The sequence below is a fragment of the Carica papaya genome, chromosome 4, assembly GCF_054855325.1.
Source record: "Carica papaya isolate Zhongbai chromosome 4, ASM5485532v1, whole genome shotgun sequence".
NCBI classification, from domain to species: Eukaryota; Viridiplantae; Streptophyta; class Magnoliopsida; order Brassicales; family Caricaceae; genus Carica; species Carica papaya.
Genome location: NC_142312.1, coordinates 25518307 through 25647747, shown reverse-complemented (window position 1 = coordinate 25647747; position 129441 = coordinate 25518307). Strand labels below are relative to the sequence as shown.

Sequence of the window (129441 nt, the reverse complement as noted above, 5' to 3'; positions counted from 1 at the left end):
ATAGTCAAGTTACATAGAGTGCTAGTGACAGTAGTATCCGACAGAGACTCTAGGTTCACTTCTTGGTTTTAGTCTAATTTTTAGCAAGTCATGGGAACAAAATTGTCTCTTAATACCCCATTCCACCTTTAGACTGATGGACAATTAGAAAGGATGATCCGCACACTGGAAGATATGCTCCGAGCTTGTGTTCTTGACTTCAGGGGTCTATTGGAATAATCATTTACCCTTAATAGAGTTCGCCTATAATGACAGCTACCAAACTAGTATCGGCATGGCTCTGTACGATGCGTTATATAGCCGCCCATGCAGATTTCTTATCTGTTGGGAAGAGATAGATGATAAAAAATTGTTCGGCCCAGATCTTGTAGAGGAGATTACAGCCAAAATAGTTAAGATCAGAAAGAATATCTAAACGGCTCAGAGTAGGTAGAAGAATTATGCGGACACCCGAAAGAGGTATTTGGAATTTAAGAAATGTGATCGAGTGTCCTTTAAGGTTACTCATTTCAAGAGAATCAGTAAGTTTTGAAAGAGAAAAAAACTAAATCCTCGATTTATTGGACCATTTGAGATCTTAGACAAAATCGATATCGCCGCCTACAGACTGGCATTACCTTCAAAACTATGCAGAGTCAATAATGTGTTTCATGTGTCCATACTACGTAAGTACAACTCAGACCCCTCTCACATATTGCCTCATGAGCCCCTTTAAGTCCAAAAGGATTTTTCCTATGAAGAGGTACCAGTGAATATTGTAGACCGAAAAAGTAGAGTACTCCGCAACCGAAAAATTTCCTTCGTTAAGGTTCTATGGCAGAATTACACACAAATATGTGAGCTAGAATTAGACTTTAGAACCCAGTATCACCAACTGTTTGATTGAGTGAGAGGGAGATAAATTTGAGAAACTAAATTTCTTTAAAGGGGGGAAGAGTTGGAATATCCGGGCCTGAAATTTGGTCTGGGATTAATTTTAATATTAAAAAATATATAAAAATCTATTTTTAAAATTAATAAATTTTAATTTAGTGTGAAATTATGGAAAAAAATAGGTTGAGAATGAAATTGAAAATAATTTTGGGAAAAAAGGGTGAAAATTTGGATTCGGATGTATTTTTGAACGAAAAATCAGAAACTGAGGGTCATAATGTAATTAAAGAAAATTTTGCCATGTAGGACTGCATAGTCAGCAGTCTCGACGAACCAGAGTGCCAGCGTGGCAAGGCACGCTGACTTGGTGCCACGTGGGAGGCCACGATGGCGATCTGTGTGACCCACAATCCGATGGCCAGGAAGAGTTCCCGCCCGCATGGACGGTCCAGATCCATTTCCTCTTCAGGCGCGATCGGACGGTCATGATCAAACGCGAAAAACGGTCTAAATTTATTTTTTCTTTAAATGCGATCAGACGGTCGAGATCAAACGCGATGAACGGTCCTGAAGAATGCGAGACGGGTATAAATATTTCGCATCACATTGAACCCAAACCCTAAATGCTAGCCTCCCATCGGAGAAGAAGAACCAGTCGCCGGAGAAGGGAGTCGACCGCTGCTGTGTTGGAACCACCTCTGACTGCCAGAAAAGATAAAAATTCTCATATCCACTCGAAATTTGATTTCGAGCACCCCCATGGCCAAATCGGAGTAAAAGGAACGACAGGTGAGTTAGAAACCTCGGGCAAAGCCCGGCGCCACCGCCGCGGGCAAAACCTACAATCGCCTCCGATGAGTCCTTTTCCATTTTCCGTTTCGTGCGATTTTTTTACTATTGTGTTTACCGTTCTTTTTTCTATAAGTTAACCGAAGAAAAACACCCAGCTACGAAGGTGAGCCGGCGGAGCCGTCGCATTAGAAAATTTTGTCACCTGTAGGTTTTTATTTTTTTATTTTTTTCGGCCAATTGAGTCCCCCTAACGTGTATTTTTACATGGATATGTATAAAACTGGCCAAAACTGGCCAGAATTGACCGAAAACGGTCAGGCCGAGGCAAATTATCGCCGCAGACGGTGGTGCCACATGCCGCAATCTCAAAATTGGCCGAAAAAGAATTTTTTTTACCAATTTTGAATTTTTGGGGTATTGTTTGGTACCTGAAGCCTGTTTTAATCACCACAGAAAAAATCATGAAACTTGGGGACTACTAGTAGGCGCAGTAGAAAGTTTGGTATTTCAGACACTAATTTGGATAAGAATTCCTCACCTTATTCTCTATTATCGAATTGAAGCTTAATTATCGATAATATGATATTTTGTTTAATTTAAAAGACTTTGAGAATAATTACAGGTTACTAATGGAGGCAGAACTAATTAGTCATTTATTTGTTGTCCTGTGTAAATGATTGTTTGCTTTTACAACTTTAAATACATTAGAAAATAGTAGAATGGTTAAATGATTTAGTTATGCTTCCTTGATGTATATTTATTGATTATCTTGTGTGATTTACGGTTAATTTATGGAATTGAAAATTAAGACGCAAACGGAAAATTGCTTGGTTATATGAATAAGTGAATGGTAGTTTTTCTAGATACTCTGGAAAATAGTAGACGGACCGTGTACATAGGGAACCCTACTATGAATGCTGCTTTATATCAGACAGGGTATCGAAAAATAGTATTTTTGGTGCTCATACCAGATGTGGTATGGAGACGGCTCGATTCACCCTCATATCGAACGGGGTATGATGTCGACCCGATTCACCCTCATACCGGATAGGATATTGAGAGATGGTATTTTTGGTGCTTATACCAGATGGGCTATGGGGACAGATAATTAGTTGACAATGTTGGATATTAGTTCACACGTAGTGAGATATCCTATATACCTCCAGGGATACCAGTAGGCAAATAAAAAATAAAAAGTTATTATTTTTGCTCACTTAAATATGAGATTAGAATGTTATTTGAGTTATTGTTTCTATAGGTAGATTTTGAAAATCTCACAACGGTAAATATATGTAATAAATAATTTTCCTTATGGTAAATGAATTTACTTAAATCAAGAGCTCTATTGGTTGTTTTTATAATTTTTACCAACCTTTAGTTTTTGTATCGGTGAGTAGTGTGATATTCTTACTGGACTTGTATAACTCACTATTTCATTAATTATTTCAAATTAAGAGAACTAAGATCCAGATCTCAATCAACAAGAGGGTTAAGAATAAGTTCACTACCCGAACTCCCTTCAAAAGCTAGTGAAAGTCGTCCTAAAATACTCAGTTATTTGTCTTTTGTTTATTTCTTTAATTTTCATTTATTCTTTTAGAATGGACATTTCTGCAGCCCTATTGGGCATTCTAAATTATTGTATAAGTAATATAAAATCTAAACTCTATTATTTCGCTTCCGCATTTAATTTATGACTTTATTATCTTTTAAGTTCTGGATCTTTACAATATGTGTGTGTTATTTCTAAAACACGTTAACGTTAAAATTGTGCGTCTCAATTTCCATCTTCTTTGAATCTCCACTTCTGTGTTGTGATTGGGTTTAGGAATTTGGATTGTGTTTGTTTGGGCAGTGAGGAGGAAAGTGAGGAAGTCAGGCACCACTCTTATGATCTTCGGGTTTGTGCTGATAAATTTCTTTGCACCTTATTTGATTTGAGCCCTAATCGTATATATTCTTTTAATTTTTCAATTAGTAATTTGAGAATAGAGAAAAGGAACCAAATGATATGATCTTCTCAGGAAGATCGTACAATGATGCGGACCGCACAACAATGCTTCTGGGGAAACTCTTTGGTTTTTGATTTTTTTTTCTCTTTCTGCTTTTTATTTTCGTTTAATCTTAGGGTTTTTAGCTTTTAAATAAAACTTTATTAGTTATTGGACTTGGTGTTTGTATAGAACTAGATATATAAGCTTCTTTTTTGTTTTTGGTGCCTGTAAATTGCATCATTTGCTTGGATCTTGCATATTATCTGTTTTGTGAAATATGATTTTGGTTTTTAGGAAGAAAATGGGAGAAATTATTTGTTTGGTTACTTGGGGGGTTTGAGATGATGAAAACTCTGTTCAATCCCCAGCCATAACCTGTGCTGATATATTTTGCATGTGCTATATAAGTATCATGAAAATTCTATTATTATAAGCTACTGGTACTAATCAATGACCGATATTTGTCAATTGCGTATCCTCCGTTTCTTTTATAAAAAGATCAAAAGAATGGAAGAATTGAAGTCTTAACAATTCAAGCTTAGCAAGATTCAAGATACTAATATTGGAGTTATGTTAAATCAACTTTTGAAAGTTTTAAACATATTTTTAAAATTTGATGTTGTCAAAGTGGTTGGTATGGGTATGTGCAAAATATCCACTGTGAAAGAAATTCTAAATTATTTAGAGGTATGATTTTATCTAATTTAATTAGAATTAGAAAGTCTAATTGGAAACTTGCACATAAAATAAATCCTAATGCTACTAAATTGCTAATCACCATCTCATCAATACTCTTATTCTCTAGTACCTCTGGTCTCTTTAAACTCAGTAAAAGAGACATCACCAACATATCAGCTTAAAGTTAAGTTGGTTGTTGCTTGCTGTTAGTAATTGAGTAAGGAGTTCTTTTGGAACTTGCTATTTATTGCAATACTCCTCTGTATTCTATTTTGATTGAGTATTTTTTGCCTCTATTTCCTATGCCAGCTTTGTGTTATTGATATTTTATTTCTGCCCTTGTATCTTCATGATTCAAACTGATTAATTATTTGGTTTTCATTTGTTACTATGAATGGATAGGTTCCAAAAGGGCATGGCTGGATCCAGGGGAATAACATGTACGCTTCAACGGATTCATGATATTTCGGGCCTGTTCCTTATGGTATTATTTAAGGAAGAGCATTTCTAAGGGTAACAGTTTTTAATTTGTTAAAAATTAATATAGAAATTATAATTTATTTTATTTATTAATTTGAATTCAAATATAATTTATTTTTTAATTAGATTTAGTTCATGTGTATCTTTCAAATATTATGTAGTTAATGGGAGTTTTTCTTTTAGAAGATTTAGTTTATATTTATCTTTTAAATGGTAATATCTTATTTTTTAAAAATTAATTTATGTATGAGCATATTTAAAAACATATTAAATTGTTAATTTTGTGAAGTTAATGGAAATTCAAATTTTCTTCACCTAAAAAAATTCAATGTAGTTTTTCTTATTTTTTGTTAATTTCTTTGAGTTGGATTTTCTTCTGTAGTCAGTCAGATCAGTATTTCTGGTTTCTACTGTTCTATTTGTAGTTACGAATTTCCCTTGTCATAATTAATCATTATGAAAATGTTCAATATTTGGCAGCATCCCTTGCTATGACTTATTGTGAAAAAAACATTCAAGTTTTTCAATAACCCCAAGAAAGCCTTAAAATTCATTTACATAGCTAGCATGTAAATAAAACTATTTTAGGCCTAAAATATAGCTAAGGCTATATGTAAGCACTTGTCTTCATCTTCTCGTACTGCCCATTTCGCTAAGTCTCCATTTCTCATCCTAATGGAATTTAATTTCATTCCGCAAATTCAAACACTTCTCTAAGAATTTTTAAGAATGTTTTCCGGCTCCTTGTGTCAGGTGTTCTCTCCTCCTACATCTCCCATCCTTTTTTTTTCCATTTTTCTCGGTATGAATACCATTGCGATTATGATAGTACTACAACGACACTTGCTATCATTCACATAACAATTGATCATTAAAATTAATGTAACGATGCAGCATATCATAAAAGCTTAATTCTACATCAGTCTTGTTCTCATTGCGTATTATGCATATAATTGTTTTACTTAAAAATAAGATTATGCATGAATTTCTAATAATAGATTCATGATTAAAAAAAAAAGGTCTTTATGATTGTTCCTGAAGAAATGAAACAAAAAAAGCAGTACTATTAGGATTATTATTATACGAGGTAAGTACTGTTTATTTATTTTAATTATTTGAAAAAAGAATGGTCTTATGTTCCTTCTGTTATCTTTTAGGTTCGACCCCTGAACAGCTTTGGATTGTTAGCACACTGGGTATAATATGAATCATACTTGGAGGAATATGGTATATGCTTGGTGTTTATGAATTTACAGGTTGCCTTTTGATAATTTTAATAGTATTTGAGATTGTAATTATGTTTTATCTATAGCCTTTTAAAGCTGATTATGAGCGATTGGAGTGTCAATCGAGAAAAAGAAGTAAATGAAGATGGTCATTGTAGACTATTGTGTAGCTAATACTCATTGCTCATCAATGCATGGAAATTTTTTGTCAAGTTAGAAAAATTATATCTTTTAGAAAAAATATTTATTTCGATTGTTGGCTCCTTTATGATCAAGTCACTAATTTTCTTGACTTTTTTTTTTTGATATTAGACAAATATTTTATTTTCTTATTAAGTAAAGAGGTACGAGACAAATAAAATTAGATTGATTCTTGAATTAAAAGCATTATGTGAAATTTTCAATTTTTTTTTTTTTTTTTCTGTCCTTATGAGAGATCTTACTCTCAGACTTACACTTGCCTATAAATATAAATATATATATATACTAACTATTTACTAAGTAACCGTTCTTGAATTTTTATATTATATTAGTTAACAATCCAATTATTTTTTCTATTTTCTCAAGTAAAATTAATATTATTACGTTTTACTATGATTTTAACACTGAAAATTTAATCAACTAATATAAATATCATTACTAGATTATTATTTTTTTAATAATAATATTTAGAATGCTTATTAATTCTATTCAACTAACTAAATTTAATATAATTAAATGCGTTGTGACTTCAGGTATCACATCCCCCCACGCTTCATAATTAAGATTAGAGCTGTTGGAATATGATCTGAATGGGCACGATGTAGGACCACGAGAAATTAATTTTTTTTTGTTTTTTTCTACTTTTTTGAATTTTCTAGAAATAACCCAATTTTAATTTTATATGTATATCTATATCTATCTATATATGTACGTATGTATATGAGAGCAAAATAAAGTTAAAGACATTGAAATCCCTAATAAGACCTCATCAATTAATTAATTCCCACGCAAACCATGTTCGAAAGTTTTAAACAAACCCATAAGACTCTTCGCAGTCTTGAAGTTACTTGTATTAAATTATATATATATATATATATATATATATATACACACACGTATACCAATCTTCTATTATCAAAATCACAATAATTCTATTATTAAATATGTTGAAATAAATTAATATAATAATTATGTATTTAAATATTTTAAATATAAACATAAAATCTGAATAAAATATATTTTTATATAATTCATTTTTGTTGGTTGTTAATTTTAAAATTATACATTATATAGACTCTTAATTACATATTTTTTTCTTCACATATTATTTCTTTACATCTCATAGATCTTTACTGAGAATTTTTTTTAAAAAATATTTTTATTAAAATTTATTTATTTCTGTATAATTTTATATTATATTTTATATAATTACATAAATTATATTATGTGAATAACACATGAGAAAGATCAAAGTACTTGCGCTCACATTCTTCAAATTTAAGGAAGTTAAAAACTAATTCAAACAATTATAAACATATTCATCGACTCTTGACGGGATTTTTTTATTTAGCAATTTTGTTTTTATTGTGCAGACTTATATGGGTATATATATATATATATATATATAAAGACAGCAAAAGGTTCTGAAACTCGCAAACAAGTTGTTTTTCGATTAACCAAGGAAAAAAAATTAAGTTGGTTTTGATCACGTCTGCTTATTTTTTCTTCAGACAAGATGAGTCAGTTTTAGGTACTTATAACTCTAAAAATCCGAACTCGATCTATAATATATATTTTTAATTTGATATATATAATATCTTTATATGTGTGTAATTCATTTTGTATTGGATTTTTTAATTGCAAACCCTGTTGGAAACTGAAGTTAATTTACCAAATTCGTCTTGGATCAAAAGGGATTCGAGGTTTAGAGGGATCTGTCTCAATTCTTCTTTGGGAGATCTAACTTAATCTTTTGTGACATAATAAAGTGGAATCGCCTTGGTTAATTTTTTTTTAACATCTCTTGTACTAACATGCAATATTTATTATAAAAATCAGTTGTATCAAACAAATAAAAATTATCATGTGCTGATAAATAACTAAAATCAACCATATTTGAATTAAGAAAAATACTAAATTTTTCATTTTCAAATGAATATGAATAACTCAATTTGTCCAATACAGATCAAAAATCATATTCCATCTAAATGACGATAAAATAAAGGTATGTTCTAAATCTAACTAAAATTCAGTACTTAACAATAATATAAATTTGACAATTGCTTCCTCTTCGACAAGTTTGTCATCGCTCACATAAATAAATATGGCACCGCCACTTGGCTTTCGACAATGGAGGCAACCTTGCATAAACACATTGATGTAAGTTGTGGCACCAAAATTTATCTGTCAGGTGTGTGTAAGTATGTAACGCCCACTAATTTTAAAATTTTATTATTATTATTATTAATTTTTTTATTTATTTTATTTAGTTTATTTTATAATTTTTGAATTTTAATTGATTTATTTAATTCAATTTAATAAAAATAAAATAATAATAATGATAAAATTAGGTAAAAATATTATTTGTATTTAATTGAAATTGATTTTGTGAAAAAGGGGTGAAAATTAGGATTCTGGGGGTATTTTTGAAAAGAAAATCGAAAACTGGGGGTCAAAACGCAATTTAGAAAAATTGCGCCCCGTCAGCAGCCACGTCAGCGGCCCAGTCAGCAGCCCTGGCCAACCAGGACCTGCTGCGTGGCAAGACCACGTCGACTCGGGAACGGGCCACGTGGGCGATCCGCGTGCGTGCGATCGGACGGCCCAGATGCGTCCCCGCGCGCACGGACGGCCCAGATCAAGCGTGCGCACGGACGACCCAGATGCACGCGCACGGACGACCCATATTGTAACGCCCAAATAATTTTAAATTATTTTTATTATTATTATTAATTTTATTTTATTTTGTTTATTTTAATTTAATTTAATATAATAATAAAAATAATAATAATTGTAAAATTGGGTAAAAATATTATTTGGATTTAATTGAAATTGATTTTGGGAAAAATGGGTGAAAATTAGGATTCTAGGGGTATTTTTAAAAAGAAAATCGGAAACCGGGGGTCAAAATGTAATTTTAAAAAATTGTGCCCCGTCAGCACCACGTCAGCAGCCACGTCAGCGGCCCAGTCAACAGCCCTGGCCAACCAGGACCAGCCGCGTGGCAAGACCACGTCGACCGAAGAACGGGCCACGTGGGCGATCCGCGTGCGCGCGATCGGACGGCCCAGATGCGTCCCCGCGCTCACGGACGGCCCAGATCAAGCGTGCGCACGGACAGCCCAGATGCAATCGCATGGACGGCCCAGATGCACGCGCATGGACGGCCCAGATGCACACGCATGGACGGCCCAGATTCAATCAAGAACGGACGGCCCAGATTTAACCAAAATGGACGGCTGTGATCAAAAGGCAAAAGGGTATAAATAAAACCCCCACACCTGACCACAAAAACCCTAGCCGCCTGCCCTCGCCGGAGAAGACGAACCAGATGCCAGAGGAGCCGGCCGCCGCCACCCGCCGCCGCACCGGGGAGTTTTCTGACCGCCGATCGAGGTAAATTTCATACCCCGACTCATTTTTTCCACGCTGAGTTCCCCTGTGGCCAAATCGGAGCCAAAATCCTGGCCAAACGGCCGGAAAACACGGCCGAAACCCAGCGGCGCCGCTGCACCCCTCCTCGATTTTTGCCTCCGATGAGGCCCTTCCCGGCCTCCGTTTGATACAATTTTTATATCACCGTGATCACCATTCTTTTCTCTATAGGTTGATCGGAGCCGAATCACCAAAACAAGAACCTCGCCGGAGAGCCGCCGCACCCGAGAGCACCGCCACCGGTAAGCTTCGGTTTTCTGTAATTTTTTGGCCCCCCGAGGGTCCTAGGGTTGTTTTATCGTAGAGACCGATGCAAGTGTGGCCGAATTCGGCCGGAAACGGCCAACCCGAGATGAATCACCGCCACAAGCGGCGGCGCCGTCGCCGGAGCACGACAGAGCCGCCGTGTCGGAATTGCGATATTGGCTGAAAGGGGCCCTGGGTCTAATTTGGGATTTTTTGGGACACGTGCAGGTACCAGTAGTGCGTTTCAGTTCCTCGGAAAAAATTCAGAAAAAATTAGAGACAGCCTGCAGGCGCACTGTAGAGCCGTATTCGGACCCCGAAACAAGTAAGGACCCCTCACCCTATTTCCTATCACGGTATTAAAGCTAAATAAATAATTAAACTGTATTGTGTGACTTTATAAATGTATAATTGATTAAGGTTGCCAATGGAGTCCGAGTCTGATACAGTGTTGGTCTGTTATTGCTTGATCTAATTTCCAGTTTTAAATACAGTATGATGTCTGATGTTTTCATTTCATAGTTTCGTGTGCATATATCACTGTTTTATTGATTATGAGTTGAATGACTGAGAACCCGATGTTGTGTGTTGTCTTGTTTGGCATAAATTACTGGTTTGCTGGTTTGTGTGTGATTTGATGATGCTGACTGAGGAAAAATGGAATAAAAGGTTGTGTAAATTAATAATTGTATAATGTGGTCAGCCTGACTAGATATCTTGGGAGATGGTGGAAGGACCGGGTCTGTAGAGAACCCTACCGGGATTGTGGTCTCTCATACTGGACGGCAAATGGAGACCTTATGTGTTTTGGTGCCCATACCGGACGGGGTATGGGGACAGCCCGTTTCACCCTCATACCGGATGGGGTATGGGGACGGCCCTGGAATCTGATTACAAATGTTAAGGGTTCACGGGTAGCGGGACCCTTATGGATCCCCATGGATACTAGTAGGCTGGTAAATGAGGAAAAATATGTTGTGCAACGATTGAAATGCAAAAGGCGTAATAAGTATTATGTTATACAGTTCATATGATTTCATGATGATGATAATGTTATTACTTTTGTATATTATTTTATGAACTTCACCGAGGTAAGTGGATAGTAAAGGATTTTATTATTTATAAAAGAATTTGTTGTAAATTATGCTCCATTGGTCTTTTTGTGTTTTCTACCCACCTTTACCTCCGTGACGGTGAGATAGTGTGATGTCTTTACTGGGCTGGTGTAGCTCATTTCTTATTTAATTATTTTAGATCAGGAAGACATTGTTCCCGAGCCCGTTCTGCAGGAAGACGGCGAAGGGAACGCCTGAAGACTCCGTAGTTATATTTATAGCTTTTATTTTCGAGTTTCTCTTTTAGTTAGTTTGTTCTTTTATACTTTGAGCACGTTTTTAGCTTTAGTATAAGGGATGTTAATCAAAATTTTTATTTCGCTTCCGCATTTGACCTTTTTAGATACACATATTTCATTTTAAAATTCCGGGGCCGTTACAGTTGGTATCAAAGCCAGGTTTCCTCAGACCCATCCCTTACACAATAGTGCCTTAGAGTAATACTCACCGATATATCGTTACTCAATCATTCCTTGTGAATGCAAGTACACGGGAATGAGGAGAGGAAGGCCCCCACTAAACCGAGCGGCCCAAGATAATTCGCTTCGGGAGGATTTAGACAGACTATTTGAGATGGTGGAAGCTCTCGTAGCTACCCAGCAAAGGCGAGAGGAGAGAAGGGAGTTACCCGGACCTCCTTCGCTATCGCAGGTTGAGCCCTCGCTACAGCAGGCTAATCCCGAGCCACCCCGGCAGGAGCTTGCTCTTCCACAGTACCACTCGGCACCACAGCCGCGGTACGACCCTGTACCACAGCCACGGTACCACCAGGCACCACACAGCACATTCCAGTACCCCCACCACATCAGCAAGTGCCACCACAGGGCCCCCCAGTTCACCCTCAGCCGGCCCCAGTCCCTCTACCCCGGGATCCCGCTCCTTCTTTGATCGACCCCGGCTTCATAAAGAGGTACAGAAGACTGAACCCTTCTACTTTTGCAGGGGGATCCTCTTTTGAAGAGGCCCAATACTGGCTGGTAGAGACTGAGAGAGCTTTCGAGACCTTGGGAGTAGTTCCTGAGCAGAGGGCTGCCATTGCCTCCTACATGCTGGTAGGGGAAGCAGTACGCTGGTGGGAGCTCAAGCGGACCACCCTGCCTACACCAGCTACTTGGGAGCAGTTCTTGGCGGCCTTCCATGCGGAGTATCTCCCTAAACACATCCGACACCTGAAGGAAATGGAGTTTGCTCAATTGGTCCAGGGAAACATGACAGTGTCGGAGTATGCCTGTAAATTCCTAGAGCTGAGCCGATATGCCCCAGAGACATTGATGGATGAGGGCCGAAAGGCCAGGAAATTCCAGTGGGGTCTCCGCCCGGAGATAAGACAGCACTTACTGGAAATGGAGCTCGAGACATATTCAGCAGTCCTAGCAAAGGCGCAGATCATAGAAAGGAGCTTCGACACCCACCCTCAGCTAGCGGGGAGTTCCTGACCCTCAGCCCCGCTCCGCAGGCCAGCACCTACCGCGCCTGTCCAACCCAGTAAGAGGCCCAGACCCGCCATCCAGGCCCCTCCTCAGGCTACGGAGGCAGCACGTGGGAAGATCTGCCAGCACTGCGGTAGGGATCACGGGGACCGACCCTGCTATCGCCTCAGCAACACCTGTCGTATATGCGGCAGTGCCCAGCACTATGCAAGGGAATGCCCGAGGAACCAGAATCAAAGAAGGCCTCCAATCCAGGGCAGAGTTTACAACCTTACCCAGAAGGATGCCGACGCAGACCCGGACGTGGTACATGGTATGTATACTATATCTGGCCACATTGCTCATGTTTTGTTTGACACTGGTGCATCACATTCTTTTGTTTCACATGTTCTTGCTTCCAAAATTTGAGTATCACCTGATAGACTTGATTCATTGTTGCTTGTATCTACCGCTGGGGGGGAGACATTGCTAGGAGAGGTTATCTACAGGGCATGTGCCGTGGAGATAGCAGATAAGAAACTGAGGGTAGACCTGATAGGGTTAGACACAGAGGATTTTGATGTAATCTTAGGAATGGATTGGCTAGCGGTGTATCACGGCACCATAGACTACTTTAACAAAAAGGTTGTATTTAATTCTCCCAACGAGGAGCCATTTATAAGTTAATAAAATCATTCAGTACTGATTTTCCCTGATGGCAAGTTTTCTTAATTCCCAGTGCCTTAATTTTGTATTTTCTCTAACTAGGTAAGCCCAAGAAGGAAGTTTGTATCCAAGAGATTCCAGTAGTCCGAGACTTTTTAGACGTATTTTTGGATGAACTGCCCGGTTTACCAGTGGACAGAGAGGTCGAGTTCACCATAGACTTACAGCCAGGTACCCAGCCCATCTCGGTTGCTCTTTACCGAATGAGCTGCATTGAGATGGAAGAACTAAGAAAATAGATCACTGAGTTACAAGACAGTGGTTTCATTAGACACAGCGTTTCCCCTTAGGGTGTCGGAGTTACTTTTGCAAGGAAGGGAGATGGAACGTTGAGACTGTGCATTGATTACAGAGGGATAAACAAGGTAACAATTAAGAACAAATATCCTCTTCCCCGGATTGATGACCTTTTCGATCAGTTGCAGGGTGCACAGGTCTTTTCTAAAATAGATCTACGATCAGGTTACCATCAGGTAAAGATAAGAACAGAAGACATCCCCAAGACGGCCTTCCAAACCAGGTACGGACACTATGAGTTCCTGGTCATGCCATTCGGGCTAACCAATGCCCCGGCAATCTTTATGGATCTGATGAACAGAGTTTTCAGAGAGTTCTTGGATCAGTTTGTCATCGTGTTCATCGATGATATCTTAGTCTACTCAAAAAGCAGAGAAGAGCATGCTCACCATCTGGCCCAAGTTTTGCAGGTCCTTAGAAACAAGAGACTATATGCGAAGTTGAGTAAGTGTGGATTCTGGCTTGAGCAGACTGCCTTCCTAGGACACATCATATCGAAGGAAGGGGTATCAGTGAATCCTGAAAAGGTTGAAGCGGTACTTGGTTGGGAGAAACTAACATCAGTTAAGGAAATTCGTAGCTTCCTGGGAATGACAGGTTATTACCGCAGGTTCGTTGAAGGATTCTCTAGTCTAGCAGCTCCTCTAACCCGACTCACCAAGAAGAATGCCAAGTTTGAGTGGAATGAAGACTGCGAAAGAAGTTTTTCAGAATTAAAGAAGCGGCTGACCACTGCACCTTTGCTAGCATTACCGAGTGGATCGGGAGGATATACAGTTTATAGTGATGCCTCCTATCTGGGCCTGAGTTGTGTCCTGATGCAGCATGGAAAGGTTATAGCATACGGGTCTAGACAGTTAAAGAATCATGAGAAGAACTATCCCACCCATGACTTGGAACTTGCCGCAATCATTCATGTCTTGAAAACCTGGCGCTATTATTTGTACGGAGAGACCTTTCAGATCTATACCGATCACAAGAGTTTGAAACACATATTCACTCAGAAGGATCTCAACATGCGTAAGAGAAGGTGGATGGAACTCCTTAAGGACTATGATTATGACATCTTATACCGTCCGGGTAAGAGCAACGTGGTAGCAGATGCCCTCAGCAGGAAAAGTGCAGGTATCTTAGCCCATTTGATGGTTTCAGAATGCAGACCAATTAGGGCCACACAACAGGTTCGACTTCATGATATGAAGAGAGTCACATGTTTGGGCCGCCTGATAGTCCAGCCCGAGTTAATTCAGAGGATAAGGGAAGCCCAAACAGTTGACCCCGCCCTGGTAGCCCGCAAGAAGGATGCAGAACAGGGAGGGAGCTCAGAATTCCGAATATCTACCGATGGACTACTTCGTTTCCAAGACAGGGTGTGTGTCCCAGATGACAGTGAGTTAAAAAGGGACATCATGACAGAGTCCCATGGCTCGAAGTTTGCCATGCATCCAGGAAGCACCAAAATGTACCAAAGCATGCGACCCCGGTTTTGGTGGCATAGGATGAAGAAAGACATAGCTGACTTTGTATCTAAATGTTTGGTATGTCAGCAGGTCAAGGCAGAGCATCAGCGCCCAGGTGGGTTACTTCAGCCTTTACTGATCCTGGAATGGTAGTGGGAATATATCACCATGGACGTCGTATCGGGGCTACCCAAGGCGCGTTCAGGACACGATGCTATATGGGTAATCGTTGACCGACTTACCAAGTCTTCCCACTTTCTAGCCATTAGGATGACCGATTCATTGGATAAGTTGGCAAGGATATATATCCGGGAGATAGTCAGATTGCATGGGGTTCCAGTAACAGTAGTGTCCGACAGGGATCCCAGGTTCGCCTCTCGGTTTTGGAGTAGCTTCCAACAAGCTATGGGAATAAAGCTGTCTCTTAGTACTGCCTTCCACCCCCAGACTGATGGACAATCAGAGAGGACAATTCGTATGCTTGAGAATATGCTCCGAGCTTGTGTCCTTGACTCCGGGGGCCATTAGGACGACCATCTACCCCTGATAGAGTTTGCCTACAACAACAGCTACCAAGCAAGTATCGGCATGGCTCCATATGAGGCGCTATATGGGCGCCCGTGCAGGTCACCGATTTGTTGGGAGGAAGTGGGCGATAGAAGATTGTTCGGCCCAGAGTTGGTAGAGGAGACCACGTTCAAGATAGTTAAAATCAAGAAGAACATTCAGACAGCTCAGAGTAGGCAGAAGAGTTATGCAGATATCCGGAGGAGAGACCTAGCGTTTGATAAAGGCGACCGTGTGTTTCTTAAGGTCACTCCTTTCAAGGGAATTAGTAGGTTCGGCAAGAGGGAAAAATTAAACTCCCGATATATTGGACCCTTTGAAATCTTAGACAAGATTGGTACCGCTGCCTACAGACTAATACTGCCTCCCGAGCTCTCCCGAGTTCATAACGTGTTTCACGTATCTATGCTACGTAAGTTCAACCCGGACCCTTCTCATGTCTTGGCTCATGAACCGCTTCCACTCCAAGAGAACTTGTCTTATGAAGAAGTACCGGTCGGTATCACGGACCGAGAGAGCAGAATACTCCGCAACCGGAAAATATCATTTGTAAAGGTCGTGTGGCAGAACCACACGCCCAGGGAGGCTACTTGGGAACTGGAATCAGAATTTAGAACCCAGTATCCCCACTTGTTCGACCAAGAGTAAGAGGCAAATTTGGGGGACCAAATTTCTTTAAGGGAGAGAGAGTTGTAATGCCCACTAATTTTAAAATTTTATTATTATTATTACTAATTTATTTATTTATTTTATTTAGTTTATTTTATAATTTTTGAATTTTAATTGATTAATTTAATTTAATTTGATTTAATAAAAATAAAATAATAATAATGATAAAATTGGGTAAAAATATTATTTGGATTTAATTGAAATTGATTTTGGGAAAAAGGGGTGAAAATTTAAATTCTGGGGGTATTTTTGAAAAGAAAATCAGAAACCGGAGGTCAAAACGTAATTTAGAAAAATTGCGCTCCGTCAGCGCCACGTCAGCAGCTACGTCAGTGGCCCAGTCAGCAACCCTGGCCAACCAGGACCTACCGCGTGGTAAGACCACGTCGACCCGGGAACGGGCTACGTGGGCGATCTGCGTGCGCGCGATCGGACGGCCCAGATGCGTCCCCATGCGCACGGACGACCCAGATCAAGCGTGTGCACGGACGGCCTAGATCAAGTGTGCGCACGGACGGCCCAGATGCACGCGCATGAACGACCCAGATGCACGCCCACGGACGGCCCAGATTCAATCAAATACGAACGGCCCAGATTTATTCAAGATGAACGGCTGTGATTAAAAGGCAAAAGGGTATAAATAAAACCCCCACACCTGACCGCAAAAACCTTAGCCGCCTCCCCTCGTCGGAGAAGACGAACCAGATGCCGGAGGAGCCGGTCGCCGCCACCCGACGCCACACCGGGGAGTTTTTCGATCGCCGATCGAGGTAAATTTTATACCCTCGGCTCGTTTTTTAATGCTAAGTTCCCCTTTTGGCCAAATCGGAGCCAAAATTCCAGCCAAACGGCTGGAAAACATGGCCGAAACCCAGCGGCGCCGCCGCGTCCCTCCTCAGTTTTTGCCTCCGATGAGGCCGTTCCCGGCCTCCGTTTGATACAATTTTTATATCACCGTGATCACTATTCTTTTTTCTACAGGTTGATCGAAGCCAAATTACCAAAACACGAACCTCGCCGGAGAGCCGTCGCACCCGAGAGCACTGCCGCCGGTAAGCTTCAGTTTTTCGTAATTTTTATGCCCCCCGAGGGCCCTAGGGTTGTTTTATCGCAGGGACCGATGCAAGTGTGGCCGAATTCGGCCGAAAACAGCCAACCCGAGGTGAATCGTCACCGCAAGCGGCGGCGCCGTCGCCGGAGCACGGTGGAGCTGCCGTGCCGGAATTGCGATATTTGCCGAAAGGGGCCCTGGGTCTAATTTGAAATTTTTGGGACACGTGCAGGTACCAGTAGTGCGTTTCAGTTCTCCGAAAAAATTCAGAGAAAATTAGGGACAGCCTGTTGGCACACTGTAGAGCCGTATTCAGACCCCGAAACAAGTAAGGACCCCTCACCCTATTTCCTATCACGGTATTAAAGTTCAATAAATGATAAAACGGTATTTCATGAATCAATAGATGTGTGAAATTGTTTAAGGTCGCTAATGGAGCCCGAGTCTGGTGTTTTTGTCGGTCAGCTGTTGTCCTATTTTACAGTTTTTAAATGCAGTATGAGGTCTGATGTTTTTATTTTATAGTTTCGTGTGCATATATCACTATTTTATTGATTATGGGTTGAATGACTGAGAACCCGATGTTGTATGTTGTCTTGTTTGGCATAAATTACTGGTTTGCTTGTTTGTGTGTGATTTGATGATGCTGACTGAGGAAAAAGGGGAATGAAAGGTTAAGTAAATTGATAATTGTATAATGTGGTCAGCCTGACTAGATATCCTAAGAGATGGTGGATAGACCGGGTCCGTAGGAAACCCTACCGGGATTGTGGTCTCTCATACCGGACGGGGTATGGAGACCTTATGTGTTTTGGCGCCCATACCGGACGGGGTGTGGGGACGGCCCGTTTTACCCTCATACCGGACGGGGTATTGAGGTTTATAGTTTTGGCACCCATACCGGACGGGGTATGTGGACGACCCTGGAATCTGATTACAAGTGTTAAGGGTTCACGGGTAGCGGGACCCCTATGGATCCCCATGGATACTAGTAGGCTAGTAAATGAGGAAAAATATGTTGTATAATGATTGAATTGCAAAAGGCGTGATAAGTATTATGTTATACAGTTCATATGATTTCATGATGATGATAATGTTATTGCTTTCGTATATTGTTTTATGAATTTCACCGAGGTAAGTGGATAGAAAAGGATTTTATTATTGATAAAAGAATTTGTTGTAAATTATGCTCCATTGGTCTTTTTGTATTTTCTACCCACCTTTACCTCCGTGACGGTGAGATAATGTGATGTCTTTACTGGGCTGGTGTAGCTCATTCCTTATTTAATTATTTCAGATCAGGAAGACATTGTTCCCGAGCCCGTTCCGTAGGAAGACGGCGAAGGGGACGCCTGAAGACTCCGTAGTTATATTTATAGCTTTTATTTTCGAGTTTCTCTTTTAGTTAGTTTGTTCTTTTATACTTTGAGCACGTTTTTTGTTTTAGTGTAAGGGATGTTAATCAAAATTTTTATTACGCTTCCGCATTTGACATTTTTAAATACACATATTTCATTTTAAAATTCCGGGGCCGTTACAAAGTACAGAAATTAAATTAACTTCAGAATAAATAAAATTAAGAAGTATGCATTTCTTTGCGCGCCGACATGATGGTTAATGTATTGTTTCTTCTGGTGTCCTAAAGCTTTACAGAAGAAACAAACACTTTCTTTCTTAGCATTTTGTTACTTCTTCTATTGTACTGGAACTGCAACAAATTTACTTGTTTTCTTTTTTTTTATTGTTATTATTCTTTGATATAACTATTAACTTAACACTCTTTGTGTAATCAGACTTTAGTCTTTCCTCTTCCTCAACACTGTGTGAAATTAACTCACTGAGAGTCCATAATTCATGCTGACTGTAGTATTTTTCCTTAAAATTATCGAATTGTGGAGGAAGAGAAATCAAAACAATGTATACCAACATTTTTTCTGATATATCCAGATTGAGTTCCCCAAGCTTAGCTTGAATATGAGACATGTCCATGATGTACTCTTTTATGTTTTCTTCTCCGTTATTTTTTATGAAAACAAGAGTTGATATAGTGTAAAAGAGTCTGTATTTTTCAACATTAGTATGTAATCAATATTTGCGGTGATACTTTTAGTGGTAAAGTGAACTGAATAGAGAATATATAAAAACAAAGTAATTAATACTCATAAAACTGTAAATTATAAAATTTAATAATGAATTTTAAATAAAGATATATTCATATATTAAAATACTGAACACTACATTAACACTCTATCTTTGCATAGAATATTAATTTGTAAGTGATATCATGTAATATTAATTAAATACAGAGAGTAAAAACACATCAAATAATAAACCTTCTTTTGGGCTGATTTAAAGTTCACATGTTATACTAAATAACTGTCACGTATTCATTACTACAAAATTAGAATGCAATAATGTTAAATATTAACTTTTCTTTGGGCTGATTAACATTCACATAAATTATATCCATACAATTATTTACATTATGAAATAAATAAATTATCCACAAGAGATATTACTTTAATGACATATTATGTAAATTAATTTATTTCAATATGTATATGCACATACAAATATTAAAATTCAAAATTAAACCAAATCTAAACTGAATTAGAAAGAAAATAAACTACAAAATAACCAAAAATACTTTTAAAAAATTTCTCTTTTTTTATGTCAAAAGCTGATCGTTGACCGTTGACTGATCGACCATTGACCATTGACCGGTCAATCCATTGATCAGGTCGGGTCAACACCCAGTTGGTCTTGGGCCGTGCTGGCCAAGCCAAATGGGCCTCTTCATGTTTCCTTATTTTCTTCCTTTTTTTTTTCTTCTTGTGGACTAAGCCCACATAACTTAAATTAAAACACAAAAATAAAACCCGACAAGCTTAAAACTTTTTTTTTCCCCACTCTTTCCTCATGCAGCCTATAACGACTACTTTTCTAATTGCTACACTAACGACTGAAAATTTTTAGTCTTTACGCACAAAATTCGGTAGTCGTTTCTGTTGTGAAACGATTGCGTAACCACCGGGCTTTCTTCCTCATGTAGTGGGAGTCGGCCGTTGCTTTTCTTTTTTTGTTTTCTGCTTTATATATATGTGTATATATATATATATACTAAACTCATATATATATACATATATTTTTCTAAACTTCTATATGTATATAATATTCATATATATATATATATTTCTAATCCTTATATATACATACTTTTGTATATATATTTCTAGATCTATATATATATGAATTCAATTGAATAAAAAATAAAATTCAAAAGCCAAAATTTTGAATCCAAAATCCAAAATCACAAATTAAAAAAAAAACTTGAATTTCAAAAATTCAATACAAGAAATTCTCTGATACCAATTGTTAGAACAATTTTTTTTTTCAAATTTGTGGATATGTAAAACTAAAGATATAATCTCGTACTAAATTAATGAGAAATATAAGCAGAGTGTACCTAGATCTATCGCAAAAGAATTATTTGCATATAGCGGTAGAATCTTCTGAATCGATATGGTGCCTTAAAACTACTTTTTTCTGATAACGAGATTTCAGAAAAATAAAATGGTAACCTTGTGATTTGAGAACTATAACCGCCTTTTATATCGATAAGTTTTTACAATTTTCGTTTTGGCTATCATAAAATTAGAATATTATAAAAATAGTATCTGTACATTATAAGCCTCTACTTAAACCTAATGTATTAAGACCCAATACTATTTAATCATATTTGGTCACTTTTAAATGAGTCTATTAAATTGATAGTTTAATATGCATGCCAAGATCTACACTAAGGCCATATGTTAGAAAAAATATAATATTTATTGTAGATAGATTATCACAAAAGATAGCAGTGGTGTGATATTCAATATTCAAGTCTGCAAGCAAAAACTACATCCATTATAGTTCACAAGCAACTACAGTAAATGCCCTACACTCGCCCTCAGATGAAGATCGAGATATAGTCTATTGTTTATTATATTTCCATAGAATGAGGGCATCCCCAAGAAAAATAAAAAATCCAATAATGGGCTTTCATGAATAAGGACAAACATCCCAATTTAAGTCACTAAAAGCCTTTAAATGCAAAGAATTTTAATTAAGATAGAACAAACCTTGACTAGGTGTGCCTTTTAAATACCTCAAAATTCTATGAGCAGCTTGTAAATGAGATTGTGTAGGAGCCTTTGAAAATTGAGACAATTGTTGAACAACAAAACAAAAGTCAAACTGTGTAGTGGTAAGGTATAAAAGCTTACCCACATGCTGCCTATATGTAGTGGAATCAACCTGAGGAGAGCCATCTATTTTAATCAGCTTCACAGAGGGAACCATGGGTGTTGGAGTAGGCTTACTGCCCAAAAAGTCATTGTCTCAAAGTAGATCTTAGGTGTATTTACATTGAAAAACATTAATACATTCTTTAGACCTTACAATTTCAAGACCTAAGAAGAATTTCAATTCTCTAAGGTCTTTTATTTTAAACTCCTCATGCAAAAATTTCTTGATAAATTGTACTTCTTCCATGTTGTCACTAGCAATTACCAAATCATCCACATCTACAATAAGAGCAATAAAATAAGAACCAGTTCGCTTAAGCAGGAAGAGAGAATCAAAATTAATAAGCAGAAATCCATGTTGTTTCAATGCATCAATCAATTTAACATTCCACTACATACTCACTTGCTTTAGCCCATATAAGCTTTTCTTTAGCTTACAAACTTGATTCATTTGAGTTGCATTATAACCAGGAGGCACTTTCATATAAACTGTTTCATGTAAGTCACTATGAAGAAAACTATTATTAATATATAGTTGGTGGAGGAACATACCTTTAGCTACAACCACAGCTAAAAATGTTCTTATTGTAGTTATTTTTGCAACAGGAGAAAAGGTATCCAGATAGTCTATACTAGATCTTTGTGTATACCCCTTTAGAACCAATCGTGCCTTGTACCATCCAATAGATCCATCAGCTCGTCTCTTTATTTTATATACTCACTTACACAGAATAGGTTGTTTATTAGGAGGCAAAGTGACCAATTCTCAAGTTTGATTTTCTTGTAGTGCATTAATCTCAACTAGTATCGCATCCCTCCAATAAGGAAATGTAATGACTTGATTATAACTTTTCGGTTTTTGGTCTTGGGTCAAAGCCATTAGAAACTACTTGTGTTTAGGGGAAACATTATCATAGGAAATAACATGTGATATACAATAAGGAGATGATCTGCTAATGATTCTAGATTTGACACCATACACATGATAATAATTCAAATGAGTTATGGCTTGACATGCCTAATTGATCTTCTATGAAGTATTTCATATGGGGATGTAGGTGAGACAGTTTGAGGTTTTAGTAGTTTAATGTACATATCATCAACAGGTTTATGTGAAATAAATAACTCAATTAACCTCACTATGTGATTAGTGGCTCTAGAATAAATAATTCAATCATCAACAATAGGTTGAATAAGAGAATGAGTGATGTTACCTGGTCCATTTAAAGGCTAAAAATTTGCAAACAATGCGTCGAGTTGTGGAATGATAGTTAAAGTGTTTGGAATTGATGGTGGTTGGTTCAATGCTAAAAATTTGTGGTACTTCTCCTTAGTAGAAGAAAAAGACAATGTTTCTGGGCTACTACACTTAAATCTCATAAGGGAATTGACCGCCTTAGTCTCTGGTTCAACCGCTTGAACGCATGTCTGATTAATATCTTGAAGAACTGCAAAGTCAACTGGAGCAAACTCTTGTTCGAATGTATGTAGAATTGATTTGGCAAGATTTCCTCGAACTTTGATGAATTTGAACTAGTAGAAACCATATCTATGACAACCGATATGAATCTTGAAGCTAACTTGAAAAAAATAAGAAAAATGACAAATTTAAGGTTTCAGACTTGAACCAAAACGAAGCTTATTATGGAAATTTTCACAGCTTTGATACCACATCAGGAAATAACATATGCTAGTGAGTATTTGTTGATAAAAACAAGAAGAGAATGGCGCAATGAACGTAATAAATTTGAGAGAGTTGGGATAGAAGAGTTGAGATGGATTTTAGAAAAAAATAGAGAAGTTTTGTTTTCCATTTATTACATCAGAGTATTTATACACACAAGAATTAAGTAATTACAAGATGACTAACTAGCTTTTACAAACTACACATTATTTTCAACAAATTACAAAACATTAAGTAGTTTAATATACTCTAATAGATGTAAAGTGATTTCATGGCTAAAAGTGAAAGGTCAACTTGTTCTTGTTGAAAAATGAATATCTTTTTGCATTGTTGATAGCCATTACTAAATACTGCTCAAGTAAGCATGTCACGGAATAAGTCATGATAATAAGCCCATATATCAACTTATATTGATCCTTTTTCTATTGCGATGTGAACTCACTTAGCAAGTACACTAGTTCGAACATGTACTATAAATTCAATGAATAATTGGTCTAAAACTTTTTATACGATCAAAGTTTTAGTGATACGTTGTTCATAACTTAAGTTTCGATCTTATCATTTTTCTTATGGCTAGTGAAAACTATTTATAGGGCTGAAGTTTCAATAATACCATATTTGTAACTTATGTTTGTGTTGTTGAGAAATTTTTTTGCAGCTTTTTGCCTTTCTTCCATGAAAACCTCCAAATTGGAACAATGTGTCCAATTCTTAATATAATGACCCGAAAATTAAAGAAATGAATTTGTATTTTTAAATACGAAAGCAAACAATAATATTAGGGTTTACATTCTTTATACAATAAATTAGAATGCCCAATAGAAATACGAGAATGTCCCTACTACAGCGGCTCGTAAGGAGAAGCAAATAAATGATTTAAAACAATTAGATAAATATCCTAGGGGTTAACTTCTACTAGCTCTTGAAGGGGTTCGGGAGGTAAACTACTCACAACATTCTTACTGATCGAGATCTGGATCTTATTCCTCTTGATCTAAAATGTTTAATATAAGAGTGAGTTACACTAATCTAGTAAGAATATCATACTAATCACTGATATGAAAAATCAAAAGTTGGTAAAAATTACAAAAATAATTAATGGAGCCCTTAATTTAAGTAAATTCATTTATCATGAAGAAAATCGTTTATTCCATACTTATCGTCACGAGTTTTCCAAAAATGAACCTATGAAGACCAATATCCATACAACTTTTCAATTTCACGCATAAGTAAACAAGAAACAATAATTTTCTTTTTTTTTTACCTGTTTACTGGTATCCTTTGGGCCCCATAAGGATGTCTCCTTACGCGTGAACTCAATATCCAAAATTTTCAATTAATCGGTCGTCCCCATACCCCGTCCGATAATGGGTGCCATATATTTCATCGTCTTTATACTCCGTCTGGTATGAGGGTGAACCACATCTCCCAAACCCTTTCAGTATAGGACTTTCCAGTCCAGTTCGACTGAGGTAACGTTCATGATAAGGTTCTTTACGTACCGGCCTCGTCCGCCCTTTCATAGGATACTCAGTAAGTCTTTTACATAAAGATTCTCATCAACAAAAATAACCACCAAACGCATACCAACATCTCGTATCATATTCACAGATTAATTAAACGACATTTATACAAACAATACAATTTCATATTAATAACTAAGAAACGTACTCGTGGCATTTATTTCCAATCAGTCAATCGAATCAAGAAAATAACAGTAGTCAATAAACGAAAAAATAATTAAAAGTAATAATTAAAGCACATGACAGAATAATAATCAATTTAGGCACCATAGGAAAATGAATAGGCAACACAGACAAACTAGTGCAAATATAAACTGACCGGTTTCGACTCCACTAGTTATCTATAATTATTTTTAGGATTTTTTTTAATTTTTCACAAAACATATCATTATTCATTCTATTACCGTAACAGATAATAGAGTGAGGATTACTCGGATCAGTGTTTCGAAACGCTGTATTATCTACTGCATCTCCTAATAGGTCTCGAATTTTCTGAATTTTTCCTGCAAAAATAAAAATACTCGTTACGTACCTAAAATTACTCTAAAAAAATCTAAAATTGGTGTTGAATATCTTTTTCAGCCAATTTTAGGGTTCTAACATGGTAGCACCGGCTCCGCCGCCCACGACGCTGGTTTTAGCTGTTTTGGCCATTTTTACACGTATCTCTGCAGAAAAATATGTTAGGAGACCTTAGTTGGCCAGAAAATCAAAACAACCAAACTTACCGGTGGGGAAAGGGGTTCTCCGAGTCTGATAGCTCCATCGGTTCACCTTTGCGGCTAGAGTTTCTTCTTCGGCTAACCTACACAGAAAAGGACGGTGAACACAATGGTAAAAAAAATTATGTAAATGGAGAAACGGAAAAGGGGTCATCGGAAAGGGTTTAGGGTTTTGGCTACGGTAGTTCTGTCGGGCTCTGTCCGGAATTTTTGGTTCACCCGCCATCCATTTTATTCCGATATGGCCATAGGGAGGCTCGAAATTGAATTCCGAGCATGGAGGTAAAAATTTTACTTTTTTTGACAGTCGGTGGTGGCTCTGGTACGGTGACAATCAGAGATCAACCTCCTTCTTCGACGTTTGGTTCTTCTTCTTCGACAAGGGCTGGGTGGCTAGGGTTAGGTTCCCCTACGACGTGATGTTTAAATACCTATACCGTATCGATCTGGACTGTCCGTTCGGGGACACATAGAACGAGGAGGGTCGTTCGATGATTTTTCATTTAGGTTGATTGCGTGAACGAATCAGAAATTTTCATTGCGATCAATCTCGTTTGTTCGATTGCGTTTAAAAAAGAAATGCATCTGGGTGATTCACGTGCGCGGGATACGATCTGGGCCGTCAGATCAACCAGGCACGCGGTCGCCGCGTGGCCTCTCGCATGGAACCGATGTTAGCCCACTTGCCATATGACGTGCTCTAGTTCGCTCGAGTTGCTGAATGGGTCGTCTCACGTGACCAAATTTTTTATTTTACGATTTAGCTTTATGTTTTTAATTTTTTTTTAAAAAACACTCTCTATATTCAAAAATTCACTCATTTTTTTAAAATTATTTTTAATTTTGTCCCTTATCTATTTTTTTAAAAAAAATTAACAAAAATAAATAAAATTCCTCATTAATATATTCTTTTTAAATAAAAAAATTCATTCCGGGACGATTTTCAGATATAGGTATTACACTTAGGGTAGTTGAGGAAGTTCTTTCATTTGATAGAGATGATTGTAGGTCATGCTTATGTTAAGAGTGATGCCCAAGAACTTTTGAGGTTCTCTTACAAAATAAGTTGGTAAAAATTTTGTTTTTTGAATAGATAATGCGCTTGATGTATGTCATGTGACTAAATCTAAAATTATATTCAACCAAAATAACTTTGTAGACATAATATAATAAGAGGTTTTGTTTTTGTTTTGATATCATTCATAACAATTTAAGAGTTTAAGAAATATTAATCCAACAAATTTTTTGATATAAACTATTAATTCTTAAATGTTTAAGTTTAAATTATTAGTAATATATTATTTGATTTTTTTTATAAAATTCAATAATTATATATATATTTTTAAAAAAATACATTGAATGACAACTAATGCTAACAAAATTCTTTAATAAGAAATATTCTAATATATTTATTTCATTATATATCACATACACATACTCAATATTTAACTTCTTACATATCACGGGATAGACGTAAACAAAAAATAAAAAACATAAATGCTATTCTCACAATTATATGTTTGAACTTTAAGGCTGCAATTAAGAAAGTTGCATAAACTTGGACTAGTCTACACTTATCTTATGCAGAAGTACATGAGCACCATGTTGAGGTTGAAGAGTGATAGAAGGGTATGGAGCATGAGAATATGATGGAGAAACCTCACACCAAAAACGTTGCAGAATCATTGACATTGTCAGTTTAGCCTGCAACATTCCAAAATTCTGTCCAATACAAGTTCTTGGACCTCCACTAAAGGGGAAATGAGAAAGTTGGCCCTTGGTTGCTTTGGAGACTCCTTCACCAAATCTCTCTGGCTTGAACTCGTTCACATCATCTCCCCACAGATCACAATCATGTTGAACCAACATTATCGGCAACATGATAATCAGTCCTGGAGGTAACGTCAATTTTCCCAACTTTGTCTCCTCATAAACCATTCTAAGGAGGAAGACTGCAGGGGGATATAGTCTACATGCCTCATGAAGAATCATCGTTACCTACATAAAATGAAAAAGGGTTATGATTGAGACAATCAATTTAGTCTTCGCGCAATCAGTATTAGAATCTAAATAATTAATTATATCATATACCATCTACTTAAATAATTGATCAAACTGATTTTTTTGAAAATTAAGTTGACAGAAAATATCAAAATCAATTATTTACGTTATAACTATTAGATCTTAGAGAATGAAATTAAGTACTAACAATTTTTAAGCGGTTTAAGCCTTCAAAATCTGGATTCTTATTGCCAAAAACTTGCAAAACCTCTTCTCTTGCTTTGGTTTGCCAATCTTGGTGCATGCTCAACAGAACCATCGTCCATGTTAGCAAGACGGAGGTTGCATTTTCCCCAGCCAAGTAGAAAGCCTTGCATTCATCAATAAGCTCAGCTTGTGTCATTCCAGCTTTCTTTCCATGTTCTCTAATTTGTTTTGAATTCAATTCCATATAAGAACCCAGTAAGTCGTTAAAAGTTTCTCCTCTCTCCATTAGCTTCTCTCTTTTGTTAATGATCGCTTTAAACGAAGTTATCATTTCCTTCTCAGTTTCGTTCAACCTCCTATTATTTTTTGTGGGAATGTATCTGAAAATGAATCATATGTCTATGTTTATATACAATCTTAAGCTATATACATGCGTCACCATATATATATATATATGTACATATGAACTCAGAAGTTATTTTGAAAAATATATACGTACCCAGAAGAAAATTAAGAATGAAATGTGAAAAATTTAGGAAAGGTGAATCTAATGTACCTGGCTCCAGGGATTAAAAGAGATTTGAGGGCCTGGAGTCCAAGATCAACTTGTTCTTTTTGGAGAAGGAATATCTTTCTACCTTCTTCATGGTAGCTTCCAAAAGCTGCTCGAGCAAGCATTTTGCAAGATAAATCATGAAAACAAGCCCACATATCCACCTCCAATGACCCTTTTGCTGAGGCCATAGCTTCCCATTCTTTCAACATCTCCTCACAACTCGCTTCAAAAGCTGGTAGCATAAGCTATAATATACACATATATACATAAACTTACACACACCAAAAAAAAAAAGAAAGACACAGGTTACTTATACATATACACATATGTGAAAAATAACAAACCATAAGTACCTTCAGCTTGTCAACACGGTAAGCTGGGTTGAGAAGACTTCTGTGTTTTGCCCACTGGTCACCCTCGTGTACAACAAGTCCACTCGCCAGAGTTGCAGGCAGGGATGTCAGTCGTGGCTTCTCGAACTCATTAAATCTGTTCAAAACTTCCTTAATCATTTCTGGGTCCATCAAAATCAAAACCGGCCATGGTCCTTTCCACATAAATGAATTCTTTCCTGCATGCATACACATAAAATTATATATAATATAACTATAGTGGAACTAATGAAAAACTTCTATTGTTTTTTTGTGAAGAAAATTGAAAGATGATTACTTACCATTTTATCAAGAAAGATATACCTAAAAAATATTTTGTAATGATTATAATAGTTGTAATACTTTTTTTATATTTTATTTTTACTTTATTATAATTGATGCATGTTTATTACTTAATTATGAATATTAGTTTACCGTAATTGGTAATAACGTCGAGTTCAAAAGGTAGGACACGGGAGACAATGTCATGAGAGAGGGAATCCATGGGTTTGCTCTGGGCTTTCTTGTTCATCATGTTGGTTTTTTTGATATCTCCAATAAGCAGCTTATAGGGAGTTCCGTTTATTCCTTGTCCTCTTAAACACTTTTCCAGCTTCTTCGGCTTCAACCAGCCCCAGTTTATAACTTTCCATACCATCCAAATGCATGCCATCATACCTGCAATCAAACCCATTCTCCAAACTTCTATTTCCATCTCCATCATCTTCATCTTCATCTTTGTTATAAATTTCTGGTGATTGATGATCTGCACGCACCAGATCAAAACCGAATAAAAAAAAAAGAAAGAAAGAAAGGAAGGAAGAGAGAAAGAAAGGAAGGATTAACTTAAACTCAAATGAAGTTGAAGGAAGTTTAGGAGGAGAGGTTGTAAATTATAGAATAGAAGATGTAAGCACTTACAGATATGTATATATATATAAAATATTACATATCGGTATTAATTTATGGGCTATATGTTACAACTGTACTTCAATTAATTGTTTGCTCATTAGCTTGCTTAATCAAATTTATAAAATTTATATATTCAATTAAAGAATTGGAAGAATCCACCACCTTGATATTATATATTATACCTGTTTATACATATATATGTAATTATATATTCTGGCCTTGTATTATTAAGTTTTGGTTTGAGTCCACAACGATTACAACAATGTTTTTTAATATAGTTTAGTGTCCGTCGTTTGTATAATATTTAATTTATATTTTTGTAAAATTAATAATTTAAATTTTAGGTTCCATTTTTTACTTCAACTTTCTCACCTTGTTTAAAAATAAATTTAGGGTTTGACTATATATTCTCATTAGTTGAGTGGGTAAGAACATATATGTGTGTGTATATATATATATATATATATATATATATATATATATATATATAGAGAGAGAGAGAGAGAGAGAGAGAGAGAAGATCAAGAGTGGATCTGTAATGATAATTAAATATATAGTAAAGAAGAAGAAGAGTATTTTTTATTAACCCTTGAAGTAATTTTTAATTCAAGTATAATCTGAAATTTAAATTTTATTTAAATTGTTTTTCACTTTTAAATATCATATTTTTTTAAAAAATAATTATGCGGTTATAACTTTCAAAAATATTGATAGAATAACTCTTATGCATCTCTCTCCTTATAAAATTAATTCTATTTAATTTTTTTTCCTTCTTTTTCTACTTTTTTTTTTATGGAAGATATTTAAAAATACAAGTTATATTTGCATTAAGAGTTACTACAAAGAATAAAAAATATTATTTTTTTTTCAAAAAATACAAATATTGCTTTTAGGATATAGATATATATAGATATATATCCCATGTACATATATGTATATTTTTATAATTAACATGAGAAAGAAGAGTGTGCACGATAACATATTATCTAAATAAATAAGTAAAAATATATAATTTTTATTAATTTATTATTTTTTTAGAAATAATAGTAGTAATTATACTAAAAAGCATAGAATTTTTATGTAATTTATCTAAATATAAAACATAAATTAAATGGTATAAGTACTAATAAAGTATCTTCTTACTTTTAAAAAAAAAAGTAAAAAAAAAAATTAAATAAATGATATGAAATACTTAATTTAGGTATAATTATAAATAGATATCCTATTTTCTTGAGAATATAATAATTTAACTCTTTTATTATTTATCTATTTAATAATCTTTAAAATAAAGGCACGTATAAAAATCCAATTTTTTCACCAAGTTTAAGTACTTTCTTGACTTTTCGTTTTCATTATTTGATTTATTATAATAAATATATGAATATTTTAATAATATAATGCGTATTAATTATATGTAAACGGACTGCATTTAATGCAATTAAATGCGTTTGACTCTAGGACCAGGAGAAAATTAATTCTTTTTCTATTTTAAGAATTTTAGTTGAATTAGTAAAAATAAATGTATGTATGTATGTATGTATGTATATGAGAGCGAAATAAAATTAATGACATTGAAATCCCTAATAATTAATTCCCACGCAAACCATGTTCCCATATGACTTTTCGCAGTCTTGAGGTTACTTGTATTAAATTAAATATTATATATATATATATATATATATATATATACACACACACACACTGTATACCAATTTCCTATTATCAAAATCATAATGTTTCTTCGTGATTCCCATTGGGTTGACTAACTAAGCCCATGGTTTTTACTTACTCAACCGTAGTTCTAATTAAATATCAATATATATATATTTAAACAATAACCAGAATTGACACTATAATAATTATTTATTTATTTATTTTTATAATCTGAAAATATATTTTACTAAATTAATGTATTAATTATCTATTTACATATTTTAATTATCAAAATAAAATTTGAATATAATTATATTTTTATGTAATTTATTTGTGTTAATCATAAATTTTAAACTCGTAGCTCCTAATTAGATATTTTTTTTTTCACATCTTATTTATTTGATAGATTATTGTCATAAGTTAAGTTATCATAATTTTTTAAATATTTTTATTATAAATTTATTTGCTTCCGTATAATTTTATATAATTAAAAAAATTATATTCAGAGAAGTAAAAGACTAATTCAAACAATTATAAACATACACTTTGACTCTTGATTGGTGTTTTTTTTTTTTTTTTTCGTTCAGCAATTTTGTTTTTATTGCAGACTTATATGGGAATATTTACATACATACGTACATATATATAAAGACGGCAAAAAGTTCTGAAACTCATCCACAAGCTGTTTTTCTATTGACCAAGGAAAAAAATTAAGTTAGATTTGATCATGTCTAGTTATTTTTTCTTAAGGGAAGATGAGTTAGGTTTAGGTACTTTTAACTCTGAAAATCCTAACTCGATCTATTATTCATATTTTTTTGATTTGATATCTATAATATATTTATATGAATGTAATCCATTTTGGATTGAGTTTTTTTTAACTAAAATTAATTTATGAAATCCGATCTCAACTCAAAAAAGGATTCTTAGTTTTATAAATTAAAACCATATTAAATTTAAGTTTTAAGAGATCAAACTCAAATCTGAACTTTTGATATCCAAACTATGATTGTTTATATTTGGCACTGTACAAAACTATGTAAAAGCCCATATCACAAACTTTCAACTTTATTGAATTCCAACCATGCAAATCCATTGTTTGGTATGATAATAATTCCTGCAGTAGGTATCATATATATATTATTTGGTTACAAAAAGAGGTAAAAACTTAAAAAAAAAAAAAAAACTAAGGGCTTCTCAAACACATTCTGAGCCAATAAACTTTTATGATATCGTTTATGATAAACTGTTAGAGATCACCTGCCACATGAGCATATAGATAAAGATTAAACTGCAACGAGAAGTAAAAATTTGTCAACCAGTCAGTGCCATTTATTTCCTCCGAGATATGCATATTGAACTTTGATACGAAAATCCTTCAAGAAGAAGTACTTGATATCACAGACGAGAGCAGCATGAACATTAATATAGTAATCATCCTCAGTAAACAAATGCACAGCTAGAGAAATATCCATATCAAGAATAATGTTGCGGTATCCAGCATTCCATGCGAGTTCGAGACCATCTATGTAGTAATTGAATATTTGGATTAAAAATTTCTTGTATTTATATATATGTATATGGTAATAATAATAATATATAAACATAATTGTATGGTTGGGGAGAGGAGGAAACTGTGTCGTTTGAAGAAGAGGGAGTGGATGGCTGGGATGAGATGGGATGGACGGGCAGGATAAGAGGTAGGTGGAATATAAATAGGAAAAGAAAAAGAAAAGAAAGAAAGAAAAAAAAAAGAAAAACAGAGAGGAGGAGACGAGGAAGAAAAGGTTTGAGAGAGAGAGAAGCCAGAGCGAGAAGGAACGAGAAGAGATAGCAGGAGAAGGAAGACGGTGACGGCGTGAGCTACGAAAGTGCAGAAAAAAAAGATGGAGACTGGAGGTACGGTAAAATTTAAGTTTCAAGCATAGGATGAGGATGAAATGTGGAGTTGTGACCGTAGGTTTTGAGGAAATATATGAACCGCTTAGGAAATGGAGTAGGAAACTAGGATAGATGGAATATGAGAGTTGAAAAAGACAGTAAATCCATGGAAATGTGGATTTGAACTGTGAGTAGAGGAAAATGGAGGAAGTCGCGGGAGGAGAGATTAAGAAGTGCAGTGAGTGAGTGAGTTACCATTAGAGGGAGGAATACGGTTATTAAAAAGGTGCAAGGGATTTGTAGGGAGGTTAGGTGATTTGGAGTGACTGGGGACGGGCAGAACGCGCACGGATTGAAGCTGAGGTAAACGAAGGGGAGGTAAGAGAGGTATAGAAAGAGGAACAGTTAGAGGCTGAATGAGTATAGGAGGGTAGTAGAGGAGGAGCTGGAAGAGGAAGATAGGGAGAGGTAGTGTGCTGTGAGATATTGATACCGCAAGGAGAAAAATGATGGGAAGCCGAAACAAACGAAGAGAAGGGAATGAAGGGATGGAGAGTGGATTGGGTACTAACAGGGAGTGTAGGCATGTAGGGGTGGAGTGTGAGTATTTTAGAAATTAGGGAGCAGGAAAGTTAGGCCTGTAGTGGTTGTGTGTGTGTGGGATTGGAATAGCAGTGTATTGGTGTAAATGTGTTGTGTGTGGGTGTGCGTTGCATGTGAATGTATGTTGGTGTAGTTGCTGTAAATTTAGGAATTGTATAGGTGAGCACTAGGTCAAGGGGTGTAGTGGTGTATATGTGCTAAGTGTGAGTGTGTGTTGTATGGGGAGGTGTATATAGGTTCTGTACATATGTTAAAGAATTGGAGAATTTTAGGACAATGTTGTTGGTGTAAGAACAGTTTAGATTAGAATACCCGTAGTGGGGATTAAGTATGCGAGTTTACTGGGCATCTTGAGTAGGAACGGGGTGAAATTGTTTTTAAGGTGGTTGAGCAGGGGGACGCCGATATTGGTTGTCGCTATCTAGAAAGAGTAAATCGATCGACGATAGTGGTGATATTTGGGGGTCTCCGACGGGTAAAGTGTTGAGTCGCCGATGTTGGTGATGGAAGAAAATAGTACTGGTGTGTGTGAGTGGCCAATTAGGGGTCGAGTGATAGAAGGGTAAATGATGGTCGCCGATACTGGTGACGGATGAGAATAACTGTGTGGTTGAGTGGCCTAGTCAGGACCGAGGGGGTGATATCGAGGGACGATCACACCTAGTATGAGTAACGATTAAATACTGGGAATACGTATTAATACTGTAGGGTTAAAGAGTAGTAAGAAAGTATGACTTAGGCAACGGAAAGGGAAAACATATAAAAATGGAGTTTTAATTTGGTTTGTATGTTATACTTGTAACTTAATTTTTACTGTACTGAGTTATATGTACTCACTCTTTATTATTTACAGATGAAATAGGGATGAAGTCAGGATCAGAGTTTCCGGTTTCTGAACCTAGCATATAGAGGAAACAGAGCAGGGATTTCTACCGGTAGAATTGGGAGCTTAAATAGTTAGTAGTAATGTAGATTGTATGTCCACTGAGGATGTATGAATTTGTGCATCACTGTAATTATGCATTTATGGTTGAAGGTTTCTATATGACATTGAGTAATAGGTTGTGATAGTTTCTTTTCTGTGTGTGCGACTGATTTGGAATGAGATTCTAGTATTCGGCTGATTGAACTGTTTGAGACTACGCCGCTAGAAAAAAAAAAAAAATTGAGTGTTACAATCTAAGACCTCCCAAAGTTCAACTTGCAACACAAAGCAGCCACTAATTTTCCTACTAAAACTTCCCAAGTACCCTCCATCCTCGTCTCTAATTAGGCCATCACATTAGGAAAGATTCATGTTAGCACGATGGGTTCTATCAGTGTTCATTTTAACCCAACCCGAGGGGGGTGTCTGCCATCTAATAAGCTCTCGAAATCTTCGAGTAATATCTGGAAAAACAAATTTATTTATAGTGTTAGTCATAAAAGTATAATTAATCATAAGAAAAATTTTCTCAACTAGATCATCAACACTACTAACAATCCCCTGGAAAGTAAAATTATTCATGTGATTCCAAAGTTTCTAACATGTTAGACCAAAAATCACACTCCAATCTTGGAAATTCTCTCACCAAGACCAACTATTTTTGAGATTCATTATGAACCAATCATTCATAGTATCCCTGAAAAAGGATATTTGAGTTTCTTAAGGAATGATTTTCGACCAAAGTAGCCTTGCTTTACTGCACCCCCGGAGAACATGATCAACATCGTCAATAGTATCGTCATACATGTAACTCGTATTAGATGTCATATGTTACTGGTGCCTCTCTCAATTTGTCAAAAGCTTTTCTTTCACTAGTAACTAAAGGAAAGTACACACACACACACACACTAAGCTCTTGGCCTATGCCAAATGACATTTCAATTCTTATCTTTCGGGTTCCAATGATCACTCTATAGAAGAGCATAAGTAGAATTAACTGAGAACTCTTTTGAACTCGTCATGCCCCAATAGTAAAAGTCAAAAAGATTATCTTTATTAGGAATTTGCACTACTGCCATTTGGAGAAGAATACTCGTTGGTAACAAATGGTGGAGAGCACTCTAATTCTACTGGCCAGTCGGGGCAACAAAGTCAATAACACATTTTTGTAGCTCATGCTCGTCAATAGGCGTGTATACCAATAACTTAAGAGGTCCAACATCATCATTAATAGGAGTGTATACCAATAACCTAGGAGGTCCCGAGTCTAACATTTCTCCTTGAGCCAATGGACCATTTGCATTTAAAATATGTCCAAAGATGGTTAAGATTATGCCAAATGTAAGAGGCAGACTCATTCAAATTGTAATTCCACGACTATCCTTATTATTTATACTTATGAATGAAAACTTGAACCTATAAAAGATTAGGCTCAGAGAATATTGTAAAATCATATTTCATTAGAAATACTTTATTTTGATTACAAATTGAGCGAAGTCCACTTCCTTTAGCATCACAAGGTATGCACATTTCCTCCCAATTAACTAGGCTAATTTTCTTGTTGCCATTTACATTGCCCCAAACAAAACTCCTGACCACAACTTCAATTTTATCACATAAGACAATCTAGCTATATGTACATATATATAGTATATATATATTATATTTGTAAGCCAATCTAGCTAGATATTAATGCTTGTTAGAATCCAGAACTTGTTGTTATAATTATTTTCTATGTTCAATTTTTGTTGACCCGAATTTTCTCCTTTTTTCAGGTTAAACTCATTACATGGGAGCAATATCATATATGGTTAACAGCATTAACAACTTATTGATGTGTGAATAATGAATTGCAAGTAGCCATGTACTGGTTTCATCCCTCTGATTAGCATCAGTTTGTTATTGAGAGTATAACTAAATCTTTGTTAATTCTGGATCTTGCATGTTCCCACGGAGTCAGATAAAAGGAAGTTATGAATATATATTATACATATTGTTGGAATACTTAATTCATATTCTTTCTTTCAGAGTGAAGAGTGGAGGGCAAAGGAAGAAGAAAAATAAAAAAGAAAAAACGGCAATAAAAAAATATGTATACATTCATTCATATATACATATATGTGGCGGCAAGATTGCTGCCTTATATACATGGCAAGGCGGCAATCTTGCGGTCTTATATTATATATATGTATGTGGTGGCAACCATGAGGACCAACTCATGGTTGCCCATAAATATGGCCTCTGGGCAAGTAAGATATTATTTGTGGGGAAGAAGGAGAATTCAGGTTAAGTGATTAGTTTTAAGAAGTTGACCATAACGAGTTTGGAGTATAAAATTTTGTTTAAGTATTATAAATTTATCTTTTCTTAATTAATAAAATTTTTGAATATTTATTTTACCATCAATATTTTTGATAATTATAATAAACTTAAATTGCTAATATATATGAATAATATGTTGGAGAGACAACTAAAACCCAAGAGTCTTCCATTTCCCACAAAAATAAGATGCAAGTTAAAAGGATAAATATGGTACGTGCATAATTTTATTTTATATTGTATTATAATAAACTAAGGTTAGGCTCTGATAAAAATCAAAACAGAAGAACAATTGTCTTTCTCGATTATAACCTATACATAAACATGTTTTCACGAAAGGAATCATTTAGAATATTGTAATTATAAAAGAATTTCTTTCTCGAATCCCCCCCCCCCTCCCCCCGGACTCTTTCTCGATTTTCTTTCTCTCTCTTTTAGATCCGAGTCATGGACCAGGCTAATGACATCATCCACAAGTATTGACTAGTAATTACCACTCAGAAATTGATTCATTCCACCGTTTCAGGATTCATAGCTGCATATACGTATATTGAGCATCACAAATAAACGCATTGTTGAGCATCAAGCAGATACTGTCTTCACCCAGCTTGCTTTTTTATCTCCTTACTTCAAACTCTTTTATGTAAAACTATATGAGCTCCAGATTGGGGTTGAAGAGTAACAGAGGGGTATGGAGCATGAGAATACGATGGAGAAAGTTCAAACCAGAAGCGTTGAAGGATGATGGACAAAGAAAATTTAGCCTGTAACATTCCAAAATTCTTGCCAATGCAAGTTCTAGGACCCCAACTAAAGGGAAAATATGAAACTTGACCCTTGGTTGCTTCTGCTACTCCTGAAGAGAATCTTTCAGGTTTGAACTCATTAACATCATCACCCCAAAGATCTTGATCATGTTGAACCATTGTTATGGGTAGCCTGATCATCACCCCTCCTGGGAGTTTCCATTTTCCTAATCTTGTTTCTTGGTAAATCATTCTGTAAGTTTCCACTGCAGGAGGATATAGTCTAGAAACCTCATGAAGAATCATAGTCACCTGCAACAAGCAAATATATTCAGATCATCTTCTGTAAGTATGGATATTCATGTAAAATTTAAAAATTGTATATACCGAGAAGTATTTGACGGAAAGGTTGATAGTATTAAGGTATTGAAAAGATAAAAATTTTACTATTATTCTTAGAGTAGCAGGTGTATATATATGCAATCATTATTGCCAAGAGTAATAATAATGGAGTAAAAATTGAGGTTTCATCTTGGGTACAAAATCAAACTAATAATTAAATGAAACTAAACTAATAATTAAATAAGAATCTGTTTACTAATCAACCATGATTAGTAAATATTATATTTGGGATTGCGACTAATGCAGAATGTTGACTAATTAACTTTGATTGAGCCAAATTATGTGGGATTGGAGTTAATAATCTATTAGGTACATTTCTTTATCTAAAACAATTGTGAGTTTAAGTTTTATTATATTTCGTTCTATATTTTTATTAAATTTAGTGTATATATGTTATCTAATTAATGAAATATATGTATTAAAAAAAAGAAAATAAGATATGTAACTCACAATTTTGAGGCGGCTGAGCCCATCAAAATCTGGTTTCTTGTTGCCAAAAACCTGCAAAACCTCCTCTCTTGCTTTGGTTTGCCAATCTTGATGCATGCTCAACAAAACCATTGTCCATGTTACCAGCACAGAACTTGCATTCTCCCCAGCCAAGTAGAAAGCTTTGCACTCATCAATAAGCTCAGGTACCGTGAGTCCAGCCGTCTTTCCATTTTCTTCGATTTCTTTCGAGTTCAATGTCATGTAGAAACCCAGTAAGTCATCGAAGGTCTCTCCTCTCTTCATTTCCTTTTCTCTCTTCTCAATGATGTCTTTAAGCATTGCTGACATCTCTTTTTCTGTTTGTTTCAATCTTCTATTGAACTTGGTTGGTAAGTACCTATACACAAAATATCATTTTCCCTTCAATGTTAGTTAAGGAACGTGTAACTCTCTTGTATCATCGTTAGTATGTTATGTTATGAGTGATGTATGTGTATACTAATTAATTACAAAATGTATATTACCAAGAAAAGGTTAAGAAACTGGTAGCTTAAGACAAATTAAAGAAGAAAAAACTAAGTCTCTGATACATATAATATAGTTACCTGGATCCTGGGATGTAAAGTGATTTCATAGCTAAAAGTGAAAGCTCAACTTGTTCTTGTTGGAGAATGAATATCTTTTTGCCTTCTTGATAGCCATTGCCAAATGCTGCTCGAGCAATCATGTCAGAGAATAAGTCATGACAATAAGTCCATATATCAACTTCCATCGATCCTTTTTCTGAGATTACAACCTCCCATTCTCTAATCATCTCATTACAACTTTCCTCGAAAGCAGGTAACATAAGCTACAATATAATTAAATAAAATGATAAAAAAGACAGAATACAAAAAAGCAAGTATTATATATATATGTATATAAAGAAAGTATAAATTACCTTTAATTTATCAAAACGATAAGCTGGGTCCAAAAGACTTCTATGTTTAGTCCATTTCTGACCCTCGTGTCGAACAAGTCCACTCACCAGAGCTTCAGTTTGAGATATCAGTTTTGGCTTAGGGAAGTCATAGACTCTATTCAGAATTTCTTTAATCATGTCTGGATCCATGAGATTTATCACCGGATATGGACCTATCCAAGTAAACGAATTCTTACCTGCATGCATGTTAGTAATTTTTATATATTTATACATATGTTGTAAACTAATTACATAAAGAATATATATATATATATATGTATATATACCGTAGTTTCTCATAACGTGGTGTTGAAAGGGTAAGACACGCGGGACAATATCATGGGAAAGCTGCATGGGTTTGGACTGTGCTGTTTTGTTCATTAAATTGTCGTGTTTGATGTCTCCGATGAGCAGCTTGTATGGTTTCCCGTTAAGTCCTTGTTGTCTCAAGTACCTTTCGAGTTTCTTGGGTTTCAACCAAACCCAGTTTATAGCTTTCCATGTCCATATCGCGATACAAATCAAAATCACCATGGCTGCAATTGAAGCTTCTGTTTCCATTGTATTCAACTCTGTTCTCTTTCTTTTTCGTTTTCTGTGCAGGAAGAGTTCAGATGAGAGGAAGAAGAAAATGAAGGAGAAGTCATATGAGATATTATTTTACAAACGCTTGATCCAATCAACAATCTAATTTATTTAATTGTAGGTGTAGTAGTTTTACTTTCAGCCCGTCTAGTCTATTGCATATGCAGGCTATATTTATATTAAATTTTTGTGTGAAGAAACGTGTCTACTTAAATCAATAATCAACTATTTATTAAAGTTTCTATTTACCAATCATCTGTTAATAAAAATAGCAGTCAGATTGTGTTTTTTTAAAGTATTTTTTAAAAATTTTATTTATAGTTTATACATAAGTTATTTTAATTAATAAAAATGTACAATTTTTTTTACTATAAATTTTTCAATCAAATCACTGTTGAAGCTTGTTTTATCCTACAAGAAAAAACTTGTTTTTTTAATATACCACACGATTCATGCTAACTTGACTTGTATTTTTATTTATTTATTTTTTTAAATGTTATGAGATCCTTCATATCTCATAATAATATTGTAATAATGTAATTAGGTCATTAAATAAAATACACGAGGAAAATCATCTGCTAGCTAGGAAGATTTTATTGGTATACATATATTATGTTATGTAATTAATAATGTTCAATCGTTGACTTTTAGTTTTTTTGTTACTATATAGACCTACACTCTAACCTTTAACATCTCATCGAAATTAAAAAAGTATGTATTCACTAACTTTGTGATAAAAGATTAACTTATTTATTATGTTTTGATCCTTTCATCAATTCCTTATGTAAAGGTGTAGAACTTAAAAGATAATAAAGTTATAAATTAAATGCGGAAGCAAAATAATAGAATTTATGATTTACATTCCTTACACAATAATTTAGAATGCTCAATAGGGGTACGAGAATGTCCATTCTAAAAAAATAAATAAAAATCAAAGAAATAAATAAAAGAAAAATAACTAAACATTTTAGAACGACCATCACTAGCTTCTTAAAGGAGTTCGAGTGGTGAATTTATTCACAAACCTCTTGTTGATCGGGATCTGAGTCTTGATCATCTTGATCTGAAATAATTAACGAAATGGTGAGCTACACTAATCTAGTAAGAATATCACACTACTCACCGATACAGAAACTGAAGGTTGGTAAAAATCATAAAAACAACCAATGAAGCTCTTGATTTAAGTAAATTTATTTATTATAAAGAAAAATATTTATTGCATATATTTACCGTTGCGAAATTTTCATAATCGACCTATAAAGATAATAACTCAAATAACATTTTAATATCATTTTCGAGTAAGTAATAACAACTATTTTTCCTTTTTATTTGTCTATTCGTATCCTTAGGGGCCCATAAGGATGTCCCACTACGCATGAACCAATATCCAACATTATCAACTAATCGGCCGTCCTCATACCCCGTCCGGTATAAGTGTCAAAAATACTATCTCTCACTACCCCGTCTGGTATGAGATTGAATCTGGCAGTCCTCATACCCTGTCCGGTATAAGTGCTAAAAATATCTTTCCTTGATATCTTATCCGGTATGAGGCAACGTTCACAATAGGGTTCCCTATGTACCCGGTTCATCCACTATCTCTCAAGATATTTAGTAAGACTATTATTCATTAATTCACATGATCAAATAATTTTTCGTTTGCATATTAATTTTCAATTTCACAAATCAACCGTAAATCATGCAAGATAAGCAATATATATATTAAAGAAGCACAACTAAATCATTTAACCATTCTAGTATATCATAATGTATTTAATGCTGTAAATTCATCAATAAATTAAATATAACAAATAAATAACTAATTGGTTCCGGCTCCATTAGTAACCTGTAATTATTCTCAAAAAATTTTAAATTACACAAAATACCATATTATCGATTATCAAGCTTCAATTCCATTAACAGAGAATAAGGTGAGGGATTCTAACTGGAATCGGTATCCGAAATACCGAATTTTCTACTGCGCCTACTGGCAGTTCCTAAATTTCTTGAATTTTTCTGCGGAGATTAAAACATGTTTCACGTGCCTAAAAATATCTCAAAAACCAAAATTGGTGAAAAAAATATTTTTTGGCCGATTTCGGAATTCCAACACAGCGACATCGCCATGCTCCAGCGACAGCACCACCATCCACCGCAATGATTTGCCTCGGCCTGGCCGTTTTTGGTTAGTTTTTCCCAATTTCAGTCGGTTTTATATTCATCTCTGCCAGAAAACACGTTGGAGGGTCTCAGTTGGTAAAAAAAAGTAGAAAAATAAAAACCTACTGGTGGTGGAATTTTTTGGTGTAGCGGCTCCGACGACTCACCTTCGCGCCTAGGTATTTTTCTTTAGTCAACCTGTAGAAAACATAATGATAAATACAATAGTGGAAAAATTGCATGAAACAGAAAACAGAAATGGGCTCATAAGAGGCAGTTGCAGATTTTACCCGCGGCGGCGGTGCGAGGCTTTACCTGCGGTTTCTGGCTCACCCACCATTCTTTTTGCTCCGATTTGACCATGAGGGTGCTCGAAATCAAATTCCAAGCGGATAGAAAAATTTTTGAGCAGTCGGAGCTGGCTCCGGCGCGGTGGTCGTCAGCCGACGACTGGTTATTTTTCTCCGACAAGAGGCTGGTAGCTAGGGTTTAGGTTTAGTGTGATACGAGATATTTATATCCGCCTCGCGTTAATCTGAATCGTTCATCGCGTTTGATCTCGACCATCCGATCGCACCTGAGAAGGGAACGGATCCATGGACCATCTACGTGTGTGGGAACACTTTTGGACCATCGACCGCGGGGCATGCAGATCGCCAAAGTGGCCTCCTGCGTGGCATCAAGTCAATAAACCTTGCCACGTGGCACGCTCCGATTCGTCGGGGCTGCTGACTGGACAGTCCAACGTGGTAAAAATTTTTTTAATTATATTTTGACCTCCAGCTTCTGATTTTTTTCAGAAACACCCCCGAACCCAAAATTTTACCTTTTTTCTCAAAATTATTTTTAATTTCAATCTCAACCTATTTTTTCCGTAATTCCACATTAGATTAAAAATTATTAATTTCAGAAATAGGTTTTATACATTTTTTTATGTTGAAATTAATTTCGGGCCAAATTACGAACCCGGATATTACACCTTATCCAAAGCTTCTAAGCAATAAGATTTTTTTTTTCATAGTACTTTTTTCAGATATTACTTAAATCATATTCTATTGTTGTTGTAACAACCCAAACTCCTATGTTGGTAGGTACGAACGTTAGCATAATATTTTCAATTAGCAGAACATATAAATATTAAATATGCAGTGGAACTACACTTTAATATACATTTTTTGTGACAATATAATTATTTATTTACATATAATTGAGACATCTAAATTAATTTATAAACTTAAAATAGAAACTAATAAGGTTTTTTTCATCATTTTCTATTAATATTGAACTTGTTTCTCTTCTCTTCTGACTTGGATGGAGGTGAATTGGGGTGAGTTTCACGAGCTCGTAAGAAAAAAGATTCTATAACGGAGACTTATGTACATACATTAACGCAATATATAATATATAATAATTTTTATCATAAAAAAATATCAAACAAGCATCACAATCAAAATACATAATAAAACAAATCATCACACAAAATATATTTTAATTCTCACTCTTATAACCTAATTCTTGTTCTCCTTTCAAATCACACTCATGGATTCACAGATTTCTTAAATCAAAACGGATTTACTCACACACACATATCACTTAACTCGAATTTATAATTTCATATTATTTATTTTTTTAAAGCTTAATTAGGTTACCATCGCACGATGCTGTTTATATCATCGTCGAGGAGAGGCAAAATGGATCCTCCATCGCATGGATAGCACACACACATAAATTTCACAATGGCCACAACATGTATGTTTACTAGGTGACCCACACTCACAAATACCTATCCACGTCTGGATTAGGCTTCAAACTCTATCCATGTGCAAGTTCACAAAGCCCGCTGAACTTCAGCCACACAGACACCCTCTCCTCCTCGATTCAGACTAAACAAGTAGGTATCCAAGGTCCTTATACTTTACACTCTTTCCAAATCTCTCTTATTTTTAATTCACTTATTTCCTATTTAAGATCTTAATTTCTATACATAATTAAATACAAACACATAGATAATACACGATATCATCATGCACATTAGAACCATACATTTTTCAAACCACGTTCTAAGTCATCATGTACCAGATCACACAGCAAGCACAGGATACTCAGATTTCTCGCGCAACTGTACTAGATCACATAACAAGTACAATGCGTCATATGTCTATACCAGATCACATAACCAGTGTAGTGTACCCAATTTCACACGTACACACACTAGTTATATATTTTACATACATACATATGTACACATATTTTAATACACACACATATATTATAATACAGACATATACCATCACTACATGTCTCACATAGAATATATATTTATATTCACACGCACACAATTTGTATCGATACATATGCACATTTATACTTAAACACGTACACATAATTTCACACAACATACCATATATATATTTATTCACGAATTTGCTCTTATAAGTTCTGTTCTTGTTAGTTATGTTTTTATCAATTCATATCTCATTCATTATATATTTTTATATATACACACACACATGCGTAACAACGTTGATATATATACACTATATAAATACACACAAATACAAATTAGATATACTAATTATATTCATATTATATCACACATCTATTTAAACATTCACACATAATGCACTATACATATACACGTTTATATAAATATATAATTTATATCTCCGTACAGAATACACATAATTCTTACCTATAGTGTGATCAGAAAAGCTTTGGGGATCCTTTCTATCTCGATCTACGGTCTTCTCGAAAATTCAAATACCATTTGGATAATTTTTTCGTTTATAATAGAAAACACATATATTAATTATGGATAATTTTGTAAACTATATTACGCGAAATTAGGAATGAATTTTACTTTTAGACATGCGGTCCCGGTCGCTAGCGCCACCAGGTGCCATCACACATGTGTCACCGAAAATGCCAGGTGTTGATGATCGAATCAGCGCACATTGTCGCATGCGGCGCACCAACATCATATTTGGTCGCCACCATTTCATTTTTTTTCTTAATTTAATTTAATTTTTTTTCTTTCATTTCATTTTTTTTCTTTTATTCCTTTTTTTCTCTTTTTCGCTTTTTTTGTCCTTTTTTTTCTTTTCTTATTCCTTTGTTCTTCCTTCTTCTTCTTCTTCTTTTTTTTTCTTTCTTCTTCCTTTTTCCTTTATTATTCTTCTTCTTTTTTCTTTTTCTTCTCTCTCTCTCTTTCTCTTCTTTTCTCTCTCTAACCAATAGTGATTTCTCTCGTTTTTCTTTTTCTTTTGGTTGTGGTGTTGCGCAACACCGCGTTACCCTTCTCTCTCAACCGTCAAAGCTGCTCAACCCTTTCTCTCCTCTCACTGTCGCGTCTCTCTCTCTTCACACTTTCCTCTCTTTCTTCTTTTTTTCTTTTTTTTTCTATGTTCGTTCATTACATATATATATACATATATATTTTTGCTGCTTGGTTTGTTCTCCTTATCTCTATATTCTTTTTCTTTTTTTTTAATTATATATACATACATATATACGTATAATATATTTGCCATAGTTTGCTTGTGCTTCCAGAGGTGTACACTGGGTCCTTTTTTTTATCTTGGTTTTTTTCATTATAATTATTTTTTTTTTCTACCCAACTGATGCCCAGCTGGATATTACAATCTTCTCCCTTAAAACAATTTGGTCGTCTAAATTGTTCGTCAAGGAATTGGAATCACTAATCTCCCTATTTAGGGAAATTTTTATTTGTTACTTGGAGAAATTCCTCTCATGGGCGAATCTCCTCTCCTCCTAAGAAATTTAATCTTTTAAATTTTCATTTGCGAGAACTTGAAATAACCATTCATGTATTCTATTGACATTTTTATCAACATATTGGAGTGATTATGACATATTATTTAACGAAATCGTTTTAGGTTGTGATATCATTCATTTCATTTCTTTTCTAATTCTTATATGTAAAAGTACGTTTGTTTAAAAGAGTGTCTTTGATGTCTAATTGTTTTTATGTTTTCCTTAGTATAAAGGAGCTAATTTTTAAAATTTATCGTGGTAATGATTCTGTGATCAGAAAACATCTTTAGGGACTTTGTTTTCTCTCTCTTTGGAATTTAATTTCATAAGGAATGTTATTTAGGAACGAGTCCAATCAAGTGGGGATGTTCAATATTTCCATTGGGTGAAAATATATTTGGTGAAATTGTACTCACATTTTTCTCAATTTTACTTCATTGGATTAGTTTCTAAGGCGTGTTTCTCTATTTGCGAGTTTAAATGGAATGGTACTTTATTCAGATTGTCTTAAAAATAGTTAGTATAGTTAAAAAATATTATTTTCTCTAAGCTATATCAATCCTTAAGTTTCAAGTGTCTAATTTAATTCATTGGTTTTCTAACTGTTAACAATTATAATGTAACTAGTTGAAATGAGCTTAGAGAGTTATAGAATTGATGATTATTTTTAGGGCTGATTAGGAATTCTTTTAGTAGCATATTTAATTATTAGTTTTGCTGCAAGTAGTTACGTTTAGTTCTAATTCTCGCAAGTATCCTACATGTTCTCAAGAATTCTATGACTCCTCTTAAGTATGGTCTTAAGATACGAGTCACTGTTTTCTTATATAATCCATTTACTCTTTTTGTTTAAAGAGAAAAGTCAGCTAAGTGTCGTGATCGTAGTTTATCACGCTTCCGCTGCGCTACTTTGATGAGTAACATATTGAAAATTTTCTAGTAGTTGGGTGTGAGGACAACTCTTACGACTATACCCATCACTTATGAAATTTTTCTAAGAGTACTAGAATTCTTAGAAATGATAATTCTAATTAGATGTTGTTTAATTTTAATTCCTAAAATGACAGTTTATTTCTTAATGATCATATTATTTGTTTCCCTAGGATTCAGAACCACTACTAAAGTCTATAAACGGAGTTGGAAAAGAATTTTAGAACAGTGAGGATATTTGTTTTCCCTAGAGGGATACAATGGGAATTCTTAGAAAAATTTAAATTGCCATTTGGCTTTTATCAGGTTTAGAATTTGTTACGTGGAGTATCTCTATTTGAGAGTTTCTCTCATTTGGATAATTTCTTCATATTGGAAAATTTTCTCACTCAAGGAATTTTCTTTCCACCTAAGGGATTTTTCTTATTTAAAGAATGTTGCTCTCATTCGGGAAACCTTCCCTCTAGGATTTTTTTTTCAATTGAATCCCAAATTTGCTTGAAAGTATCTTTGCATAAGATGGTCTCCAAGATCGAACAATCAATAGCCTAAAATAAGTAATTCTTTGCTTTGAGGTCCTTCAACTTCAAACCCTCAATTTTTGTTTTCTGCATATCAGACACAGTTGTTCCAATTGTTGGTTTTGGAACCCCTTCCAAAACGACTTGCCAGTACTCTTTATATATGAGGAAATTTTCTATCAATATACGCCAATAATCATAGTGACCATCGAAGCGAGAAATTATAGGTTGTACAAAATTGTCAGATGCCATTGACAATAATAATTTCAGCAAAAGAAAAGCTACTGCTTTTCTTGTACGAACCAAAAACTTGTGGCTCTAATACCACTATTGACAGAAAGTAAACTTAAAAGTTTATCTAAAAGTGATAGTAAATGAGCCTATAAATAGACATTACAATCAGTAAACAACTAACTTATAATTCCTATAAAATATGAAACAATAATCCCACTAACATAAACTAGAATGCTAAAACTTAAGAATTATCAAAGCAATAATCATAAAAACTGTAAAAATAAAATATCTTCAACAAATAACTAAGTTACCGTTAACACGATCAACTAAAAAAGTAAGGATAAGAAAGGAAGCCTCTGGTTTAGGAACAAATAGCGATGAAGAGGCATAATCTGTAGGTGATGAAGAAATGGGTGAGGCAAAAGACAGGGAGATTGCTGTTATCGAAGAAGAGGATTGTGCGGAAGCAGAAAGAGACGGAATGTAGAACAATGGTATCTGGAGTTGTGAAAGAGTCTCATTTCGAAAAAAACTTACAAACACTAAGCATTCCAAGAAAAAAATAAAATAACTTGAGATTAAGGATGATGACATGGTTATCAATTTGGAAAATGATCTCCCTACAATTTTATTCCTTGATAGAGTTCATAACTACATTTCTCAATCCATGAAGAACCGTGTGATTATATGATTCTTGAGCACAGCCATTAGTTATTGTGCCTACTTGGCCGCCTCTAGAATCTTTGGAGACCAACAGGAACCTTCCAACTCATTGGTATGAACAATGACTAAGCGAAATTCACTGACCCTAATGATTTTATGCATACCCTCACAAGGGGTCCATGAGTTATCTACGAACACTACCTAACAGTGCAACCATGGACATCGACTTTCTCCATCAACAACGATACGGTGACCTTTGTGGTAGCATGGGTGAGATTCCCTAGGCTTCCACTTATATGAGAATTTTCTCCCAGTCGAAACATTGGCTCCTAATGGGAAAGTATTTCTTAGTCCTAAAAAATTTTCTCTCAGTTGGGAGATTTTTCCCCCCCTTAGGAACTAATTTCTTGTCTTAAAGGAAATTAAATGATTTTTTTCTAAGAGTTTGGCTGCTGTCATTTGACTCTACGGGGTCAATAGGTCAATAAAAGGTTAAGGCTCTGATAGTTTTCCTTAACACCTATGAAGTTCGACGACGGTGGTTGGTTTAGTATCATCGTCTGTTAACTTCATGGTGAACCCTTAATTGGTTGAGTGCTAAGTTTGCATGAAAATAACCTATGTGGTTCCTATCACTAGGTTTGTGGGATAATGTTCTCCTATTTTCTTTTTGAAAAAATTTTCGCAGAAAGTCTAAAGCATTTCTTCAGAGTCATTCTCCTAAATTCTGTTGGTCCTACGCTTCCTAAGGTTTTTATGCCTCATGTCACAAGGATTGGTTCTAAGGAATGTGTGCTCTAATACTACCTGTAACAGCCCGAACCCCAATGTCTGTAGGTACGAATGTTAGCACAATATTTTTAACTAACAAAAAATATAAATATTAAATATACAGTGAAACTACACTTCAATATATATTTCTTGTAACAGGATATTATTTATTTACAAATAATTAAGGCATCTAAATTAATTTATAAATCTAAAATAGAAACTAACAAGGTTTTCTTCACCATCTTCTATTGATATTGGACTTATTTCTCTTCTCATTTGACCTGGATGGAGGTGAATTGAGGTGAGCTTCACGAGCTCAGTAAAAAAAAAATTTATAACAGAGACTTACTTCATACATTCACGTAATATATAATATATAATAATTTTCATCATCAAAGAAAATGTCAAATATGCATCACAATCAAAATATATAACAAAATAAATTATCACACAAAAAATATTCTAATCTTCACTCTAATAATCTAATTATTATTCTCCTTTCAAATCATACTCATGGATTCACAGATTTTTCAAATCAAAACGGATTTACTCATACACATCTCACTCAACTTGGATTTATAATTTCACACTATTTTGTCTTTTTAAGCTTAATTAGGTTACCATCGTGCGATGTTGTTTATATCATCGTCGAGGAGAGGAGAAATGGATCCCCATCGCATGGATAACATACACACATAAATTTCACCATCGGCACAGCAGGTATGTTTGTTAGATGACCCACACTCACAAATACTTATTCATGTTTGGATTATATTTCAAATTCTATCCATGTGTAGGTTCACCATGCCCGCTGAACTTTAGCCACACACATTCAAACTAAATGAGTAGGTATCCAAGTTCCTCACACTTTATACTTTTTCTAAATCTCTCTCATTTTTCATTTACTTATTTCCTACTTAAGATCTTAATTTTTATACATACTTAAACACAAACACACAGACAATACACGATATCATTACGCACATCAGAACCATACATTTTTCAAACCACTTTCTGAGTTATCCTGTACCAGATCACACAGCAAGCACAGAATACTCAAATATCTCGCATAACTGTATTAGATCACATAACAAGTTTAGTGCATCGTATATCTACACTAGATCACGCAGCCAGTGCAGTGTACCCAATTTCACACATACACACACTAGTTATACATTTCACATGTATAACATATGTAAACACATTTTAATACACACACATATATTAGAGTACAAACATATACCATTACTACATGTCTCACACAAAACACATATTTATATTCACACACACAATTTCTATCGATTCATGCACACATTCATACTTAAACACGTACACAATCTCACACAACATACCATATACATATTTATTCACGCATTTTCTCTTATCAGTTTTGTTCTTATCAATTATATTTTTATTAATTCATATCTCATTCATTGTATATTTTTATATATATACAGACACATGCGTAACAACGTTGATATATATACACTATATAAATACATATAAATACAAATTAGATATACTAATTATATTCATATTATCTCACATATACATTTAAACATTTACACACAATGCACTATACATATACACATTTATATAAACATATAATTTATGTCTTCGTATGGAATACACAACAATTCTTACCTATGGTATGATTAGGAAAGCTTTGGGAATTCTTTCTATCTCGATCTACGGTTCTCTCGAAAATTCGAGTACTGTTTGGATAATTTTTCTTATTTATAATAGAAAACATATATATTAAATTATAAATAATTTTAAAAATTATATTACGCTAAATTAGGAATGGATTTTATCTTCAGACACACGGTCCCGATCGCTAATCCATCACGCACCATCACACGCATGTCACCAAAAATGCTAGGCGTTGATGATCGAATCAGCACACGTTGCCACATGTGGCGCACCAACATCATATTTAGCCGCCACCCTTTCATTTTTCTTTTTTAATTTAATTAATTTTTTTATTTTATTTTCTTCATTTTTTTTCTTTTTCTTTTTTTTTCCTTTTCTTTTCTTTCTCTTTTTTTTCTCTTTTTTTTTTCTTCTTTTTTTTTCCTTCCTTCTTCTTCTTCCTCCTTTCCAACTTCTTTTTTTTTCTTTCTTCTTCCTTTTTCCTTTCTTTTTTTTTTCTTCTTCTTCCTTTCTTCTTCTTTCTTCTTCTTCTTCTTTCTTTTTCTTTTATCTCTCTCTTTTTCTCTCTCTACCCGACCACGTCTATTCTCTCTCTTTTTCTCTCTTTCCTCTTTTCTCACTCTAACCAACGGCGAATACTCTCATCCTTTTTCTTCTTTTGGTTGTGGTGTTGCGCAACACTACATTACCCATCTCTCTTGGCCGTCGACACTACTTAACCCTTTCTCTCTCTCTCCTTGCTCTTTCATCTCTTTCTTCTTTTTTTCTTTCTTTTTTTTCTTTGCTCTTTCATTACATATATATATTTTTACTGCTTGGTTTGTTCTCCTTCTCTCTACATTCTTCTTCTTTTTTTTAATTATATATATACATACATATATATATGTATATATATATTTATAATTAATTATGTATATTTTTTTTCCTACCCAGTTGGTGCCCAGCTGGATATTACAGTTGATGAAAGAAAATCATTTTTTTTTAAAAAATATTTCACTTTAAATATGATATACAATAAAGACTATTTTTTCATAAGATGATACATTTATTCCCTATAAAAGCATAACTAAAACTATGTAAGTTTTTAAGTTCATTCTTTAGTTCTCTTTACTATAATATAATATTCACCATACCAATAAATTTTCTTAGTATCTTCGACTTATTTCACTGAAAGCTTTAAATTATATAAATAATATTGTCACAAACATATTCACATATTGAAAAAACACTTATAAAATAAGATAAATTAACTTGAAGAACTGTTTTAATTAATATCTCTACCAGTATTTAGAAATATAAATGATCTTGCTAACAGTATAAGTTCTTACCAATTCTATCATCAAAAGCATTAAAATCTCAAGATACTTCTTACAATGTCTTATTATATTGATAAGTTAATATAAAGTATCAGAATATTTTGTTAGTAAAACTTTTAGGGTCAACCAACTATATCTCATCATTCTATCTAAAATGATACTAATTACTTAGAAAGAGAAGATGAATTATTGACGAAACTTGTTTGTAGATTTCACCCGGTTGAGTTAGTTCTTGTTTATCATTTTTTGAATCTATATTGAAAAATATTTGTGACAATGAATTTGAATAAAAATTATACTAATTTTATCTTAAAACTATTTATACTAAAAATTATTTTTATAATATTTTTAACACTTTATAGTACAAGTACTAATATGACAAAACAAACACTTCATAGTAGTGTATAGATTTTTTGCATATTTTTTTTTGTTGATATAAAGTAGGAATTTGGTCAAAAAACTATAAAGCACAAGTAGCATATGAACTTGATTTTTGAAAATTTAAGTAATTTCTTTTATTTTTTGTCATTATTATACACTTTTGATATTTTCTTATTTCTCACTAATTCTATACTATAATTAATTAAAAATAATACCATATCTTGTATTAAAATTATTTTTTACTACTGCTTTAATTTATTTTTCATGAACGAGACAAAACCAAGGGTATCACTAATCAGACCAAACTGTGAGGGTAAAGCGGACAATTCGCACCTCACCATCCTGTAAATATGAACTTCAACTATCAGGATTTTAAAACTTGCCTTTGAGAGAACAGAGCGGCAGCACGATGTGGTTCTTGTTCTGTTGCGGGCGTACACATATTAGTTACATTCTTTTATGTAAAACTATATGAGCTCCATACTGGGGTTGAAGAGTAACAGAAGGATATGGAGCATAAGAATACGATGGAGAAAGTTCAAACCAGAAGCGTTGCATGATGACTGTTGATTTTAGCAGCTTATCTGCTGTTTGTGAAGCAAATTGTATTTTAGAATTTAGAGAAAGAAAATTTAGTGAGAGAAAGTAAATTTAGAGAAAGTAAAAGCATGCAACTGCCTCTGTTTTCGTATGTTGCAGAAGTAAGAAGATAATTGAAGGAAAATTCAATTGATGTTCATTGATGATTGAATGCTTTAAATAAGCAAGGTTACAACTGAAAATTCTTATCATATTAGATAATTTAGGTAGGCTGCATATATGCATGCAAATACAACTCTTACGTGATAAGATTATCATGTTTATTTTGAATTCAAAATTTCAAAAAATAAAAGCTAATTCTTATCTAAATCAACACTCCTCCTTAAGAATTTGCTTCAACTCCCAGCCGTGATCTCAGGTCTTCAAACTTGCCTTTTCCAACAGCCTTGGTTAAGACATTAGCTAACTGGTTTTTTGAGGAGCAGTGCACAAGCTTTATTTCATGATTTTTCTCAGCATCCCGGATTGTATGGTACTTCATGTTAATGTGTTTAGTTCTGCCATGCATGACTGGATTTTTGGCCATTGTGATGGCAGATTTGTTGTCGACGAAAATCTCAGTGGCAAATTATTTTTCAACTTCAAATCCTTCAAAATTTTCCTTATCCATATTGCTTGATTAGCTGCGGCAGCTGCAGCTATGTATTCAACTTCCGCAGTAGATTGAGCAACCACTTCTTGCTTCTTCGATGCCCATGAGAATGTGCCTGATCCAAGTGAGAAAACATACCCAGAGGTGCTTCTTGCATCTTCAACACTCCCAGCCAATCACTGTTCATGTACCCTTGTAGAGTACCACATTCTGTTGATTTATACCAGATGCCAAAATTTGCAGTTCCTTTGATGTACCTCAAAATGTGCTTTACAGCAGCTAGATGAGATTTTCTGGGAGAAGGCATGAATCTTGACAATAGACTTACAGAGTACATCAAGTCTGGTCTGGTTGTCGTGAGGTACAACAGACTTCCGATAATGCTTCTGTAAACATTTTCATCTACCACTTCCTCATCTTCTGCTTTTGATAACTTTGAGTTTTGAATCATTGGAACGGATACAGCTTTACATATGTCCAAGCAAAATTTCTGCAAAATTTCTTTTGCATACTTGGCTTGCGAGAGAAAAATTCCCCTAGAGCAGACATCTCAAATTGCTTTTCCAGTTGAGATTTGAACTTCTCTATGTTCAATTTATTGTTTTCAGTAACCAAAATATCATCAACGTAAATTGCTCCTTCTGGTTAGATCGAGTTTCCTTTCTCGGACATGTAATTTTGACTGAAGAAGTTTCTGTAGATCTGTCTAAAGTTGAAACAGTAGTTAATTGGAATCCACCCACCAATGAGGCCGAGGTACATAGTTTTTTTGGCTTAGCAGGATATTACCAATGATTCATCGACGAATTTGCTAAGATTGTTGCTCCATTGACCCGACTCACCTGGAAGGGCGTACCATTTATTTGGAACTATGAATATAAGGAGAGCTTCATGGAATTGAAGCGTCATCTTACCTCTACTCATGTGTTGATCCTCTCTGATAATGCGGGAAGGTTTCAGGTCTACTGCGATACATCTCATATTGGTTTGGGGTATATCTTGATGCAGCATGGTAGAGTAGTTGCTTATGGGTCCTGACAACTGAAGCCTTATGAGCGGAACTACCCTACCCATGACTTGGAGTTGGCAACCATTATCTTTGTTATGAAAATATGCGTCACTACTTGTTTTGGTAGACTTTTGAAATTTACACCAATAACAAGAGTTTAAAATATATCTTCTCGTAGAAAGAGCTAAATATGATATAGAGACCCTAGATGGATCTCCTGAAAGACTAGGACTACGATATCATTTATCACCCCGATAGAGAAAATATAATCGTTGATGCACTAAGCTGAAAGGAGTTCGCAATGTTAGCTCAAACCATGACCTCTAGTTAGAAATTGATGGACGTTATGCAGTCTCTCTGCCTTAACTACTACAAAAAAGACACATATCTTGCTCATATACGAGCCCTACCAGATCTCTTTATGAAAATCTGGGAAGCTCAGTCCACGGACCTAAAACTCACCAAGAATCTAGGTAAGTTCACTTCTAACGAATCTTTTGATTTCAGGATTTCAGATGACATATTGTTCAAATTTCGGAACAGAATTTGGGTTCCCATCATTATTATGGTAGATGTTCTCAAGACCGCCCATATTTTCAAGCTATCCATCCATTCTGAGAGTACTAAGATGTACCGAGACTTGAAGTGTCAGTATTGGTGGCCAGGAATGAAGAAGGATATAGTCAATTACGTCTCTTGATGCCTTACTTGTCATATGGTTAAAACAGAACATTAGAGACCTGGTGGTTTGTTACAAGGTATTCTGATTCTTAAATAGAAATGGAAGCATGTAACTATAGATTTTGTCATAGGATTGCCCATAACCTATTCTGGTCGAAAGGCTATCAGGATCACTGTTGACAGACTGACCAAGACCGTGCACTTTCTGCCTTTCAGAACCACTTATTCCACCAGCAAATTAGTCCGTCTATATGTTGATAAGATTGTTCGACTTTATAGTATTCCCTCATCCATTGTGTCTGACTGTAATCCTCGATTCACCTCCCACTTTCGAGATAACTTTTAGGAATATTTGGAGTTTTTATTGTATTTTAGTACCGCTTATCATCCCCAAATGGATGATCAGTCGGAACAAACGATCCAGACATTAGAAGACATGTTATGAGCTTGCATCCTTAACTTTGGCGATAACTAGTATGAGTACCTTTTTCTATGTGAATTTGCTTATAACAACAGTTATCATTTTAGTCGGTATGACTCCGTATGAAGCATTGTATGGAAGGCCTTACCGTTCTCCCACTTGTTGGAGTGAAGTCAGGAATCAGCACCATTTGATACCAAACTTCATTCAGGAAACCATTGAAAAGGTTGCAATTATCTGCAAGAACTTGGCTATTGCCCAAAGCTATCAGAAGAGCTATGCTGATAATCGTAGGAGACCCTTGGAATTTACCGTCGGAGACAAACTTTTCCTCAAGGTTTTCCCCTACAAAGGAAATATGCGGTTTGGGAAAAGAGGAAAGTTAAGCCCTTGATACGTGGGATCTTTTCAGATCATCGAGCGCATTGGACCCATGGGATACCACTTCGCTCTATCCCGAGAGTTTACAGGTCTACATGACCTTTTTTACATCTGGATGCTAAAGAGGTACCACCCATATTATTTATCGTGACGAGGTGTAGGTACAAGCCAACATGACTTATGAGGAAGTTCCTGTAGAGATTCTTAGGTCGAACGACAAGGTCTTTCACAACAAGACGATTCCCATGGTGAAGGTGAGATGACAACATCATACCTCACAAGAAGCAAGGTGTGGGTTGAAAAGTGAGATTAGGGAGAAATATTCAGTTCTGTTCGAGATAAATTTAGGGACCAAAATTTTCTATGGTGGGGAGGATATAACACCCTGCCCATCCTTGTGTTTAATTATTTTTTTAAAACAAAACTCTATTTATCCGGGCCTTTAAGCCGTATTGAGCTCATTTAATTTATTCCGCATGTTATTTATCGTAAATTATGAATTTTATTAATTTTAAATTATTTTGATTTTATTTAATTTTTAATTATTTTTGTTTATTTTTAATTTACTTTCATTTATGTTATTTATTTAGAAAAAAAAATCAGAAATTCGGAAAAACAGCGAAACGAAAAAAAATCACATGGGGAAAGATAGCAGCCCATGCGGGATGCCTGCGCACAGTATGTACATCCCATCCGCGTGTGCGACGTAGGGTCAGACCCTGTGGCAGGTCGTCAGCATGTCACCTCACACGACAGGCGTTGCAAACTGTGCGCGTCGTCCGTGTGGTAAGCCCACGCAGATAGGCCCCTATGCGCCTGGGGCTTGCGCACAGGTTAGCCGCTGCGCGCGCTGTACTCAATGCGCGGTAGGTGGCCTGTGTGCCTACAAGCTAACTTGTAGCGCACAAGGCGGACCATTGCCACCTCAAAGAGTGCGTCGTCGTTGCCTCGAGTAGAACGCCGCCACCGCCGACAGAGGAGGCCTTTCTCCCTCATTTTTCGTGCCGAGCATTTTTTTCTTCTCTCTCTTCACCGAAGTTTGCCACTTGATGCAAATCCAGTGGTTTTAAATTTTTATAAATAGGTCTTCCTTTCTCACTCTTCCCCACACTTTCATTCTTTCACTTTTTAAGACTTAGGGAGAAAGAACGAGAGAGATAATGATTTAGAGAGAGAAGGAGAGAAAGAAAAGAAGAATGGTGAAAGAGGAAATATCAAGATTTTGGTAAGGAATTTAGTATTTCTTTCAACGTCTTAAGGAGTATTTTTAGAAAAATTATTAAATTATGACAATTATGACTTTGCATGTTTTGCATGTTTGTGTGTTTGTAAGTCTTATAAGTTGAACTGTTCTTATTTTTAAGCATACTATGTGATTTATAGACACTTGATGTTTTGGATGTAATAAAAGTTAATGTGAACTCGGTATTGCTATCTGAAAAGATAAAAGAAACAAAAAAAAAAGTGGAATGAAGCATGAATGGTCTAAAGTATGTACATATATTGATATGCATAATACATCAAGTGTCTCGTTAGTCTTTTTATCTCTGAGGGATATCTGTTCCACTAACCCCATCCAGGGTATTTATTTTTTTCTCTTTCATCTGGTCTGAAAAAACATAAGAGGACCGCTCCTTGCGGATAACGGTGTACCCTCTGACGAGAGTGATGACGCAAATATCTATTAGAAGTCATCTTTGGTTAAGTACTGTCATGACTGTAGAAATTTGATATGACCACTATGGTTGATACGGTCGTGGTCGTAGATCGTACAATGGTTTGACCAGTTGAAATTGTGCTTGAGCAAATTGTCGTTATCTATATCTGATATGGTCATCCCACATGGGGAATTGGAAATCTGTATCTACCTTTAGAGATAGAAGTTGTAATGACTTCGCGAAGCATGACACAAAAATCTGAGCATTTCTTGATTTATTTGATTTTCATTATTATTTAGCATGATGTATGTTTGTTTCGATATATTAACGTATTATTTTTTTATTGAATAAATTATTTTCATAATGTAAGATAAGCTTACAAAGTAGCCAAATGTTAAGTATTTATGTTAGAATAATTCGCATTTAAAACTTTATGATGCTATTTAAATACTATTTTTCTTACTGAACATATGGAACTGACTCTTTCCATGTTCTCCTCCTTAGATGAGGAAGAAAATGAGGAACAGCAGGCTGATCTACCCCTAGAAGTCTATGAGGATCCCGTGGATCCAAAAAATTTGAGTGCATGACTGTTCTCACACTCTGATGAGTCTAATAGCCTAGTGAAAGAAGTGACATTCTTTTGTGTTTTGATTTTGTAATTGTAGCCACTTCTAGCCTCAGTATAAGTACATAATTTGAACTCATATATATTTGTAAGGGATTTGTATTAATTGGTTCCGCTATATAATCTTTTATCATACACTCGTTCTTTTATTTTTGTATCTAACACCCATTTGTCTTGAATAACAATTTGGATGTCATAGGTATTGTTAGTCTAGCTTTCTTCCCATGTTGTTTAATTTCTTTGAAATTCAATGTCATATAGAAATCAAGCAAGTCGTCAAAGGTCTCTCCTCTATTCATTTCCTTTTTTTTCTTCTCAATTATGTCTTTAAGCATTGCTGACATCTCTTTCTCTTTGTTTCAATCTTCTATTGGACTTGGTCGGTAAGTATCTATACACATGAAATACAGTTTTTCCTTCAATGTTAGTTAAGGAACGAGTAGCTCTCTTGTATCATCGTTGACATTTGTGTTATGATTAAGTTATAGGTATACTAACTAATTTATAGAATATATATATTATCCAAATAAAGTTACGAAACGGGTGTCTCAAGATAAAATGAAGAAGAAAAAACTAAGAAAAGCTTTAGATACATATGGTATAGTCACCTTGATTCTGGGATGTAAAGTGATTTCATGGCTAAAAGTGAGAGATCAACTTGTTTTTGTTGGAGAACAAAAATCTTTTCGCCTTGTTGATAACCATTACCAAATGTTGCTCGAGCAAGCATTTCGTTGAATAAGTCATGACAATAAGCCCATATATCAACCTCCATTGATCCTTTTTCCGATATCAATAGCTCTCATTCTTTAATCATCTCCTTACAACTTTCCTTGAAAGCAAGTAACATAAGCTATAATATAACCAAATAAAAGATAATTATATAATGATAAAAAGAAATAACATTAAAAAGAAATTATTATCTATATATACCTTTAATTTATCAAGACATAAGCTGGGTCCAAAAGATTTCTATGTTTAGCCAATATTTGACCTTCGTGTCGAACAAGTCCACTCACCAGTGCTTCACCTCCCCATATTAGTTTTGGCTCAGGGAAGTCATAGACTCTGTTGAGAATTGCTTTAATAATGTCTGGATCCATGAGATTTGTTACCAGATATGGACCTAGCCATGTAAATTAATTATTACCTGTATGTATGTTAATTTACCAATTACCCTTTACTAATTTATGTATAACTATATACATATGTGGTAAACTAATCACAAAAAAAAAATGTATATAAATGTATTTACCATAGTTTCTCATAACGTGGTGTAAGATAGGCGGGACAATATCATGAGAAAAATGCATGGGTTTGAATTATGCTGTTTTGTTCATTAAATTGTTGTGTTTGATGTCTCCGATGAGCAGCTTGTATGGTGTCCCGTTAAGTCCTTGTTATCCCAAGTACCTTTCGAGTTTCTTGAGTTTCGACCAAACCTAGTTTATGGATTTCCATGTTCATATCACCAAATAAACCAAAATCACCATGGCTGCAATTGAAGCTTTTTTTTTTCCATTTTATTCAACTTTGTTCTGTTTCCTTTTTGTTTTCTGTGCGGGAAGAGTTTATGTGAGAGGAAGAAGAAAATGAAGAAGTCTTATAAGGTATTATTTTACAAATTAATTGAGCAAAACAACAATTTAATTTATTTATTGGAGGTGTAATAATTTTACTTGGAGGTTGTCTAGTCTATTGCTTATGCAAGCTGTATTTATATTAATTTTTTTATATAAAGAAACGTGTTTATTTAAATTAATAATTGTCAGATTGTGTTTTTTTTAATGTAATTTTTAAAAATATTTTCTTTATAGTTTATATATATATATATATATATTATTTTCATTAATAAAAATGTGTAGATTTTTTATTGAAAAAATTTCGATCAAATCACTATTGGATCTTGTTTTATACTATAAGAAAAAACTTAGTTTTTTAAATATACCACTCAATTTATTCTAAGTTGACTTGTAGTTTTATTTATTTATTTTTAAATATTATGATATCCTCCATATCTCGTAGTAATAATAATAATAATAATAATAATAATAATGTAATTAGTCCATCCAATAAAATACACGAGGAAAATAATCTACTAGATAAGAAGATTTTGCTGGTATATATATATCTATTATGTTATAAAAAATATTTATAATAATGTTCAACGTTGACTTTTGTTTTTCGTTGGTTTATGGAGGTCAATCTTTAACATCTCATCAAAATTAAAAAGCATATATTAACTGACTCTCTAATAAAAGATTAATTTATTTTATTATGTTTTAGTCCTTTCGTTAATTTCTCGTCTAAATCTTCTAAGCAATAAGTTTCGTCCTTTCAAAATTCTTATCCAAGTATTACTTAAATCATATCCTATTGTTGCTAAAAGAAAATTATTTATTTAAAAATAATTTACTTTAAATAAGTTATACAATAATTTTTTTTTTTTTTAGAATATGATACATTTATTCTCTATTAAGAGCATAACTAAAGTTATTGTAAGGAGTTTTTAAGCTTATCATTTAGTCATCTTTACTCTAATATCATATCCACCATACCAACAAGTATTATTTGTGTCTCTAGTTTATTTCGCTAGAAATTTTAAATTATGTAAGTAACATTACATTAGACAGATTTACATATTGAGAAAATACTTACAAAATGAGACGAATTAGTTTGAAGAACTGTTTTGATCAATATTTTTCTATTAGTATTTAGAAATGTAAATGATCTTGCTAACAACATAAGTTGTTACCAATTCTGTAATCAAAAGCGTTAAAAAATTTTGTTTTTTTAATCCTCTAATAATAACTAGAATCTCAATATATATTTTTTTACGTTTTTGAAGGTGTCTATTAGAGGTAATAATCAAATTTTCATATTAATAAATTAATTTAAAATATTTAATAAAACTTTCAGCACGGACCAACTGTACCTCATCAGCTCTATCTAAAAGGATAGTAATCACTCACACACAAAAAAAAAAAGATGGACTTTGTTTATCACTTTTTGAATTTATATAGGAAAACACTTGTGACAATAAATTTGACAAACAGTTATACAAATTTTACCTTTAAACTATTTATACTAAAAATTATTTTTATAATATTTCTAACACTTCATAGTACAAGTACATTAAATAATTATAATACCTTAATGTCTGTAGGAATTCGGTCAAAAACAGCAGAGCACATGTAACATATGAACTCAATTTTTGAAAATTCACATGGAATTGCTGATAATTTGATTATATTAAATAAAATAATTAAATCAAATGAAATAATTTTAATTATTTAATTTAAGCAATTTCTTTTATTTTTTGTCATTATTTTACATTTTTAATATTTTCTTATTTCTTGCTAATTCTGTACTCTAATTAATTAAAAATAATACGATATCTTATATTAAAATTATTTTTTACTACTGCTTTAATTTATTTTTCACAAAGGAGACAAAACCAAGGGTATTCCTAATCAGACCCAACCGTGAGGGTAAAGCGGACAATTCGCACCTCACCACCTTATAAATGTGAACTTCAACTACTAGGGTTTTTCAACTCGCCTTTGAGAGAACAGAGCGGCAACACGATGTGGTTCTTGTTCCGTTGCAGGCGCACAGAGAAATCCCTAAATCCTTTCTCTTCAATCTCTGCAAGCAGATATCTTTTCTTCTCTTGCAATTGAAAAGGAAGGTCACATGCGCGCTTATGTCCATATCTTTCCTTTTCGATTCTTTTTGTGTTATCTTTTTCGTGTGTGGGGGCAAGAACTTCAAAGAAATCCTTTTGGTTCTTATTTGGTATGTTTTGGCCGATCCAAATGAGTTCTTACTTTGAAAATTTATGTGAGATCTCAATTTCACCCGGCCTATAGTTGATTCATATCGGGCAGCCTCAAGGTTTTACATGTTTTCTTTCATGTTCTAATTCAGGGAACTGCCCTAAATATTCCTTCTACTTTTCTATATCTCTCGCATGTACATTCATGGTCTTGCTGGTGAGTATAATAAAACAATTTGAAGATGGAGGAGCTAAAACTGGAATTAAAGAAGGAATGGAGAATTGTAGAGAAAGGAGAAAGAGAAATCAGTTCGTGTCTGTAGAATCTATTTTATTTGAAGTAATGTCTATGTTATTTCCAAAACATGATAATGGTAAAATTTTGGGTTTAGTTTTCTGTTCTGTGTCTGGGTTAAGGAATTCGATTTGTGTTTGTATGGGCAGTGAGGAGGAAAGTGAGAAAGTCATGCACCACTCTTATGATCTTCGGGTCTGTGCTGATAAATTTCTCTACACCCTTATCTGATCTGAGCTCTAATTGTATATAGTTTTCTTAATTTACTTTTTTAAATTTCAGTTTGAATTTGAGAATAGAGAAGGAACCAAATGATGTGATCTTCTTGGGAAGATCGTACCATGATGCGGACCGCACAGCAATGCGTCTGGGGAAACTCTTTGGTTGCTGATGGTTCTTTCTCTTTCTGCTTTTTTCTTTTCGTCCACTTTGGTTTTTTGGTAAAGTTTACTAATATTGGATCTTTTGTTTGTAGAGAACGAAATATTTATATATGCTTTATTTTCTGCTCAATCCCCCAGCAATCTGTGCTTATATATTTTGCTAAAGGGTGGTTTTGTCTGTGACTTTTGTTGGACAATTTTTCTGGTCGGTCTGTGGCTGGCTGGGGATTTATTATTACAAGTTTGGAATAAATTCTGCTACAAGTTTTTGCTGCTTCATACCTTTACCTTGCCTAATAAGCCTTTCAACAGTTTGTTTGGCTGATTTTAGCTCCTGGATTAGGCTGGGACATTTCTTTTCAAGTGAGACTGTTTTTTGATTTAAACTCTGCTGCAGTATTTTTCAGTATTATGAGCTGTGGTCTTATTAAGTTGTATAGGTAAGTGTTCATTTGGAATTGTTGTCTTTCATAGGAAGAGTCATACTGGTGTTCGTTGGCCCTGATGGGAGCAGAAATGGTCCCACCTTTTGAAGATTCAAGATACGAACATTCAAGTTATTGTGAAATCAACTTCTGAGAGCTCAATAGATCTTCATGAAGTTACTTGGGATTGAAATGCCCAGGTTAGACATTCAAATTAAAGTGCTAAAGCAATGAAAGGCAATATCTAGTTCTATTAAGATAGTCGAAATTGAAGCATTACTGTCTCCTGCAAAGTAGAGGTTTTACATATTTAATTGTGGAAGGGATTTGTAAATCAATTATACGTATATATTGCTAAGTTGGGATTATTAAGCTTTATTGAAATCACAAAAGAAAAGGAATACGATAATCAAATACTACACAACATTATTGATGGTCTGTGAAAATCAAAACTCTTAATAAAAGCAATATATGAAAGTATATAGCATGCATGGTATTCTGAAAAGTCAGAAGGCAGCAATACGGTGCGGCCCTTCATGTACCGATTAGAGCCTTCGTAAAATCAATGGAGCACCATGTTGTGGGTGCAATGTTGCAACCAGAATAGGAGAATGAGCGTAGGACGGAGATAGCTCAAAAGTGAAACGTTGCAGGATCATTGCCAACGCCATTTTTGCTTCTGTAAGAGCAAAGTTTTGCCCAATACATATTCTCGGACCCCGTGCGAAAGGGATGAATGAAACTTGGTTCTTTGTCGCCTTGGAAACTCCTTCTGCAAATCTCTCTGGTTTGAACTCTGTTGCATCATCGCCCCATAACTCACGATCGTGGTGTACAAGCATAACTGGCATGTTGATTTCCACTCCAGCTGGTAATACCAAGTTTCCTAGTCTCGTTTCTTTCTTAATTGATCGAACAAGCTGGGTTGCCGGAGGATATAATCTTAAAACCTCGTCTATTATCATTGATACCTATATAGGAAATTCAGTCGGTTATATACAAGTGATGCATACAGCATTCATGAATGAATTTTGTAACGTTAACTAGGTGAGATAAATTACTTACAATTTTAAGACGATTCAATCCATTAAAGTCAGGTCTATTGTTACCAAAAACTTCAAGAACTTCGTCTCTAGCACGAGTTTGCCAAATTGGGTGCTTGGCTAAAAGAACCATTGTCCAAACAAGCAACACAGATGTGGTTTCTTGACCAGCAAAGTAAAATATCTTACACTCATCCATCACATCTGTAAGGCTCATTCCAGTACCACCACCATTTTCTTGAATCTCTCTAGAATTTGCTTCCATTAACATACCTAGTAAATCATTATTATCAACCTCTCCTGCTTTCATGGCCTTCTCTCTTTTATTGATGATCCCTTTTAGTAAATATCTTATCTCCGTGTCACACGCCTTTAGCTTCTTATTAAATTTAGTTGGTAGAAACCTATATAAATATGTATGTAAGAAATGTTGTATATATATATACACATAGACGAGCTTGAAAGATTGTTTGCACATTTAACAATTACCTCCATCCTGGAATATAAACATTTTGTACAAGTTGTTGTATGAGAATGGCAAGTTCATCCATCAGTTGGAAGATTCTTTTCCCTTCCTCATGGCTGCTTCCAAACGCCGTTCGAGAAATTATATCTCTTGTCAGATCATTAAGATGAGGCCACACATCCAACTCAATCCATTCCTTATCAGAGACTAACTCCTCCCATTTGTTCATCATATCTCTATTGCTTTCATAGAATGCAGGTAACATATTCTGTTCAAGAAATATATCCATGTAAATACCAGAACATAAAATAACATATCATGTCTGTGTGTTGGAAATTTTACCTTTAACTTTTCTTGATGGAATGCTGGATTAATAATTCTTCTATGTTTAGCCCATTTCTCACCTTCATGACTTACTAGTCCAGTCACAAGAAGTTTTAATAGAGGACTCAATTCTTGTCTATGAAACTCATTAGTTTTAGCAAAGACATGTTTGATCTGTTCTGGGTTCATTATGGTTACCCTTGGTGTTGGTCCATGCCATGTGAATGAATTTTTCCCTGCAACAATTTTTAGAATTCTCAAAATCAAAACTAATTTCTAAAGTACCAACTAAACTGATTATATGTAAATGACCATCCATCATCATACTATGTAATGAGTTTACCATATTTCTTGAGGCTCTGGTAGAGGAAGGGAGTGACATAAGGTGCAATGTCATGGTGGAGGCTAATGGGTTTGGAGCTTGCCTCCACAAGCATCATGGAACTTTCTCTAGCGTCTCCATGAAGAAGACGATATTGATTGCCGTCAAGACCCTGTTGTCTCAGCCACTTCTCCAGCTTCTTTGGGTTTAACCAAACCCAGTTCAGAACCCGCCATACACATATCACAAAAGCAATTAAGATAGCAGTTGTTGCAATTGTTGTCAGCATTTTCTGTTCAATTATTATATGTCTGAGTTCGTTTTCTTTGTGAGCTATATATATATATGTATATATATGCACACACACTACGAGATACGAATAAGAGACATGAGGGAGGTATTTATAATTTTATATGTCTACATGCAAGGTGGAAAATGTGCATGCAAATAGAAATTTCTTTCTTGTAAATCAAGTTTTTTTTTTTTCCTTGCATGGTTTCTTGTGAATCGAGTGAAATTGAACAAGTCAATCAAGTTTCTGACTTTTTGAGCCTGGTCTGGATACAAGTCAAGATCAACTTTTCTTTTTTCTTTTTCAAAAGGTTATTTTGTACTTTTCAAAAATTATTTCTTACCTTGTTAATGTTAACTTCGTGATTGTTATAATATTTTAAATTTTTTTTTATTATATTTAAATATTAGTGTTTATTTTTTCAATTCAATTTTTGGGTATTCATATTTATAAATAAAGGTAAATGTAATTTTTAGCCTCTTAATTTACAGTAGTGTCATAAAAGATTCCAATTAACCTAATTCTAAGAAAAAGTAGAGAGAAAATTCTACTGTGCATGAGGGAGAGGTAAAATTCTTTCTTGCTTATCAAGCGAAAATCTACAAGTCAAAAATTAGTCTTCATAAAATTTTCCAAATGGGTGTCTCTAATGACTAATATTCTCAAATATTAATGTCCCGAATGGTACGAATTTATCATGCTTCCATGAAGGTGCCTTAATATATATATATATATATATATATATATCTTCTTTGAAAATCAAGATCATTATCACCGTGGACTGCTAAAAGAAACTTAAGTAAAGATATAGACCACAAACTGAATATATATATATATATATATATAAGAACAATTTCAAAATCTTTCCAGCAGGTATTTGACTCCCCTGTATATGCAATATATACGTATGTATATAGTGTTCGTGTATAGCAATAACAGATTTAATTAAAAAAAATCTAAAGATGGACGGCAATATGATATTATATACAATAATTAATCTTGGATATGGATGATATCCTTCGTAATTGCCCAAAATGTTTTTCTTTTTGTTCTTTTGCTGAATTGAAAAAAGTATAATCTGTGGATGATATGAATGCGTATAGAAATTGACCTTTGAAATTTCCATTGTACTATTCGCATCACTTAAAGCAGTTGATACTAATCATATATTTCTAATCTGGCTCCTCAGAGATTTTTCTTTCCTTTTCTGTGGCCATGGGGAAGTTGAGCTATTATTTTTTTTAGCATATGTTTGAGAAATTGTGAATTGGTTTAAAGAAAATAGAAGTTTATTACGTTGTATGTGTTGAATTATGCTAAAAAGTATAATAGTAGATTGGATCTTATGTAATTAAATTACCTTTTTTTTTTTTTATAGAAAACTTATATATATAACTGTAATATTTAATAAAATACACGTTAACAATTATTGATATGATATCATAGTTCTAGATTAAAGAAATTATAATTCAATTATAAACTCTATTCAATTATAATTGTCGAAATAAAAAAGAAATTTACTACCGTAGATAACTTAGGTTAACCTTTATAATTGACTACTGTAGATCAATTGCAAGCTACCATTGTTGGCCACTAGTAGCAACCAAATCGATTTTCATGTTGGTGTCAGAATCCTCAGCCGTGCATTTGTGGGTAGCCGCGATATAAACAGACGCAATTGCACTATTAAATGCAGTCGTTATCAGGCGTATACGTGACCCTCTCTGCAATATTGTCACCTGTCAATATGCTATATATCATGACCCTCTCACGAGCAAATATAATCACTAGACGCAGTCGTGACCAGACAAAGATGTAGCTCTCTCTATGCCATTTTCATATGCCATGACACCATCTATCATGACTCAATGCAAACACAACCATCTTGCAACAAGAGGCAAATGCTAGATGGAGATATAACACCATTTGTCACGACATTTCTCTATTATAAGATGTAAGATGTACGATGCTCAGCTCTTTATACCATCTTCTGTCCAGTTTATGTCCATACAACCTACGCACAAAGTTTATGTTAAAAGATAATGATAAAAAATTTTTAAAAGACTTTACACTGCATCTATTATCAGACACCCTAACATTATCATTACAAGAGAACCATCATAATCCACTAGAATGTTCATCTACTCAAGATATCATACCTGACATTGATTATGAAACTAAAGTAAGTCATAGAAAACCTATATAGTATAATAATGATATGTCTATTATACTTAATAAATATACAATAAAATATATTAAATACCATTTTTATTTAGTCTCACAGTTTGTATTATTATATAAGTATTCATTATCTTATAAAAAAATTTCTTACAAGTTTAAATATTGAGTCTTTTCATAACATAATATTTAAAATATTATCTTGCAGAAATAAAAAAAAAAATTATAAATGTAGAAATGCAGACACTTAAAAAAAATTAGACATAGAAAATTGTGGGTCTACCAAAAAACATAAATCTAATGGGATGCAAATTAATCTTTACAATCAAATACAAAGTTGATGGGGCAATCAAGAAATACAAAACGAGATCGGCACCAAAGGACTATACACAGACATAAAAATTAGATTATCAAGAGGGATTAGTACTAGTAGCCAAGATGAGCCCTGTACGAATGTTGTTATCACTGGCTGTTCATTTTAATTGACAACTATAATAATTTGATGTGAAAAAAATCTTCCTACATGAAAATTAAAAAGAAAATTATATGAATATTTCACTAAAGTTTGATAAAGAAATAAAACAAGATAAGTTATGAAAAGTAAAGATTGTCATGTACAGGACTCAAGTAATTCTTAAGAGCATGGTTTGGTAACTTCACAAGAGCGATGCTAGATCTTGAATTTAAGTAGGGTCAATGAGACCATACTTTATTCATCAAATGCTTAGAAATAAATGGAGTCACAACTCTACTTTTATAAATTGATTACATTATCGTAACAAAAGATAATAAGAAAAAAAAACTCATATTAATATAATGTTTGACAATAGAATTTGTAATTAAGGAACTCGGTAAGTAAAAGTATTTTCTAATAATTCAAGTTGCTCGCTCAAAGTCTAAGATTTTTATTTCTTAGCAAAAAAACATTCATGACCTATTAAGGGACTCCAGTTAGTTAGCATGCAAATTAGTTAGTGCTTTTATTGATCATAATCACAAATTAAAAATAATATAAGAAAATTCGCAGATAAACAATGAAATGTATAAGAAATTGGTTGGGAAATTGATATACTTAACCCCCTCTCACGAGAACAGACACTGCCTATGCACTGAGTATTACAAAGTCAATTCATGCACAATCTTCAACCTTCGTAATATTGTATTACATAAAAAGGTTACTTGAAAAAGTAATTATATTAAAGAAGAGTCGTAAAGTACTTATAGAAATCTATATTGATATGAATCATGTATGGTCATTTGTTGATAGAAGATATACTAGAGAATATTGTACCTTTCTCATGAGCAACCTTAGTTGCTTGGAAAAGTAAGAAGTAAAATGTAGTTGCAATATCAAGTGCAAAATTAGAATTTTGAATAACAACATAAGGAGTATGTAAACTATTACGAATAAAAATTTTTTTAGATCTTTAAGTCAAGTAGGAAAATCTCATGCATCTATACTTTAACAACATATTAGTCGTAAGCATTGCATACAATTTGGTACAACATGACTATACCAAACATATTGAGTTAGATAGATATTTTATCAGAGAAAAACTTGATTAGTACTATAATATACCTACTAATTCTCAATGTGTTGATTAAAGTCTTAAGCAATCCAACATTCTAAATTCTTATTGATAAGTTAGTGATAGATAATATTTACTGTTCACCTTAACGAGGAATATTAAAGAAATAACAAATTAGGTGAAATAGTATAAGATTCAGTTACACCTTATTTAGTGAATTAAGTTAAATGATATAAGAGTAAATTGCATCTTATGTAATTAATTGCATATTTTTTCTACATCCTAAAAAACTTGTATATATATAGTTATAATATTCAATAAGATGCACATCAACCATTTTTGACAGTATAAATTTAATTTAAATTTTGGTTTTTGTGTGCCTTCATTAAGAAATTGATTATTTTGTTTCCTTATCTAAAGATTGATTGTGTTATTATTACTATATAAATATTAAATAATTATTAGAATACATAAATTTTTACTATAAAAGGTGTCTACATTGAACTCAATATTTTATATATATATACATATTGATGGCCATGTTCTCAGACATTTATTATAACTAACAAGATAATGTTCTTGCTTACAAAATGAAACTTAAATATGATAAACTTCCAAAAAGCACCGTATTTGATATCTTTGTCGGTATCATAATATTTACTTTCTGATTTATAGCATTAGAGCTTACGTAAAATCATATTAGCACCATACTGTGGATGCGCGGTTAAAACCAGAACAGGTGAATGAGTATAAGTTGAGGATAACTCAAACTCGAAGTGTTGCAGGATCATTGCCAGAGCTATCTTTGCTTCCATCATCGCAAAATTCTGACCAATACAGATTCTTGGACCCGATGAAAATGGAAGGAACGAGCTTTGGTTCTTTGTCGCCATTGAAACTCCTTCTGCAAACCTCTCTGGTTTGAACTCCCCGGCATCATCACCCCACAGTTCTGGATCACGATGAATCAGGATAATCGGAATGCTGATTTCAACACCAGCTGGTAGTACCAAGTTACCCAGTTTCGTTTCTTTCCCAACTAATCGAATAAGCTGCACAGCCGGTGGATATAATCTCAGAACCTCGTACAAAATCATGGTCACCTGCAACATTTCATTAATCAATTATATGTAAACATAGATGGAGAGTCAAACGCTAAAATCTACTTCTTTTTCACTCATAAAGACGATTATATGTAACGACGAGGAGTATATGTGTGTGTATATATATATATATATGTATATACTTACAATTTTAAGACGATTCAATCCATTAAAGTCGGGTTTGTTGTGACCAAAAACTCGGAGAACTTCTTCTCTAGCACGAGATTGCCAAATTGGGTGATGGGCTAAAAGAACCATTGTCCAAACAAGCAATACAGATGTGGTTTCTTGACCAGCAAAGTAAAATATCTTACACTCATCCATCACATCTGTAAGGCTCATTCCAGTACCACCACCATTTTCTTGAATCTCTCTAGAATTTGCTTCCATTAATGTACCCAGTAAATCATCATTATCAACCTCCCCTGCTTTCATGGCCTTCTCTCGTTTATTGATGACCCCTTTTAGCGAACACCTTATCTCTGTGTCACATGCCTTTAGCTTCTTGTTAAGTTTAGTTGGTAGAAACCTATATATGTATAATGAGATGTCACATGTACATAAAATTTAGTATTAGTTTATAAGGAGGCTACTTAATTATTGAAATATATGATTTTAGTAAAAAGCGTAGTAGTTACCTCCACCCGGGAATGTAAACAGATTGTATAAGTTGTTGCGTGAGATAGCGAAGTTGGTCTATGAGGTGAAAAATTCTCTTGCCTTCTTCGTAGCTGCTACCAAATGCTGCTCGAGAAATCACATCGCTTGTCAAGTTTACAAGACAAGGCCACACATCTAACTCGCACCATCCCTCATTAGATACCATCTCCTCCCATTTGCTGATCATTTCACTACAACTTTGGTGGAATGCAGGAACCATATTCTGTAATTGAACAAAAAATATATATCTTTTTTAATATAAAATTAAAAACCAACAAGAGGGGATTAGTAAAAGTTAGAACAGGAACTGATCATCATGTAATTAAAAATTACCTCCAATTTTTTAAGATGAAATGCTGGATTAATAATCCTTCTATGTTTAGCCCATTTCTCTTCCTCATGATTTACGAGTCCGGTCACCAGAACTCTGGTTAGAGGATTTGTATTTGGTTTACGGAAATCATAAATTTTGGTTAACACATCTTTAATCAGCCCTGGATTCATTAAAGTCACTCTTGGCCTTGGTCCAAACCAAGCAAAAGAATTCTTCCCTGCACCAACCATACACACATATATATATTTATATTTATATATAATAACCCATGATATATATATATATATCTCTAGTATTTGTACATATAATCATGATTATCATACTTACCATAATTCTTGACCGTCTGACACAAGAATGGAGTGACATACGATGCAATATCGTCACTTAAACTGATTGGTTTGGATCTTGCTCGTCTTATCATCTCGGAATTTTCTATGGTGTCTCCATAGAGAAATCGATAAGGGTTGCCGTCGAGACCTTGCTGCCGCAGACATCTTTCAAGCTTCTTTGGCCTCAACCAAACCCAGTCTAGAACCCGCCAGAAAGATACCAAGATGGTGGCTGAAACTATTGAGATTACTAATACCATTTTTCTTTAAGCTGTGAGTATGTCAAGTCTTAAAAAATGAAGACGATATACAAATGTAAATTTTCTTGGCTTTTAAAAACTAAAAATAGCTTTATTGATTTGAGAAAGACCATTTTGTCTGAGCAAGAGCAATAACAAGATATTCTTACGCGTGCTCCAGAAAGACCAAAGATATACGGTGAGAAATTTTTGTGTAAAAAATTTATATATTTCAATAACTAAGAGTCATATATTTATATTTAAATTTTTAAAACGTAGATATATAAATTTTTTATAAAAAATTCTCACCGTATATCTTCTGTTTTTCTTGAGTACACGTAAGTAATATATAATTCAATTGGAACTGAAATTATCTGAAAAAAAAAAAAAAAAAAAAAAAGTGATAACTAATATTGTTCGTTCATTCTGTTTTGCTTTTGGTAATATTGCTTTCTTAATGGTAATAAAATATTTACAATTATAGCAATAAATGATTTTAAAATCTGTTGTCATGTTTGAATAATTTTGGGTTTTTTTTAAATTTGGATGCAATCAAATTCAAAAGTTAAAAAGAAAAAATTTGTATATTTGAAAAGTGGAACCAAAATTCATAATTGTTAATTATTCCAACATAATCTAAACCACCTACTCTTTAGAAATTAATTATTTTAATGTAATTTAAATATATATATATATATATATATCTTAGGTTGTAAATAAATATAATACTTAATATTTACCTACCGTGTGTTAAGAAAAAGAGTTCTTTTTTTTTCTATTAAAAAAAAAATTACGAGTAATTTATTGAGAAGCCTGTAATTCAAGAGAAAGAAGGAAGAAGAGAAGGTGCTGCAGCCGCAAACGACACCGTCTCAGCGGAAATGATAACGGGCTGGGCCCCTTTAGTTCTGGGCCGAAGAAAAAATAAAAAGAAATTGAGTGGGCTTTAAATAGAATTGGACTGGGCTTTAAGCGTCTTAGACTTGGCCTATTGATATTCTTTAATCATTCTTGCTAATAAATAATTAATTAGATGGGTTTACAGATAGAAAATTAAAATTAAAAAGAAGATTAGCAAAAGGTCAGAACAAAAAAAAAACCAAAAAAAAAAAAAAAAAAAAAAAAAAAAGGAAAAAACCAACAGACAGAACGAGGGGGAAAGAAAAGCCTTTTGTACTCAGAAAACAAAATTAAAAAAAAAAAAAAAAAGAGAAATTAAAAATGTAATATTAAATCGTAAAGTATATATTAATTAATAATACATTTCTTATTTTAATGAAAGAGGAGTCTATTATTATTCTCCCTAGCTATAGCATTTCAGTGCTAGAGAAGTAATATAAGGATCAAAAAACAAGTTTTAATATATATCTATATGTTCTCTCTTATAAACCTGTAAATAATTAATTACAGCACACATCTATATGTATACATATACATATCTGTAGAGAATAATTTTTTTGAGGAAAAAAAAAAAATGTAATTGGGTACTTTTTCTTTTGCTCAAAAGTGGTTGAACAAGATAGAATCTTTATTTTATTAATTATAATTTATGTTATGCTATGTATGTAGTATTTAATTTTTAGATTCTCAATCACTCGTTCAAAAAAATATATATATATATACTCAATAAAAAAATATACAAAAGTTAGCACAAGATGAGAAGAGTGCCCGAGCTAATATACGTATATATGTTGTGCTCATTATTAAGAATAGATACTAAACCTAATCTTAGCCGCACACATAAATAAATAAATAAATTGAAGAATCGTACATTACTTGAGAGGATTGCATATTATACTCCAAAAATAATTTATTGAAATTCTATATTTTTATAGTTTTTAGTAATTATTAAATTATTTTTGATTAATTAATTAATTATTCTTATTTGGTTGGTTCATAAAGAACTTCCCACCTTTTTATATGATTGTGGGAGTTTGATTCTTAAGTTTTGCATTTTGTGTGTTCAACATAAAAATTAGATCAATTTATGTTGTAATGAATAATAATCTATATTAATTAAATATTTAATTTACTGTCATTATTTATTAATATATTGATATAGTTACAGTAATTAAATTGAAATAAATTTTAACAAATTTATTAATTAAAAATAAATATTAAATAATATGTATAAATTCTCTTAAATTATAGATTAAAAGTAATAAAAATAATATTAAAAATATTTAGATATAATATAATAGGTTTAACATTTTTTTTTATGTGAGAAAGAATTAAATAACAAAAACTAGATTATATTAAAAAAAATATATTATACATCAAATTATAAAAAAATAATATTAATGATTTTTTTTTATAAAAAAAAATAATTTATTATATCTATTAATTCAGTTCAGTAAGTAATACCAAAATGTAAAGTTGAGGTGAAGAAGGAGAGAAAGGAAAAATAATAATAATAAACAAGTGTACTGCAAACTTTACCTTAAAAAGAGGAATTAATTATTTAATAATGAAAGACAAGTCTATGATTCCGTCTACCACACTAGGAAGGTCCCCAACACCAAAGTTTATAAAATAATTTATTTTCCTTAAACCTTACAACTATGTATATCTATTTACTTCACTTTAATTCTATTTTTGTTTTTGTTTTTGTTTTTTTGAAATTTTTTTTATTAATATATTAATAAATTAAAATTTTAATTTTATTTAATTAAATATCATAAATCGATCACTATTAAACGATAATATACTCACTAAATAATAAATATTTATTTTTAATAAAATTCGAATTCATAATATTTAAATAAAATATAAAAATATTTTGTTATCATAACATAATTATATAAGTTATTATAAATACTTTATATTATGTTATGTAATTCTAAACAGGTGATGGTGTATATTTTATAATTTTTTCAAAATTTTTGTAATTTTGTCATTGAAGGTAGGCACTATATTTGTTTTCTCTTGTGATTTTTTTTTTATATAAACTTTTTAGTTTATTTAATTAAAAAAAGTATTTTTTTTTTTCAAAATAAGATAATTCATTTGGTTGAATTTAATGATTATGCCAAAGGCAAAAAGTCAAGATAATGAGAACTTTAATTCTATTTCATGCATAATTTATACTGAGTACTTCGTCCGTCTGAAACCTAAAGCTTCATATAGTTCAACGCGAATGAATCTTTCTATTAGAAAACCTAATCATATAGGTATTAATAGTGTTTTTATAGATGAAAGTAGTAAACTTTCAGTAATTTTTTTTAATGAAAAGAATAGGATTTATCGAGTCGAATTGGCTTCAACTTTTGGGAACTATAAGGAAGTTTTAATTTTTTTTTTTTTATTTTCTAAATAATAATTTCATTTTATTTTAAACAAAAATTTAAAATAAGAAGAACAATTAATGTTTGTTTGTTCTTTCAAGAATTCCAAGGGACTAAATTTCTTTCTGTGTGTTTTTTTTTTTGTTTTCTTTTGTAGATCAATTTGCAAAGTTGTGGGGTAAAGTCTTCCCTTTTGAGCTTTTTAAGATCAGTTTCCTCAGATAAGTTTTTTTGCCCGCTGATTTATTCTTTTACTTTGGATTGTGTATATCTAATCTATATGTGTAAGTGTGTATGTCTGTGTGTGCATACATATATATATATATTTGTCAAATACTTATTCCTGGTATGTTTATTTATTTCTGTTGAATTTTTTATTCATAACATCATTTATTTTTTACTATAAGGATTTTACTTTTTAGAGAATCAATTGTTACATTATTTAGATACGAATTTCTTACAAATTTGTAAAATACATTAATTTTGTTTTGGTGCATTTTCTTCACTATAAAAAGTCTCTTCCTCCCTCCCTCCCAAACACATATACGTACACCTTCACCTTCCCCCTCTTTCTCTGTCTCTAATCTCCATCAGTAACACAGAATGAAGTTGGTAATGGAGAAACCAGTTGCCATTAATGGAGGTTGGATTGTTCTGGGTGCAGCAGGTGTAGTGCTCTTAATGTTCACATGGGCATGGAGAGTTCTCAACTGGTTGTGGTTCACGCCCAAAAGACTAGAGAGGTGTCTCCAGCAGCAGGGTTTTTCCGGCAACCCTTACCGGCTTCTCGTCGGAGATATGACGGAGAACTCTCAGATGATAAAGGAAGCCATGGCCAAGCCCATTTCCCTTACCGATGATTGTGCACCACGTGTCTTCCCCTTTCTTTATCACATCGTCAAAACATATGGTTAGTAAGAATACTTACAAAAAGTTTCAATCTATACATGCATCCAAATATATTTTTCAGAATATATAACAATTAATATTATATGATTTTGAAAAATTTTTTTTGTTAGGTTCACTTTTAATTTTTCATAAATAAAATTATTTACTATTACTTAAATATTCATATTTTTATAATTTAGCTGTATGATTAATATTTTTATCTTTTTTCTTTATGATATTATGACTTTGAAATCATATTGTATTTTGTGTGTGCATTCTTGTTAGTTTGGAGTTTAATTGTGTTGTTATTAGCGTGCAAATATTATATCAATATTTTTAAAATAATAAATATATAAATTTTTACTCAAAAAAATTCTTAATGTTCTCTTTTTATCATCTTTAGTATATTATAAGTTAATATAAAATAAAATTCTTGATGAATTGATAGGGTTGTCCATATTTGTTTACTATATGTAATATATATATATATATAATGTAAAAGCGTTAATGTTCTTTTTTTGTTGGTTTGGAAACCATGGGTAGGGAAAAATAGTTTTTCCTGGAATGGACCAGTGCCAAGGGTGACGATAATGAATCCTGAACATATAAAAGAAATATTAAACAGAATCACAGACTTCCCCAAACAAGCTGGCTCATCAAACCCTCTCTCAAGATTAGTAGGAACAGGACTGGCATGCCATGAAGGAGAAAAATGGGCCAAACATAGAAGAATCATCTCCCCTGCTTTCCACCTTGACAAGCTGAAGGTTCTTAATTAATCTCTCTTTAATCATGCTCTCCTAATTTTTTTACAATTGATATATGTTTTTTTGATATGATTAAGCAGAATATGGTACCAGCCTTCTACGATAGTTGTAGCGATATGATTAACAAATGGGAAGAGTTGGTTTCTGGTGAAGGATTTTGCGAGTTGGATGCATGGCCTTATCTTGTGAATTTAACCAGTGAAATCATTTCTCGAACAGCATTTGGTAGCAGCTACGAGGAAGGAAAAAGGATTTTCCAACTTCAAGATGAACTTGCCATTCTCACTCGACAAGTTTCACAATCAATTTATATTTCAGGATGGAGGTAACTCTTGATGGAAAAAATTTTAAAAAATATATTAATTCTAAATTACTTTATTAAAAATACAAAAAATATGAAGACGAAATTGATAGAAAAATTCAAATTTTAATTTGTAGTTGTATACATAAATTTTTAAGTTTATAAATATATATATATAGATATTAATACAATTCTTAAAATTTTAAATATATAAATTATAATTAAATATAATTCATATATCATAATTAAGTTTAATGGAGCAACTAGGTAAGAAAATTTTAAAAAAACATATTAATTGTTATATTTATAACCTATATTTAACTTAATTTCTTAATAAAACAAAGAATGTAAATATGTTGAAATTTACAAATTAGTATCTTCAACAATTCTTTTCTTTTTTTTTTTTTTTGATTTTTTCTATTTCACAATTCGGCTGAATAATACTTATATTGGATGCTTTCTTTGCAAACTTAGAAATTGAACCTGATTAATATTGATAATCTTCATGCATGCAAATATTATATGTATATATATATATAGGTTTGTACCAACGAAGTTTAATAGGAAGATAAAGGCAGTGGACAAAGAAATACGAGCTTCACTAAAAAAGATGATCGAAAACAGAGAGAGGGCCATGAAAGCAGGAGAAGTTTCCAACGATGACTTACTAGGTATATTAATGGAATCTAATTCTAGAGAGATTCAAGAACATGGAGATAACAAGAATGTCGGAATGAACATGGCGGATGTAATCGACGAGTGTAAGATATTTTACTTTGCGGGACAAGAGACAACCTCTGTGTTGCTCGTTTGGACAATGATCCTTTTGGCCAGCCACACTACTTGGCAATCTCGTGCGAGAGACGAAGTTTTCAAAGTTTTTGGGAACAAGAAACCTGACCTTGATGGACTTAATCGCCTTAAAGTTGTAAGTACATATACCTATATACATATATGTTATGACTTCATCAGCTTCTTGATTATGATCATTAAAGAATAATATATATATGTACGTTTAGGTAACGATGATCTTGTATGAGGTGATGAGATTATACCCACCAGGAACGATGCTTCTTCGATCAGTCGTGAAAGAAACGAGACTTGGAGATCTGTTATTACCAGCAGGAGTGAGCCTGGCGTTACCCATAATCCTAGTTCACCATGATCGCGAGTTATGGGGTGATGACGCAATGGAGTTTAAACCAGAGAGATTTGCAGAGGGAGTTTCGAAGGCGACGAAGAATCAAGTTTCGTTCTTTCCTTTTGCATGGGGTCCAAGAATATGTATTGGCCAAAACTTTGCTCTTGCAGAAGCAAAAATGGCGGTGGCAATGATCCTGCAACGTTTCACGTTTGAGTCATCTCCATCTTATACTCATGCTCCTTGCATGGTTTTGACTCTTCATCCACAGTTCGGTGCTCACTTGATATTGCGCAAGTTTTATCCATGAGTAATTTGCTGGAAAACTATTATTAGGTGTTGCAAAGAGATTGTTAATAATAATATTCTATAATCAATATTTAAGATATGTTAACAATACGTATTGGAATAATGTTGCATAAAATTTTATTGATGTATATATATATATATATATTTGAGTAATTCTGAATTGGGTTTTACTTATATGTATATTATTATTTAAAAATTATTTTAAAAATTATATTATGATTAGTATTCGTATGGTACCATATTTTGAGAGATTAATTTAAATATTTTTAAAAATATAATAACTAATTTAATTAAAATTGAGATAAATAAAATCTATATTTTATCATTTAAACGTTTACCAGCATCACTTGTATATGACTTGACCTATAAAATTAATCATATGTTAAGAGCTCTTCTTATCTCTCTATGCATGCGGCCATCCACCTTTGGTCTCATCTTTAGCTTTTATTCAAAGGAAAAATAAAGAGGAAAACATTATAGTTCCCCTCACCCATTTTTTAAACCTAAATAACTTAATATATTAGGAATGACTATAAATTTATGCCCTTAATTACAAAAGTAATATTAAAATAACTATTAAAAATTATTTTTAATTGAAAATTATTTAATATTTAATAAAAATAATTGTGAATCTTGTTGTTACTTACAAAAAAAAAAAAAATAGTAAAAATAATTTTTAAGATTTCAAATAAAAATTAAAATTATTTTTTTAAAACAATATTTAACTTTAAACTTATTATTTGATTTTGATTATTGCCAACAATATTTTATATTTTATCCCTTTAGTCAAAAAAATATTTTTAAATCCCAAAAATTGAAGTTAAAAGTTGAGCAAGATGCCTCCTAACAGAGTGTATGTATATATACACACACACACACTCATGAGATTCTCTGTCCTAATAGTTAAACACACCCAGCTTTGACTCTTCATTCTTCATTGAACCCTCTGTAAATTTGGCATTTTCGATCTCTGTCCTTTTTTTAAAAAAAAAAAAAAATTATCATGAGAGGCAGAAGACTGGATATCTTGCAAATGGAGGAGAACAGAGAGTACAGCTCAGAAGACACAGTGCCTCACAAGCAACCTGCAAATTCAGAAGTCACCCCAAGAAAACAAGAAAGGAAACTGCAGCAAAACTTGGATATTTTATTCTATTATTTATTTATAATATCTTATAGCAGAGGCAAGCAGCTTCCATTGCTCAAGGCAAATGAAAATGGAAACTATTTTTACAGAAAACTCAGTAGAGCTTATGTAAAATTAAGTGAACACCGAATTCAGGATGAATGGTAAAAACCATTCGAGGAGCATGAGTATAACATGGCGATAGCTCGAACGTGAAACGTTGGAAGATCATTGCCAATGTCATTTTTGCTTCTAGCAGCGCTAAGTTTTGACCGATGCAAATCCTGGGACCCCATCCAAAAGGACAGAACGAAACTTGGTTCTTTGTCGCCTTTGAAACTCCTTCAGCAAACCTTTCAGGTTTGAAATCCAGTGCATCATCACCCCAGATCTCAGAACTATGGTGAACTAGGATTATTGGTATTGAGAGTCTCAGTCCTGCTGGTAGTATTAAGTTTCCAAGTTTTGTTTCTTTCTCTACTGATCGAACAAACATCGGTAGAGGAGGGTATAACCTCATAACTTCATTCAAGATCATTGTTACCTACACCAAACATATTTAGCATTGAATTTAACGGATGGCATAAGAGATTCAACTTGACTAATAGCAAGGAGTTGTAGCTGTAGGGATATTGGCCATGATCAACAATTCCCTAAACTGGATATTTCACATTAGAGCAAGAATACCCTCTTACAACAATTAATCCCATCTTAACTTGCTCAAGAAATCAGCTGAGAAAAACACAATATGTTTATGTTGATTGCAGTTCAAATTTCAATACCAAACAATACGAACAAAAATACAATTCAAATATCATAGAAATTTTAATGAAACAACAATTTAATTCCAAGATAATTCCATGCTTAATTCAAATGAAGTGTTAATGTAATTCCTTCTTTGACAAATGAAAATCAAAATTTATGGAATCTTGATTCAATCCAATCAAAATTTCTGGGAAATCCATGAAACAATAAGAAAGAAAATATACTTACAACTTTAAGCTGATTCAATCCATTAAAATTAGGCTGCTCATTACCAAATACTTTCAGAACTTCATCTCTAGCGCGAGATTGCCAATTTGTATGCTTGGCCAGCAGAACCATTGTCCAAACAAGCAATACAGATGTGGTCTCTTGTCCTGCAAAGTAAAATATTTTGCATTCATCGATCACGTCTGCAATGCTCAATCCAACATTCTTCTTTTCTCCATTTTCTTGAATCTCTCTAGAATTGGATTCCAGCAATGCAGAGAGTAAGTCACTGTTAACTTCCCCTGCTTCCATTGCCTTCTTTCTTTTGTCTATCATCCCTTTGAGTGAATCCTGTATCTCTTTGTCAATTGCTCTCATCTTCTTGTTTAACTTGGTCGGTAGAAACCTGTGCATATGTAGAATATTATTATGCTTGCATAAGAAGAAACCAAGAAACGGATAATAACTTTTAACTAATTTATAAAATGCTATTTAGAAGAAAACAGGAGCTAGCAAGCAAATATTCAACAGCATGCGTGGAGAGTGATATTTGCCAGAATCTGTTCAGAGCTAAGTTCTGTTTCTTGTGGCAACACACCTTAACATTTTGACATATTTATAGAAAAATTTCACACTCATCAGTCATGAAATAAACATCCCTTTTCATTTTCTTTTTAAGAATGTCATGCATTGCATATTTAGATTACCTCCATCCTGGAACATAAACTTTTTGGCAAGCTTGTGTTATTAGTTTGGCAAGTTCATCTTGAAGTTCAAAGATTCTTTTCCCTTCCTCATAGCTGCTTCCAAATGCTACTTGAGAGATCACATCACTTGTCAAATTAACAAGATACGGCCATACATCCAACTCACACCATCCTTCAGCAGACACTAACTCTTCCCATTTGTTGATCATATTGCTACAACTTTGGTAGACTGCAGGTAGCATATTCTGCTTAGCAAAAAATAAAAATAAAAACTTTTTAGCTACCCAAATTAATATACAAATATTTGGAGAACTTAACATAGTTTGCCCTTGAAAATTAATCTCAATGTTTAATCATATACGTTATCATCCAGCTAGTAGCTAGTGGTTCATTATATTCCTTTACAAAAACAAACACCCAAGAAAGAAAAAACACAAAATCCTTAACTAAAAAGGCTAACTGCATAGTAAAAAGGGTTTTCCGCAAATGAGTCCAGAACCTTCACAGTTAGACTGATATACACATACCTATATAACCAGACTTACGTACATTACAACTGAAAAATATTCTTTAAATAGAAAAAAAAAAATTAATCAAGCGAAACTTGAAAGAACCTTTAACTTTCCAAAGTTGAATGCTGGGGTGATGATTCTTCTATGGTTGGCCCATTTCTCCCCTTCGAGACTTGGGAGACCACATCCCAACGGTCTGATGAGTGGGTTGATGGCACTTTGCTTCTGAAAGTCAGTCCTTCTGGTAAGTATATCTTTTATGCATTCAGGTTTCATTACAATCATCCTTGGCACAGGTCCATCCCATGAAAAACAATTTTTCCCTGCCATTATTTCAAAATTTAATATAATCATAGTCTTTTAGCTTTACCAAATTGGTTTTTAATACTTAGACAGGTGAACTATTACAGGGGAAGGTCCATTAGATTGATGGAGTATTACACCGATTCTCTCCCATTTATAACAGTTTCAATTCGGTGTCAGAGCAAAATTTGACTTGATATTCTTGTCAAATGCAAGAATTGGCATTTACCTACTAGTTTCTAACAACTAAACCCGTAGTAGACTGTATCATATCAGCAAAGAAGTGATATAATGAAGGAAAACTACAACAAGTCTGTGAGTCAGTTCAAAAGATTTTAGAATTTCTCTTTACATAAATGACAGAAGAAAAAAGCAGAAGAAAAGACACAACGGTCATTAGAAGGCATGATCCTAACATACCATATTTCTTCACATCATAGTAAAAACTTGGTGCAACACGTGGTGCACAGTCATCAGTGATGCTACTGGATTTGCACAACATTGCTTTCTGTAACATCATGGAATGCTCTATCTTGTCCCCGAAAAATAGCCGATAGGGGTTGCCGTTGAAACCTTGTCGCCTCAGACATTTCTCCAGTTTCTTGGGCCTCAACCACACCCAGTTGAGCATCCACCATGCCAATATCAGTATTGCCGTGCCTAAAAAAACCCAGGCTCCTGTTGTAGCTGCTGAAGATATTTCCATATGATTCCTATTGAAAACAAAAGAAGATATTCCATTAGATGTTCTTTCTATATGTATATATAAATCTGTTTCTGTTTATAACAACAAATTATGTCATCTAATGAACATGTCCAGTTCCATTTCTTAATGGTTTAATTTTTTATAACTTCAAATAATGGACAGTAATTGATCTTAATTTTATGAATTTATATTTTATTTTCCCTAGATTAGGAAAATTATAAACCAAGATTTCAAAGAACTTAAAAGTGATACATGAAACCCCTACTTACACCATATCAATAATTAGCTTTCCAACAAAACATGAAGACTATGATAAATAAGCACCAAGATTCAAAACGACCAAGCACTCAGGTTTATGCTAGTTGCATATTGTAACGCTCCGTTTTTTTTTTTTCTTAATAACGTAAGTTAAGACAATTTCACGGCCACATATGAACGCGTCATTCCAAATCCACCACAAATATAAAAATCTTACTGCAATCTATTATTTAAAGTCACAATAAACCTGCAACCCTACATGTAATATCACAGCGAAAAATAATCTCACAGACTCCCAGCAGACACACTATCTACCCTACTATTAGTTATTACACACTCAATCATGACAAATAACGAAAACATTATTGCCCTGTTCCTCTATCCGCTAAGCTAAAAAATCAGTAACTTCGATTCTGATTCCATCCCTACTTCATCTGTAAATAATAACGAGTGAGTATATACAATTCAGTACAGTAAAAATTAAGTTACAAGCATCATATACAACAATAGGAAACTCAAGGATCCTATATGTACTCCACCTACTCAACCTAGTACCTACCCTTAGTAATTTAAAAATTATGCATGTTAATTATGACCGGCCCTCGACGTCCCCTAACCGTACAAATACTCTCTCTCGTCACCAATATCAGCGATCACCAATAAACCGCCTATCTTCCGACATCTAATAGGCCACACACACACACACAGATACCATTCTCACCCGTCACCAGTATCGGCGCTCACCAATAAACCGTCTATCTCTCGACCCCTAATAGGCCACACACACATACAGATTCCATTTTCACCCGTCACCAATATCGGCGCTCACCAATAAACCGCCTATCTCTCGCCTCCTAATAGGCCACACACACACAGAGATTCCATTCTCACCTGTCACCAGTATCGGCGACCACCAATAAACTGTCTATCTCTCGACCCCTAATAGGCCACGCACACACCCAAATACTATTGTTTCCCGTCACCAATATCGGCGACCAAACCCCTTCCCGTCGGAGTCTCCCGACCATCTCCACCATCGACGGTCAACTTACTTTTTTTAGGTAGCGACCACTAATATCGACATCCCCCAATGTTACCAACTCAAGGACCCTACCATCCGGTACTCGCTCCACCATGTTATCCTGAGGCTCTCCTATTCCTTTACCCGGTATACCAGCCCAACACGCATCTCCTCCTAGAACACACACTAACATTTCACACACACGCCGTGTAACGCCCGGAAAATATGAAAAAAAAAAAAAATTGATTATTTTATTTTAAATATTTTAATTAGGTTTAAAAAAACAAAAAACAAAAAAAACAAACGCCACGTCAGCAGACCCAGTCAGCAGTCCTGGCCAACCAGGACCTGCCACGTGGCAAAACCACGTCGACCGGGGACGGGCCACGTTGGCGATCCGCGTACGCGCGATCGGACGGCCCAGATCAAGCGTGCGCACGGACGGCCCAGATGCAATCGCATGGACGGCCCAAATTCAATCAAAAACGGATAGCCCAGATTAAATCAAAATGGACGGCTGAGATCAAAAGGCAAAAAGGTATAAATAGAACCCCCACACCTGACCACAAAAAACCCTAGCCGCCTGCCCTCGCCGGAGAAGACGAACCAGACGCCGGAGACGCCGGTCGCCGCCACCCGCCGCCGCACCGGGGAGATTTCTGACCGCCAATCGAGGTAAATTTCATACCCCCGACTCGTTTTTCCACGCTGATTTCCCCTGTGGCCAAATCGGAGCCAAAATCCCGGCCAAACGGCCGGAAAACACGGCTGAAACCCAGCGCCGCCGCCGCGCCCCTCCTCGGTTTTTGCCTCCGATGAGGCCCTTCCCGGTCTCCGTTTGATGCAATTTTTATATCACCGTGATCACCATTCTTTTCTCTACAGGTTGATCGGAGCCGAATCACCAAAACACGAACCTCACCGGAGAGCCGCCGCACCCGAGAGCACCGCCGCCGGTAAGCTTCGGTTTTCCGTAATTTTTTGGCCCCCCGAGGGCCCTAGGGTTGTTTTATTGCAAGGACCGATGCAAGTGTGGCCGAATTCGGCCGGAAACGGCCGAAAACGGCCAAACCGAGGCGAATCGCCGCCGCCCAGAGCACGGCGGAGCCGCCGTGCCGGAATTGCGATATTGGCTAAAAAGGGACCCTGGGCCTAATTTGGGATTTTTTGGAACATGTGCAGGTACCAGTAGTGCGTTTCAGTTCCCCGAGAAAAATTCAGGGAAAATTTGGGACAGCCTGTAGGCGCACTGTGAAGCCGTGTTCGGACCCCGAAACGAGTAAGGACCCCTCACCCTATTTCCTATCACGGTATTAAAGTTCAATAATGATAAAACGGTATTTCTTGAATCAACGAATGTGTGAAATTGCTTAAGGTCGCTAATGGAGCCCGAGTCTAGTGTGTTTGTCGGTTAACTGTTATTTGGCCTATTTTACAGTTTTAAATGCAGTATGAGGTTTGATGTTTTCATTTTATAGTTTCGTGTGCATATTTTACTGTTTTATTGATTATGAATTGAATGACTGGGATATTGATGCTGTATGTTGTCTGTTTGGCATAAATTACTGTTTTGCTTGTTTGTATGTGAATTGATGATGCTGACTGAGGAAAAAGAGAATGAAAGGTTATGTAAATTGGTAATTGTATAATGTGGTCAGCCTGACTAGATATCCTGGGAGATGGTGGACGGACCGGGTCCGTAGGGAACCCTACCGGGATTGTGGTCTCTCATACCGGACGGGGTATGAAGACCTTATGTGTTTTGGCGCCCATACCAGACGGGGTATGGGGACGGCCCGTTTCACCCTCATATCGGACGGGGTAATGGGGTTTATAGTTTTGGCGCCCATACCGGACGGGATATGGGGACGGCCCTGGAATCTGATTTCAAGTGTTAAGGGTTAACGGGTAGCGGAACCCCTATGAATCCCCATGGATACTAGTGGACTGGTATATGAGGAAAATATGTTGTGTAATGATTGAATTACAAAAGGCGTGATAAGTATTATGTTATACAATTTATATATGATTTCATGATGATGATAATGTTATTGCTTTCGTATACTGTTTTATGAATTTCACCGAGGTAAGTGGATGGTGAAGGATTTATTATTGATAAAAGAATTTGTTGTAAATTATGCTCCATTGGTCTTTTTGTGTTTTCTACCCACCTTTACCTCCGTAACGGTGAGATATCGTGATGTCTTTACTGGACTAGTGTAGCTCATTCCTTATTTAATCATTTCAGATCAGGAAGACATTGTTCCCGAGCCCGTTCCGCAGGAGGACGACGAGGGGGACGCCTAAAGACTCCATAGTCATATTCGTAGCTTTTACTTTCGAGTTTCTCCTTTAGGTAGTTTGATCTTTTATATTTTGTGAGCACGGTTTTGGTTTTAGTGTAAGGGATGTTAATCGAATTTTTAACTTCGTTTCCGCATTTGATATTTTTAATACATATTTCATTTTAAATTTCCGGGGCCGTTATACGCCGGTAATGTTCCCTCGCCAACCATTACATTTACAGCAGCTATACCAATCTATATACAACCCACACCCTCACACCACACAACTACCAACACACCCCTATCCCGATACCTTAAACCACGCCTTATTGGCCTCTCTTTTCCTTTTCCAAATTTCCAACATATACATTCTCCTCTCCTTCTATATCTACCTCTCCCTACGGTCATACTGCACTTCTCCTCTTACCCGAATCTCTTCCCACACACCGAACTCATCATTCTCCCTTCTTCCACAGTCCACTCTAAGGACCCCCTGCACAATCATGAACTCTCCTCTATCTCACAGAACTCGCACACCGCTTTCCTTCTTCTTCTACCTCCCACGGCCTATTCAAAATATCACAACTCACACACTCACAATCACAACTCTCATCTCTCTCACAGAACACTCACCAACTTCCTTCTTCCTTCTCTCTCCTCCCGCGGCCTCCTCCGTGCACCCCGCTCGCACACACACAACGTCAACTCGTCCTCACGAATCTCACCCACTCACCGACCTCCTCGTTCACTCTCTCCTCCCGCGGCCTTCACCATGTACTCACACTCATGTTACACAAAATAACCACTCTCTCACGGATCTCTCCCACTCTCCAACGTCTTCATTCTCTCTCTTCCCGTGGCCTCCTCCGTGAGCACCTCCACGATTCCACCTGCCATCCACAACCGCTTGTCTCTACCTCGTAGTCTATTGCTCTACATACTAAACGGAACCTAGATTTCTTAACTTAAGATCACAGATTCGAAATCACTCCACACCTATACAAGAACTCAAAATTTTACCGTACCTCCCGTCTCTATTTTCCTCCTTCCCTTGGCTTGCTCCGTCACCGTCCTTTGTCTCCTCCTCTCTCTCTTCTCGCTCCTCTCCGCTCCGGCTCCTCTCTCTCTCTCGAACCTTTTCTTTTCCCCGATCTCTCTTCTCTCTTTTCTTTCCTTTCCTCCCCTTTTTCTCTTTCCTCTTTTCTCTTTTCTTTTCTTTTCTCTCTTTTTTTTTCATTTCCTCTTTTCTCTTTTCTTTTCTTTCCTCTCTTCCTGCCCGTCCATCTCAAAACTATGTCGTTTCTCTTTTTTCTTTTTTTTTTTTTCAGTTATTACACATATATAGGACTCCATGTGCAGAAAACACGAAGCTCTGGGATTAAGAACCCTTTCCTGCCCTGTTTCAACCCAAAAGTTTTTCCAGGGTGAAAGGGATTTCTCTCCAGTTTTCCAGTTAATCATAAAGCCACCAAATTATCAACAGGACTTAGATAAAGCTATCCATCAATTCACACAAGGAAGGGCTCAGGCAATAACAAACAATGGAGTGTCTGTCACATGAAAGTCAGGATAACCGAGAATAAATTGTTAAATTGGCTTACCTGGCTGCTGCTGAAACTCTTGATAACCTTCTCGTTGAGTGCTAGCTAGTGAAGATGCTGAGGTTGCAGAAACATTAGCAATCAATCTATTATAGCAGACTTGACCTAACGTGGTAGTGGAGGAAAGAAAAGTGAGAAGAGAGCAGGTTGGAGGTTTGCAGCGAAACCATACCCAAATATTTATTCAGGACTTTGATCGAACAGGTGATGAGCACACGGTGTAAATCCGGTGTCACAACCAACCTTCATCTTCAACAACCGGAGGACAACCATAGCCGACTATATATATACACATATATGTATACATATATATATATATATATATACTATGTGGTGTAAACATATTGAGCCAAGAATATAATTTACATTTCACATTTATTAAATTTTGTATCAAGTCATGTATACTTAATTATTCTCAAAACAAAGTGAAAAAACAAGCTTTTAGCCTGTCTAGTAGGAAAGCTTGACTGATGATTCTTCTACGTGGAGCCCATTTCAGATCCTGGTGAAGAAAGAGCCAAGTCACCAGAAAATTGGAGAGAGGACTTGTATCTGTCGTCCAGAAATCATTGAGCTTGCCAAACACCTTCTTTCATATTATTTGGATTCATTTTAGGTACCTCTGTACTGAGCCTATCCACATAAAATAATCTTTGTCCTGCCAGTATTCTTTTCAATTCAGTAAACAAGACAAAAACAACAGACATGTACAAGAGAAAATTAATTAAGCAAGACTTACCGTAAGTGTTCACCAAGTGATTAAGCAAGGGGGTGACACGAGTAACAAAAAGACAAGAAGAAAAAGACAACTATGCTTTATTAACATCAAAGAAACTCTAAAAAATGTAGAAACCAAGGTTGAAGACAAACCAATCTTAGCAGGCAGTCAAGGAAGGGAGCATCAGACCTTCTAGATGCGGAGCAGCATAAAACCACAGAAAAGCTGAACAACAAGAAAACAGAATTGCAAAGAAGAGCAGGTCAACAAGACAAATAACACAGGGCCACTTTCTGATTCTTCTTTCTACTTGAAAGTTATTTGGTTTATTGGAGTGTCTACATCATCAGAAACGATTTTTTTCTGACATCTTTGTCCATATTCTTCCAATTATTTATACAACTTTACTACAGAGGATAATATTTGTCAGTACATGTAATACAGTCATAGTTTTTCCACATGGCAGATGTTCTTTCAAGCCCCACAATGGGCATTTACTAAACCAAGAAAAAATAGTGATAAGATTTGTTTAAGCAAGTGGTTACACTTTGCCTACACCAGCTTCTAGTGGAGACTTTAATCACCAGATGTAAATGGAAGGAAAAGATTATAATTGGCGCTAGATCTTGCGTAATATCATGTGGGCACCATGTTGGGGACGCATGGTAATAACCATGTAAGGCGCATGAGTATAGGACGGGGAAAGCTCGAATGTGAAATGCTGTAACATCATTGACAAAGCCATTTTTGCTTCTATTAGAGCAAAATTTTGGCCGATACAAATCCTAGGACCCCATGCGAAAGGGAAGAACGCAACTTGGTTCTTTGTAGCCTTTGATACTCCATCTGCAAACCTCTCTGGTTTGAACTCTCCTGCATCCTCACCCCAGAATGTAGGATCACGGTGGATTATGATTGTTGGCAGAGTGACTTCCACTCCGGCTGGTAGTACCAAGTCTCCAAGTCTCATCTCTTTGTCAACTAATCGACCAAGTCCCGCAATAGGTGGATAGAACCTTAGAACCTCATACAAGATCATCGTTACCTATACAGGATTATTCAAAAGTGTTGTCAGTTATCCAGGGGAATTAGTTCCAGGAAGCATAAACATTTTAAACATTTTATTTCCCCAAACATTAAGACAGTTTAGAAATGTAACATACAAGGGTAAAGGAGAGACAAAATTGTTGGGTATTAAATCTGATTGTTAGTTAAATCCATTTTTTGACAGTAAAAAGATACAAGACACTCTCTGTTGCATTTAAGTTTTTGGTTTTTAAGAGCTTGCTAAAACAAGATTTGAATCACTGATTTTATAATTTAATCCCAGAAAACATCTATATATAACAAAAAGAAAGATAAAATTACTTACAACTTTAAGCTGATTCAGTCCATCAAAGTCGGGTTTATTTTTGCCAAAGACTTGCAAAACCTCCTCTCGTGCACAAGATTGCCAATTTGTATGTTGTGCCAATAGAACCATTGTCCAAACAAGCAATACAGAAGTTGTCTCTTGGCCGGCAAAGTAAAATATCTTGCACACTTCGATCACGTCGTTAATGCTCATCCTAGTAGTCTTTTTATCTCCATGTTCTTGAATTCCTTTAGAATTGGCCTCCAATAGTATACCTAGCAAGTCTTTGTTTGCAACCTCCCCAGCTTTCATTGCACTTTCTCTTTTGCTGATGATTGCTTTAGTGAAACTTGAATTTCTTTGTCAATTTCCTTCAACCTCTTGTTAAGCTTTGTTGGAAGAAATCTGTGGAAACAAGTGTAGTTATGGTGAAAAATGGTAAAAGAAAAAGAACATCTTGTTAAGCTTTCGCTCCAAGTGTAGTTATTTTGAAGAGAATCATATTCAACACAGAATAGCTCAGATTTACCTCCATCCTGGAATATAAAAGGATCGTACGGCTTGAACTGTAAGTTTTGCAAGTTCATCTTGGAGCTGAAAAATTCTTCTGCCTTCCTGATAGCTACTCCCAAATGCTGTCCGAGAAATCACATCGCTCGTCATATTTGTGAGATAAGGCCATACATCCAACTCACACCATCCCTCCATAGAAACTAACTCCTCCCATTAACTGATCAGATCACTGCAACTGTGGTAGAATGCAGGCACCATATTCTGCCAAATTTGTTTGAAACAGATGATTGAAGAAAGGAAACAACAAACAGAGAGAATGAGTTAATGTACAAAAAGAAAGCAACATAAAGCAACAAAACGTAGAAATACATCAAGAACCTCGCTGTTATAGCTTAAGCACAAAAATTGCTTAATGATTTGATGTCTGTACTGGTGTCTAACTAGTGATTATGATACCTTCTTTTATCCGCAACCTTTCAAGGGTATAACCTTTTACAAGTTCATTTGACTTGGTGGAAAAGATAAAACCCTCTGCTCGTACCAAATTAAGCAGATAAGCAAACAAATAGTGAAAAGAAAGCAATAAATGATAACCTTGAGCTTCTCTAGTAGAAACGCTTGATTAATGATTCTTCTATGAGTCACCCATTTCTCACCCTCGTGAGCTACAAGTCCAGTAACCACATATGCGGCCAGAGGGTTCCCACCTGGCTTCTTGAAGTCATTGATCTTGATAAATACTTCTCTAATATGTTCTGGGTTCGTTAGAGTCACCCTGGGCACCACTCCGAGCCAAATAAAAGAATTTTTTCCTGACAGCAGTTTCATAATGTTACAGAAGAACCCAATACCCATGAAGTTGAACAACACAAAAATTGATACAAATTAACAACAAAAGCACACCCACATAATTAAAAGATCGATAGAGAAGACAATCAAACTAACTGTTGTTACCATATTTCTGCGTCATCTTGCAGAAGAAGGGGGAGACCCGAGGGAAAATATCGTCGGTTAGCTTAATGGGTTTGGACATTGCTTGTTTTGTCGTGTCGGACAGCTCTTTAAGGTCTCCGTAAACAAGCCGATATGGGTTGCCGGAGAGACCCTGTCGTCTCAGGCATCGCTCCAGCTTCTTTGGCTTCAACCACGCCCAATTCAGTATTCTCCATGCCCATATCAGGGTTACAGCCAAAGCAACCCAGACTGCAAGTCCTGCAACTGAAATTTGGAGTTCCACGAGTGGACAGGAAAAGGATAAAAATGCATCAAAGTCCGGTGGAGCTAACTTAAAAAAAAAAAAACCAGTGGGAGCAGATTCCAGAAGCAGCAAGTATACCGTTATTACAAATCCATAAAGAAGATTTGTCTTGTAGCTAGACTATAAATATCATATGGACATGAATTTTTTATGTTTTTTTTTTCTTTTTACTTGTAGTTTTTATGGACGTGCATGTAATGAGTTACATACACGTCGAGTGTAACTATGATCATCATAAATAAATTTGGAAAAACAATACTTAGGTTATCTGTAAAAAAAAATAAAAAATAAAAAATAAAAAATAGCTTTCGAACTTGTTTAAAGAGTTACAATTAAATTTTGAACCTAACCACCATATTTTTCTTCTTTTTTGAATATCATTTTATCTAAACTAACTCTATATTTTTCTTCACAATTTCTTTTTATTTTTTTCACAAAATAATTATTAAGAAATTTAAAAATATATATTATGAATGATATAAACAAAATAAATAAACTGGTGATATCAATTTATGGAGATCATTAACGCAATAGTTTGATAGCCAAAATCGCCTGTATATAAAGTAATCTAGCTTTAGGATATTCTGAAAAGTGAGGAAGGGAAAAATATATAAAGGTACAATGATAAACACCACCCAGGTCAGGTCAAAGGCTTCAAAGTATAGATAACTTGACTAGGAATCCGGTTGTCAGTATCTCAAAACAAGTTTCAAATAAACAATGGAGTTATGTGGTAACAATACAAATTTTGTCAAACCTGTAGTACCAGGCAAATGGTTCTACATCTTCATCTTCACCATCTATCTTGGTTTTTCAAATCTTTGGACAGAGTTGAATGGAGACTGCACTCTGTGTCAAACCGTTTGTTAGTGAAATTACAATACGTATTGGCCAAAAGAAGCAAGAATTCTGAAGCTTAATGCTCCAATCATGTTGGGATAAGATAGAAAATTTGACAGAAAGGAGGCAGAGCAAAATGAACCTAAGAGTAAGTAGAAGGGAAATGTTTTTATTTGATGTCATACGTTTGCAGCTTACACAATATATATAACCATTAGCAATGACACCATAACAGAAGAAAACAAAAATGAAACAGAAAACAGGGCAAATGAAACAGAATGCAGGGCAGGGAATACCGTAACAGAAGAAAACAAAAAAAAGCAGGAAAACATACAGTAGGAGAACGTACCAGCACTGGTACGTGGGCAATGGACAAAAGAAAAAAGAAATAAAAACGGTTACAATTAAATATATTAATTATTCTTAATAGGATAAGATAACCTGCAACCTATGCTACTTCGAAGGTATGGAAAAGGGAGGTAACTTATAAGCATTACTTGGCTGACTGTTTATATCTTAAATGATTGTTTCTGTACAAAAGTGAAGCAGAGAGGGATAAAAAACTTTTCTTTTTTTATGTAGTATGATATCGAGAACAGAGTTTTTTTTTTATCTTTGTCTTTCTTATTGTTATTTATACACGTGCACACCACTCTTAACAACGCAACAACCGGTTAACTAGTTATTAACTAACACTTAGTTACAAAACAACAAACTAGTTGATCTTTAACAAACTAGATATTAACTAACTAGTTAATACTCCCACCCCCTCTCCTCAAGTTGGACTTTGGTGGACATCTGCCACGTCCAACTTGAGAACAAGACTTTTGAAGGCTGGAGATGGAAGAGGCTTGGTGAAGATGTCAGCTAGCTGGTTTGCTGATTTTATAAATTTTGGTGCAATAATTGATTCTTTTTATCTTGTTGCGAACGATATAACAGTCAATATCCAAGTATTTAGTTCTTTCGTGAAATACCGAATTAGCGGCTATATGCATAACTGCTTCTAATTCTTTTAGAATGTACATAATCCACAGTAATTCAGATACTGTCATTGCCATGGATCTGTATTCTGCTTTTGCTTAGCTACGACTCACAGTTGTTTGCTTCTTTGTCTTCTACGAAATCAATGAAGATCCTAGGAATATATAGTATCCAGTGGGAGGTTTCCGAGTCTCTGAACATGTTGCCCAATATGAATCATAATAGACAGTAATCTCGAATGTATTTTTGGCTGAAAACAAAACACCTAATGATGGTTCTTGCTTTAGATACTTAAGGATATGATGCACCATTTTCATATGTATTTGTCTCGGGTGCTGAACACATTGACTGTTGTTGGATTGAGTAAGCAAGGTCTAGACAAGTAAGACCTAAGTAAAAAAGTTTTCCTACAATACTCCTATATTTTGAGGATCCTTAAGCAATGGTGAATTGTCTGAATGTAATTGTTGTTCTTTTAGAAATGAAGTGGATTTAGGTTTTGCACCAAGAAGACCAGTATCCTTGAGTATGTCTAATATATACTTCCTCTTATTCACATATATCCCATTAATTGTTTTCATGATCTCCAGGCCCAGAAAGTATCTTGCATCTCCCATATCCTTAATAGTGAACTTTTCATCCAACGCTTTCTTTAGCTCATATATTTATGTTTCTGAGTTACCAGTAATCAGCAAGTCATTTACTTAGACAAGTATGAATGTAAAAGTTGATCCTTATGATAGATAAAAAGGCAATGATCATGGGCTGATTGCAGGAATCCATAGTTTACTAGAAAAAGTGATAATTCTGAATTCCACTGTCTGGATGTCTGTTTTAAACCATAGACTGACCTCTGGAGTTTGCATACCTGCCCCTTTTGTGCCTTTTCACATCCTTCTGGAGGTAGCATATAAACTTCTTAGATATCCGTGAAGAAATGCATTGTTGACATATAACTGGTGCAATACTCATTGTCTAGCTGCTACAACAGCTATCAAAAACCTCACTGTGACCACCTTTGCCACTGGTGAAAAGCTATCAAAATAATCTCTTCCCTCCACTTGATGATATCCCTTTGTCACTAACCTTGCGTTGTACCTATCTATTGTACCATCTATTTTTAACTATAATTTGTAGACCCACCTACTCCCAATCATTGATTTTCCAGGACGCAATGTAGTTAAAGACCAGGTCTGATTTTCTTCAGCTATTTCAGCTCTCATGGCTTCCAGCCATTCCTCGGATTGCCTTGCTTCTTTATAGCTTTTTGGTTCCTACAATATGGTTATATTTGCCAAAAAATTTGCATCCTCATTGTTCACCTTTGGGCTGGAAATAAATGGAAATGTGCTTGGTAAATGCGGAGAGGTTATGACTGCATTTGTGGATCTACAATTGACATTACTGACATATTCTTCCAACCAGCTCGGTTTTCTCTTTATTCTGATACTTCTTCTTTGCTCTGGAGATTCTGTATCTTCTGTTTCAGCATCACATCTGCAGTGATCATCAGCTGGTGTATCTGCTGGTGCATCAGGACCAGGAGCTTGAACATTATCCCCATTAGTTGCATGAACAAACCTTAAGTTATCATCGTGATTAACACCTGTTCCAGCCACTGGAACTTGGGGTGAGCTTATTGAGGCTTCCATGTGTTATGATCTCCATAAGGAAATTGGTTCTCAAAGAAGACGAGATCCCTAGACACCATAAATTGATTTCTACCAAGATCAAATAGCTTGTAGCCTTTCTTCCCTGCAACCATCCCCATAAAAACACACTTGGATGCTCTTGAGACAAACTTATGCTTGTTTGGTTGAGTGTTTGTGGAATAGCATAAGCATCCAAAAACCTTTGGTCTGTTGTAATCAAGGGGCTTTCCATATAATATTTCACATGGGGTTTTCCATTATAATATTACTTTCGGCAATCTGTTGATGATATATGTGGCATGTAGTAGAGCTTCTCCTCAAAAGTTGATTGGCAAGGCAGCCTGAAATAATAAGGCTCAAGCTACCTGCAATAAATGTCTGTGTTTCCGCTCTAGCCTCCCATTATGCTGAGGAGTATACGAACAGGTTGTATGGTGCATTATACCCATCTCACCAAAGAACCTTTGACAAGTAGTACTCAAGAATTCAGTCCCATTATCAGGTCTCACTACCTTTACCTTAGTGTCAAATTGATTCATGACCATCCTAATAATTTTTCAAGCAAAAAATCGGCTTGTGGTTCATGAGATAAGTCCAGCTACACCTGCTTTTGTCCTCAACAATCATTAAAAAATAGGAAGCACCCGAAAGTGACACCTGACTGTAAGGACCCCATATATCTGCATGTACCATTTCAAAGAGCACATTATTAAGACTATTACTAATTTCAAATGGCAGTCTTGTTTGTTTAGCTCTAGCACACACATCACATGGTTTATCTATCAAATCATCTTTATTGATATCAAAATGTAATCTTCTAAGTACAAATGACGAAGGATATCCCAACCTGTCATGCCATGAAGGTGTTTTCCTTACTCTGTCAATCATTCCCACATTATTTAACATAAAGCTCGAAGCTGGTTTTCTGGAGATTGTTCTGGAAATTGCAGCATACTTATAAATATTATCTAACTTGAAAGATTCAGAATCAATATAATACAAATTCCCAACTGATCTCCCAACTGCTATTGCCTCATCAGTCCTTTGGTCCTGCGGCAGACAAAAATTAGGATATAAAGTAAACTTAATGCTGTCTGTTTTAGCCAACTTGTTCACCGATAACAGATTGTGATGGAAAGATGGTATGTATAGTGCTTCTTCCAGAATTAATCCTCCACATAAGATTATGTTTCCAAAAAATTCAACCTTTAAAACAGAACCATTCGACAGATGAACTGAGCTTGGTCTTTGAACCTTCCTGAGACTCTGAAATATTGAACTATTCCCACATACATGATTGCTTGCCCCTGTGTCAACTATCCAGCATGTATTTTTTGATAATTTTTCCAGAAATAATACCTGTAAAGTCCTGTGCACAGCTAACAAAATTGTAATCTGATGCCTGCTTTCCCTTCAGCATCCTTGAAAGCTCTTCTTGAATCAGCTTTCTCACAGAAGTCTTCATCACGTTATCATATAACTTTGTTGAATTGTCTGATGTTTTCTCATCGTCTGAGGGAGTGTCCGCCATAGTCACTTTAGTTTTGAAGCTATCTGCTACTCTCTTTTTCATTCTCAATTCTTTGTACCACTCCTGATAGCCATGAAGCTTGAAGCAAGTGTCTTTCAAGTGCCCACTTTCCTTGCAATACGTACAGTATTTGTCCTCTTTCCTTGCTGGCTCTCTTCTATAATTGTTCTTTCCCAAACTAACATTCCTCTGCGAACCAGAAGTAACCACCGCTGTTACATCCACTGCTTCTGCAAATATGCTTGCAACCTGCCGCTGTCTTTCCACATTCATAAGCATCGAACATACTTTATCAATATGAGGGAGAGGATCTAACAAAAGAATCTGGTTTTTTGCTTGATCGTACAACTCATTTAGACCCATCAGGAACTACATTATTCTTGAATTTTCATTTAGCTTCACAATCTTTTCTCTAACTTGTCCCATAAACTCTTGAGCTGAATTCACGTAGAGGAACGAGTCGTGGAGCTCCTTTGCAAGCGAGTTCAAAATCCATGACACGATCATTGCATTGTTGGCGAACCAGTCTTCGTAATCCGTAGAATCGTCCGGCGGCATTCTGATTTTAGCATTTATGAACCAGTGAAATCCCCAGACTCTCATTCAACAGATTCATTGTCGAGGCTCTTCCGGTTGTGCAGCGGTTACAATGATTCTGATTAGTTGCCATCTCACAAGTCGCTCACCCGCCCTGATACCATGTACAAAAGTGAAGCAGAGAGATTAAAGCCTTTCTTTTTTTATTTGGTATGATATCGAGAACAGAGTTTTTTTTATGTCTTTCTTATTGCTATTTATACACGTGCACACCACTCTTAACGACACAACAACAGTTTAACCACAATCATAGGTAACCAACTAACAACCGGTTAACTACTTATTAACAAACTAACACACACTTAGTTACAGAACAACAAACTAACTAACACTTAGTTATAAACAAACAAACTAGTTAATCTTTAACAGACTAGATATTAACTAACTAGTTCATAGTTTCAAGTGAAACTAAAGTCACTTTGGCCCCATATGTTTTCAAAAGCAGGTTAAACGAAGAATATCTTATGAGTTACTATGCAATTACTTAAGGATAAAAATAAAGTCACTGAGAAACATGTAGTGAAGTACAAAAACATGAGAGAACTTCAAAAAACTACGTGTTAATTTGGAAAATCAACTGCAGAATGTGTTGTTCTATTTTATTATGAATTCAGATACGTTTCTAATTCAAATTAAATCTCGATGATTTGATATGAATGTTTTGAATTTATTTAAATTTAGATTTTAAATTTTCTACAAGTGGGATTGATTCAGTGCATGGATTTTGTAGTAAATTTTTCTTTTTTTTTTTGGATTATTGGAAAAAAAATTGTGAGGTTTATTATTTGACATGTTCTTATTGTTAATATTTTATTATTGCGCCAATATATCACTTACAAGTTAGTATTTTGTTCAAAGATAAAATATTAATGGGATTACCTTTATTCAAATTTATTATCATTGTTTCTGATTTAAAGACTTATGTAAGTTATATTTAATTTATTTGTTGTTTTGTTCTCTGTTCAATTTCCAATTTAGCTGTAAATATTTATGCAAATGTGAATTCCATCCTTATATTTAATGACATCAATTTCAAAATGTGGTAAGAGAATATTTTAATTATTTTCGGAGTCATGGATCTAAAACTTACTTTGTGGATTAGTAAACCCACTAAACTCATTGACAAACGTACCTCTGATGCCAAGAAAGAGAGGAAAGGTGGAAACGATCGAACTGTATAAGTCTGATGGTTATGAAACATGTCATTCTTGAAACTTTTCAGGGCACTATGCCTGATAAAATTACTACAGTTAAGAGTTTCTTTGAGGACCTAGAGAAATGATTTGCTAAGAATGAAAAGAGAGAAACTAGTACACTCTTGGTAAACCTTATTTTAATAAGGTACAAAGAGAAAGGAAACATCAGAGAGTACAACATAAAAATATCTTAGACTGCTTTAAAACTGAAGGCACTTAAGTTGGAATTATCTGAAGACTTGTTAGTGCATTTGGTTCTAATATCTCTTTCGCCACAGTTCAGTCAATTCAATATGAGTTATAACTGTTAAAAGACTCCTGGTCCCTTAATGAGCTCATCTCGCACTGTGTCCAATAAAAGAAAAGGTTGAAGCATAAGAAAACAGAAAGTGTTCACTTAGCCATTATCCATAAAGACAACATGAACAAGAAGAGAAAGAAAGATAAAGATGTTGTGGTTTAGGCACCACAAAAGAAAAAACATAAAGAACAAAATGTGAATTGTTGTTTCTTCTGTGGAGTTGCAAGTCATCAGAAGAAGCAGTGCACCAACGCACATAACATACAAAGAAAGGTATATTTCTTAACTTTATTTGTTTTGTTGTTAATTTAACTTTGGTACCTAAACACATATGGTAGATTGATTTTGGTGCAGTAACTCACATCAGTATATTTATCTAGGGTTGTCTGAATTTCGGAAAACTAAATAATGATGCAAGATATATCTATATTGACAACGACAAGTAAGTAGAAGTAGAGACAATTAGCACTTTTAGAGTATTATTAAGAACTAGTTTTTATTTGAATTTTATTTATGTTTTTGTTTTAGATAAATCTGGATATTGTTGTTCATTTGAAAATAAAATATCTAGCCTTTTTCATTATTCAAAATTAGTTGGTACTGCTTCTTTATCAGGTTACGATAATCTATATTTACTTAATACAGTTACCTATTTTAATGAATCTTTACATGTGAGTACACGAGTTATAAAGTATAAATTAACCAATGAGAATTTTGTCTCATTGTAGCACAAGAGATTAGATCACATCTCGAAAAAGAGAATTAAGAGACTTCTATTGGATGGATGAAATTCTTAATTCTCTTGATTTTATAATTTTTGACATGTGTGTTAATTGCATAAAGGAGAAACAAACAAATATTAGGAGTTTAAGTGTCAACAGGATTATGGATGTTTTAGAACTTATACATACAAATATTTATGGACCATTTCCTACCGCTTCTTGGAATGGTCAACAATATTTTATAACGTTCATGGATGATTTTTCTCAATATGGTTACCTCTATATCATTCATGAAAAATCATAGTCACTAGATATGTTTAAAAATTATAAATCTGAAGTTGAGTACCAACTCAACAAAAAGATTAAAAATGTCAGATCTAACCTTGGTAATGAATACTATGATAGATATGATGGATCAAGTGAATAACATTTAGGACCGTTTGTTAAATTCATAAAGGAATACAATATCCTTCTATAATACACCATGTTGAGTTTGCTTAGCATGAATGATGTCGTTGAAAGATGAAATAGACCGCTTAAGAATATGGTGAGGAGCATGATTAATCATTTTTTACCTTTCATAAATCTCTCTAGGGAGATGCATTAAAGAGCGCAATATATATACTTAATAGAGTTCCAATTAAAGTGACGACAAAGGCTCCTTATGAGCTTTAGACGAGCAAGAAGTCTAGTTTAAATCATTTACATATTTGGGAATGTCAAATTAAGGTAAGTCCTTATAGTCTGAATAAAACGAAACTGGACTCAGAAACTGTCAGTTGTTATTTTGTTGGATACTTTGAAAGATTCAAGAGTTACAAAATTTATGATCCCACGACTAAATCAAATTTTGAGACGGAAAATATCCGATTCTTTAAGGACGGTGAGTTTGCGAGGGTAGAGAGAGTTCGGGATCTTGTCTTTGAAGAGGAATATATTGATATTCCCTTGACCGCTATTGATAATGATCAGGATAAGACTTTTATACCTAACATTGCTTAAGAAACAATTTCAGATTTAGACATTATCATAGTAGCTACCGTACATACTTAAGAAGTAATTCCAGAATAGTAAATTATACAACCTCAAGAACTAATGCGATTAAGAAGATCTACTAGAGAGAGGAGAAGTGGAATTTTGGACGATTACATTGTATTTCTCTAAGAATATGAGGTTGACATTGGAATGGTGAAAGTTTTAACTTCCATCAAACCATAGAAAGTTTTAACTCTCAAAAGTCGATTGATGGCATAAAAAGACTATTCAAGTTATTTTGTAACAATAAGTCTATAGTTATGTATTTTAATAAGAACATAAGCTCGATAAAGTCAAAACATATAGACATTAAGTATCTAATTGTTAAAGAAAGAGTTCAGAGTAGATAGATATCTATAGAGTACATCAGGATAAACTCTATAGTTACGAATCCGCTCATTAAGGGATTACGACCTAAGGTTTCTTACAAACACATTGCTCATATAAGTGTTGTATCTCTTAAGGATATATAATTCTAGTGAGAGTTTGTACTTTAGCTACTTTTTAGATTTAAACATGTATCATGTTAAATTTTATATATGGCTTATGTATATTTTGTTATTATATTTTGGTTATAAATAGTTTCACTCATTTTCTCTCTAAATTTATTTAAAGTTTATCTCACTAAGATTTAAAGTATGACCAATTGGAAATAAACATGCTTGGATCACATTGCATGTAATTTTCATGCTACACATTCATGCTTGATCCATGTATTCGATTATATTGATATATGTAACCATTGATGGATTTAGTTACAACAGTTGTAGCGAATCCGCTTTGACCCTATGTTGATATGATTGATGAACTAGATTATTTTAGAATGCATTCAGTAATGATAGCAAAATTCTGAGTACTCATAAAGTTGTTTAATGTACAATTATGAGGTGACACATACAGTACAAGTAGGAGATTGTGGGGTTTTAATTTACCATGTAGTATTAGGTGCAAATTATTGTGTACAAAAGACTATCAAATTAATTGAACGTTTTTAAAGTGATATGATAAGGTTAAGTGTATTTTAGACTTTAGTACATTAAATTAAAATGTGAGCTTTTATGTGTAGAGACCAAAATATTATTTCTAATTTTGTGATACGTCAAATTAAAAATAATGAAAAATAAGGTTATAAATATACGATTATGATCCTCAAATTACACGTAACATTTTTTTTCTGACATCTCATCATCAGAAATAGAGAGAGTGAGAGAACTCCAAAGAATTACGTGCTAATTTGGAAGATCAACCACATAATGTGTTGTTCTCTTCTATCATAGCAAAACAAAATAATTAGTAAACATATGCTTTCAAAAGTCAGAACAAAAAATATAAGAGAGAGAATCACTCGTAGCAATGGTAGATGCGATGTATCCCGATGAAGAAAGAGCTCGGTCAAAAAAATTGGAGAGATTAATGGAGTGATTATTTGTACTTATCTTCCGAAAATCATTAATCTTGCCAAACATTTCTTTCACATCATCTAGATTCATTATAGTCACCCTTGGCACTGGCCCTATCCATATAACACAATCTTTTTCTGCTAGTTACTTTTCTCAATTTGAAACCAAAGTTGAAGATGAAACAATATTAGCAGGCAGGCAGGGAATGGAGCATCAGACCTTCTAGACGTAGAGCAGCATAAAAATGTAGAAAGGCTGAAAAATAAGGAAACAGAATGACAAAAAACATAGGGCCGCTTTTTAGTTCTTTCTACTTAAAAGTTACTTGGATTAATGTAGACTAATGGAGTGTTTACATCATCAAGATTTAACTTTTTTTTCTAAATCTTTTTCCATATTCTTCCTATAATGTATACAACTTTACTATAAGGGATAATATCTTTTACAATCGTAGTTTATCCGCATGGGAGATGTTGATTCAAGCCCTACAATGAGTATTTACTAAACTAATAGAAAATAGAAAGAGTAGAAAAATAACAATAAGGATGGCAAGAAATATGAATTTCCATTAATATTTTTCAAGATACAAAAGAGTGATATATATACACACAAGAAGGTTTCTTGCCTAAGTAAACAATTTCCTTAAATTATGGATGAAAATTATAACACTACCTACTGCAAAATATTATATGCATATTTTACTATTAATAATATGCAAGACCATACATATATATAGTACTTTGTACTTGTAAAACAGAAAATATCTAAATATTAGAAATGCCTAACTTTAAACTTATATTCTTCAAATCTTTCCTTCCCTAATGGCTTGGTCATGATATCTGCAAGTTGGTTCTTAGAGCTGCAGTGAACTAAAGTAGTTTCACCTTCTTTTTCAGCTTGATTCGACGTGAAACTTGACTTGTATGTATTTTATTCTGCCATGGTTGACTGAATTTTTAGCCATAGCCAAGGTTGACTGATTATCCACCTTGATCACTGTTGAAGCAACTTGAATTTGCTTTAAATCATGTAAAACTTTTCTTAACCATATGGCCTGATTTGTAGCAGCACTGGCAGCTATGTATTCAGCTTCTGCTGTTGACTGCACCACCACCTCTTACTTTCTTGATAGCCATGAAAACACCCCCAACCCAATTGTAAACACATATCCAGTAGTGCTTTTAAAATTATCAGGGGATCCTGCCCAATCACTATTAGAGAAACCTTCAAGAACACCATTTTTAGTCCGTGTATATCATAGTCAATTGTTCCTTTGACATATCTAAGCACCCTTTTAGCTACTACTAGATGCTTTTGTCGTGGGTCTTGCATAAATCTTGAACGAACACTTGCTGCAAACAGTAAGTCCAGTCTTGAAGCTGTTAAAAAAAACAAACTCCCTATTAACCTTCTGTACAGAGTAACATTCACATTTTCACTTTTGTCTTCCTTCGATAGCTTCAAATTTTGAACCAAGGGAGTAGAAACTTGTTTGCAGCTCTCCATTTTCAACTTCTTAAATAATTTGGTGGCATATTTCTGTTATGACACAAAAATATATTCTCTTGATTGATTGATCTCCATGCCAAGAAAATATGTCATGAGTCCTAAGTCAGACATCTCAAATTTGTCTTCCATTTCTCTTTTGAATTCTGAAATAATTTTGGAACAACTTCCAATGACTAACAAGTTATCTACATAAAGAGAAACAATAATCACTTGCCCCATTTCAGCAGCCTTAACATATAAAGTGGATTCATTCTTACCTCTCATAAATTCACACTTTATCAAGTGAGTGTCAATCTTACTATACAAGGCTCGAGGAGCCTGTTTGAGCCCATAAAGAGCCTTATGGAGTCGAGACACTTTATCGTCCATACTAACAGCCTTAAATCCTTCAGGTTGCTCTATATAAAGCTCCTCTAACTCAAACATTCAAGAATGCAAATTTTACATCAAGATGGAAGACTTGCCATTTTTGTTGAGCTGCAAGTGCCCATAACAACCTGATAGTTTGATGCCTAGCAACAGGAGCAAATGTATATCTAAAGTCCACACTTGGTTGTTGTGAATAGCCTTTGACAACAAACCTTATCTTGTATTTGTGAATGGATCCATCTGGATTCAACTTTGTTATGAAAATCCATTTAACACTTATGACATTCTTTGATTTAAGTCTTTCCATCAAGCTTCATGTTTTATTTTTGATAATCATATATATCTCCTCCTATATAGCATTTCTCAATTCTTCACATTTTTCTCTCTCCTGAAATGTAGAAGGTTCAAGCTTCATGAAATTACATTTTTCATACATGTAAGACAACAAACTTATCTTCTGCTTTGATGATTCACTTATAGCTTTAGAATTGGGATCTTCATCTTCATTGTTTGCTAAAGCTGGTTCAGGTACTTCTGCAAACTAAACTAGTTTTTGCCCTTCAAGTCCATTTTTCTCAATTCTTTTAAGCTCTCAATTCCAATGTGAATTTTCATCAAAAATTACATCTTCACATACTTGCACCTTTTGAGTGGTCAAATTGTACACTTTATACCCTTTAAAAGCAGCAACATATCCCACAAAAATTTCTTTCTTAGCTTTCTCATCAAGCTTGGTTCGTTTTACAGCTGGAATATGCATATAACTGGCTGAACCAAACATTTTTAAATGTTTTGTTGATGGCTTTACCCCTAACTAAATGTCAGCTTGGAAAGTCTCATAGGCTGTTGTTTCCTTCAAAATCTAAATAGAGAGCAAGAGAGAAACTTGAATTAGTGCACACAGATGTGTGTGGACCTATGAGCATTGATTCTTTCAACAAGAACAAATATTTTATGCTCTTCATTAATGATTGTACTAGGATGACTTGGATCTATTTCTTAAGAAGTAAGGAGCGAGTATTTGATGTGTTTAAAAGATTTAAAACTATGGTTGAACTGTAAAGTGGGTGTAAACTGAAGGTTATTAGATCAGATAATGGTAAAGAATATGTCTCAAAAGAATTCCAGAATTGTTGATGGCTTTACCCCTAACTAAGCTTCTATAGTTGGTAATTTGTTCGATAAGTACACAGAAGTATATGCTGCCTCAACCCAAAATTGCTTAAGTAAAGACTTATCATTCATCAAACACCTTGCCATTTCTACAATAGCACTGTTCTTTCTTTCACAAACTTCGTTTTGCTGAGGTGAGTAATCAACTATGAGTTGATGTTAAATGCTGTTTTTTGCACAACAATTCTGGAATTCTTTTGAGACATATTCTTTACCATTATCTGATCTAATAACCTTCAGTTTACACCCACTTTACAGTTCAACCATAGTTTTAAATCTTTTAAACACATCAAATACTTGTCCCTTACTTCTTAAGAAATAGATCCAAGTCATCCTAGTACAATCATTAATGAAGAGCATAAATTTTTTGTTCTTGTTGAAAGAATCAATGCTCATAGGTCCACACACATCTGTGTGCACTAATTCAAGTTTCTCTCTTGCTCTCTATTTAGATTTTGAAGGAAACAACTGCCTATGAGACTTTCCAAGCTGACATACACTACATACAAAATCTTATTCTTTTAATCCTTGAAAATCTCAAGTTAATTGTTGAGATTGCATTTGTTTCAATGATATGAGATTGAAATGTCTATATCACTTTTGCCACAATAATGTTTCATCACATTTACTATAAAGAGCACCATCAAGGACTGAATTCCACTTCAGTTGAAAACATATATCTATCATTTTCACTTCACAATCAACTGATTATTTTGATAAAGTATGCAGCAATTTTTGATTTTTAAAAATCAGATAATACCCATTAAAAATCATTTGTGCAACATTCAAAAGATTTTGTGTTAAACTTGATTTGTAAAAAACATTTTGAATATATTTGGTACCTTTTGGAGACTGAACAACAACAGTACCTCTGCCTTGAGCTTCAACTAAGTGTCCATTTCCAAGTTTGACCCGTGTATTGAATGTTCTATCAAGTTCGCAGAACATATTCTCCTCATTTTCCATGTGACTTGTACAACCACTATCCACATACCAAGTGTGATTGTAAGTGTCAAGAGAGGATTGAGAGACCATAAACAGTTTTGAAGTTTCCTCCTCCTGTTCGTCAGTGTAATATGCATATTATGAAGGCTACTCTTTGTTGCTTGCTAGCTTTTTCTTGGCCCAACAATTCTTTTCTATTTGCCTTAGCTTCTTACAATACCTGCATTCATCTTTGGTGTATCTTTGAACCTACAATCTTTCTCAAGATGATTTGTTCTTTAACAGATGCTACATGAATGGAACTCATTTCTCTTTCCCTGATCCTTTGAAGTTTCAGCACCCTTCCCTTTCTAGGTAACTCCCTTCTTATACTACTTTCCTTGAGGTCTCCATTTCTGCCTAGCTTGAAATGTACCTTCAACAACTTCATCTTCTCTCAGGTTTGATCTTTGTTACTGAGCATGCAATTTGCTTATAAGTTCTGCAACGGAGAGGACTTTAAGATCACATAATTCCTCTATAATAGAAATCTTAGGCTCAAATCTTACCAGAAGACTTATTAAAATCTTTTCAACTAATTTAAATCTGGAAATGCTTCTCCATATAACTTGATTTCACTAACCATTTCTTGTAACTTTGCTATATATTCTTTAACAGATTCACCTTCTTTCATTCGTAGCATCTCAAACTCCCTTTTCAAAGTGAAAAGCTTCACCGTTCTCACCCTTTCACTCCCTTCGTATTCTTCCTTTAGTTTGTACCATATCTCCTTAGGTATTTCACAAGCTATCACACTTGAAAATAATTTCAGACAAATTTGAATGCAGACAGGTTAAGGCCCTTGGTTTCTTGGCTTTCTGCTCTTCTTGGCTTTCTGCTCTTCTTGGCTTTTTATTTGAGCCAATGTTGGGTCTGGTCCAAGTGGTGTAGGATCTCCTCCATCTTCAACTGCTTCACACAAGTTTAAAGCTTTTAAATAAGCTTTCATTTTAAGTACCCAAATCTGACAATTCTCTCCATTAAATAATGGAGGACTAGTTCCTAAAGATTTTGATTAAGTCATGTAGCAATTACTTTGCAATGTGTTTGACCTCTCACCTATAGAAAGAGTAGAAAATTGACAGCAATGATGGCAAGAAACGTAAATTTCCATTGACATTTTTCAAGATACAAAAAAATGATATATATAGATATATATACATATAAAAGTTTCTTGGCTACGTAAACAACTTCCTTAAATTATGGAAAAAAATTATAACACTACCTACTACAAAATATTATATACATATTTTTTTATTAAAAATATATAGGACCATACATATATACATTACTTCATACTTACAAAACAGAAAATATCTAAACATTTCTAAAAAAAAATCTTAATACATCCACATGGGAGATGTTGTTTCAAGTCCTACAATGGGCATTTACTAAACCAAGAAAAAATAGTGAGAAGATTTGTTTAAGCAAGTGCCTACACTTTGCCTACACCAGCTTCTACTGGAGAATTTAATCAACAGACATGTATGGAAGGAAAAGATTATATTTGGCAACTAGATCCTGCCTAACATCAAGTGGGTACCATGTCGGGGATGCACAGTCATAACCAAGTAAGGCGCATGAGTATAGGATGGGGAAAGCTCGAATGTGAAATGCTGTAATATCATTGACAAAGCCATTTTTGCTTCTATTAGAGCAAAGTTTTGGCCGACAAAAATCCTAGGACCCCATGAGAAAGGGGAGAACGCAACTTGGTTCTTCGTAGCCTTTGAAACTCCCTCTGCAAACCTCTCTGGGTTGAACTCTCCTGCATCCTCACCCCAAAATGTAGGATCACGTTGGATTAGGATTATTGGCAGAGTGACTTCCACACCAGCTGGAAGTACCAAGTCTCCAAGTCTTGTATCTTTGTAAACTAATCGAGCAAGTCCCGCAACAGGTGGATAGAGCCTTAGAACCTCATACAAGATCATTGTTACCTATACAGAATTATTCAAAAGTGTTGTCAGCAATCCTAGGGAATCATTTCCAGGAAGCCTAAACATTTTAAACAATGTATTTCCCCAAACAATAAGACACATTTTGGGAATGTAACATATAAGGATAAAGGAGAGACAAATTTGTTGGGTATTAAATCTGATCGTTTGTTAAATCCATTTTTTATTGTAAATACAAGACACACTTTGTTGCATTTAAGTTCTTGGTTTTTAAGAGACTGCTAAAACAATATTTGAATCACTGATTTAAAATTTAATCCCACAAAAAATCTATATACAACAAGAAGGATATAAATTACTTACAACTTTAAGCTGATTCAGTCCATCAAAGTCAGGTTTATTTTTATCGAATACTTGCAACACCTCTTCTCGTACATGAGATTGCCAATTTGCATGTTGTGCCAATAGAACCATTGTCCAAACAAGTAACACATAAGTTGTCTCTTGGCCGGCAAAGTAAAATATTTTGCACTCAATCACGTCGTCAATGCTCATTCCAGTATTCTTTTTATCTCCATGTTCTTGAATTTCTTTAGAATTGGCCTCCAAAAGTCTACCTAACAAGTCATTCTTGGCATCCTCCCCTGCTTTTATTGCGCTTTCTCTTTTGCTGATGATTGCTCTTAGTGAAACTTGTATTTCTTTGTTAACTTCCTTCAGTCTCTTGTTAAGCTTGGTTGGAACAAATCTTTGCAAACAAGTGATAGTTATGGTGAAAAATTGTAAAAGGAAAAGAACATGTATTACTTACCAAGTAACAGTTATTAAACTTTTGTGAGGAGAATCATATTGAACGTAGAATAGCTCAGATTTACTTCCATCCTGTAATATAAAAGGATAGTAGAGCTTTCACTGTAAGTTCTGCAAGTTCATCTTGGAGCTGAAAAATTCTTCTGCCTTCCTGATAGCTACTCCCAAATGCTGCCCGAGAAATCACATCGCTCATCAAATTCGTGAGATAAGGCCATACATCCAACTCACACCATCCTTCTACAGAAACTAACTCTTCCCATTTATTGATCAGATCACTGCAACTTTGTAGAATGCGGGCACCATATTCTGTCAAATTTATTAGAGACAGGCGATTGAAGAAGGGAAAAGACAAACAGAGAGAACGAGCTAATGCACAAACAAAAAAGCAATATAAAGCAACAAAATGTAGAAATACATCAAGAACCTCCCTCTGATAGCTTAAGCACTAAAATTGCTTAATGATTTGATGTCTGTACTGGTGTCTAACTAGTGATTATGATACCATCTTTACCAGCAACCTTTAAAGGGTATAGCCTTTTACAAGTTCATTTGATATGGTGAAAAGAATAAAACCCTCTTCTGACACCAAATTAAGCAGACAAGTAAGCAAACAAATAATGAAAAGAAAGTAGTAAACGATAACCTTGAGCTTCTCTAGTGGAAAGGCTTGATTAATAATTCTTCTATGAGTGACCCATTTCTCACCCTCGTAAAATGGAGGTCTCGTTAGCAGATATCTGGCCAGAGGGTTCAGACCTGGCTTCTTGAAGTTATTGATCTTGATAGGTACTTTAATATGTTATGGATTCGTCAGATTCACCCTGTTGATGGAAAGCAAATAAGCTTAGATTCTGTGAATGAAAAAACTTAGAGAGAGAAATTTGATGAGAGAGAGAAATTTGATGAGAGAGAGGGACAGCAAAACAGAGCAAGGTTATGCAACAGCCTCTGTTTTGCTGTTTTGTAAGGCCGTGTTTTTTTGGAGAAAGAAGAAATGTCTTTCTCTTATTTCTTGCTTGTTTATTTATAGGAATACAAATTGAGCAGATTACATTAACTAACTGATCAAATCAGAGAGCCTGAAATCCATGCATACACGTTGCATGGTGTTTTCCGTATCCTACCGTGAAACAACTTCACGGTAGTTTTTGAACTAAAATTGAAACTCAACAGAAAGAAAAAAACATTAAATTTAACACTCCCCCTTAATGACTTTTTTCACCAATCCCCATCTTTCCACGCAATTCCACAAATTTAGCTTTAGACAGCGCCTTGGTTAGAATGTCCGCAAGCTGATCATCAGTGGAGCAATGTATCAGCTTGATTTCTTGATTCCTCTCAGCCTCACGTATAGCATGATACTTAACGTTGATGTGTTTTGTTCTCCCGTGCATTACAGGATTTTTCGCAATGACTATTGTAGACTTGTTGTCTACATACAACACTGTAGGTGTTTGTTTGTCCAGCTTTACATCTTTGAACACTTTCCTCAACCAAATTGCTTGGTTAGCTGCTGTAGCTGCAGCTACATACTCAGCCTCAGCTGTGGACTGTGCCACAGTATCCTGTTTCTTAGACGTCCATGAGAAAGCATCGGAGCCTAGTTTAAACAAGTACCCAGTTGTACTATGTGCATCTTCCACGCTTCCTGCCCAATCACTGTCACTGTAGCCGACCAATCCACCCTCAGCTCTTGCTTTGAATTGAACGCCAAAGTTCCAGGTTCCTTTCAAGTACCTCAACACATGTTTAGCAGCTTGTAAGTGTGATTCCCTCGGTGAGGCCATGTACCTTGAAAGCAAACTCACTGCAAACAGAATGTTTGGTCTGGTAGCCTCGAGATACAGAAGGCTCCCAATCAGACTTCTATAATTCTCCTCATCAACTTTGCTACCTTTCTCGTCCTTTGACAACTTCAGGTTAGACACCAGTGGTGTAGACACTGATTTACAGTGATTCATATTGAATTTATTTAGGATTTCTTTAGCATACTTGCCTTGTGAAAGAAAAATATCCAAGCTACTTTGATGAATCTCCATTCCCAGGAAGTAGGTAGCCTCCCCAAGATCAGATATCTCGAATTCCTTTTCCAATTTCAGCTTGAACTCTATCATTTTTCTTTTGTTGCTGCCTGTCACCAGTATATCATCAACATATACTGCAATGATAAGTCTGTCTTCATCTCTATTCACATACAGTGTATTTTCTGTCATGCTTTTCTCAAACCCACAGTTAAGTAAATATGTATTTAACTTATCATACCAGGCTCGTGGAGCCTGTTTGAAGCCGTATAGGGTCTTGTGAAGAAGATAGACGTGTCTCTCCTTTCCAGGTTGAATGAACCTCGGTGGCTGCTCAACATAAATTTCTTCATTCAGCTTGCAATTCAAGAAAGCCGATTTCACATCCAAGTGCATCACACTCCAACTAAACTGAGCTGCCATGGCCAGAATGAATCTAATTGTTTCATATCTGGCCACAAGAGCAAAATTTTCTGTGTAGTCGATTCCTGGAAGCTGGGAGTACCCCTTTGCCACAAGCCATGCCTTGTGCTTGTTTGTTGTCCTGTCCGGATTCAGTTTCACCTTGAACACCCACTTTACTCCAACAGACTTTCTGTCTGTACTTGATTTTACCAGAGCCCAAGTATTATTTTTCTCGATCATCCTGATTTCCTCTTCCATAGCAAGTTTCCACTCTTACTACTGAAGTGCTTCCTCAACAGAGGAAGGTTCTTTTGAAGCAAAGCTGCACCTCTCATAGATGTCAGCTAAACTTTTCATTTTTGTTCTCCCTTCTGCTTCACCTTCTTCATCTTCTTCATCTTCTTCATCTTCTTCACCTTGTTCATCTTGTTCGTCACCCTGAGTTGGGTTTAATACTGTCATAGATTTCCTTCCTTCTTCCACTGTGACACAGTCTCGTTCGACTTTCTACTTCTCCCAATTCCAGTAGCTGTTTTCGTCCACAGTTACATTTCTTCGAATCATAAGCTTGTTGGTTTTCAGGCTTAGAATTCGATATGCTTTTGCTTCAGTACTGTAACCGAAAAATACTCCCAATTCAGTCTTCACTTCTACCTTGGATCTCCTGTCATCCGAGACATGGCAGTAGCACACTGAGCCAAACACCTTTAGATACTTAGTTGATGGTTTGATGCCACTCCAGGCTTTCGCCGGTGTCATCTACTTTACAGCCTTTGTAAACAGCATATTGAGCAGGAACACGGTAGTGTTCACTGCCTCAGCCCACAAGGCTTTAGGCAGGTGCTTGTCAGCAAGCATTCTTCTTGCCATTTCCACAATGGTTCTGTTATTCCTCTCTGAGACACCATTCTATTGAGGAGAATATAGTGTCATGAGCTGCCTTTTGATCCCATTCTCAGAACAGAAATCATTGAATTTGCTGGAATTGAATTCAAGCCCATTATCAGTCCTTAGGCACCTCAGTACACTGCCACTTTCCTTCTCTACAATAGCCTTGAACTTCTTGAATTCACCAAAAATTTGAGCTTTATTCTACAGGAAACAAACCCAAATCATCCTAGAAAAATCATCTATGAACAAACTAAAATACCTGCATCCACTTACAGATTTTTCTGTCATTGGACCACAAATGTCCGAATGAATAAGTGTCGGCTTCTCTTTTGCTCTCCAATCTGCTTGCGAAGGAAATGAATTCCTTGTCATTTTTTCCATTTGACATGCACCACATACTGTCTCAGTGACTGCAATATTTGGGAAGTCCTTAGTTAGGCCTCCCTTCTGCAGTTGTTGTAGCCCAGCCGCATGAAAATGCCCAAGGCACCTGTGCCACATCTCACTTTCTGTTACAGAGGTAACACTAGCCCTCTCGACTACTTCTCTGAGCTTCAAGGAGTAGACCTGATCCTTCTTTTGGATGAAAGCGATCAAGCGATCCTCAGGATCATATATCCTGCAGCAGTTATCCTTGAATCCGACTGCCTCGATCAGTCATTTGATTCACACTCAGAAGATTCTGTGAGAGGGTAAGAACAAAATTCACATCAGTGATAAGCTTCCTACCTTCGCTGGTTTCAATGGCTATGTTGCCTTTGCCCTTGATGGTTTCTAGCATACCATTTCCAAGTCGGACCTGGCCTGAGATTATTTTGTCAAGTGATACGAACAAGCCCTCATCCTTGCACATGTTGGAGGTGCACCCACTGTCCACCACCTAGAGAGTATCATCCTCCACTGGCAGCTTACTTAGCGCAATGAGAATTGTGTCATTTTGTTCACAGGACACCTTGGTGATATTGGCTTGCTGTTGTTCCTGCTTTGACTGTGATCCTTCCAGCTTCTGTTTCTGTCTACAGAATTTCTCCTTATGACTGAGCCTCTTGCAGAAATTGCACCGAATGGTTTTCTTTCCCTTGTACCAGCACTCATTTTCAGAATGATTTGTTAAGAAACATATACTGCACTGAGAATATTTCCTTTGTTTACTGGAATTTTGGTTTTCAGTTTGATTATATTCACTCCTTCTCCCTTGACTCTGTGTTGAAGAGCTGCCTTTGATATGAGTTGAAATTAAGGCTCCCTCAGTATGTTGTCGAACATGCATATTTACTCGTTGCTCACTGGATTGAAGCTTGTTTATCAGCTTAGCCGAGGATATAGACTCAATGTTTGCTAGCTCCTCCAAGGCTGAGATTTTAGACTCGAATTTGGGAGGTAAGCTGATAAGAATCTGCTCTACTACCCTTGATTCTGGAAAATCCTCCCCAAGCAGTCTCATTTTGTTTACCACATCCGAGAGTTTGGATGCATAGCCTTCACTGATTCATTTTCCTACATTCTGAGTAATGCAAACTCACTCTTCAGTCTCAAGATTTTTACCTTCCTACTTCTGACTCCCCCATCAAACTCTTCCTTAAGTTTCTCCCAAGCATCCTTTGGTGATTCGAAGTTCATAATCCTTGAAAATACCCTATCCGAGACGGCCGAGAAAGGGCAAGCAATTGCCTTTGGTTTCTTGGCCTTATCTTCCTCGTGCCTTCTGATTTGGTTTATAGTGGCAATGTCCCCTGGTGGAGGAGGATCACTATCATCCAGAATAACATCCTACAGACTTAAGGCTTTCAGATGGGCTCTCATTTTGATTGCCCATACATGGTAGTTTTCTCCATTGAAGTGGGGGCGGCGGGGGTGTGGTTCCAGTGGATGTCATCGGGTTTTTTCGAGGGTATATTGGTTTACCGGTCCTTTGAGATAACGGCTCTGATACCACTTGTTGATCGAAAGCAAATAAGCTTCAAAGGAGGCTCTGTGAATGAGAAAACTTAGAGAGAGAAAGTTGATGAGCGAGAGGAACAGCAAAACAGAGCAAGATTATGCAACAGCCTCTGTTTTGCTGTTTTGTAAAGCTGTGTATTTTTGGAGAAAGAAGAAGTGCCTTTCTCTTATTTCTTGCTTGTTTATTTATAAGAATACAAATTGAGCAGATTACATCAAGTAACTGATCAAATCAGAAAGCCCGAAATCCATGCATACACGTTGCATGGTGTTTTCCGTATCCTACCGTGAAACAACTTCACGGTAGTTTTTGAACTAAAATTGAAATTCAACATAAAGAAAAAAATATTAAATTTAACACACCCTCGGCACCACTCCAATCCACATAAAAGAATTTTTTCTTGCCACCAATTTCAGAATGTTAGAGAAGAATCCAGTACCCATCTTCACAATTAAAATATTATCGCATCCATGAAAGTTGAACAACAAAAAAATTGATACAAACTCACTGTTCTTACCATATTACTGCATCATGTTGCAGAAGAAAGGGGAGACCCGTGGGAGAATATAGTCGGTTAGGTTAATGGGTTTAGATATTGCTTGGGTTTATTACATTGGACATCATTTTATGGGCTCATGATTTAGTAACGATCATATGATTTTTTCTTAGTTTGTTTTTTTGTTTGTTTGCACTTCCTATTATGATTTTTTATTGTTGAGTTATGATTATTAAAATTATGATTTTTTTTTTTTTTAAATTTACTGATTCATTATTTTAGGATAGTTTGATATTTTTTTCTCTTTATACTTTTAATATATATAAATATTATTTTTAATTTTAAATTATTCTGCCGACACTTTTTACTCTTCTTCTTTTTCTTTTTTAGAGTTTCTTCTTCTTCTTCTATCCCACACTCTCATTCAAGAAGAGCCGCACGCCTCTTCTTCTTATTTTATTGTGTATATATTTATTTATTTAATATTATATATTTTTATATATAAATATATATTTATATATTTAATTAAATTCATATATTTATATTTTTAATTATATATATATATGTATATAATATATTTAATTATATCAATTTTATTATATATATTTTATTATATATAAATACATTTATCTAATATATTTAATTATATTTATTTATTTATTTATTTATTACTATATATAATAAAATAAAAATAAAATAAATAATTTATTCAAACATACAATTATATTATATTGTCAATTCAAATAAAAACAACTGTTACTATCAGACATTAATATATCATCATCCAAATATTATTAAATTTAAATATTAATAAATTTTGCACATATAATATCATAATCAATATTAATGAACCATCATACAAATCATCTAATCAAATTCTTAAAGATCTTCGAGCACCTATCCAGCTTCTTTGGCTTCAACCATGCCCAATTCAGTATTCTCCATGCCAATATCAGGGTTGCAGCCAAAGCAACCCAGCCTGCGAGTCCTCCAACTGAGATTTGGAGTTTCATGAGTTTACACTAAATAAAGGAAAAGGACAAAATGCACAAAAACCTGGTGAAGCAAAATCCAGAAGTAGCAAGTATAACGTTATTAGAATCCATAAAAAATATCTGTTTTGTACCCAATCTTTTTTTTCTGTCCGAATTATCTTATAAATATTATAGTGACATATACATATATATGTATATTTCTTTGGCATCTTTTATTATCAATTGTTATATTCTTTTATTTAGTAGTTTTGACTTACTTGTGTCGTGGTTTTTTTTTTTTTTTAAATAAAAAGTCCAATAAAATTAAAAATATTATTACATGCATACAAGTAATGGATGAATAAAATATAATAATATATTCTATCAATATTTATACGAATATCGATTTAAAATGTATATTTGACTTGAATCTAATGAGTTACGTATAATGTGCAACTATGATCATCATTAACTTAACTTTTTGCTAAATAAATTTAGTAAAACAACAATAAAATTATTTGTAATATAAAAAATTAGAGAGTTATAACCAAATGATGATTTACTAACCTAACCATATCAATCGTTTTCTTGAAAACTTTTTGTCATTTAATATAATTCTATATAGGAAAAAATTTTGTGTTTGAATTTTCTCTACAATTTTTTTAAAAAAATTTTCTTACATGATCACTAGAAAATATTATGAAATACACGTATATGAATGATATAAACAATAATAATATCAATTAATAGAGATAATTAACTCAATAGTTTAATATTATCTTAGTTAAGACCGTCTCACGAATCAAATCAGTTGCAGTATTACGTGCATGTATATCTTTAAATTTACCAAGTTATGCACTAACCCATTAATAATAATTTTAAATAATACGTAATATAGATTTTAATTGTAATCAATTGTCAGTATCTCAAAACAAGCTTCAAATAAATAATGGAGTCACATGACAATAACATATATTTTGTCAACTTTTTAGTAATAAATAGATGATTTTATTGTTGAAAACTTTTAAGAAATATCTTCGTTTTAGGTAATATTTTATTAAAAAAGATAGGAAGAAAAATGAGAGACTAATATAAAGATTCAACTGTGCAATTGTGGTTGTTACAAAAAAATCTTCAAGTACATAGACTATAACAACCCTTGTTTTGTAATTTATCTCTTAAAGTATTTTGAATTAAGTTTCGTTTTAAAATTTTTTATTTTATGTTTCTCGAATTAAAAATTATAGAACACACAAAGAAATTAACCAGAATACTCGAGACAAACCGCGACATTTCAAGAAAAAAATCCCTTAACTGCGAGATAAAATCCCCCTACATGCCCCACGACATGTATGTGAAGAAAAATCCCTCGTCTGCAACCATCAGGCTTGTAGAAACACAGACTCGACCTGCGTAAACAACTTTTCCCCCCCACATACGGACATTTCCTGCGAAGGACCTATACTGCGAGCATATACGTGGACACTTTCCCATCTACATGGCAAGCTGTGTCTTGCAACGCCCTTGGGACATGTGGCGTGTCTCAACCAGAACTAGGCCTACCTCGGTCGGCAACTTACCCGATTGACGACCATCCTTTTCTGCATGTAATCTAACAGATCTCCTTGCCTCTGCTTCATCCATTTAAGGCCCCTTCTTCCTCATTTCTCTTCACTTCTTTGAAGAGAAATAAAACCAGCATAAGAGAAAGAGAGCTTCTGTGAGGATTTTTGAGTGAGTTCAGATTGAGAGACCATGAGAAAGCCGAGACAACTGCATTTTCTACCGCTGCATGTGAAGAATACTGAACAACTCGAGACTGGCCTTTATCAGTAAGCTCAAGAGGACAAGTGTGCAAACTTGTCCAAGTCATCAAATGATCCCAGTCAGCATTCCAACTCAGCCTCTTACTTTCAAATAAAGCACACATGGCCGACAACTAGAATGCAATCTTCCCTTCCTGCAAGAACGCAATCATCCCTTTCTGAAAGCTACCAATGTCCTCCGTTATCCTCTGTATTTTCTACAAGATACTTTTTGTTTTCTTATGGCGTGTGTGTGCTTTTGAACTTTTATAAAGAGCAGCCAGGCTCTATCAATTCTGTTGCTCTCTCCTTAATCCATTAATAAAAAGACTCAAGTTGTGAATTATCCAGCTTTCCTTACCAAGAATCAAGATAACATGTTTCTTAACTTGGTATCAGAGCTAGTGAAAATGGCAGGAGAAAGCAACAACTCTTCCACCTTCAACCCAACACCTTAAAGAATTCAAACCCTGCCCAGTAGCTAAATGAGCTCGGTGTGCACACTAAAACTCAACTACGATAACTTTCTTCTTTGAAAAAATATGGTTCTCCCAATCATCAGAGGAAACAAACTTGAGGGCTTCATCAATGGTGCCAAACCTAGCCCACCTCAATATACAGAGAAAGTCATGGAAGGAAGCACCGAAGTCGAAATAACAGTGAACCTAAAATTCAAAGACTGATTCGTGCAAGATCAGATGTTGCTGGGATGGCTCTACAGCTGGATCGAGACAAACATAGCCTCCGAATCAATAAGTCACTTAACATTAAAACTTCTTTGGGATGCCATTCGAGACCTATTCGCAGTAAAAACAAGAGCAAACGTAATCTATTACTAGAGAGAATTCGTCAAAATGCAAAAAGAAAAGTTGAAAATAGAAGAATACCTAAAAACAATTAAAGGCATCGCAGACAATCTTGCACTAGTAGGTCATCTCGTAATAGTGGAAGACCTCGTCTCTCAAGTTCTCCCTGGCTTGGATTCCCCTGAATACAACCCACTAGTATGCCAAATCACAGAGAAAGAAAGCATAAGTTGGGTAGAACTCCAATCGCGACTGCTGAATTATGAAAGGCGATTAGAACAACTTAACTCTATATCGGCTAATCTTAGCCTCGAACAACCTTCGACAAATTTCTCCAGTATCAGAAGAAACAGGAACTAGCAGAATCCTCTTTCTTAAATGACCAACAGAGGAAGAGGACAAAACAACAATCTGAATAGAGGAGGTCACTACAACACCAGAAGAGGAGGAAGAATTGGGGGCAACTCCAGACCAATGTGTCAAGTGTGCAGCAAAATTAGGCACACTGCTACTCATTGCTACTACCGATATGATAATAACTACATGGGAGCCATTCCAGAAAGCTCTACAAAGGTCCATCAAAGCTCTGCCTTTTTCGCTTCCACCAAAAATAATCTCGAAGACTCAGCGTGGTATGCAGACAACGGTGCCAACAACCATGTTACAGGTGACCCAAACATCCTACAGTCGAAACAAACATATGGAGAAAATGAGAGTCTGATGATTGGAAATAGTGAGAAATTGTCTATCAAACACATTGGTAAGACAAACATTTATACACCCAAAAGCCAAAAATTAGCACTACACAGAGTGCTACATATACCTAAAATCAACAAGAACTTATTGAGTGTATTTCAACTTACCTCTTCTAACAATGTTGAAGTAATTTTTGACTCATGTTCTTGTCTTATGAAGGACAAAGCCACCAGAAAGGTGCTGCTGCTAGGGAAGCTTAAAGACGGTATGTACTGTTTGGGCTCCTCAAAACCAACCGCCTTTCCTCATCCTCCATGTCAAGCCTTGATCACCAGCAAAAACAACCAAAACAGTAGTCGAACCCCTAAATAAAAAACACTATAGATGTGGCATATTGGGTATCCATCTTCAAGCTACTATTTTGAAATCATGTAATGAACCTTTTAAATTCAATGAAAACCTCTTTTATGATGCATGTCAACTGGGTAAGTCCCACCTTCTTCCATACTCTTTGTCTTTATTGCATGCAAAAACACCTTTCAAAATTGTTCGTATCGATATTTGGGAACCTTTTCCTCTCTCTGTACCTTCGGCCATAGGTATTATGTAACCTTCATTGACGACAACAGTCGATTTACCTTGTTTTATCCACTTAAACAAAAATCAAACGTTCATCAGGCCTTCACCTTGTTCAAACAACAAACAAAAACCCAATTTAGAAAGAAAATAAAATGTCTTCAATCAGTTATGGGAGAAGAGTTCACTGGTTTAGCTGAGACTCTTCAAAATAGTATAGTAAAAACTAGATACTCTTACCCTTACTCATCGGCTCAAAACGGACGATCTTAAAGGAAACACTGGCATATAGCCGAAATAGGTTTCACACTCCTTTCTGAGTCAGGAGTACCACTGAAATGTTGGCTCGATACTTTTGAAACGACCATATTTATAATAAACAGAATGCCTACACCAATCTTAAATCAATCTTCACCGCTTGAAAAATTATACCACAAGAAACCCAACTACAAACAGCTAAAAACCTTCGGTTGTGCTTGCTTCCCTTGCCTGAGACCATACCAAAGTCATAAGTTATCTTTTCACTCATCAAAGTGTGTGTTTCTTAGCTACAACCCACTTCACAAAGAGTACAAATGCCTCAGCTTCACTGGTAAAATCTATGTATCAAGAAATTTTGTTTTCAATGAATCAGAATTCCTTTTTCACCATGGCTTTGTCAACACACATCAACCTGAAGTGCCCTCTAGAATCACACTACCGTTATGGCTCAATATATCCTCTAACCTTCCATCAACTTCACCTTCTTCTGGGAACACAAGTAGCCGAGATATCTCAAAAGCTACAGCACCATCATCCTCCCCTACAGTAGAGATTTCACTGTAACACTTATTAGGAGACTCTCTAACTGGCGACAATATGTCGCAACGTGATCCAGAATTCCCTCTAAATCAAAACATGGCACCAGAGCTCAAGCTGGGATTTTTAAACCGAGGAACATGTCACAAGACTTCCAATTATTCAGAGCAACAAAGGGAAATAATCTCATAACACCCACTTCAATCATAGAAGCAATTAACGACCCTCACTAAAAATCAGCAATGGAAGAAGAAATGACTGCCCTAAGAAATAATCAGACCTGGAAGTTGGTCCCTTATCGTCTGGAAATGAACCTTATTGGAAACAAATGAGTCTATAAAATTAAGACGAATACAAATGGAAGTTTTCAACGGTTTAAAGCTAGATTAGTGGCAAAAGGTTTCCATTAAACACCTGGCATAGATTTTCATCAGACTTTCAACCCAGTGATTAAGGCATCAATACTTCGAGTTATATTAATTCTAGCAGTCACAAATGGGTGGCACATCAGATAATTAGATATGAACAATGCCTTCCTAAATGGGGAACTAAAAGAGACAGTGTTTATAAAGCAACCCAAAGGATTTGAAGATTCTATACATCCCAATTATGTTTGCCAACTTAACAAAGCACTCTATGGACTCCAGCAAGCCCCAAGAGCTTGGTTTGACAAGCTCAAATCCACATTGATCAAATGAGGCTTCAAAAATTCACAAGCAGACACATCTATCTTTTTTTTATCACTGAAGCAGTTAAAATCTACATATTGATCTATGTTAATGATATAATTGTTACAGGAAACAAGCCTAAGAAAATGCAGAGAATCTGTTTGCACTAAAGGATCTCGGTGACATCCATCTTTTCCTCGGCATCGAAGCAACGCATTATGACACTGGACTCTTCCTCACCCAAATAAAATAAACTGAAGAACTCCTTAGAAGAAGCAGTATGCACTTTACTAAACCATGTCCTACACCAGCAGTGATTGGAAGCAATCTAACAGCAGAAGAATGAGAAGAACTGACTAATTCGACCCCCTACTGAAAAATAATAGGATCTCTTCAATATTTTAGTCACATAAAGCTGGATATATCGTTCATTGTCAAAAAACTTAGTCAGTTCATGCAAAGAGCAACCGAAATTCACATGAAAGCCCTGAAAAGAGTGTTCAGATATCTTAAAAGAAAAATTGATATCGAAATTCATAAGGTTTGCTCAAAGGATATACCCAGCGACCAACTCAGTAACGTCGGGTACTTAGATGCAGACAGGGCTTGCTCAAAGGATGATTAGTTTCTTGGAGCTCAAAGAAATAAAATGTTGTGTCAAGATCAAGTGTCGAATCTGAGTATTGGGCTCTAGCTCATCTATCTTGTGAAATTGCTTGGTTGGAGTCCTTACTCAAATAAATAAATGTTATTATCCCACAGACTTCGATAGCTTGGTGCGACAACATGAGTGCTACAGCCCTTGCTAACAATCCAATCTTTCATTCATAAATCAAACATATCAAAGTAGATGTTCACTTCATTCGTGACAAAGTGAGAAAGAGTGTTCTCGACATCAAATATGTCCCTTCATGTGATTAGACCGCCAATTGTTTGATCAAGGCTCTGTCACAAACACAAGTTTAAGAGAGAAGCTTGGACTGGTTCGCCGACCACTTCCCTTGACAAGTTTGAGGGAGAATGTTAAGAATACTGAACCGTTTGAGACTGGTCTTCATCAGTAAGCTCAAGAGGACAAGTGTGCAAACTTGTCCAGGTCAGCAAATGATCTCAGTCAGCATTCCAACTCAAACTCTTGCTTTCAGACAAAGTACGCATGGTTGACATCTGGAATGCAATCGTCCATTCCTGCAAGTTGCTAATGTCCTTTGTTATCCTCTGTATTTTCTGTTTTGATTTTTTTGCAAGATGATTTTTGTTTTCTTATAGTGTATATGTGTTTTTGAACTCTTGTAAAGAGTAGCGAAAGTCTATAAATTCTGTTGCTCTCTCGTTAATCAATTAATAAAAAGACTCAAACTGTGAATTGTCCAGCTTTCCTTACCAAGAATCAAGATAACCTGTTTTTTAACTCTGCACATGATGTAAAGCTTGTCGCCACGCCTCCATTCTTTTTTCCCTAAGAGGTAAGGCTCATCCTTCCACCTATTTGTTTTCCTTTGGTTCTTCCTCTTGTAATCATCTCTTTCTCACAGCAACATTCCTTCTTTGAAACCATGAAAGACTCTGTTTTTCGGAAACAAGCCTCCGCTGCTGCAACTGCTTCTTCCCTCAACGTTTAGGAAGCTTTCTTCTTTTATTTATAAACACCAATCATCATCTATAAGTTAGGTAAGGGCTGAAGTATAATAACCTTTTTAAAATGTTAATAGTATGAATCTAATACTGCTTTTCTTACTAAGTTTTATGAAACTCACCTAATCCATCTCCCCTAGATGATGTAGAAGAAAGTGATCTACCCTTTAACCTGCCCTTTGATGTTTGCTTGGATCCATTCATTGATCCTTAGAAGATGAGTGCACTAAGAGTGTTTTACTCTGTGAGGCAACTATTTTGTATTTTGCAGGAGTTAGCTCAAACAATATTTGTAATTATTTAATAGCTAATTTTGATATTTCCAAAATATACTATGTATTTTGTAAGGGATGAATGTAACTTTCGCTTTAATATTAATTAAATGCACTAGTATCTTCTCTGTTATTGGACATTGTTACCCACTGGGTAACAGAATGTCATATGAATATATATAGGAACTAATGCAACACTTCAAATTTCAAATACATGTACCATAATTAAGTTTAATCATGACTATAATTAAGTTTAAGATATGAATCACATAAGAAAACTCAAAAGATAATATTTATAACCTTAACTCCTTAGTAAGATGAACAATCCTCTTAATTTGCAAATTATTATTTTTAACTTTGTAATAAGATAAATTTCTTTAATTTGCAAATTATTATTTTTAACACTTCTTAAATCATAAATTTTCTTTTCACTTCAAGACTAATATGTAGTCTTTGAAAATTTTCAAAACTAAGTGTCTTGGTGAAAATATCTATACCTTGATCTTGAATCTTCATGTACTTGAGCTTATGTTCCCTTTTAGGAATGCAATCCCTAATAAAATGATATCTGATATTTATGTGTTTACTTCGTTTATAAAATATTGAATTATTGGCTATAAATTTATTATTGATAAAAATTTCAATAGCTCCCTCTTGAAGCTATTTTCACAATATTACAAAAATTGACAACAAATGATGGTTTACAAAAAACTCAATATAACTACGTAAAATCAAGTGAGCATCAAATTCAAGATTAAAAACCATGCGAGGGGCATGATTATTACATGGCGATAGCTCAAACGTGAAACATTGCAATATCATTGCCCATGCCACTTTTGCTTCTAGGAGCGCTAAGTCTTAACTGATGCAAATCCTGAGACCCCATCCAAAAGGAAAGAAAGAAACTTGGTTCTTTGTTGCATTTGAAACTCCTTCTGAAAACCTTTCTGGTTTGAAATCACGTGCATCATCACCTCAGATCTCATAATCATGGTGAACTAGGATTATTGGCATTTAGAGTCTTAGTCCTGTTGGTAGTGTTAAATTTTCAAGTCTTGTTTCTTTGTCGACTGATCAAACAAACATCAGTAGAGGAGGGTATAACCTCATAACTTCATTTAAGATCATTGTTACCTACCGGAAATATATTTAGTATCCAAATAATAGCAAAAGAGATTCAAGTTTACTAATAGCAAAGAGTGATAGTTGTTAGGATATTGGCCATGATCAATAATTCCCTAAACTTAATATTTTCCATTAAAACAAAATACCTTATCTTAATCTTCAACAACAGCAGGACAACCATAACCGACTATATGTATACATACACACACTATCTGGTGCACACATATTGAGCCAAACATATAATTTACATTCCACATTTATTAAATTTTGTGTCAAGTCATGCATACCTAATTATTCTCAAAACAAAGTAAAAAAACAAGCTTTTAGCCTGTCTAGGAGGAAAGCTTGACTGATGATTTTTCTATGTGTAGCCCATTTCAGATCCTGGTGAAGAAAGAGCCAAGTCACCAGAAAATTGGAGATAGGACTTGTGTCTATCTTCCGGAAATCATTAAGCTTGCCAAACAACTTCTTTCATATTATTTGGATTCATTATAGTCACCCTCTGTACTGATCCTATCCACATAAAATAATCTTTTTCCTACCAATATTCTTTCCAATTCAGTAAACAAGACAAAAACAACAGACATGTACAAGAGAAAATTAATTAAGCAAGACTTACCATAAGTGTTCAGCAAGTGATTAAACAAGGGGGTGACACGAATAACAAAAAGACAAGAAGAAAAAGACAACTACATTTTATTAACATAAAAAATAACTCTAAAAAATGTAGAAACCAAAGTTGAAGATAAACCAATCTTGGTAGGCAGCCAGGGAAGGGAGCATTAGACCTTCTAGATGCTGAACAGCATAAAACTACTGAAGAGGTTGTTAAAACGTGTTTTTGAACTGCATGTGATTTTTTTTCTTTGTTGGACTCAGTCAGTAAAGCAGACCTAGTCTTTAGGATGTTGATGATATGGTTCCTGGTTTGTAGCTTTATCCTAAAATTACGTTTTTATCCTCTATTTTTATTATTTAAATGTACTACTGCTGATCAAATAAATAGTTTTTTATTAACATAAAGTTTAAGCTGACCAAAACAGCATTTTTGTAAAATCGACTTCCAACCAAAGCTTTGGAAGATAAAACTCCATTTGAAACTTGGTATGGGTATAAGCCTTCACTAAATTTTCTTAAAATATTTGGCTGTGTATATTTTGTTCACGTGCCACAGGTAAAACGTGACAAGCTTGACCAAAAAACAATTCCAAGCATCTTTGTGGGTTATCATTCAGTTTCTAAAGCTTACAAGGTGTATCATCCTCAAACAAAAAAAAATGACAATCAGTAGGTATGCACACTTTAATGAGAATGAACAATGGGATTGGAAAAATTTGCAGAAGAAAGATAGTTATTCAAAAGAACCAGGAAGTGTTGTTACTAAAGAGAACCTAGCATATTCATGGCAAGAAGAGCTGAAAAATGATCTTCCAGTTAGAAGTACAAGGTCAATTTCAGACATCTATACAAGATGTAATGAGGCAATTTGTGAACCTGGTGATCCTGAAGAAGCATTACAGGATTCAAAGTCGAAGAAAGCAATAGAGGAAGAGTTGTTTATGATTACAAAAAATAAAACTTGGGAGTTGGTTAATAGACCTGAAAGAAGAAAGGTCATTGGCGTCAAATGAGTGTTCAGAACAAAGCTGAATGCAGACAGCTCTATCAACAAACATAAGGCCAGACTCATCGTTAAAGGGCATGCTCAAATGTACGGTGCTGATTATTCTGACACCTTTGCTCCTGTTGCAAGGTTAGATACAATCAGGTTGCTGCTTGCATTATCAGCACAAATGGGACGGAAAGTATTTCAGCTGGATGTCAAATCAGTCTTCTTAAATGAATTCTTGCAGGAGGAGATATATGTAGAGCAGCCTGAAGGATTTGTGAAGTAAGGTGAAGAAGACAAGGTCGACTTGCGCAAAAAGGCTCTTTATGGTTTGAAACAAGCACCAAGAGCTTGGTATAGCTGGATAGATGCAGACTTGATGAGTCTTGATTTTGTTAAAAGCTTATCTGAGGCCACTCTTTATGTGAAACATAAATATAATGACACACTCATTGTGTCCTTATATGTTGATGATCTTCTGGTGACAGGAAATAATACAAAGTTGGTTGAAGAGTTCAAAAAAGAAATGATGCAGGCTTTTGAAATGACAGATCTTGGTCTCATGACCTATTTTCTTGGAATGGAGATCAGACAAGGAGAAAATGAAGTGTTCATTGGTCAAAAAAAATATGCAAAAGAAATCCTAAAGAAGTTTAAGATGGAAGAATACAAGGCAGTAAGCACACCAATGAATCAAAAGGAGAAACGAAGTAAGGAAGATGGAGCTGATAAAGTTGAGGAAGGTTATTACAGGAGCTCGATTGGATATCTAATGTACCTCACTGCAACAAGGCCTGACATTTTATTTACTGTAAGTCTTTTATCCCGATTTATGCATTGCCCTAGTGAAATGCATTTAATTGCAGCAAAAAGAATATTAAGGTATGTCAAAGGTCCTATTGATCATGGAGTTAAGTTTAAAAGGTGTAAAAATTTCAAGCTGTGTGGTTTTTCGAATAGTGATTGAGCTGGATCAGTTGATGATATGAAAAGCACTTCAGGATATTGTTTCAATCTAGGCTTAGAGGTTTTCTCTTGGTGTTCCAAGAAGCAAGAGATTATGGCACAATCTACTGCAGAAGCTGAATTTATAGCAGCAACAGCTGCTGCGAATTAAGTTTTATGGCGCAAAAAATCTTGTGTGATTTAAACATAGAGCAGAAAGAAAGCACTAAAATTTTTGTTGACAACCAAGCAGCCATTGCAATCTCAAACAATCCAGCGTTTTATGGGAAAACCAAGCATTTCAACATCAAGCTCTATTTTTTGAGGGAGGTGCAGCAAAATGGAGAAGTGACACTAATTTACTGCAAGTCTGAAGATCAGCTAGCAGATTTGTTTACAAAGCCTCTTCCCATCAGTAAATTCGAGCTTCTAAGGCAAAGAATTGGTGTTTGCAATTCCAAAAGCAAGGAGGAGTGTTAAAACGTATTTTTAAACTGTACCTGATTCTTTTTCTTTGTTGGACTCAGTCAATAAAGCAGACCTAGTCTTTAAGATGTTGATAATATGGTTCTTGGTTTGTAACTTTATCCTAGGATTACGTTTTTATCATTTATTTTTGCTATTTAAATGTACTACTGCTGATCAAATAAACAGTTTTTCATCAACATAAAGTTTAAGCTCTGCATCTTCTTCTTCCTCTATTTCTGTCAACTTCAAATAAAATAACAGAGATGAATAACAAGAAAACAGAATTGCAATGAAGACCAGGTCAACGAGACAAACAACACAGCTACTTTGGATTAATGTAGACTATAGCAGTATCTGTACCATCAAGATTTAATTTATCTGACATCTTTTTCCTTATTCTTCCAATAATTTATACAACTTTACTACAAAGATAATATTTGTCAGTACATGTAACACAGTCGTAGTTTCTCCACATGGGAGATGTTGTTTCAAGCCCTACAATGGGCATTTACTGAACTAAGAAAAAGAAGTGACAAGATATGTTAAGGCAGGTGGTTACACTTTGCCTACACCAGCTTCTGCTGGAGAATTTAATTAACAGATATACATGGAAGGAAAAGATTTTAATTGGCGCTAGATCTTGTGTAATATCATGTGCGCACCATGTTGGCAACGCATGGTAATAACCATGTAAGCCGCATGACTATAGGAGGGGGAAAGCTCGAATGTGAAATGTTGTAACATCATTGACAAAGTCATTTTTGCTTCTATTAGAGCAAAGTTTTGGCCGAAACAAATCCTAGGACCCCATACGAAAGGGAAGAATGCAACTTGGCTCTTCGTAACCTTTGATACTCCATCTGCAAACCTATCTAGTTTGAACTCTCCTACATCCTCACCCTAAAATGTAGGATCACGATGGATTATGATTGGACTTTTACAAGAAGTTAGATTCCTACACTCCCTCTCAAAGTGGTTTGAAGATGTTGAGTGAACCGAGCTTGGAATCAATTTTTCAAGAGTCTTCCTAGGTAATGCCTTGGTGAAAATATATGAGGTTTTATGGCAATATTGAATATGCCACAAAGATAGTGGTCTTTATACTATTTTTTTTAATAGATTGTTTATTAATCTCCACTTGTATAATTCGATCATGATGAATTAGGTTCTTTGCTATACTTATTGTAGGTTAATTATCATAAAAAACTTTCATAAACTCTGAATAGGAAATTCTCAATTCACCTAATATTCTTCGTACTCATATTTCTTCACATATACCATGTACTAAAGTTCTAAACTCAACCTTAGCACTACTCCTTAATACCACTTATTATTTTTACTTCTACTAGTAACTAGGTTTCCTCATACATATGCACAATATTTAAATATTGATCTTCTATCAATTATAAAACTAGCTCAGTCTACATTACTATATATTTTAATTTCTTAACTTTTATTATTTTAAAAAAAATTAGTCATTGTTCATTTGTTATTTTTATATACTTGAGAATCTGAAATACTACCTCCACAAATTCTTCAATTACATTATTTATAATTAACTTACAACATTGACGATAAAAATTGATATCGGTCTTGTATATGAGAGGTAAACTAATTGACCTACTATATGTTGGTATCTTTCTTTGTCAACTGGAAGATTATTAATCTCACTTTTCAAACTAAATTGGGATCCATGGGAGTGTCTATTAGCTTGCATCCAAGCATTCTAGTTTATTTTAAAAGGTTAACACATATTTTTGCTGAAAAACTAAAATTCATTTTTTTGACTTAATAATTTTCATTTCTAATAAATATTTGAGATTTTGTAGATTTTTAATTTTCAAAATTTTTAGTTAAGATCTTTTTTAGTATTAGTTTTTCCTATGTCTCATCTCTGTAATTGTTATATAATTTACATCAATAATAAAAATTTTGTCTTTTTTTAAAAGATATTATGATATGTTTGACATTGATCATATCCAAATTTTTTGATTATTTTAGTAAACTTTTTGAATCATATTCTTGAAAATTGTTTGAGAACTTTTTGAGTCTTGAGATCTTTCTGTTAGTGACTTCACTTCCAATACCAGGTAATATCTTTATATATACGTCTTTCTCCGGTTATTAATTAAGAGACATTTTTCACATCTAATTAGAATAATGGTCGACTTGAATTGGCAGGTAAAGATATTAGTATTTTGACCGTGTTAAGCT

The 129441-nt window shown here is 34.5% G+C and overlaps 9 protein-coding genes, 1 long non-coding RNA gene and 2 other non-coding genes across 17 annotated transcripts; 4 read left to right on the top strand and 8 right to left on the bottom strand.

Moving 5' to 3' along the window:
- Nucleotides 1-3514: 3514 nt before the first annotated feature.
- On the top strand, nucleotides 3515-3610 carry LOC148266488 (small nucleolar RNA Z221/R21b). Its single transcript, XR_015818860.1, has one exon. It is a non-coding gene; the product is annotated as a small nucleolar RNA Z221/R21b (small nucleolar RNA).
- A 23310-nt stretch (nucleotides 3611-26920) lies between these two features.
- On the bottom strand, nucleotides 26921-29477 carry LOC110825427 (cytochrome P450 72C1-like). The gene is made up of 5 exons (XM_022055875.2): nucleotides 29008-29477; nucleotides 28555-28772; nucleotides 28202-28446; nucleotides 27647-28025; nucleotides 26921-27435 (listed from the first exon to the last, which is right to left on the bottom strand). The coding sequence occupies exons 1-5, from the start codon at nucleotides 29306-29308 to the stop codon at nucleotides 27001-27003; spliced, it is 1578 nt and encodes a 525-aa protein (XP_021911567.1). The 5' UTR covers nucleotides 29309-29477; the 3' UTR covers nucleotides 26921-27000.
- Nucleotides 29478-37270: 7793 nt separating this feature from the next.
- Nucleotides 37271-40155, bottom strand: LOC110812505 (cytochrome P450 72C1-like). Its single transcript, XM_022039294.2, has 5 exons — nucleotides 39694-40155; nucleotides 39386-39603; nucleotides 39051-39295; nucleotides 38464-38842; nucleotides 37271-37923 (listed from the first exon to the last, which is right to left on the bottom strand). The coding sequence occupies exons 1-5, from the start codon at nucleotides 39965-39967 to the stop codon at nucleotides 37495-37497; spliced, it is 1545 nt and encodes a 514-aa protein (XP_021894986.2). The 5' UTR covers nucleotides 39968-40155; the 3' UTR covers nucleotides 37271-37494.
- Nucleotides 40156-61845: 21690 nt separating this feature from the next.
- Nucleotides 61846-63642, top strand: LOC110812555 (uncharacterized). Its single transcript, XR_002539303.2, has 2 exons — nucleotides 61846-63183; nucleotides 63295-63642. It is a non-coding gene; the product is annotated as an uncharacterized LOC110812555 (long non-coding RNA).
- Nucleotides 62581-62677, top strand: LOC148266487 (small nucleolar RNA Z221/R21b). Its single transcript, XR_015818859.1, has one exon. It is a non-coding gene; the product is annotated as a small nucleolar RNA Z221/R21b (small nucleolar RNA).
- On the bottom strand, nucleotides 63477-65810 carry LOC110812554 (cytochrome P450 CYP72A219-like). The gene is made up of 5 exons (XM_022039359.2): nucleotides 65422-65810; nucleotides 65097-65314; nucleotides 64778-65022; nucleotides 64311-64692; nucleotides 63477-64216 (listed from the first exon to the last, which is right to left on the bottom strand). The coding sequence occupies exons 1-5, from the start codon at nucleotides 65687-65689 to the stop codon at nucleotides 63791-63793; spliced, it is 1539 nt and encodes a 512-aa protein (XP_021895051.1). The 5' UTR covers nucleotides 65690-65810; the 3' UTR covers nucleotides 63477-63790.
- Nucleotides 65811-69894: 4084 nt separating this feature from the next.
- LOC110812566 (cytochrome P450 72A397-like) lies at nucleotides 69895-72286 on the bottom strand. Its single transcript, XM_022039376.2, has 5 exons — nucleotides 71824-72286; nucleotides 71496-71713; nucleotides 71141-71385; nucleotides 70650-71031; nucleotides 69895-70502 (listed from the first exon to the last, which is right to left on the bottom strand). Exons 1-5 carry the CDS (start codon nucleotides 72083-72085, stop codon nucleotides 70077-70079), a joined length of 1533 nt encoding a protein of 510 aa, XP_021895068.2. The 5' UTR covers nucleotides 72086-72286; the 3' UTR covers nucleotides 69895-70076.
- A 3542-nt stretch (nucleotides 72287-75828) lies between these two features.
- On the top strand, nucleotides 75829-78857 carry LOC110812521 (cytochrome P450 72A15-like). The gene is made up of 5 exons (XM_022039314.2): nucleotides 75829-76258; nucleotides 76780-77003; nucleotides 77084-77328; nucleotides 77845-78232; nucleotides 78324-78857. The coding sequence occupies exons 1-5, from the start codon at nucleotides 75952-75954 to the stop codon at nucleotides 78753-78755; spliced, it is 1596 nt and encodes a 531-aa protein (XP_021895006.2). The 5' UTR covers nucleotides 75829-75951; the 3' UTR covers nucleotides 78756-78857.
- A 1024-nt stretch (nucleotides 78858-79881) lies between these two features.
- On the bottom strand, nucleotides 79882-90474 carry LOC110812578 (cytochrome P450 CYP72A219-like). Of its 6 annotated transcripts, none has more exons than XM_088218423.1 (7): nucleotides 88985-89560; nucleotides 88246-88903; nucleotides 82795-83087; nucleotides 82174-82394; nucleotides 81560-81804; nucleotides 80874-81258; nucleotides 79882-80424 (listed from the first exon to the last, which is right to left on the bottom strand). In XM_088218423.1, exons 3-7 carry the CDS (start codon nucleotides 83078-83080, stop codon nucleotides 79996-79998), a joined length of 1566 nt encoding a protein of 521 aa, XP_088074549.1. In that variant the 5' UTR covers nucleotides 83081-83087; nucleotides 88246-88903; nucleotides 88985-89560; the 3' UTR covers nucleotides 79882-79995. The 6 variants fall into 6 exon arrangements, with proteins under 6 accessions (XP_088074549.1, XP_088074550.1, XP_088074551.1 ...); XM_088218424.1 differs by having other exon boundaries at nucleotides 89116-89560; XM_088218425.1 differs by lacking the exon at nucleotides 88985-89560 and having other exon boundaries at nucleotides 88246-88302; nucleotides 88418-88558.
- On the bottom strand, nucleotides 88590-90987 carry LOC110825505 (cytochrome P450 72A14-like). Its single transcript, XM_088218429.1, has 3 exons — nucleotides 90847-90987; nucleotides 90336-90722; nucleotides 88590-90008 (listed from the first exon to the last, which is right to left on the bottom strand). The coding sequence occupies exons 2-3, from the start codon at nucleotides 90627-90629 to the stop codon at nucleotides 89583-89585; spliced, it is 720 nt and encodes a 239-aa protein (XP_088074555.1). The 5' UTR covers nucleotides 90630-90722; nucleotides 90847-90987; the 3' UTR covers nucleotides 88590-89582.
- On the bottom strand, nucleotides 90952-95564 carry LOC148266486 (uncharacterized). Its single transcript, XM_088219114.1, has 5 exons — nucleotides 95235-95564; nucleotides 95056-95186; nucleotides 91785-92203; nucleotides 91425-91642; nucleotides 90952-91091 (listed from the first exon to the last, which is right to left on the bottom strand). Exons 1-5 carry the CDS (start codon nucleotides 95562-95564, stop codon nucleotides 91044-91046), a joined length of 1146 nt encoding a protein of 381 aa, XP_088075240.1. The 3' UTR covers nucleotides 90952-91043.
- A 12180-nt stretch (nucleotides 95565-107744) lies between these two features.
- On the bottom strand, nucleotides 107745-109154 carry LOC110808064 (cytochrome P450 72A14-like). The gene is made up of 2 exons (XM_088218421.1): nucleotides 108643-109154; nucleotides 107745-108321 (listed from the first exon to the last, which is right to left on the bottom strand). Exons 1-2 carry the CDS (start codon nucleotides 108832-108834, stop codon nucleotides 107896-107898), a joined length of 618 nt encoding a protein of 205 aa, XP_088074547.1. The 5' UTR covers nucleotides 108835-109154; the 3' UTR covers nucleotides 107745-107895.
- Nucleotides 109155-129441: the final 20287 nt, after the last annotated feature.

Bases quoted from the DNA above. Each gene is read 5' to 3' on its own strand.
- LOC110825427 (XM_022055875.2), bottom strand. From the start codon at position 29,308: ATGAAGATGAAGATGATGGAGATGGAAATAGAAGTTTGGAGAATGGGT. The intron at 28,773-29,007 runs GTAAACTAATAT...GTATGCATGCAG, and splicing joins CGACGTTATTACCAATTACG to GAAAGAATTCATTTATGTGG. The intron at 28,447-28,554 runs GTACTTATGGTT...TGTATATTATAG, and splicing joins ACCGTGTTGACAAGCTGAAG to CTTATGCTACCAGCTTTTGA.
- LOC110812505 (XM_022039294.2), bottom strand. From the start codon at position 39,967: ATGGAAACAGAAGCTTCAATTGCAGCCATGGTGATTTTGATTTGTATC. The intron at 39,604-39,693 runs GTATATATACAT...ACATGCATGCAG, and splicing joins CCACGTTATGAGAAACTACG to GTAAGAATTCGTTTACTTGG. The intron at 39,296-39,385 runs GTAATTTATACT...ATTATATTGTAG, and splicing joins ATCGTTTTGATAAATTAAAG to CTTATGTTACCTGCTTTCGA.
- LOC110812554 (XM_022039359.2), bottom strand. From the start codon at position 65,689: ATGCTGACAACAATTGCAACAACTGCTATCTTAATTGCTTTTGTGATA. The intron at 65,315-65,421 runs GTAAACTCATTA...AAATTGTTGCAG, and splicing joins CCAGAGCCTCAAGAAATATG to GGAAAAATTCATTCACATGG. The intron at 64,693-64,777 runs GTAATTGTTAAA...ATATTTATATAG, and splicing joins GTTTATATTCCAGGATGGAG to GTTTCTACCAACTAAATTTA.
- LOC110812566 (XM_022039376.2), bottom strand. From the start codon at position 72,085: ATGGTATTAGTAATCTCAATAGTTTCAGCCACCATCTTGGTATCTTTC. The intron at 71,386-71,495 runs GTAATTTTTAAT...GTTCAATTACAG, and splicing joins TTCATCTTAAAAAATTGGAG to AATATGGTTCCTGCATTCCA. The intron at 71,032-71,140 runs GTAACTACTACG...ATACATATATAG, and splicing joins GTTTACATTCCCGGGTGGAG to GTTTCTACCAACTAAACTTA.
- LOC110812521 (XM_022039314.2), top strand. From the start codon at position 75,952: ATGAAGTTGGTAATGGAGAAACCAGTTGCCATTAATGGAGGTTGGATT. The intron at 77,004-77,083 runs GTTCTTAATTAA...ATGATTAAGCAG, and splicing joins TCCACCTTGACAAGCTGAAG to AATATGGTACCAGCCTTCTA. The intron at 77,329-77,844 runs GTAACTCTTGAT...ATATATATATAG, and splicing joins ATTTATATTTCAGGATGGAG to GTTTGTACCAACGAAGTTTA.
- LOC110812578 (XM_088218422.1), bottom strand. From the start codon at position 87,881: ATGAAAAAAAAAGAGAGAAAAGAAAAGAAAAGAGAAAAGAGGAAAGAG. The intron at 81,259-81,559 runs GTAATCTAAATA...ACATATGCACAG, and splicing joins GTTTATGTTCCAGGATGGAG to GTTTCTACCGACCAAGTTAA. The intron at 80,425-80,873 runs GTAAGTATATTT...TGTTTGGTGTAG, and splicing joins GATTGAATCAGCTTAAAGTT to GTAACAATGATCTTGAATGA.
- LOC110825505 (XM_088218429.1), bottom strand. From the start codon at position 90,629: ATGAAAGCTGGGGAGGTTGCAAACAAAGACTTGCTAGGTATACTATTG. The intron at 90,009-90,335 runs GTAAGTAATTTT...AATCCTGTATAG, and splicing joins GACTGAATCAGCTTAAAGTT to GTAACGATGATCTTGTATGA.
- LOC148266486 (XM_088219114.1), bottom strand. From the start codon at position 95,564: ATGGAAGCCTCAATAAGCTCACCCCAAGTTCCAGTGGCTGGAACAGGT. The intron at 92,204-95,055 runs GTGGGTCTACAA...TTTATAGTCTAG, and splicing joins AAATCAATGATTGGGAGTAG to CTACAAGACAAATCTTCTTT. The intron at 91,643-91,784 runs GTAACAACAGTT...AACTGCTGTCAG, and splicing joins CAAGATGACGCAGAAATATG to GAAAAAATTCTTTTATTTGG.
- LOC110808064 (XM_088218421.1), bottom strand. From the start codon at position 108,834: ATGAGCATTGACGACGTGATTGAGTGCAAAATATTTTACTTTGCCGGC. The intron at 108,322-108,642 runs GTAAGTAATTTA...AATTCTGTATAG, and splicing joins GACTGAATCAGCTTAAAGTT to GTAACAATGATCTTGTATGA.